Genomic DNA, 118,951 nt, shown 5'->3' on the forward strand with positions numbered 1-118,951 from the left:
ACGCAGCAATTTTTAAGAATGTCCGTGTGACGAAGGCTTCGGCTGCTGTTATGAAAAGAAAATCAGGATCATACTTACACGGACTTCCCTATGAAATCTGACTTCGTGGAGTTGGATTATTCGATGTGAACTTCATATAACGGCAGTAAATGTGTTTTCGCACAAGATGTCGACTTGTGTAACTCTGCATAAAAGTGTTCTCACAGTTGGAACTTAGTTAATTTGCGCATACATTAGCGAAACTTTCCGCAGTCCCGCAAAGAACCACATAGCTTGTTCGGTGCATTAAAATAACCACGAAGACAACACCAGTAGGAACCCATGTACAAAACATTTTATTCAACGCTGTTAACGTTCCATGTGTTTCGTAGCAAAGACTATGTACAGGAGAGTGAACAAAAACATTTTTGCGTACTAATTCTAACCGACAAAACTGTCATCGGTCGTGACTGCCTTCACAGAAAGTATGGCATAATCGCGTGCACAGTGTGCCCAGCATAGTAGAAGTGATCAGCAAACACGAACGCCAAGATCATATATATATAATGCTGCGCCATGCATGTTAACATCACCATGCCCCAAAATGCGCCTCTCAGAGTCTCTCAAATTTCCATCGAACCTACTCTTCAGAAAATCCTCCAATCCACTACATTTGAGTCAAATATAACTTCCGTTTTCTTTCACGAAAAATAATGTGCAGCGTGTTTGCTAGTGCGAATACGAGTGCAGAAGCAGTTTCGGTCACGACGGTTGCCTGTCGCAAACATACCTTTGAGGCTAATTTCCAGTGACTCATCATGGACGGTATAGTGCATGGCCTTGTTCGCAAAGAAAGCTGACATTCGGTGTTACGCTAAAAAAATTATCTTCATGTCGCGAAGGAGGTTGCCGCAATTCAGCACACACAGTAGACTACGCAAGAAAAAAGCAGAAGTCAAAATGGGTTGGATTACATTGAAAAACGTGGAGGAAGGACCCTTAAGGTTCCCCTTTAAGAGTGGAACGCGATAGCGTTATCGGGCGCCGTTGACACCGACACCGGATATTCCGCGACACGGGGCCCGACAGATAAGAATGGTGGGCTGATCCATGGCGGCAGTGAAAGGCACAGCAACGGCTCTTACCCACGTAAGGTGGAGGCTACTATAGTAACTCGTCGATGGCTCAAACACCCGTAAGCAAGGAAAAGAGGGGTTTGTGTTTGAGTTTCCGCGCAACAGAATTGTCTTTTCTCGTATATTCCATTTATTTTCTCGTATATTGAAATCACAACACGAGGATATTTTGTCTGTATATGTTTAAGTCATACTTTACGTATTTTCCGACGCAATTTACTTTGAGAGATTCAATTCAACTCCTATGCGCCACGCGGAGGGTCTGCGTGGTTGTTGTTCTGGATGACCTTATCTGACGGACAACGCCGCGGACGGCGGACGCCGACACCGGCTTTTCTGTAACACGGGGGCCCTTAACGCTATCGCGTTTAAAACGTCTGTATTTGCATCCCTATAGCACAGCTCTTGCCCTAGACTCTTAAGAGAAACTTGCACCCTTTGGGGCCTAGCTTGTCCCCAAATAAAAATCGTCATTCATCTTGCGTTCAATTCGTTTCGTTAATGATGCGCCGCCGGTGCGAGTTTTGAGCTCAAGAGCGGCACGCGCGGACGGCTTGACATTGCGCTCCTGAAAGAAAGTGTTGGGCGTGTGGCGCTAAGGAATGGAAGTGCACGTAAGACATTTGACGATTTTTGTTTCGGCACAAGGAAAGTCGAAGGACGGCAAAAAAATTTTTGCGTGTTCGGCAACCGTAGTGGCAGGTCTGTAACAACTGCACACGTGACCAACTTGCTGCGTAACAGTCTGTGCTATTCGGATGCTATAGAGAGAAGCCGTGGCGCTACACACTTTCCGTGGTAAAACAGAACGTATAGAAAACACTATTTGCTCGTCAACAGGCTATAGAATAAGGCACGTTTGAAGGCTCCTTTCACGCATTAGCCCCCGTATTCTCTCAAACAATCATCAGCAGCTTCCTCCCGTCGGAGATGATGATGATGATTTACGGGCATCCTCTTTGAAACGGCGCGATGACAAATAGTCACCTAGCCTGCTGGAGTTAATCGGGTATGCTATATATGCTTTTCATTCGAGCGTTTTTTTACACGCATCTTCTAATCCTTTCTTTCTCTTCCTCTAAACGAAGCGCCACCTATCGACTGAAGAAGACACTATACGCTTCTCAAAAATTGTCGAGAAGTGTCTGAAATGCGGTGACTATTCCTGTCGGAGTGCGGCGGCGGCGCTGCCATCAACTTTCTTCAGTCGAGGTGGAGTGTTGAGCGGAGCAGCGTTCCATGGAATACGGGGGCAAGTTGTTTAGCGCAGCGCAAAGATGTATAACCTAAACGCATACCGGAGTTCTACTAGAGGCAGATTCGAGCGTCACTGTAGGCGCTTACGCCATCTTCCCAATGCGTGCAAGAAGGCAAAGTGAAGTTTACGCGGTGTTTGTTATTGCACAGCTATTGCGTGGCGTTACGTTTATTTTTTGTCTTTGTCGCGACTACAGATATATAGTGAAACACGAAGGTACACTACACTTTATTAATAGAAAACGTATACTCCACACTGTTTCTATATCAGCTATAAGCAAACATCATTGCTCTTTGTGTGCGTAACTTCGGAACAACATAATCTCTCCCAACTTCGTCCTTCGGTGCACCTGTCGTGCTTGCGTGTCTCGCCTTAACAATGCTTCTTAAAGTAAAGGAAAGTACAGAAACATACTAGTATAGATTGTAAGTGCTTGTGGCAGTTCCTCGGAACTTGCGAAATCTAAAGTGAAATTATTTTAGCCTACTATCTACAGCACTATATGTACAAGACTATACATGGATCTACGCGATTGTATAGTGAAGACGCGATTCGATGTCATCTGCTGAAAAGAGGCGCCTACTTGGTGACCTGCTATCGCTGCCATAGGCACGCGAGGTTTGTACTACGAAGTTCACAGCATGGCTTCCATAGGTGTGCCAGCTTGCTAAAAAGTGATGCGAACGATAGGGTTTTCATTCTCACAGCAATCAAACATCGTCCAAATTAAGTAATGCATTGCTCTGTATGTGTTGCTTAAGATCCGTAAAGCTTATTTTCTTTCTACTCCACAGTCGCTGGTATATATCTCCCCCCACAGCTTATCACGCTTTCTCCGCTCTGCTAATCATATCAGACACGGCGGCACCTTTAACAGCAATGTCTTTTTTTATGTTTTTCAATCATGTAGGTTATTATGCGCGCTACAAGTCAGACACACATGAAATCGTTGCTTTCCTGCTTAGAAGGGACTCGAGTCAAACAAAAATCGAGTAAGCTTTCCGTCCATCGGACGTTCCTCGCATTCCAGATACCTCATATACGCGTCGCAAGGCGACGTGAAACTGCCTGAGCGGCAGCGAAGGCGCCGTAAGGACGCCAGTTTGGACGCGTCGGTGATCCGTGAACCCCTCCTTGACAATAGTGCAAACAATACTAGGTCGAAAAATACCAGAAGCTACACGTACAGCTCTGTGTGCGTGTGTGTCTTCCACATGCTCCTCGGTGCCTGTATAGTCCTCATGCGCGCCTGTTACCAATTCTTTGTCTTCATCTGTTGCTTGCGCTATTGTCAAGTACAGGGATGGAAGGCTCGGAACCCAGATGCGCCAAAGTGCGCTAACGGGGACTTTCGGTTCCGACTCGCACAAAAGTACGCACGAGAACATGCGACTGCTGCACTGACGCGGCAAAGTAATGGTCATCACGAAAGAGTCGTTACCATACCGTCCAGCTTGCACGGAGCAGTAATCTCCGTGCTCTATGCAGTAATCACCCCAAATGGCATCAAATCCTCGAAAAGTAGTATCCGATAACAAAGCGTCTGCACCCAGTGTCAACCGCCAATAACCAGCACGTCTTTCGTGAACCCAAGAGTCACGTGTCCTAAATGTCGCGCTCGGTACGCGCATCTACCGTTACATTTCAAGCGCAAATGCGCTACGTTGCTCCATGTAAACACACATTTATTTACGCACGCATATCAGGCGTCCACTGGCATTCCCTGATATCTGGGGCGAGGTCGGCCTATAAATGCGACGAAAGGAAGGACCGTATATAGCCACCGCAAACATCTGCTATGGGAAGTTTCTTTGGATCGTGTGAATCTGCCTTTCACGGCAGAGACAGCTTAGAGCTTGCGTGCAACGGGAGCGACACCAGAAGCCGAAGAAATTACCATGCGAGGCTGTAACTATATGCCGAAATAACCCTCTAGAACTAGCAGAAACACCGCCCTCTTAATTATATATACTCTCGCTCGATGTCACTAGAGAGCTACATGTATAACTAGGTGAAAAAAGTCGGACGGTGGCCAGCCGCGTAGCGGACAAACGCAACATGCGTCCGTCGCTTCATTGCGTTGTGGATGCGTGATTGGTCATGCGCAATGCCCAGCTGCGTGCGAACCGGAACCGAAAGGCGCTTGAAAACCACTGTGGGGGCAAACAGCTGTGACGCGAAAGTGGTATAGATAAAAAAAAGAATAGGGAGAAAAGAAAAAGAAAGTCGCAGAAGATGTTTCTCCGGTCCCCAAGTGATGTGACGGCCTGCTTCGCCCGATGTTCATGCCTTTGCTGCGATGCCACGTCCTATGAACTTGTCCATGACCTCGAATCCGCCGAGACCCCGGGAGAGCGCCACAATCGCGCTGACCGGTAGTATCCTGCGAGCAGAGACCGAGAAGACACAGGTATGTGTGTGAATGGAAGAGCTTTACATATACGGCAAGGCCTCAATATAACAAAATCATCGGCATAAAAACCGAAGTACGTTATACGGAGTATTTCGCTAAACGCCAATAGGCAAGCCAGTAACGCGGTAAGCGTACTCTATAGCTTCGCCTGCACGCACGTAAAGCGTACTACGTCGAAACGAAGCAGTGCTCTATAGGGTCGACTCGATACGAGGGACGTTCCGACAGTAATTTTCGTCATTTACTTTCACACGGAAACGTTATTGCAAAACGAATACACCATGGCATTATGAACTATACACCTTACACTATTATTCCACATAGACGCCACCGACATTGAGACATTTGTCGTAGCGTGCAATCAGTTTGAAAAAAAAAAAAACCGCTCTGGTAAAACTCGGTGCCCTGGGATGCAAGGCTTGAGGCATGACCTCTACACCACACACGATCTGTAGGCGTTCAGGGATGACGGGCATATTAGTCCCACGTGCCTATTCATACAGGAAAACAGCACGCGCTTCCACTGGCGACCCCGCTGTCAGCGCACGTCTTTCTGCCACCGTGATTTGTACTCGAATAACCTCGGGCCACGCCAGTCTGCTGCCACTCTCTCTTCTTCGGCGCTCTGCGCGTGCGTCCTTCCTCCTCTGCCGACGCTCCTTCCGTCGTTGAACCAGCAACGGGCGTGGATTGCCATGGCGATTGTTTGTTTCACCTGGTGTACCATCTTCTCTTTAAAGGAAATTACGAAACTTACTATCGGAACATCCTTCGTAGCAGCCGGATTCTGATGATTCCTGACACCTCGTAGAACTTCGAATAAAGCGATTTCATTATGACGAGGGTTTGCTGTAGTCGGCGTAAAGTAATATGACGTCAACTCCCGTGCGCGCAAGCAAAAAATTAAGTTTCTGCGCATGCTTGGTGCCTACACACACACACACGTATATATATATATATATATATATATATATATATATATATATATATATATATATATATATATATATATATATATAATCACTAGCTTGATTTTTTTTTAGCGTCCGGTTGACGGCTGCTGGTGCTCTTCAATTATGTTCTGCTTGCGGCGGTGTGTCGGAACGCGGGAACGTGAACCACAACGAGACGGCCAACTCAGCCGCGCGAGGACTAACCAACCGCGCAGCTGCAAGCACGGCCGACTCGGAGTGTTGGTCGCGGTGCAGTGCCAAGGACAAGATGACCACCTTCAACGAAATAGTGAAGTGGTACAGACTTAACAGACAGACTATGCCGCCACCTCATCCGGGGCTTACCCGGAAGGAGGCAGTGCTATACAGGCAATTACAGACGGGGTCCCTGCTCACCCCGGTGCTAGCTAAGCACGTGTGTCCGAGCGTGTACGCAAGTGACGTTTGTAGACTGTGCGCTAAGGAGAGAGCCACCGCGGCCCACATCCTTTGGGACTGTAGTATAAATCCGCGTGAAGCCAGCGAGAAGACAACGATCCCGCCGCAGCTAGAGGCTGCAACGAGGAGTTATGACCAAGAGACACAACTCAAGGCCGTCCAGCAGGTCTCGGCAGCTCTAGAGAGGCAGCGACCGCGCGAAACCGAGGAGAAGGGAGCAGCACCCCCAGGAAGGGGGCGGCGACCCTCTCGGATCCCCGGAAGTAGCGAGGCACGCAGACCTCGAGGAGCACAATGCACGAGACTGACGTAGTGGCCGCGTCGCGGTGAAAGCTTGTCCTCCCTGCGTGGAGGGAGCCTCACCGACTCTGCAGGCATTTTCACTAAAGTTGTTCTCTCTCTCTCTCTCTCTTGCGGTGGTACACGTGCAGAGCACCACAGAATGTTTAACGTGGCAGCAGGTCTCCCGCTGATACAAAAACGCCCGTCAATACATGTGCGCTCGGTCACGGGAGCGACATACGAGGCCTCGCCTCGAGCTCTCTATGGGAAAAGCACGGCACAGCTGCCAGCCGCTCCAATTAGAACCTTATCTGATGCATTATAAAACGCTCCGAAGGTGAACGTTCTTGTGACACGCGAACAAGAGTGACGCCAATCACTGGCTGCGGCGCTGTGCCTTATGAGAAAAAAAAAAAAAGCTGGTTTTTCTCGGAGGGGGGCAGCAGAGGCAGGAGGCGATTGCGATTATGTACATTTTTGTTTTTGTTTTGTGTCGCTCGAACACATTATTTTTTTCTTTCCGAATCAATCGTTGCTGCCTAAGTGTCTTTCTTTTTCGGTTGCCGTTTGACCTGACTGTATAAATTCTGCGTGCCTGATTATAATAAAACCTAAGTTGGATGTATAGGCGCGTGTCCTCGTCTCGCCTCTTTCCTCGCTCTCCCGTATTGCGCAGCAAGAACGCCAGACACACGACGGATCACCTGCGGTAGCCCAATCAGCCAACCCACAGATCAATAACTGGAAGACGTCACGCGCACGCATTTGCACAAGTAGCGACGGGCCTCTTCGCGGTCTCCACGAGAACGGGCGGCTGGGGGACGAGCACATGAAGGAAGCGAATGGCTTCGGGGCCGCGCGCAATATGCACACGTGGCGCGCGCTTTCATCGCCTGGCACCCGTGTGCGATCATCGCGCGGCGACCAGGAAATCGACGGCGATCGGGAGAACCTCCATCCATCGTTAAAAGAAGAAGGAACAGGGAGAGGCCGGTGCAGCCGGGGGGCCACGACGACGTCATCGGCCGCTGGCAGTGGCAACAACCATTCGCCCGCATGCATGCCTCCGCAGGGTCAGCCGTGGCACGCGTCCACTTCTTCCTCGTGGGATTTCGCTGGCATCCCTCGATGAACGCAAGCCAGGCACGACTTTCACCAGAGAGACTGTCGGTGGCGACCGTGTAGCATACGTCGAATTCGATTGGCGCGCCTATGTTTATTCACACTGATAGTGCAATTACCGTCCGTATTTCTCTCCCTTTCTTCTTGCTTCTCTTATTTTTTGGAACATGCCTGCACGATTATTGCAGCCGTGGTCGCGTGCTTAGAGTTAAGAAAAGGAACAGCGGCAGTGTGACAAGGTCACTCGTACTCTGTTTCACTCAAAGTCGGACACGACGTTTACTTCGGTCCACGCTAGATGTTCTTGGGTTCGCGCCGACATGGATTCTATAAAAGCTTCGCCATCGAAGCAGGAACTTTGTTGACGAAAGGAGACAGCGGCGTCTGCAAAATATATCGCAAACACGATAAAAACGCAACGAATTTCTACCGATACTTCTTCTCGACTAGAAGCTTCGCAAGTTTTAAATTAAATGTGTTACTTCTCTATCGCTGACTTCCTTTTTTTCGCGATAAAGAATAGTACAGGTACTCACTCAATACTTCTAAGCCTGATCGCCCGATTACAGTGATGCCGCCAATGACATCCGCTATGAACACCTCGTACTTCGTCTTTTTCTTCTACCGCCTATAGCTGACGTCATTGCACGATACATCGCTTCGCCAACTGGTGGAAACGTTGGAGTGGTTGGTGGAATCGCTACTATGCTACTCAGACAAGTGGTGTGTCGCACAACGACGTCAGCTATCGGCGGCTAGAAAAAAAAAAGACAAGTATGATGATATGTTCCAGCGAGTCGTGCGTGATGAGAGATGTTTAGTGGCTTGTAGTACTACACTGAGGAAGTTCTTATGCACTATATAGACTAAAGGTAAGCGACTAAAGACTGTAACATTTTCTCGAAAATCTGCTGTCGTACATAGGCTCAGCACCACGTGGAGAGCGCGCAGCTGGCACCGCAAAGCTTACAAAAAAGCGTTGGCATAGACGTACATTGTGCATAGTATCGCGCATTACACTGGGCCGAATACATTCCAGAAGGTAAGTTTTGAAGCAGCATTTTCGCAGTTTATAATAATGAGTTGATTTTTTTTATGCAGCTAAAGCTCTTACGACAATATGTAAAAGACGTCGAATTTCGAACTTTTCTCACTGTTGACTGCAATTCTACACATTCCTTTTAACGGAGGAAGCATAGCGGAGATCAAATGATCGGGGATTCAATGCATGGGGAAAACCAACGCGTAAGAAGAAGAAAGAAAAAATGCCTGGAAGTTGGCACTGCATGCAGCTGGCGAACTGTCCGTCTGCTCGTCAAGCGGTTATTCTTTCCGCACCCTTGCGGTCGTTTTCCCGACTTGCCTCGCAAGTCACTGCAGATGGAACGTACGACCGCTTGGCGAAGCTTGTTTCCTCCGAGAGAAACGCGGTTACCCTCGTTCACAGTGCAGCCAATTTGCTCGCAGTCAACGCAAGGACGTCTGCCGACGCAAACCAATCGTCTTACTCGAAGTACGTTTGAAGAGAAAGCGGTGGTGCTGCACCTGTCTCGCTGCTTGAAGTTGGACTGCGCCTTAGCGCAGGCCCATACGGGGACAATAAGTATTTTGCCACAGTGCAGGTGCCATATTTTGAGCGTTTATTCTCTGGAAATTCGCACACTCATGTACCATGTGCTCGATTCGCCCATCACCTGTCCCCACCCCCACCGCTTCCACAACCACGCTAGAAACGTCACCCTACTGTATACTTGTAAAGAGGCCTTCTCTGTTAAAGATAAAGAGAAGGCCTTTTTTTACAAAGAGTCTGCAAATTTACCCAGAATAAACGCTTGAAGTATGGCATATAGGCATTATGGTGTCCGAGTCGTGTTTTTGTCCCTGTACGGAGCCTGCGTTAAAGCGCTTTGTGCATGCATTTACAAACCTACCAGACACACTGCTGTTCTGCATGACGTTAGATTGTCCCAGTATATGCGTCTCACATTTTATGACTGTGACATATCCACTGCGTGTATTTTGCAAGAATCGTGATTGAGCGTCGACGCCTGTGCAGAGAACTGTAACGTCAAATTTGTCGACAACTGATTGAGACAAAATTAGATAGACGCCCACAGGCTTCTTCGAGTGAGGAGACGAGAGAGGGAAGACACAAGCACACCTCACCGGCGAAAGGCGTAGCTCCTTTTCCATCCGGCAAGTAACGTGATTCGATTCACAACATCAGCGCAAACTGCTTGACAAACATTTAATGCCATTCGTTCAGAATAAACAAAGCGCAACAAGTGTAAAGTGACGAGCCTGAAGTGAAAACAACAACAACAACAACAACAACAACAACAACAACAACAACAACAACAACAACAACAACAAAAGAAATGCCCTGGAGAAAGCGCTCTTCAGAGAAGAAAATAAGTACGATATCACTGGATACATACCGGGCGTCCCACGTAACTTGTGCCAAACTTGAGCCAAACCTTAAACATATGCAAATGCAACGTAATTGAACAGAACCATAGTGAGATTGTTTGCTGCCGCATGGAGATACTCAGATTATTTTTTTGCATTCCGCCTAATTACAAAATTAGTCTTAATTAATTATTCAACTTCTCAAATATTATGTTTCGATTAAAAGTGTCAATGAGAAAGTTGTAGACCGACATGAGAAACTCCAGCAAAGCGCCTCGAGCGGCCAGTGGCGCGGCAATTTTTCGTGCACTCGCGGACTTCTTTCACGCTTGTAAATGCACTTATGTAGCAAGTATTGAGAAACAGAAAGCTGTATCGGGAGTCTCTTCGCGTTGCTGTAAGATGTTTTTCGTTGAGACTTTTCATGTAACTATAATATTTGAGAAGTTGATTCATCATTTAAGACTAATTATGTAATTAGGCAGTATGCCAAAAAATAATAATCTAAGTATCTCTAAGCGACGGCAAACATTATCTTGATTCTGTCCACCTATGGGGAATTCACATATATTTAAGGTTCGGTTCAAGTTTCGTGGGACACCCTGTATGTGACATACAAAAATGCGTGGGGGTGTCTCGAGTGGCTTTCCAAAGCGTGCCCATCTTTCCAACTTTACACGCTTCGAGCAAACGTCGCTAGGCGAAGCAAGTCCAAAGCGGCAGAGGCTGGTTCCTTCTTCGAGCACAGTGAATATAATGTGCGAGGCACTCCACAGGATCGACTCGCGCGCGTCAACACGTGCGTGAGCACAACAACAACAACAACAACAACAACAACAACAACAACAAAACATTGCCACCCAGATGTACGCACCGGTAACCATTGATCACTTTGTGCAACCGCGTGCATGTGTGAAGTGAAATTTGAGCAAGAAAGTGCCTTGTTTCTATGCAAGTACAACTATACGGGTGTCGCATGATACATGTTGAGCAGCAACACCGGTGGAAGACGCTTTGCGAAAGGAAGTGTTTCACTTGCGATTGCAATGTCGACATTCATACGCAAAACAAGACTCAATGCACTTCATCGCACCACCGTCCTGCAGTTTCCATTCCTCGTTAGCCGTAGCCCGTTAGCGAAAAAAGTACAACAACAACAACAACAACAACATTATGGCCAACAGCCATAGACACCTTTTTATGTATATCTTGGTCATCTTTATGTCTAGATACTGCATCTACAAACGTTGATTACGGCTTCACGAGCAACTCGAATACTTCTAGCTTAGCAATGACGTTCTAACGGTATACAGCTACCGCTTGCCCCCCTAACTGCGCATGGACAGTATAAGACCCGTGGATGTGCGCTTTTGACAGCGTCTGCAGCAACGGCAGCGGTGCAACGATAACGCTATACTCCTTAAAATACCGTGGAATGTTGGCAGTGCGCCTTCCTCAGAGCGCGATATATGGTGCGGTGAAGTAACGAAGAAAGACGTGCCCTTATCACAGTGCTGCTTGACGCAAGTTGCAATGCGCGATCAGTTATGCGCAGATAGATTATTATGGTTTAAAAGATTTCAAAAAGATACGTACATATATACAGCAGAGTGCAGACGTATTAAATGTACGCAAGTAAAGCCGGCGTGCCCCCATAAGGCAGTGAGTACAAAGTATGCGAAGCATGGAAAAGCGAGGCAAATCACGTATCGGCAAGAGTTAGCTAATTCGTACGAGAAACGCTTTGATGTGTCCACATGTACTATCCTGGACAAAGATTTATCGTGGAAGTAGCCAAAGAGAGAGAGAGAGAAGCAATAGACGAGCACAAAATACTTTCTCTGGTAATGCTTCGCCCTCAAAACATGTAACGTCGGCACCCTTCAAATAGAGAGAAAAGGATGCATAGAAAAGCAGGGAGGTTAACCAGAGGCAGTTCCGGTTGGCTACGCTGCACGGGGGCAAGGGTGATAAAAAGAGAAAAAGAGCGGAAAGGGGAGATAGAGAGAAATAGAGAAGAGCACGATCAAACCGCGTAAACTACAAAGGGGTAGGGGGCGGCGATCTTACAGTCTATTGTGAAGCCCCACAGACCGCAGGAACCTTAATAAAGCGAGTAATGCCTTTAGCGTGGATGTCCTGCGGGAGTACTGACCTAAAGCTTTGGATTCTGATAGTGGACGATTGTCCAAATGGTCCAGTACTCTGCACAGCACTTCTCTCTGGGCACTATATCGCGCGCAGACACAGATAATATGTGCGAGAGTCTCATCGATGTTGCATGTGGCGCGCGTGGGGCTGTTGGCCATTCCAACAAGGAAAGCATACGAGTTCGTAAATGCAACGCCCGGTAGTTAGCGAACGGAAGTTCACCGCCATTCACTTTCTTTTTCTTTCTTTCTTTCTTTCTTTCTTTCTTCACAGGACACGAACGAGGTTACTTACAATAGCCAAACATTTATGACACAGACTCGTTCACTTTGCCATCCTGAAATCCCGAAGGGTGTTTCTGTTTTCCTGTAATTGGTATACTAACACTTTGCCTCCATAAATTCGTTGGTTCTAATTTAAATCATCCACATAAAAAATAAAAGCAGTACATGAGGCTCATAGCATCAACGCGTTCATGAAGAGTTAAAAGTGGGCTTAAAGTTGAACTTAAAAAAAAAAAACTCTGGAGGTTGAGAGTGCCAAAACCACGATCTGATATGAGGCTCGCCGTTGGGGCACACTGCCTGGGGGTTCATGGACCTGCGCCTAAATCTAAGTACACGAGCATTCCTGCATTCGGCCTGCATCGAAATGCGGCCGCCGCGGGGGCCCGAATCGAACCCTAGACCTCGAGCTCAGCGGCGCAACGCCGTAGCCAGTGAGTCACAGCGGCGTGTGTTTGCGAGCGGCTGACTCCGAGCGACGAACGGGCGAACATGTCGCAGACACAGTAATTAAGGCACAGAACTTCGGGGCGTCATTAAAGCAGGCAATGCGCCCGGCTGTCCGTTTTTTCGGCTGAATACCCCGGGACACCACCCGACAAGCGACCGCTTCGTATACCGTCCGTATACCGTATACCGGACGCACTCATCTGCTACCGCAGCTGTGAGAACAATGGACAAAGGGCCGCAGCGGACGCGTGCATTGCACGCTTCGTTCCAAGCCGGCTTGCTGTTCTTCTCCTCGCTTCCTTTCTGTACGTCCTTTCTTTCATCTCCATCATTGTGCTTTCGGGTAGCGACATATTTGTTGGTTTCCGTTGATAGAGAGTTCCTTTGTTTTCTCTCCGTCTACAACCTGCCTTCAGAAACTCGATGGCCATCAATTTTTGGTACCAATTTCAGCTACACGTTGTTCCCTTACGACAGCTGCAGTGTAGCTGCAATGGTGACTATCGGGTTCTGCTGCCGAGCACCGGGGTTGCGGATTCAACTTCCGGTCGCGGCGGCTGTGTTATCGCTGTAGCGAAATATCTTTTTTTTTTAAAGATGTTTTGTTCGTGCACTTTTATTTGCGGCCGCTTAAAAAGAAGCCCCAGGCGGTAAAAACTAATCCGTAGCAGTAAACTAATCCGTAAACTAATCCGTAGTTGGTCGTGGTTCATAACGGCGGTGTTTGCGTATAGTTTACGACAGTACATAGAAAGGAAGCGCCCCTTCCACTGTTCCGTCACCACCTCAGCAAGGTTGCCTGCCTAGCACAGTGCGATCCTGGGCGCGTGAAGCGATTTGAGTTATCTATGATGTGCTGGTTCAGCGTATCCCTCCTTTACTCTGTGTGTTGTCCTGTTTGCAGCGCATACATATTATGCTCGTCCGCAAATAAATATCAGTTGGAGGTTTGCGCTCTTTACTCTGTCCTTCCTTTCCTACTTTCGTGCGCTACTCGAAACACCGCCGCTGTACGAGAGCTTTGACACTCGAAACGCTGCCTATCGTTAGTACTCATTCGACACACATATAAGTTAGTGCTGCAAGTTCGTGCTTCGACAAATGGCGCGCACTGCGCTTCCGTCGGCCGAAAGCACGTGATCGTGAATGCCGCCGTCGCAGTTGTTACAACACATAACTTGAGGTGTTCGAAAGTACTTGTTGCAAGAAAGAGTCCTATATATAACGAACGTCGATTATCGCTCCCACGCGAGGCGCGCTGGCGTCCCACATTAGCTTTGCTAATGCGTTATGTTGCGTTATGAAAAGCGCGCATTCCCCATCAGAGCTCGAGATGTTTACAGTGCGGAGCGTCTCGGAGAAGGATAATGCCGATGAAATCTTTATTAGGCTCAAGAAAGAAGAAAAAAAAAAGCAGCACTGGTTTGCGACCTAAACGGGGAAGCGGGGCAACGCTATTAGCCCCGAGAACGAACACGAGCGGCGCTGCGAGCGCCGCTCGCGTGACGTCAGGGAGGGGACTCGCGCCTGTCGTCTGCTACAGTTCGTGCGTTGTACGGGCGCTTTCTGCGGTGTTTTCGTTTGTTCGCCCTCGTTCTCTCTGCTTGTATACTTATGGTGGTCGTCTCAAATATATTTTTATGACGTCTTCCTTTGCGAACATTTATTCAAAGAGCTAATTTCTTAGACAACAATGCAGCTCTCGAAGGCAACGCTACAGTGCCGGCCGAAGCGACGCAGACCAGCCCATTGCGGGTTTTTCATACGCGGATAGACAATCGCAAAAGCATAGCCTATAGGAATCCAGTTATGATACCATACCTGCCGCGGTGCAAAAAGTATGTCACAAAGCTGGCTATATATGACTACTACAGCAGTTACGTTGATTTTATTCCGCTAAAACAGGTTTGCTCACGACGAGTAGTTCATGGTATAATATCGAATTTTTGCATTTCCTCACAGAAACGCTCGGCAGTAGCACGGTGACTTAACTAATACTGGAGCTTAGATTCTACACGCCTCACTTGCTTCTTTAACTGCTTGTCAACATTAGGCGGTTCTTCACGTGTTTATTTTTTTTAAGCAGCGGAAATTTGAAGTAAAGTTAATGAAGGCTTACAGCTATTTACAGAGTACAAATAGGAATGTACCAATATATATTCCCTTTTCCGTGCTACACGTTCAACTCACCTCTTTAGAGCGCGTTTGTTAATGATTAATAATGCATGTTATGTTCCTCTTTTTTTTGTCTATGTTACCAAGTGAATATCATTTATTTATTTCAATGCCGCAGTGTGTTTTGCATTGTTATCGTGGAAATATTTCACTGTGCTTTCATATATTGTATAACTGCAATGTTTTATGGCCACTATATAGATGTAATTTATATGGCGCTTGATGTGTTACCCCATGCAGCCATATTGTACCTAAGAGGGTGAGATTACCTCAAGCCGCGTCTGTGCGGCTTTTTTCCCTCATCCACCTCCATTTACCACTCCTCTGTACATGTGTGTGTGTAAACGGAAATTAATAAATCAAATCACATCAAACTCACTTGAGAAATTTACTGGTGCTTGTTGCTTAAGGAATATACATGACGAATCTGTTTGGCAAACTGACACAGGCTGCTCGGCCCAATTTTTTTAGTGAAGTATGCCTGCTGGACCACATAGCTGTAGCCAGAAAGCAGTCGAAGCGTCAATGACTAGTAGCATGGGACATATTGAAGATATCGAAATTCCCCCTGTGGAGGGTCAGAAATCAAGTGAAAGTATATGCAAGGCTTGTGGTGCTTTCTTTATGAATGTTTGCGATTGGATTGGAGTAAACTTAAATTAGCCTGCAAGGTTCTCTTTTAAGTACCGACGAAGCGAATAGTTATCCGTTTGTATAATTAAATAATGCTGGATCGAGACATGGTGAGACAAAAGGTGCTTGAATTTTCCTTTTGTAGGCAATCTAAGCTGCGTAGTAGTAGCTCGAGAATACTTTAGCCATTCCAGGTGGCACTGTAAAAAAATGCTTTATGGTTTTAATTCGAAGTTGAAGTGAACTGATGGGTTTCGCGAACATAGCGTGCCTCGCCATACGGACAGTCGATTGCTACCGTTACGTGATCAGGGGTGGGCCATATTGTCGATAAAGGCTACTGAGGGCCACTATGATACATTTCATCACTTTCAATTGAGTGGCTGTCGATCTAAACAACGAAACTTTTCTCTCAGGTGATTGCTACTATGGTGTTTGTGAATTAACTATGTAAATACTCTACATGACACGCCGTCGTGTTAGCAGCCATGAGCAATTCGTTTTTTGGAGGCCTGTTTCAGAGGGGGATGAAAGTAGCAGCAAACATTTTCATAAGAAATGCGCGCCTAACTATTTTTTTAAGCATTAATGAATGGCCATATTTGAATAGAACAACACAACAGAGTAATAGGAATCATGATGACAGCTTCGCTGGGCAGTGTCTTTCTAATATCGGATAACATGTTGACGCCAATTACCAAATTTTTCTTCCACGTAAAATGCAATACCTCTCATAGCTAAATACTAAAGGAATGTTAAGTGTTTAGCGAAGCATCATACATAACTTCGCGCGTTGAATTTGCAGATATTCTCTTTTTAGTCAAAATTTACCGATAGACACGGCGCATATATGCATTGCAAAAACTTGTAGACCCCTTTAACGCTACTTAGCTTGCGATATCCAAGTCGCAAAGTTTCTCGACTCACACGCTTTTGAAGAAGAAACTGTGGTTAAGGTATTGCAGCTGAAAGAAGCCGACTTATTCTTCAATACGTACGGCTCGAGCCACCTATACCCCAAGCATACACGAAGGGAACGAGCGCGCGCGGCAGCCGAGCGAGCCGGAGCGAGCGGCGTCCTGGCCGTGACGTCACTCGCGAGAGGGCGCCATTCCTCTTTCTCGGGGCTAATAAAAGAGCATCGCTGACGGGAGCCCAGGTGCACGCGTGATGGACGAGTGACATTATATAGCTGTCTACTTGCACGCCGCATACACTGTCTCTTAAAGGCTAGTCATCTCGCAAAGTTTCTTTGTGACCGAGGTTACGTCACCACCGGCACACACTTAATTTTAAATTTAGAGCAGTTTAGTCAGACACTGCTTGGGCGGAGGAGCAGGGCATTGTCAGCTGTTGGCCCCTGCCCACTGCATTTCCACCTGTTCCTCCCACCTGTCTTCTGTGCCTGTGGAGCTCTTTCGTCACTGCCAGCGCTTTTCGACAGCTTCCCGCTGGTCATTCTTTCCATTTCAAAAGCTTTGTGCACTGAGCACCCCCCCCCCCTTCCCCCCTCATGACCTTTTCTCAGAATCTGTAACGGAACAGAGGTAAACGCTCTATAGCAGACACTTGTACCTCCGTCTTCTTTCGCTTGTTTCAAATAAGATTAAAGCGAGTTGTCGTAAGAACGCTGTACAGGTGCGTAGCTTTAGCGCTCGCCTGCACTGATTCTGAAATATCAAATAGACACGCGCCTTCGCCTTTCCTTTGTCCTCAATTATATATATATATATATATATATATATATATATATATATATATATATATATATATATATATATATATATATATATATATATATATATATATATATCGTGGCTGCTTGCCGTTGGAGCTAAGAACTTTGTACAAGAACAAAAAGAGTGTCTGATACGCTAAGCAAATCAATCACCTCGATTTCACCGGAACGTTCCACGTAGTAACTTTACGAGGTGTCAGCTCTACAACCGAATGATAAAGATACAACGAGAAAACAACAAACGGATATCACCAGAAGCAATGCGAAGGAATGACAGAACAATAAGAACGTTAGCAGTGTTCTATTCTTCCGCTTTGCCCCTCCTCAAGAGTAAGGTAAGCAACCGGGCACGTCCTTGGTTAAAGAGGCAGACAACCGTTCAGAACATGAATCGAAGTAACCCCACTGATGGAATGATTCCCTATCGTAGTGGCTAAAACGAGCCATTTTTTTTTGCTTTTTCTCATTAAACATGGACTTATATTTTTAAACCATCACTAAAAGTAGCGAAAAATGACCTTTGGTGCTCCGCGCGGCAAAAACATGATGCTGCATAAGAGATCCCCCACGTGACCTTCTACTAGTGTACGCGGTAACTGCTCTCTTTATTAGTACTGAGATGCAGTATATTTTTTATTGTTATAAGTTGTTCCTGGCTTACAATGCGCAGATAAGCCTTCGTCTTATAGTGAGACGAAAAGTGGTGCTGTGCTGCCTTCGCCTTCGTTTTCACTGAGTTGGCTTGGCTCGTCTATCGACCTATCGACAGAACAACGACGACGGGGGCCAGCCAGTCATGACGTAGGCGTGCACTCTGTGGAAAACGCGGTACAATTACAAGAAATGTCTGTACGACAACGCGAACTTATTGTGCCAGCTTTTTATTTTCAAAAGCGGTTTGTAAAGGTCAGAATGTAGGTGGTTCACCAGTTACACTCACTCCCGTGAAAGCAGTGCGATCGGTGGCTTTGACAATTTGCGAGGCGGGCTATCGACATCGTTCTCACTTCTCAGCGTTGCTGGAGGAGCGACTCTTACTTCTTTAGAGGCTGCTAATCCTGCTTACTAAATACCCACGCGCTTTTGGAAGTAGCCGCTCCAGATGTGAACATTGCCGAGGATGAGCTTTGCGTTGCGCCATCGAAAACTAGGTCCTTAAAAATCGGTTGTCAATCGCTTTGACTTCCTATACCTTTTCCTTTTCGTTTCTCTCTCTCTCGCTCTATTTTAGCAGTGCTCAGCAAACTCGTGCTCAATCAGGCCGCTATGTCTGGCCTTCGAACATGTATCGCATAAGGCGATCACCGCTGTCGTGTGCACTCAGGCAATCCATGCACTCGGGATTTCTTGCAGGCATAAATGCGCGCCGAGGCATTGCGCCCGGTCAAGGTGAAACAAGGGGAACGACTCCCCGTCTTTTCCGAGTCACGCGTCACCAATTAATTACTTGCGACAGTCACCGAACATGTCGTTGACCAAGGTCGACGCAAGGAGGGTTCATTAGCATGTATCTACAAATCCATCGCGCCATATTCGCGTCCCTATATTATCCCATCCTTCGACCACTCTATTCGGAGATAAAAAAAAAGAAACGAGCGCTTTCGGAGGAAATTTGCACAGGGCATAACAGCCGACAGTCATTTATTCAAACTAAGTTTTTCTTTTCTTTCTCTTTTTTTTCTGTTGGAGTAAATTAACGATTTTTTTTTTTTTTTTGCTTCTGACGCAGCTAGCAGGGGCGCCATCGGAGACCGTTGTTCGAAATGCGCGTTCAGTTCGCATTCAGTTTCACCTCACGCGATTGGCCGCGTGAGGCAGCCAATCGCTTGAGGTGAAAGGGAGAGGCAGCCAATCGCTTGAAATGAAACTGAACGTAAACTGAACGCGCATTTCGAACAACGATCTCTGATCGCGCCCCTGGTCACAGATAAGGATGCGCAGCCGCAACATAGACGGGATTTGCGGTTGCTGCCGTCCTCGAAAAACGCGTTACAACAGAAAAGCACAAAATCGGAAATTCTCGCGCGCACACACACGGCACCGCAGTGCATGGTGAGAAGCGCGGTACAATGCTTTTGCAGGCGCGCGCACTGTAAAATAATTTACGCCTTTAAAAGTGAATGAGGGTGTTAATGTGGATTTACAAACGGATTTATACACTTACACAGTTTTAAGGGTCTAAGTTATACTACAGAGCATGATTCGACTCGTGGCGGGTTGGCAAGTTCGTTTCTCCTCTACACGGAGCCATTGTGCTAGCAAAGTGTTTCTCCGAAAGTGCAACCAGAAAATAGGAAAACCGGGATATATAGGCAACATGACTGAAGAAAAAAAAAAGAAAAGAAAAGAAGGACGCTTCGGGAAACTATGGGAAGCAGGCGTGTGTGGCGCAGAATCCACAGGAAAGAAAAACGCACACAAAAGCAAGCCGCGAAAATGCCCGTAGGTATGGTATAATGCCTGTTTCACATGTTTCACACATATTGCGCTGCGTTTTCTTTTTCTTTTTCATGGCTGCGATTTTCGCGAATGTGAACTTCGCGTGTTGCCAGTTTCACACGTACACGATCGCGGCGGTTATGAATTTCGCGTTCAGTCTTTCTCAAAACGTTTCGAAGCCACTGGGCAAATCACGAGATCTGTCATCCAAGCCACGTCGCAGGGCTCCCAACACGCCTCTCCGACGCTCAGAATGGTGAGTATATATATATATATATATATATATATATATATATATATATATATATATATATATATATATATATATATATATATATATATATATATATATATATATATATAGCACTGTTTATCTCAACGCACCCCACCTTACTTTAAACGTAGGTACACGTTTAGCGCGCGATGACCTCCAGCTACCTGAGCCAGGTGAGAAAATCACGTCTACTGTCACATATCTATTCGAGCAAGAAAAATAAACAGGCACAGAACGCGTACCTCACAGGTCGGACCATGGCCGCTCGATGACCATCCGTGGTCGGACTAAAAGAATGACAGCCCCCTTGCCTTCTTCCTTCGTTCAACGTTTCGCACAACTAAAGAGAGAGCTCCCTTGTCTGAAGTAATAGAAGAATCTCGGTGTGTCCAGCGAGGTCGCTGCCCAGGTCGTGACGATGGTTTCTATTCCATTTAACGAAATTATCACCTGAAAATTTTCCGCATTCATTATTAATGAGGCTGATTTCTAGCTGCTATACATAGTGACGCAGGCTGACGCTGTTTCGTTTGTGTGTCTTTGCAGCCTAATAATACTGTAATGAATTCTGTTCCATTCCGGTCTCCGAGACTTCGGAGCAGCGAGAGTTCTTCAAACGACCCTGATTGGCACTCTGACGACAGGCCCGGTCTAGTCCAGGCGTATATAGGTCTCGGAACCTTTTACCAAGATTGCACTTCGGATCAAAAAGAAAGAAAAGAAGAAATAGTGTACGTCGAGTGATGAGGACATGAGAAGAATGAGAAGTAAAAGAAAAAGGCGCACAAAAAGACGGGCATGCGTGTTTGGGGGTTCTAAGGCTCATGCGAGCGCAGCTCATTTTCTTGTAGAGTTCAGCGCGCAATATTGCCGAGAGCACAAAAAAAGAAAAAAGGAAAAATAAAAAGGAACGCACGGGCAGACGCGGCGAGCTTTTGTCTTTTGTCATTTGTGTGCGCTGAATTCTACAAGACGAAACCGTACCAACTCGCCCAAAGTTTATGTTCTGCATGCTCCACAAACTCAGCTCACCAATGCTGTTTTTTTTTTTTCGCCTTCCAGTGCAGAAGGCCTTGCGAGCTACAATATTTTGTGTTTTTTTTTCCTTCTTTAAACTTCCTTGGTCTGCTCGTGCGCAAGATCGACAATGGCTACTTATCGGGCTGCCAGCGTTATAGACCGAAGCAACACAAACGCTTGAGTGCAGTGGGGTCGTGCGGGGGCCCGGGAGCCTGCTTGCCCCAAACTCCTCAGTCTGTACAATAAAGTTTTTCTGGTGATGATGATGACGAGTCGCACGATGCCGGCTGGTTTGCGCGGGTAGGGCTCCTCGCAGAAGAGGCGGTGACCACGTGACACAAGCGCGCATGCGCACGCGGACGGCCGCCGCCTCGTCGACGAGGCACGTGTGTGGGGTGCGTCGCAGCCGCCGCCGTTCTACGACCGGCCGTAGTAGTGGATCATGGCCTTTTGCGTGTTCATGAGTCGGGCCGCGATGAGCAGCACCCCCGCGGGAACAATTCTGCGAGAGGAGAACAGGCCGCGACACACACAAACTCAGGCTCACGCAAAGACATGACTCACGAAAAGCAACAAAAACATGCAACATGGCGCGGGCAGACAAAAAAAAAGGTGACCACGACCAGAAAGGAAGCGGATACAGAGGGAGAGAGAGAGAGGGGAGCATCAGGCGCGGCATTTTCATTGTATATGAACTTTTATATTAAATTATGGGGTTTTACGTGCCAAAACCACTTTCTGATTATGAGGCACGCCGTAGTGGAGGACTCCGGAAATTTCGACCCCCTGGGGTTCTTTAAGGTGCGCCTAAATCTAAGTACACGGGTGTTTTCGCATTTCTCCCCCATCGAAATGCGGCCGCCGTGACCGGGATACGATATCGCGACTTCGTGCTCAGCAGCCTAACACCATAGCCACTGAGCAACCACGGCGGGTTAAATGAACTTTTAAAAGACTGTTTACGCGGCTCATACCAATGTCCTGTTTTTACTCATGCTTTCAAACAAGATCGCATGTTTATTTTGCCCGCATGTACCGCTAGCTGATTGCTCGATTGATTTCAACGCCCCAAAGCAACGCTGGGGCTCTGAAGGACGCCGTAGTGAGAAGGGGGAGGGGGGGGGGAAGGGGTGCTTGGATTAATTATAATCTAAGCGCGCGAGCGTTATCTTCTTTTTCCTGTCTCCTTTCTTTTCTTTTTTTCTTACTGCTATTATGATTATTTTTTTCCAATTTTACGTTGATAGGATGGCGACCGCTGGAGCCGTGGAATAAAACACGGGCCGCGGCGTTGTGATCAGCACCAGGAGTTCCAGGCCACTGAGCCAGCGCTGCGGACGGGCCCCCGGACGTTCACTAAAGCATTTGACATCTGTGCCTGCCTGCTCTGTATGGGGTGAGAAATACAGCGAGAAAACTGTCGTCATGTGCGCACCTCGTCGCCGGAGAAGCGTGCTGCTGTTACAGCGACGTCAGGTGGGTCTTGCTGACTGTCGGCAAATAAGAGCCCAGGTGAACCAGACTGGCAACGAGCCAAGTGCTTGAGTGACCGTGGCAGGTGCATTTAATGCGGAACGAAAGGAAATGGCATCTTGGCGAAAAGTACGAGCGGGTACGAAACAGGCGGTAAGATTTAAATGTCCTGTTTTTAATGTTTTTAGTGTAAAAAGATGCAAACTGTTTTATAATATACAATATGGTCTGCGTTGAAGCAGCAGCGGACACAAGGCTTTGCCAATGATTTCCCAAGTGGCCGTCTTCTCAGCTGATGGGGAGGTGAGTGCGCTATCCGAACGAGGAATGCCACATCAAAAAACAGTGTTTCGGGAACTTATCCCCCCGTTCACCGGACACTAACAACTGTTTTCATATTTTTGTAGCCCTCGCGGTTCAAAACAAACCGTGTTCTATATAAGTTGGAACTTTTCATCGCTCTGTGGCGTATTAAGTTGCTTAGGGACGTCGCCGGTGTCCAAAAAGCAAGCACGACCACATAGACGCCCTAAATAAGAACGTTTCATTAATTAATTAATTCATTCATTCATAGCTTACACTTCGCACTACCGAACAACAGTTTGTCGGACTATAGTGTGTACACAGTTGAAAAAAGTTCGCGCTGCTACTCACGCACATCGTGTATGCCGAGGCGCAATCATAATGTAAAAAAAAAAGTACTGTGAGCTCCCCACTCCCGAAGGTCAGGCCTTACTAAAAATCACCTTCCAAGCAATCCGTACAGATGGTTAACCAGCGAAGCTGACACGTGCGGTCCCCGTGTTTATCACTGGGTTAATCCCGACGGCTGAATAAACGACAGCTGGGCAGGCTGCCGGATCCTCGGTACGCAGCTGCTGCTTGCGCTCGGCTGCACGAGCCTGTTCTTGTGCCCTGGCTGCAGCATCGGCACGTACGGCGTAGACGAGCTCGTTCCTGGTTCTACTCGCGGCGTTGCTGATCGAAGGCTGCTTGACCTCAGGAGTACGTATGACGCGTGGCCTACCCATTTCGGAGCCGGAGATAAACTGCTGCGCGCGCGCTCGGCTGCGACGGAGAACAACGACGTCATGATTGGTACAGCCAATCGCGCGTCTCTCCCTTTTTTTTTTCTTCGCGCATGCGCATGGGGTTGCGCCGGAGGAGTTTTCGTACAGGCGACGGTCGACTTACAGGTGACAGATGGACGGACGAAGCGGCTAGCCATATACAGCTTCGCTGTAGAAGCTAAACCTTTCGTTTTACAGACACAAAGCGCGTGTCTGCATGCCTATAGCTGACCTGAAAGAGTATGCGAAGTCTGCGATTGATTCGTCAAAAAAGAACTGCAGAAACTTTCTGGCACTTCTGGCACCTTCGAAAGCTTTAACAGTCCGTGTATACGGCCTGTATAGTGTACGGACATGGTGAACGATGATATTGTTTTACACTTTTTAATAGACCGAAAATATTCAAGATAAAAGGCACGCGCTGAGAATCAAATGTTTGATGACCTTTCCTTGCGGGCTGCAATTCTAAAACATTATGAGGAATAATTCAGTCAAAAACTAAGGACCTGGACGTGGTTTGAGCAACTTTGTAGGTTTAATAGTATATATAGCATCTACCTTCCATATACATACACCTAAATATATGCCGAACATCGCGGTAACGCCGATGGCGAAAACTCGCCCGGGGTGTCGACGTACGTATTGGTATCGCAATAGCAAAAGGTGTACCGGCACCGAGATGAGCCGAAGAAAGCAGGAGAGAAGGCCGAGGCGCACACGTGATATTCGGAAAAAAAAAAAACTTTACTTCAGAAATCGTGGAGAGATTGATTTGATTTGGTTGATTGATTGCGTCTAACTTTCCAAAGCAACACTGGAGTTACGAACGACACCGTAGTATATACGCACGAAATAAGCGCGCAAATGGAAGACATCAACCGCACATGACGAACGGCTTTACTTTGGCGGATCGTTCTGGTTTCCGCACACCGGCTCGCGTATTCATGCATATACGCATCGATTCGAAGCGCATCGACGAGTTTACAGGCTAGGGCGTCTCGATTCGCTGTCCCCGGGAGCGCATCAGGGAATCCTATACTGCAGATTTATCGGCTGACGCAGTCACTGCAGTCCAGTAACGGTCTGCGACTCCTGTATGTTACCGGGGACATTCCCGCGATGACGAGTTTCTCAAGGAATTACACTCCGTTCGATGCTTCCTAGGTAGACGCTGATGGAAGGAAGGAAAGTGTGGAGAAGGAAAGGAGGGGAGGTTAAGCAGTTTAGCTTAACCGGTTTGCTACCCTACACATGGGAGCGGGATGGGGGGGGGGGGGGCATGAAGGATGGGGAAGGGAGAGAGAGAGCTGAAAGCGCCTCATAACGAAAGTGCAGCCCAGCAACCGTGCCGCAATGTCATCGAAGCACACAAGACCGGACAGCGCTGCTCAGTTACTCGACACTACGTCTGTACGGTCGAGATACTTTGCAACTCGGAGAAATAGATTAGGGACTCTGAATCGAGGCTTATTTGTTAGCGTCATAGTGAGTTCCGCGTCTCATGTCTTGGGGTTGCGTTCTAGGAGCACAAGCCCCTGTGCAGAAGTTTTTTTTTTTTTTTTCACTCAGACTCGTCGACGTCTATGCGGCGGCAGGACGGGAGACAAGAGAAGTTATTTTTTTACGGCATATTCTTGTCAGCTATAAAATTAGACAACATATTCAAACTGATTTTCTTACGAACAGAAACCCTTCTTTACGCGTCCCTTTGAAATACACTCTTACGATCCGCAGTTCAGCTGGCTAACAGTTTCAGTGTATAGCGTCATGTTATACTGCGTTATATATACGGTGCTGTCAGGTCAGGCCTCTACAAACTGCCGTTGTGGTCTGTGCAAATAAGCGACACGACAGGGTGCAGGGTCGACATCTTTCAAAACACCTGCGGCTGCTAGCGATATCTCGCGTCTTTTCCTTCCTCTGCTGGACCTTCTCTGAGGGTGGTAGTATAAGCTACGCGCCAGTACAACTCGCCGAACGAACTGTACGCGAACCTTGAACCACGCCTTGACCAGCTTAGCCTTTCGAGCCCGGATGACTCTCACAAAGGCAAAATGCAGCTCATATATAGAAAGCGGGTCACTGACTTCGCCGTATGCTCGGGTAACCACGTGTTCCAGCTCACGTTGTTAGCCTGCCACCAGAGCCGCCAAAGGAAGGACTGGCGCCTTGCACGGTGGCATAACGAAGTCCAAAAGCAAAGGCACTGGCCGCCTGGCTTAACCCGTTCGCATTGATGCGGTGTCGATAAGCGGCAGACCCGCAAGTAATGAGGTTAGAGTCACGCTTCGCACGGGCTGCTTTTTCTTGGCTCATTTTTCTTTACTGTATAATACTATCGGAATCACCAAGTCACTTCCTCCGTTCAATGCACACACACACACACACACACACACACACACACACACACACACACACACACACACACACACACACACACACACACACACACACACACACACACACACACACACACACACACGCACGCAGTCACAGCGCAATGCTTGAAGGAGGCTGGTCGTCTAACTTCCACAAAGTTCTTCGGTTGTGTCCCTTTTATGCCGTCCTTTCTCATTCTTTTTTGCGGATTTCAGTAATTCCTTCTTTGGTCGATTTCCGACAACCGGTTGCGGCAAGCTGAAATGGAAACGTGACTTGCACGCGGATATGTTATTTTTCAGCTGCGCGCCATGCCCTCTGTCACTTGTATTTCATTCTGGACGCTAAGACCATCGGCTGGACATCTACATATAAGCTTGCGAATGCAAAGTCGACTGAAACGATTTACGCAGCCTCAGACTTGCTCTAACGCCACGTATCATCAAGGCAGAAGGATACAGCGCAAGATGGAGATATGTGGTTGGCTGTTCGCCCGCAGTTAGTTGGTCACACGCAATCGGAGAGATACGCGCATATTAGAGGAAGCACTCATGCATTTGTCTTCAAGGGTCCCGCTGTGACTTTTAATGGGAACCTTCTGTTCAGTACAGTGCCTGTTGGTGCAGAATGACGTGGCGGAGAAGCCCCAAAAGGCACGTTCCCGACACATTTCCCGAATAACCAGCTCGAGACTTATTTGGATATATTTACAGATGGCTGCCTTTTCTGCTACAAACCTCGAGGCCTGACAATGAGTTCAAACAACGGCAATTGCAGCGACGCCTCTGAGGTACTGACTCTCATGTACATCTTGAAAGCTACGGTGAGACAAATGAATAAAGCTCTGCAATACCTGCTTAAAAGCCTAAAGGCGTCTCTACAGAGCAGCCGTTTGAAATTATTAACGCTGCTAAGCTGCCTCACCGCAGCGTATAGAGCTGTCGTGCGCTATCCACCGAGAAGCACAGTGAAACATGTGCGCATGTTGCGATCATCATCCTACACCGTGCCTCATCGACGTTCCCTGAGATGTCCAATCTCCATCGCCCAGACGCATATGTAACGCGCTCGGAAAACTAAAAAGTCCACCGAGGCCGGCCCCCTATACTTTCCTGGGCTTAAGTTTGCTGAACTTTTGACAAAGTGTAGCAGGCCAGACTGCAGCGCTCTGAAGCTACATTACTACGAGGAGTACAATGAACACCGGGCGCACGCGCCATCCGGGCACAAGACTCGGCTGACCAGCTTGCCCGCGAGACTTGGACCAGGCCGCCGGTAATCCCCTGGCCCTCCCTGCCCATGGCCGATAGGCACATGTTTACAAGAAGATCGAGGATAGGCGGCGTACAGGGGGAAACGACACGGAAAATTCGAGTCGGGACGAACCGCTGACCTCCAGTAAAGTTTAATGATAGGCGACGAAAATATATGCATAGACCAAGGGGCATGCGCAGGTGCAAAAAACCTCAAGGCCACAAAAACACGAATGAGCACGTGATCCTATGATAAGAAAAAGTAACAGAAACATTAAGCTGACAAAAAGAAAAAAGAAAACGTGTGAGTTTAGAAATACGCGTCTCGGCTTTTTTTTTTTTTTTTCGTGTCGTTACCTCTGTGGATTACCATCATGGATCACCATCAAAATAGTAAACGCGCTGCTTGAGGTAAGACGAAGGACTGGCAGTAGGGAACGAGAGGAAACACAGACAAAGTGATGCTTAACTCAAGCAGAGCGCTTAGCCTCGGGGTCAAACCAATCATTCTCCGCAGCAGCCTTATGAAAATTGATTATCAACATGCCCACTCGCACATCCTTTCAGTTTATACAAGAACACCGCTAATCTGTAACATTACGCCCAACACCAAATTCAGACACAACTCCCGCGTTTCTTCCAGCTAACTGTATATCTCACAGAAAAGCGCACACTAAAACCATACAAATTAACACAGTACTGCACCCAAGCCTGTCGTCACAGCAACGAACTGCCTTTGTAGCAAAAGGCTTCTAAGGCTGAGGACCTACATCTATACATACAGCTAGCTCTGTCTTTCAGCTCCCGATTATTGCACATTTCCTTGCTAATTAATCCTGCAATCCTGTAATCCAATTATTACTGTAATTGCAACTAATTCCTAAAATAAATCGGAGCCAGCCATTCTGTTTCTTATATCTACATCAGACTCAAGAGACGGCCTGTTTGTTACTGGAGGAATGTTCATAAGAAAAAAAGAAAAAAAGCGGCAAGGCAAGGGAAGGAGCAGACGCGTTTACGAAAGTAAACCGCAAAATAAAACGTGCAGGCGGTGAAGAGGAAAACTTCAGTCCTGCCGCACATGAACTACAGTACGAAAAAAAAGAGAGAAAGAGAAAAATTTAGGAGGAAAGATGGCCGAAGGCCGGGTTTGGGGCAACGGCGGGACCAAATTAAACGCTGACCGACGCCGAAGCTATTATGTATAGTATCATTTTTCCTTGACGCAGATCAAGCGCACAAAGACACGGACGTCGAAAAGAAGACAAACAAGGCGCTGTTTGTCGTCCGTGTCTCTGCGCGCTTGACCTGCCTTAAGGAAAATGATGCCGTACCAACAAGCTCGGATCCAGACCCTTGTTCATGACACGTATTCTTGTGTACAAGCGAGCCGAAGGTGTCATCACGCAGACGCAGTGTGGCGAGCGATCGTCACGTAGTTTGCGCGAAGCCTCAATCGCCCTAATGCTTCAGGTGTCGCTTTTGCCGCCTTCGCCTTCTCACCGTTGTCGAACGGGCCTGAGAAAGTGCGCGTCTGCAACTAACAGATCAACAAGAAGGGTTGGGGGGGGACAAAAAGAAAGTACTGATTGTTGCTACACATGCCGAAGCGTTCTTTGTTTACTGTTTTTTCGTTCATTGTTCTTTTCATTTCTTATTTACCAAGGAAAATGAAAACTAACACTAAAGAATAAGAAAACACGCGACACCCTTTTCACCGGCGAGTATTCAACCAAGATATATATATATATATATATATATATATATATATATATATATATATATATATATATATATATATTGACAACTGAGCTGCATATAAGCTTGGTGATAAGGGTAGAATGTATTGCCTGCGCTGACTTGCTCTCTCTCTATAAAGATTGTAAATAAACGTGCACCGCGAAATTAACCTTGAATTGCCATTCTTTCTTTCTTTTTACTCTTTTATTCATGAAATTTTTTGCATAAAGCTGACTCCACGAGCAGTTTATTTTATTCACTGCTAATAGTCAGTAGACCGTTTAAAGACAGCCCGTCGACCAATGATTAAAAAAAAGACCGAAATTGATAAAATGCGCGTCGGAGTCTGCTATCTCTGCAAAGCAATCAACACATATATAAAGTACACACGGACACAACACGAAAGGACGAATAGCAACAAGGACACAGGCGCGCGTACACAGATGCGTTACAACAAACTCTTTGGCCAGGGTAGTGCAAAGAAGCAATACAGAAACGAACAAAAGCACCCAGTCAAGCGGACGATCACACAAACAAACAAACAAACAAACAAACAAACAAACAAACAAATGCGCATGGCAAAACGCAGTTTTCCGCGGTTCTACACAGAGGCATGCTTGTATCGCCGCCATCTGCTAAGATGCAAAGGCTACGCTGTCCTTGGTTATCCTCCCTACCTTTCCCTCTTCGTTTTTTTTTCTCTCTCTCTCTCTGTTGTTGGCCGTTTACTTTGGGTTCGTGGTTTTGGAATGCAGCCTTGAAAGAGGAATATTAAAAGGAATAAACACGTGACAAAGCGGGTTTTTGTAGGAAGCCCAAACAGGCCGCATGTTTCTATTCGATAAGGAGTCGTACTTAAAGTAAGTATGTAAGGAAGATTTCAGCTCGCAAAAACTACTTGTCAGTTTCCGGCTACGCTCCTGAATTTAGTACGTGCTATTTACCATATGCGGGCTCCTCACTACATAAACCAGCGGCGTTGTTATTATTGTTTTTCTTTAATAAAAGATTTTTCTTTTTTACCGCCCTCTCGACAGATCACTGCTGCTCAAGACGCCCCACTGTAGTGGAGACTGCAGAAAACTGCGTCAAGCAGACAGTGGGCAAAACAAAAACAGTGCTGAAAAAAAAAAACACACACACTTACGAAGGTGAGACGGAGGAAGGGAGGCGGAGCTATCTGTTCAATGCGTGACGTCACGAGGAAGCACACGTGGGATTGGGCGCAGCTTCTGGGCGGACGCATCTCGTCGGCGACGTGGCTCGGCAAGACACAGTAAGCACAGTGCATGGTGTGGCGTATGCAGGGCACATTCCCTATAAAGCTGGAATCCAAGCTGGTGTGCGAGGTATTGACAAGCGTGGGTATAAGCAAAGAAATACGCGCAAAAGCAGATTGACACGCATCTTCGTTGACTTGTTCTTGTTCCCTAGTGAAATTACGCAAGCCACTCTGGGGGTTGCAATGTGGGCTTGACATAAAAACTGTTTACAGCGCAAACACATGCAACCACAAAGTATAGGGGACAGGACAAGTTTTAATGAAGTACCTTTCTTGTTAAGTGGGCCCTTCCTTCTGTGTTCTTCCCTCTTCTTGCATCACTGACCTTTTACTCTGTCCCTTATACTTTGTGGTTGCATGTGTTTGCGCTGTAAACAGTTTTTATGTCAAGTATGCACCAACTCGCCCAGAAAGAAGTTTTAATGAATGTGGGCTTGTTGGTAATGCATCTTCAAGGGGAGTACGGTAGCGCGATTAAAAGACGGGACAAAAGAAGAAACATAGGGACACATACAGCGCTAACTTTGGGGGATCGGCCATGAATCGGGCGGTGAAGGAACTGCTATCATTTTTTTTAACCAGAAATTTCCCTGTGATGATCATTGTGAACCTCTGTCATGGGTTGCACCTACTAAGGGGGGTAGGGTAGGCTCAGAATTGGGTGGTTCGAGGCAGCTAAAGGAAATTCTTATTTGTAAACGATGAACGCAAAGTAAAAGAAATAAAGAAATGAGACGTTGCAATCACTAGACTAGTATGCGAGCGAGCAGTCAGACTAACTGAAAGGTGAATGTTAAAATAGGCTACAGTCAAGGAGAAATTAATGTTAGCAAAGAACTTAGAGATACCACTTTATGTGAAGGGAATGGAAATTTGATATCTAGAATAAAGATAGAATTCATTTCGTGTTCGTACATTTTTGTTCATATTCTCTTTTGCCCCGTGCACTGGGGGGCACGTTAGAGATCCCCTGGTGGTCAAAATCAAATCCCCCCCACTACCGTGTGCCTCATCGTCAGATCGTGGTTTTGGCACGTAAAACCGCAGAATTCAATTCAATTCTACTCCTTCTTTGTTTTCTGTGTAAACGTCGATGGCATGTTTCTATTTCCCGGTATGACAAGAAGAAGCCGGCACAACTTTCAGATTCGAACATCTCCTACGTAATTAATTTAGTACATAAAGAAAAGTCACAATTGCAATGTCCCAGGCCACTCTTTAGGGCTGCCTTTTCTGTTTCTTTCCAATCATACGTATCCCGTTATTAATTACGTGTTATCGCCCTGACAAATAACATCGCCTGAGTGACCATCAGTGCACCGGTTGCTCTATGGTTATCGTGTTCGTTTCAAATCAAATCAAATCAAATCAAGTTTATTCATTACAAACAAAGAAACGGTTACATTTTTGTTTTACAGACGAGGGTCCCAAAGTCGAAGACTGTAACCGGGACCCTCGGTGGGTAATTATAAGAAAAAAAATTACATAGGTGGCAGGACAGAAATAAAACTTATACAATGTACACTAACAGAAACGAAGAACTGTAGTGCAACAACAGAAAAGTGATTACAATGTACCGTAATACTAACAAAAAATAAAAATATTGGCGTACAACAGAACCTTTAAATTATGTGAGGAAGGAACAGAACGAAATAGAGAAAAATATGATCGGCAGGCCGAGATGAACATGAACTAAAAATATAAGTGTGCTAGAAATATACATATACAAAATTTTAACAGACACAAAAAACATGAGAATACATAAAAAAGCATTATGAGCAAAACGACTAAATGCAACAGCAAGCATGTGAACAGCAAAACATAAGAGAAATAGGGTAATAAATAATACATTTGGAACCTTAATTGCGTCACTGCGCCAAAAGGAACTCTTTAAGGGATTTTTTGAAGGCATAGAATGATGTGAGTGATTTTATGTTTGATGGTAAGTGATTCCATAAAGATATGCCAGCGAAAGATGATGTTAGTTTACCATAGTTGGTACGGACACGAGGCAGTAAAAAATTTCTGTTAAAGGCAAACCTAGTTCTATTGTGGTTATGTAAATCATTTAGGTCAACGAATTCGTAAAGCAATTGGTTGTTAAGTAACTTAAAAAATAAGATTGTTAAATTATATTGAAACAAGTTCACGGTCGTTAAAATGAGGTTTTGACGGAGCAAAATGGATGCATTTGACTGACGAGGACTGCTAGTAATGATACGAATGGCTTGATTTTGTAAATGCTGAACTGATGACAGGTGGCAATTGTATGTGTTGCCCCAGGCAGCGATTCCATAGTTAATATGACTATGGATAAAAGCAAAGTAAAGTGATAAAAGAGCCTTGCGAGAAAAGAAGGCGCGTGCTTTTATTAGAGCGCGAATGCCAAATGCCGTTTTTTTCTTAATGTTGTTAACGTGGGAGTCAAATTTGAGGTTAGCATCCAGGAGAACACCGAGGAATAGAACCAGGTCACCGGCTGGTATTTGATGAGCACCAAGTGTTAATGCTTGTGGAGAAGTTAGGACCCTGTGACCACTATTGAATATAATATATTTAGTTTTCTCTGGATTAATAATTAGGTAATTACTGAGACACCATTCTATAACGTCAGTTAGCGCAGCATTTAACTTTGATGTTAATGAGATTAACGACGTGTCTGATAATGATATGGTGGTGTCATCGGCGTATAAAACGCAGTGAGATGAATGTAAAAGGTTTGGTAAGTCATTAATGTAAATAATAAATAGTAATGGACCGAGAATGGACCCCTGGGGCACACCTAAGTTAATTATTTTAGTTTGAGAAAGGGCACCCGCTACAGAAACCACGTACTGCCTATCCAACAAATAGCTTTTTAATAGATTTTAATAGTTTAATAATAATAATAGTTTGTAAGCATCATTACTGAAAGGATGTAACCGCCGACTCGCACACAGTCAATGCGATTGACCAGTGGTGAGAAAAGGAAATTAATTACTATAGAAAATAAAAAAAAATTAACCTGTCAGCTTATGTGTTTCCGGCTGAAAAAGAAGCGAGAACGCCGTGAAATCTGGGCCATCACGATTTCACTGAGGACGCTGCGATTTGGGCTTGAAATTCAATTAAGTTTTGCACTTTATTTATTCAGCCGAAATGCAACGCAGAGGTACTTCTCAAAGCGCAGTTTCTCAAACTATTCTCGATTTAGTGTTTGTTCTCAGATACTGTTCTGTTAGACGCCGTATCACCCGCGGTACACGAATTGCCTCCTATCTGTGTGCGTTAGACTAATAAAGCGCTTGCATCTGATCGCATCCCTCATTTTGTGTGGCAAAGGGTTAAACGCAAGCATGCGTGTGCGCCAAATTAAGAGGGTACAAGCGAGCGTGCGGTGCAAAGGACGAGTGCAGTGTCGTGCAGTGAAGTGCAACGAACAGCCCCCCCCCCCCCTCCCCCCCCCCCCCCAGTACGTCACCAGTGCTGTGTGAGCCTTAGCCCACCGTCGCAGTACAGGTACTCTGCGAGCGTCTCGCAGAGTACCTAGGCGTCTCGAAGAGTCTTATAGGCACACTCATTAAAGGTCCACCTTCCGAATGATGAAAGCTGGCAATCGGCCCACCGGCCTGCCCACTGCAGATACACGAAACAGTTGCGCTGCGTTCCAGACCTCTGCTAGAAAATTGCGCAGCTCTACTTTGAAGCCTAGCCCTGAGGCAAAGCGTTCTTAGCGTTTGCGTAACATGTCCTCATGGCGACAACACTTCGCATTTCCCGACTGTTTCTTCAGTCTTCTCGTAAGGCGAGCTGCCGATATAAAGGCGGCGCATGCACGGCACTTCTGACATCAGTATGCTGCAGCAATAAAAGGCATTGCGCACAATTCTGACATTTACGTAAGCAGCGAATCACTGACTTCCAGTGCATATTATGAGTCGAATGTTAACGACGCGGCTCGCATAATGACATCACGTTCGACGGCAGACAGACAGACAGACAGAGAACTTTTATTTTGGTCCTGAGAAGACGATGAGTGTCCCCGTTAGGGGGCAGCGTCTGCGGGCCGCACCCACGACGGAGCCGGGAGGTTGAGACTCTCGGCGATATCGCGGGCTCTCTGGACAGCCCTGAGTTGCTCTTCCTTGGCGGAGCTGGTGACGAGCCGGAGCCAGTCTTCCTCTGAAGAGGGAGACCCTGAGCCCCCGCACAAGTCGGGGCACTGCCAGAGCATGTGCTTAAGAGTGCATCTGGGATGTCCACAGCGCGGACAGCCCGGGTTGATGCCACCTAGGAACTTTGAGCAAATAAATGGAGACGGATACGTCTCCGTCTGCAGCATCCGCAGGGTGATTGCCTGTGGTCTGTTTAGGTGTGGGTGTGGAAGTGGAAACTTCCGACGCCCTAGTTGATAGTGCCTGCAGACCTCGTTAAAAGTAAGGAGAGGGTCCCTGTGCCATTGCCACCCCCCAGCCTCCGATTGCCCACTTCCGGCGCGGCGGGTGAGATCTCGCGCCTGGGAGTGAGCAAGTTCGTTGGCGTTGGGGACGGCTTCATGAGCATCGCTGCCCATGTGACCGGGGAACCAGATTAAGTGTTTTTTGCCTGTCCAAGATGCTGCAGAGAGAACGCGAGCGGCTTCCTTGCATACCGAGCCTTTCATGAATGCTCTAACGGCAGCTCGCGAGTCTGTGAAAATAGTGGAACGGTTCGTGGTGGCCATGGCGATGGCTACAGCCACCTGTTCGGCTTTGTCGGCGTTCACATTTTGATGCGTAAGCGACGTCAGCAGCTCCCCCCGCAGCGATGTAGCCACCGAAACAAAATGATTGGAAGCAGCGTATTGCGCAGCGTCGACGAAGGCGACGGTGTCCTCAATCTTAGCCGCCAGGCTAAGGAGGGCCCTGGCCCTCGCTTTACGTCTACCGTAATTGTGCTGAGGGTGCATATTTCTAGGTATCTGGGATACCGAATACATTTCTCTGACTTTGACGGGGAGCGCGCACTCCCTCTGTTTGGTGATGCACGAACCTTGACCGATATAGTAGCTGCCTGCCGGCTTCCGTGGAAGCCAGTCTTGCAACTTGTGACATCTGCTGCGCCTCGACTATCTCTTCAAAGGTGTTGTGGACACCTAGCTCCAACAGCCTTTCAGTACTGGTGCTCTGTGGGAGACCCAGTGCCTTTTTTATGCTCTTGCGAATGATTGTTTCTACTCTAGCTGCGTCCCTTCTGCTCCATTTGTGGGCCAGGGCTATATAGTTAATGTGGCTGATTAGGAAGGCGTGGAAGAGTCGCCTTAGATTATCCTCCGATAGCCCCCCTTTTTTGTTGGCCACCCTCGTGATTAACTTTGTCATGGAATCGGCTTTGGTTGCGATGCGCTCTAATGTGTAGTCATTACTGCCGTCCTCCTCCAGGAACATGCCCAGGATTCTGATTCTGTGTACTACCGGAATGACGGATCCGGTCGCGGTGGTGATAGAGATATCGGGAGGTGTCCCTTTCTTTGCACCGATTGTGGGTCGGTATAGTAGCAGTTCCGATTTCTTAGCCGACAGGCAGAGTCCTGCCTTCGCGAGAAACTCCTGAACGACTGTGATCGCTGTTTGTAATTTCTCTTCGATGTACCCGTCGCTACCTCCCTCGCACCAGACTGTGATGTCGTCGGCGTAGAAGGCGTGACCGATACCCTCAATCTCGGCCAGCTTTTGGGAAAGAGCTCTCATGGATAAGTTGAATAAAAAAGGGGAGAGGACTGCCCCTTGCGGGGTGCCTCTGGGACCGAGATCGAATGTTCTCGAGCCCAGAGCTCCTAGGCAAATAGTGGCTTTTCTATCCTTTAGGAAGGAGCTGACGTACTTGTAGAATTTTTGTCCTAGACCTGCTTCTTTAATCGATTCGAGGATGTGAGAGTGTGTTACCTTGTCGAAGGCCTTTTCTAGGTCGAGTGCCAGGACGGCCCTGGTGTCTCTGGAGGCCTTGTCAATAATCTTATGTTTTAGAAGCAGCATTACGTCCTGTGTGGACATGGATGGTCTGAATCCAATTTGATTAAACGGAAATAGATTTCTTTCCTCTGTGAATTTAGCGGCCCTATTGAGAATGACGTGCTCGGCGACCTTTCCCACACAGGAAGTGAGTGAAATCGGCCGTACAGAGCCAAGCTCTAAGGGTTTCCCTGGCTTCGGGATGAGGATTACGGTCGCGTTACGCCACTCCAGTGGTACCTCGCCTGTCTCCCAAACCTCGTTGATTTTATTTGTGAGGAGCTCGATGGCCCCATCATCCAAATTCTTTAAGAGTTTATTTGTGATCCCTTCGACGGCAAAGATTTAGCGCATGCCGCTTACTTCGCCGTCTTCGTTTGGAATGTGAAAAAACAAAAAAACGGCTTGTAGAAATAAGTACTTGCGGCCCTTCCTTCTTCTTTTTTTTTCGACTGCCGCAGACTGCGAATGCGTCTATTTTCGTCTGTTTTCTGAAGCGCCTGGTATGAAGCAACGTTTTCGGTGACCAACACTTTGCCTGCGGTAAATGCACACTGTGTTCAACAGATTCGCATTGGCTGTCGCCGTCATAGTTTCGCAAGAGCGCAATACCATGAGCACGGCTCTACAATTAGGAAAGGGAACCTACATCGGCAGTGCTTTCTTCGCGGGTGTGCTAATATAGAAAAAGAAAGTAGACAGACATAAAAACCAAAGATGCCTTGCAGTGGCGCTGTAGGCGGACAGGCGCATTCACACCGAAGGCGGGGCGGGCAAAGCGGGCAGGCGGAAAGCGGAAAGCGGCGAAAACCTCCTCGCCGAGCGGCCAAAGCAGGCGGAAAACGCGGCGGGCAGCCCGATCGCTCTCGGACCGATTTTTTCCGCCCCGCCGGAGCTTCCCGCTTTCCCGCAGCCAACCAGGGCTCGAGGAGACAAGCCGACTCAAAAGGCATCCACCGGGACAGCTGAATTTTGCGCTGCACTTTTGATCGACACCTTGTTGCGCGATGCTATGTGACAAGAGACACGACGTACTCAAGGACACTGAATACAAGCATCAAAGCACTGGCATGACCAATTCGCTCTCGTTCTTGCAAGGCGGGGCGGACCCACCAGCGGTGTTGGCGGGCGGTCTTCGAGCTTTCTGCTGCTCGTCTTGAAAAGCTCCTGAAGTAGCGGCGAGTAGAATGCCAACTATTTCGTCTTCTTCGTCCGAGCTGCTTCACAAGTGGTTAGCAAGCGCGAGCGGTTGTCCAGACGACGGTGGTGCGGTGACGACGCTCGCGCGCGCGCGTTGAGGACGGGCGACTGGTGCCAAGAGATGGCGACACGTGTGCCACGAAAACGCCGGATGCTCCGCCCTCGCTGCCACGCGGGCCGCCAGGCAAGCCGTCCGGTCTGAACAGGCGCGCGCGCTCACCGCCTCGCCGCGTTGAAAATCCGCTTGGCCGCTTAGCCGCTCCGCTTTCGGTGTGAGCCCGTAGCGACCGCGTGTCTTTCACACCGCCTTCTCCAAATCTCTCTGAACCACGTCGTAGGTTCAAAGAAGTCGTTCGGGCATAGCTTTTAGAATAAATTGTTCTCAGCGCCGCGACTGCTACAGCTTCCAAGTTGTCGCGACGTTTCTGCATGCACGCTTCCACCTTTTTGGTGTCACGACCAATACCAGTTGATGGTTGAAATGCATCACTTGATGGTTGAGCGCCAGTGGTGTTCTATGCCTTGTCCTTATCTCTTTTAATTTCTTAACTATACCAAGTAGATCACCAGTGAACACATGCGGTCTTGTGAAACCGGCATGCATGAAATCCGAGCTATATAGAATAAGAATAAATATATATATATTCTATATATATATATATATAGAATAAATAAGTGCGCGCGACTCAAGTTTCCCCGGTCTAATAGACGAGAGAGCGCGCCGGGTCCGAGATTGTGCTGCCGGACACTCACGTCTTGAGCGCGACTAGCGAGTAGAAGATCCTGGGCATGATGAGCAGAGGCTTGTCCCTGAGCACCGCTTCGATCGTTTCGTCGGCCACGTACTCGGGCCGCAGGAAGCCGAACACGCCCGGCTCCACGCCGGCGAACATGCCCGTGTTGATGAAGAAGGGGCACACGGTGGTGAAGCGAATGCCCGTGCAGCCCTCGGTGGCCATCTCCATGGCCAGCGACTCCTGGAAGCCCACCGCGGCGAACTTGGAGCCGCAGTAGTCGGTCAGCCGGCACACACCGCCCAGTCCGGCCAGCGACGCGATCGACACGATGTGGCCGTGATTCGCGGCCATCATGTCCGGAAGGAACGCCTTCACCACCTGCGCAGACGAGGAGAAAAGGAAATGGCTTGAGCGAGGGGGCTGAAACCCGTGTTTCGGTTTGATAGTGATTGATTGATTGATTGATTGATTGATTGACTGATTTTAACGTCCAAAAGTGATCCTGGGTCCACGAGACAGGCCGTAGCAGATGGCTCCGAATAAATTTTGACCACTTGAGGTTCTGTAACGTGCACCTAAATCTACGTTGCACGAGCGCTTTTACATTTCACCCCATCGAAATGCGGCCGCCGCGGCCGGGAATGGATCCCGCCACCTCGGGCTCAGCGCCGATCGCCGGTCGCCATTGAGTTACCGCGGGGGGTCGGTTTTCTATCACAGGGGGGGAAAAATTTAAAAAAAAACAGATGGAGGCACATACACAGCGACAAAAATGTGGACATGCAATAAAGCACACAAAGTCACCGTGTGAGGAACGGGGTTTCGGAGCTTCGGCCAGCGCTTTTTCCCAAAGTGTCAGCAAGCTTGAGGGACACTTAGAGCGGCTCAAGGTGATGTGCATGTGGGTAGTTCGAGACGCACATCCCCTGATCATGACGTGACATGACGTATGTCTCATAGCGAAAGTGGCTAGGCGCCTAGTGAAACCTGGCATATATATTGCAACCAAGCCACTATTTGTGAAAAAAAGGGTAATTGTAATTCATAAAAGATTTTTAGAAAAATTTCTAGAGCGCATAAAAGAAAAATACTATTGGGAAAGATGTAGAGGAGGACGGAATACTTTGAAGCAAGAAACTTTGGCGCGGTGCAGTTTCTTCGTCGATATCTGTGCTATCTGGTTCTTGGTCAATTCCTAAATGAGGTGCATACCATTTTCGCACAGGAGACTACACTAAAAGTACACAACATGATTTCGTGTGGAACAAAGTGAGAAGGGGAACAGAAATATCCACAATATAACAGGCGGAGGCTCTCCAGAGTTGCACCAGCTATCTTGGTCACTGCTTCGCGCCCTACTCGAGACTACTCACAATTTTATTTTACTGCACTGTGTTAGTAACGTTGCCTTCGACTAGCCAGCGAGCCTTGCGTTCGGCCTGTTTCGCGCCCTCCTCCCACGGCGAGCGCTCTCAGAAACTTCCGAGCCCCACATTGTCGGAGGAGTCGCCCGGATGAGAGCGTTTCTGGTCACGGCCATAACAAAGCGTGCACGCGTCACCACTGTGGGCGGCGGTCCCTCGTAATCCAGGCGACCGCTATACGGCGCCCCGCGAACCCTCGTCCAGAGTCCTTAAATTTTTTTTCAAAACATGGAAGGACTCTGGCTCGTCCCATAGGTGCCTCCGCAGCATTTTTCCCGGAAGAGTCGCGAACATTGGTTGGGCTTCGGCGACAGCTTCGACGCGAAATTGTATTTTGCACTATAGTCACGTTATCTTGCCGCTGTCACTTGATACTCCACAGTGAGTCGCACGTTTGGCTTGCGTACTTGTTCTATGCCTCTGAGTTGGATCAACGCCACATCCGCCCGACTCGTAGGACGGACGCGACCAGTCGAGGATGTCGTAATGAAGACTGCTCACGGAGATCTCGAAAGGGACACTGGAAGGGACACTGGAGGCCGAGGTTCCCTTAGGCCATGCAGACAAACTCGCGAGGGCAAGCGTTGCGAAAGAAGGGACTGTATGTGAAACACGACGTGGACGCTTGGCATCCGACCTATCGCTGCAGGCACGGGACGCGTCATTTCTACCAGGCAGCGACGTCACCAAAAGCAGCAACGTATGCACGCACTCTTTGGTGGCAAACACCGTTTATGAAGAAATAGGCACGGGTTCTCCCATGCTTGCTGTCTACAGAAACACCTGCACGCACATTAGAAAAGCCGGCGAGTAGTTGCATAACGACGAGTCACTACATCCGACATGCCGTCGCTCACGCCTCGTCCTCACCCACAACTGGGTGAGGATGAGTACCTATCTCTTCGTGCGCCTATCTTTTCATGCCATATGCGCCATTGCCACCCAGAAATGCCTGAAATATCGTCTCTTCAATGGCGCACGGTGTGCTCTTCTCCTGACAATTCAATAGGCGCATGCCCTACAAGTTAGGTGCACCTCATATCAACGGTGTTACATGGAACTCCCTATAAGAGTATCTGAATAGCCAGTAAAATACATCGTAGCTGTTTTGTGGTTATGGGGAAAGTCGTTCAATGAGGTGGAAAACAAAGTCTTATCGTAAATGACACCGCTTGGCTTATGTTTGTATCAGTAAGGCATTTAGCATCGTAAGGGTAGCAGAAAATAGCGCCCACTTCCTTTCTTCTGAACCACTATATATATTTAGCGTGGCTGCTACGGCGAAGCGCAGGTATAACACGAAGTACATGGGCCGCAACACGTTGTTCCCAAACTCAGACGCATAAGAAAGTAGTTCAAGTTGAGGAAAAAGAAGTGCGGAAGTGCTGCATGCGTAGCAGCTACGGCCTGAACATAAGAAAAACCCAGCCGCAGACATAAACGCCAAATGCAAGTTGTCTATGACATTGTTAATGGCAGCTGAAAGAAACTAGTTATGTATATGGGGCTATGCCGCAATGCAAAAGAAAAGAAGACATCGTTATTCAGTACACGTTTTCCCGACCTAATAAACCCGACCGAATATATATTTGAAGGTTAGCTGACCATACCTAACTGGCGTTAGTCCAACCGGAGTCCTCGCGCTAAAATACAATAAAGAAAGAACAAAAATTATTTTGCATCGCTAGTTAAAACGTTTGCTTGCGAAGCATAAAGGCGGTCATGCAAACAGAAAGACGGCAGCGCGTGTGTCTTGCATACGCTGCTACACGCTGAAAGCGAGAGGCCCTCTGGCGGCAATAAAGTTACTGGCACTGTGTACGAGACTATGCTTCGAGAATAGCGAAGACGCCGCAGCGTCCTCTCGATATTTTCATAAAAAAATCTATGGCCGATATTTTTTTTTAATCTGAACATGGTCTGTGTACGTAGAAAACCTGCATACGCGAACTTACAATCTTTTTCGACTAAGTTCATTAAGCTGCTTGACAAAATAAAAGAGAAAAAAAGAAAGAAAAGGAAGAAGCCGTTCGAAACTTTATTGATCAGAACGAATTCGAATAAAAAATAATGATATTACCATAAAAAAAGAGGAGTGGTTAACGACTTTTGTAGACTGCGTGCATACTTTGTCGGTGGCAGCAGGATACGCCTACACGATTGGGAATTTAAATACCGTTTTGTCCGGGGCCTGGTCCTCGTCAAATTCACGATGAGTCTTGCTCTACAGCAGGCGAGAAAGAAACACACAAAGGAAAGAAACGCGCACTACTAAAGTTTCAGTTGTATGTGTTTCAGTTGCATGCGTTTCAGTTGTAATCGTTTCAGTTGTATGCGTTTTTTATGCGTGGACGCACAAGAAAGAGAACGAAAACGCACAGAACGAAGGCACCGACACAAACCGCCCTGAGATAACGAGCGACAAGGCAGGAAATAATTCCTCACATAATCGCGTATCTGGTTTACGCATGCATAGTGTCGGTTAACGCGAGCGCTGTTCAAGCGAGAGAGAGAGAGAGAGAGAGAGATGGGAGCAAGGAAAGACAGGGACGTTAATCAGACTGAGTCCAGTTTGTTACCCTACACGTGGGGAGGGGGAGTGAAAAAAAAAAGAAAGAAGAGAGAGAGAGATGAGCGTATATCGCCCTTTCACATGCACTAAGCTAGGCGCGGCATGTCTACAGTCGGGCACTCAAGTTTGTCGCCTTCAGGTACTGAAGAAGCGCTCGAATGGCTTTCTGAGCTGATGAACTGCGAGGTCAGGCTCCCAAGTCTGATATATTTTCGCTGATGCGGTGCCAAGCGTAAACATGAATACCTAATGTGGCGGGCACCGACAAGAATCCATCGATTCGTTACGGCCCGTCGACCGGCGACTCGGGTATAGCAACCCGACCATTTACCGCACTCCTTGCGTGTATAAACGAGCAGGAGCTGTCACGCTTCCTCCCTAGATACCGGCCATTAAATATGCACCCGCGTCTGAGCGTGCGCTTCGGCGACGCCACGACTTCGCTAAACGGAGGAAGGATATGCGAGTTTCTTCATGGTTTTCCTGCTCGTGGCGTTGCGAATTCCTTTCCGAACGGGAAAGGAGCTCGGGGGAAAAAAATATGTACTAAGACGCCGTGCCTAATGGAGATAGAAGAGTAAGATACAGAGGCGAGAACTTCGCGGATAAGCTGCAACAAAAACAAATCGGGGGATATTTGTGCACGGCACACTGCACACGGCCTGCCTAACTGGCTCACCCTGGAACGTTAGCAACACGAAAGCAATCCATGAGCCTGGCTGTTAGCCAAGGAACTTGAGAAAAAAAAAAAACGTAACGGAACGTGACCCTCGATCCTTTCATGTTTCTGTATATTCGAGTTACGTTTACTTATCTTTATTTTTGTTTGTCTGAGCGTGTCGGATAATGTCGTGGCAGAGACTCCTGCCGTGCTCTGCCTCAGTTTGTCCGCTGAGTCACCAGCGAATGAGTCAGAGATGCAGTAGTGCATCAAGAACGGGAGAAACAGAGAGAGAAAGTGAAGGAAAGAAATGCAGAAATTTGAAAGCAGGAGCAACGAGTCAGCCCAGCGTGTCAAACACGCGTGATACACGGCGGCGAACTAACCGATGTTCATGGAAGATGCGCATCGCGCGAGTAGTTTCAATCGTGCGCCGTTATTAATTCATCATTCTTCCTCCCGCTTTCTCTTTCCGCTTGTAATCTACGGTCGCGACGCATCCGGTAGCGGCACGGCTGAGGAAATCAAGTATACATTTGGGCTTGCAACGTGTCACGCAAGATCTGGGCCCTGTGAAAAAGAGCTAGTCGGCCCCGCCGAAACGTATACAGAACACCATCCGAGCGTTTCCGTTTTCTCCGCAACCATCAAACGCTCGGATGGAAGCCGGACTTATGATAAACTCTTGAAGCACAGCTCGGCTCAAAATCGTGCAGACCATTTAGCGCGCTAAATGTGGCATGAAGTCAATCGCTATCTTTGCACTCAGCTTGAAAATAAAGGGGAGAGACAGAAAGAAAAGCATGCTGGTTAAGTATGCAGCTGTATGCCGACACGTTCGACTTTCTTCGAACCTATCGTCAGGCGCATTTATTTGCTGGGGCTCGTTTTATCATGAGGCAAACCCTAATAAGAGACTTTAAACCTGATGGTAGCGATAAAAGGGACGAATACACGGTGAAAAGACGACACCACGACGAGGGGAAGCGTCCCCTCCTCGTCTTCTCTTGATTTCACCGTGTGTTCGTCCCTTTTAGCACTACCATCAGTTTTAAAGAATGCATCCCCAACTTGCCCAGCACCAATTTTCATCGAATAATAAGAGACGATCGTTTTCGTTCGATCCTGATTCGCTCGTATTGTCCCGCCGTTCACCCGCCCGCCAAAGCCATATTATCGAATCACCGTAGTTTTCTAAGCTAACGCCGGCGGTGCCACAGTTCAGCGGCGACGGCGTCCTATTGCTGCGCACGAGTTGGCGGGTTTGTTCTCTTTCTAGTCGCGACGATTTAGACGCGATGCTAAAACCGTTTCTTGCACGCTAAAGAAACCCAGCTGGCAAAAAATATTGCCGGAACCTTCCACTAGGTCTTCTTTCGTTATAAAACATGCGTGCCTTCGGGAAGTCGCCACACACCGATAGATTATGTCAATGTCATCGAGTTGAACCACTGGCCGAATTCTCAAAACATTTTCGTTCTTAAGTCCTGCTTTGTCATTGGCCAGCCACCTTCGCTATTATGTCCAGCATCACGATTGGCCAGCATCCGCTCTTGCGCCCGGCTTCAGCGTAAGAAAATTTTTGTGAATACCATGCCAAGTTTACAAAAAATTTTCCTAGAATGGCGAGTCAGAACGCTGGGACACCGTGAGAGAACCGCGCTTCACTCATTTGTCGGTGAACATGTCACGTGGTATAGGTTTAATCCGCGGGTATGAAAATGCAGTGTTTTAGCGACATATAAAGCCGTATTCTACATAGAGCTCCAAACACCAAACTCTTTCGAGGGGAAAAAAAAGAAAGAGGAACTCGAATGGAAGCTTCTCGATGCCATCCACAGTCGTGTGACACGATGCAGGAAAGCGAAGATGACCATGCGTCAAGGTTATATACCGAGCTCCTGTGGCTGTCGCTCCAGCAGTTCACCCGAAATGATCGTGAGATGGCGCACCGGTATATAGGCAGGAAATGTCACGCTGTGGACCACGCGCGCGACTACTCATGGACAGTGACGCGATGCCGCGGGAACACAAGCGATCGCCTAGCACGTCCAACTATATGCAAGTACATACGCGAGATACGCACAACGGTACTGATCGCTGCGCAGCAAACGATCGAAGTTGTCCGTTCGTGTATGTGAGGACGCTTATTATACTGTCATTATCGACTTCCTCCACCCGTGCGTGGAAGAGACAACATGCGTGATTATCGAAGGTGCACGGATTCCTGCAGCTCGTCCTGACATGAGTGAGTCCCTACATTCTGCTCGTCGGAAACCTCTAACTGAATCTATGACCGACGGGACACGCAAGTCTGCTCGATCTCCTCCGTCTTTCCTCGATTCCGTCATCTCCATAAGCGATGTAAGACGGCGTGAGGAAAAAATAAAGTAAAAATAATAAGAAGAAAAGCTAAGAGGTGCAATTTCGGCCCAACCGCAGAAGGAAAACAAAAGTGCACGCGAACGAAGCCATTAGCGGAGACTCGCGGCGGCTTCTAAAGTCGCAGAGGAAAAAAAAAAAAAAATGCGCCGATGACGCACGAAATCGCAAGCGCAGCATGCACAGTGACAGACAGAAACACATATGGACGCAGTGACACACAAACGGAATATCAAAAAGCAATTAGAGACATCCGCGTCCCCAAATTCCTCTAAATATTTCATATCATAAGAAGCCAACAAACACTGACGCCAAGGACAACATAGAGAAAATTACTTGTGCTTAATAAATAAAATGAAGGAACGATAAGTTTAATGGAAATGAAAATGGATGAAAAAAACAACTTGCCGCAGGTGGGGTAACGATCGCACAACCTTCGCATATTTCACTCATTCAATTATCACTCTACATTCTCGAGTGTAAGACAGGTGGCTTAAAAATCTTATAAAGCTTTAGAAATAGCGGACCACAAGTTTGCAAATGCTGACAACCTCGGGCACAAAAATAAATAAAAATAAAAGAAAGGAGGCAGAGTGTTGGCTTTGTGCAAGTGCAGCATCGCTATAGAGGTACTTGAATATGTCCTGCAGCCGCTTGAGTCTCCTATTTCTAAAGCTATCTTGTGAGGGGACATCGTGCAGAGCATAGACGATAGCACTACTTTCTAAATACCACCCGGTTCTCAGGTAAACAAATTTCGTTTTTTTTACCTTTCTACTAAGACTTTTCTCTCTTTCTCTCTCTCGCTTCTTCTTCTTGTTTCCTTCTTTCTTTCTTTCTCTCATTTTTCCTCTTTTTTTTTTTTACATTAACGAATGATGTGCCGTGAGTGTTTCCAATCAGCGTCGTCTATCAGGGGAAATCCACTTGGTGAGACCAGTAGTTCGTCTATTTGCGAAAGCAGGTAAAGCTGGTGCAACGAGGCGAACTTTCTTTTCCAGCTCTTTTGTTTTTAACGCGATAGCGTTAAGGAGCTCGTGTCGCAGAAAAGCCGGTGTCGTCGGCGTCGGGTGTCGGCGTCTGCGGCGTTGACCGTGAGCGATAAATAACGGCAGGCACTTCATAAATAAAAAGCAACTTCCAAGATGGGCTGGGTGGGAATCGAACCAGGGTCTCCGGAGTGTGAAACGGAGACGCTACCACTCAGCCACGAGTTCGACGCTTCCAAGCGGTACAAACGCGCCTCTAGTGAATGCGGTGTTGCCTTCGAAACGAGCCGTGGAAAGTTATACTGCGGTGTATATCGGTAATTATGAACATGGAACTTACAGAAGTCGCAGTTACACGAGTAGCGAAGTGCGTTTCCGTTGCATTCCTTCTGCGCTTTCCGCACATGCCGAGCCATCTTGCGGCAAACACAGAAGGCCCCCTCCGCTCCATGTACGGCGCTGCCCCGACAGATGGCGCGCCACGTGCGCACTGCAGCTGTGCGAGGCGGGTCGCGGCGCGGACTCTCTCACCCCTGACAACGCTTCGCCTTGCACCCTCTGCAGAATCAAGCGCCCTTCCTTTCTTTAGATCGCTATCTGTGTATCTCTCTGCCCGTGCCGATCACGACGTTTGGCTGGCGTGCATCATTTCCCCCTCCGAGATACCGAGTTCTTTGGTTCGTTCCGCTTGCTCAGGCGCACGTTTCGTTGCTGCGCCGAACGCCCGACCATATGGCTCGACGCTCACCGCTTCCGATGCGCGGCGCCTCGTAAGTGATGGCTGCCCTGTAGCCCATTGTCTTACACCCCTTGGCGGGTCGACGGGAACGCTTTCGCGTTCCACTCTTGAAGGCGAAGCTTAAGCGTCCACCAATTTTTTTCTAATTTTGTTCTTTTTTTTTTCCTTGCAGTGATTCATGACGATGTTCTGTAGACACAGCTGACGGCAATAAGGAGCCTGGGTAAGCACAGAGAGGTCGCATTCGTTCTTAGCAAATGATCTACGCCGACCTGCATACACAATAAGGTTGCAGAAATTAAAAAAAAAGAAAAGCAGAACCATGCTCAACGCGACGCTCTTGAGAATAATGCGTTCACGAAAGATCACGAAGCGCTGCATGGCTTCGGGAAGGCCGCTAGAGGGAGGCCTCTAAGCACCAGCCGAGCTGGAAAATTTGATGGAACAGCAGGAAAGCGAAACGTATTAAAGATGCCGTCGTGACCACCGCGGCCATTTGGGTGCTGGTCCACCTTGAGGAGCGCGCGCTCACGCGTTTTTTTCTTTCCGCTGCTTGTTTTCCACCGCCGGTCAAAACGCAACGGCGATCCAGGTAATAGAACGCGTTAGATTAGGGGACGCAAGTGGCCGGCGTACGCAAAGCAGTGCTACGCAAGTCTGTTTGCGTCTTGAAGCGTAAAACTACTTGGGTAGGCTTCGCGCAATGTGGAAGCCGCGTGTGAACAGTAGGCATAAGACGACGATATTCGCGAGCACGGTAAAAAGCGACAACTTTATTTTCGAGAGGAACGTTGCAAGGCGCTATTTCAAGACACATCGAACAGGACGGATAAGAAACTAGAGATACATAAACGGCAACAAATTCAAACGGCAAGTCCAGACTAGATATGCGATGGTGCTTGTTTCAATTCCGAGAGTTTCCCATTCGAGGTTCAAGAGTTTCGAATCTGTTGAGTTTGCAAGCAAGCGGTATCGCTCCTCCAAGCGACCGTATTTGGTTTTTCTCTTATCGAACTTTCTTGTCTCTTTTCCATACAATCAAACTGAGCTCTCTCTGGCTTGTTAGGCTGCTTTCGCGCTGAGTAAGTGTTCAGTGCTTAATGTCCTATATCCTTACTAACGTCATTATGGTGCTGTGAATATTTCAGGGCATGTGACGCAGCACATGGTGCAGGCGACGCGCGATGAGCGCCGCCCCTCTAATGTAGTTGAAAACCCGCTGCCTTTAACGGCGCGTCGCTCCTGACCCTCCGAGCACCACAAGCCGACGCCCATCACGCCATCACGACGTCGCCAACATTCGTGGGTCCTCTGTACCGGCGTAGTGCGTCTTATTCTATCCGTGTTTGAATGTCAAGCGTGCTAAACATGAATTCCTGTTTAGTGACATCGCCGTATGGCGTTATGCCCTCTGTAGACTGCTTCTCGAGAATTGTCATTCTATGGACTGGATGTAACTAAAGTTCGATTCCCAAGATCTGCAGTCGTTCAGCACGTTTCAGCGTCAACAAAATTAGTGAACCACATATTCGCCGAAAAAGGAAAACCTGGTACGTTTGCACGCGAAATATTATTCACCCGAGAAAATGCAGTGACAGTTTGATTTGATTTATTTGTTGGCGTCATCAAGGAGTGAGTATATTGACAAGTGGGCAGCACGTGTAGCAGTAGTAATTGGTTGTTTATTAAAATTTTGTTGTTTATTTAAGTAAATAAAGAAAAAAAGAGAAGGAAATTACTGTCGTCCACACTGTAACTGTCAAGTGCCGTACGTACACATGAATGTCGATCAGCAGTTCGAATTTTCTGATGCAAGCTGAAATGAAAAACAGTGTGCTGAATTTCGAGAATGTAAAAATCGAAAATTTATAATGGTATACTTACAGCACTTACAATTCTAGGCAGCGCCAACGGCGACACCGTGGTCAAATTGAAAGCCTTGTTTTCAGACAAGTCGCGGGATTCTGAGAACACTGCGTGGATTCAAGCTTTCGCTCCACAACACTACCCGAGGCGAGAGCTCTTCAAGCACCGGTGTTTGCAACCTCGTGGAAATAACTCGGCGCAAACAAGGTCGACGGAAAAGAAGCAGAAGGCGCTCACAGGAAGAGACTACTATAGGGAGCTTTAGTATGCTGTCCTCCAGTCTTTCCTGCTCCTGCTCGCCCGTCCTTTCCCGCGCATTTCTCCTTTCTCGGACTACTGCCAGGCGTATGTCCTTGCTGGCGTTAATTTACGTTTCAGTGAATCGTCAAACGGCACCGAATGCAAAGTCTACAACGCGCGCTGCTGCACCGTCTACGTTGACGACTGTGCCCGTCTGGCGCGGTCTGCGAAAAAGGGGAGAAAAGGAAGGACGACTCTAAACGCTTGCGTGGATAGAGACCGACACACGCCATAAGGTAACGAGAGTCGGTCAGTGCCGTCGGGCCGTCCATTGTATATGTACGCCGTGCCACACCACACGCACGCGCGCGAGACCTTAGCACATAAAGTGGTCGGCGCGCGGTAATGACATAACTGTCACGCGAGCTGACCGACATTACAGGCGTTAATCTGCGCATGCGCACGCCTGCGAGCTGTACACGTGTGTGCGGGGAGGAGGCGGAGGGGGCAGCGATTGTCGAAAATGGACGAAGCGGCCGTATATACGCATATGTATATGATGGCGACAAGGCTGCGCGGAGAGGGCAACGCCGCGTGCCCGATGTGGGATAAGGACGACGGAAGTCCGAGCTTCCTTGGCACGGCGGCCGGCGGCGCGCGCTGTGTATACAGGCGACAATTAAGAGGACTGAGCATGCCTGCAGGTTGACACGCTCCTTCCGCGTGTTCGCGTCCTTGCGCCTCCATCGCGCCACTTCCTTGTTTTGCACGAGCAGGATCGAGGGAACTGACGGATGGGCTTTATATCTGGAGACTTAACTACCTTAGAAAGCCGGCAGGCATTGAATCAAAGGAGGAAGAGCGAGAACATTTAGACTTGTTTTGCTTGAATAAAGAACCTCGTTATTACTTCGTAGATATTAAGGTTGCGCTTATCTTCACATTAAAAAAAAAAGGAAAAGTGAGGGACGTATTAAAAAAAAAGTCAGTCGGCACCGGCAAGAAGTGCGTTAACAGCCGCCGCGTGACGCGATAGGAGCGCTATGGGTGACGGCCTTATTAGCAAGGGTCTCTAAACGCTTTTGTCGTTCCGTCATTCGCAGTTTAGAGTTTCAGTGAAGGTGAATGAAGAATCGTAAACGCTGTCAAAAGTGTGAGTTAAGAATCTAACACGTTTTTGTAGGGCGAAATGTGCCTAGAAATGCAGGTAACACCTCGATCACAATGATAACAGCGAGCGCGCGGTCTCCCGTCGATGAATCTAACCTCACGGGTCGAGCTCGTCCGCCACTTAAGCATTTCTCACCGTACATTCCGGATATATAACTTGCTGGTGCATGCGTTGGTGCATGCAGGCATGCAGTTCATCGCTATTCGCAGCGCGCGAGTGCAATGTGATCAGACACGCCTCCTTCGACAGAGAATCGTTAATAACATTCAAGAAATTTGGGATATACTGTATAGGTGCCTCTTTCGGCGGGCGACAACTTGACAACAGTGATAATCCGGTTTAAACGAACGTGAGTAAATGCGTATTTAAAGAAGAAACACGAAGTGTAAATGTAGTATTCCTGGGACTCCCGCTCAAGTGAATTGGGTTTCCGTGGGCAGGCGCACTGTTAGGCTTTTCAGAGCGCTGGGGCGCTATAACGTAAAACTATTTCAAACTTTTATATTCCATTCCCGGGACTCCCGCTCAAGTGAATTGGGTTTCCGTGGGCAGGCGCACTGTTAGGCTTTTCAGAGCGCTGGGGCGCTATAACGTAAAACTATTTCAAACTTTTATATTCCATTCCCGGGACTCCCGCTCAAGTGAATTGGGTTTCCGTGGGCAGGCGCACTGTTAGGCTTTTCAGAGCGCTGGGGCGCTATAACGTAAAACTATTTCAAACTTTTATATTCCATTCCCGGGACTCCCGCTCAAGTGAATTGGGTTTCCGTGGGCAGGCGCACTGTTAGGCTTTTCAGAGCGCTGGGGCGCTATAACGTAAAACTATTTCAAACTTTTATATTCCATTTCTGCTATCAGCCCTCCGTGATTGGTCAAAAACCTTTTTAGACCACTCCACTTCACCTGTCTGTCACGCGACGTCACGAAAACCGCGAAAACTCACACTGATTATGCATGAGTTGACCGAAAAAAGAAAAAGAGTTATTTCTGATTCGATGCCTTTTCGCCATTAGCCCGCGCCTATTGGGCAAAAGTTTTCGGGCTGTACCCACTTCACCTGCCTGTCACGCGACGTCACAAAACCGCGAAAACTCACCGCGTCAAAGTGACGTGTACGCATTAAAGATGCATCAATATGCCGAACAAAACTGAATTTTCTTCTGCATAGCCGCAGGCGGCCCCGTTCCGAAAGGAATAAAAGATGGCTGCCGCCGATAGCTCAGGCGCTGGCTACTTGCACCTGCCGGAGAGCATGGGTTTATTTGGATATAATAAAACTTCTTGCGTGGCCGCGTAACGTTTTCGAGCACTTTTGGCACGTTTACGATCTCATTCGGCCAACTCTTCTCTGCTGCACGCCGCACGTGACAGACTGTCCGGGCAAGCCAATATCATCATCATCATCATCATCATCAGCCTGGTTACGCCCACTGCAGGGCAAAGGCCTCTCCCACACTTCTCCAACAACCCCGGTCATGTACTAATTGTGGCCATGCCGTGCCTGCAAACTTCTTAATCTCATCCGCCCACCTAACTTTCTGCCGTCCCCTGCTACGCTTCCCTTCCCTTGGGATCCAGTCCGTAACCCTTAATGACCATCGGTTATCTTCCCTCCTCATTACATGTCCTGCCCATGCCCATTTCTTTTTCTTGATTTCAACTAAGATGTCATTAACTCGCGTTTGTTCCCTCACCCAATCTGCTCTTTTCTTATCCCTTAACGTTACACCTATCATTCTTCTTTCCATAGCTCGTTGCGTCGTCCTCAGTTTGAGTAGAACCCTTTTCGTAAGCCTCCAGGTTTCTGCTCCGTAGGTGAGTACTGGTAAGACACAGCTATCATATACTTTTCTCTTGAGGGATAATGGCAACCTGCTGTTCATGATCTGAGAATGCCTGCCAAATGCTCCCCAGCCCATTCTTATTCTTCTGATTATTTCCTTCTCATGATCCGGATTCGCCGTCACTACCTGCCCTAAGTAGATGTATTCCCTTACGACTTCTAGTGCCTCGCTGCCTATTGTAAATTGCTGTTCTCTACCGAGACTGTTAAGCATTACTTTAGTTTTCTGCAGATTAATTTTTAGACCCACTCTTCTGCTTTGCCTCTCCAGGTCAGTGAGCATGCATTGCAATTGGTCCCCTGAGTTACTAAGCAAGGCAATATCATCCGCACATCGCAAGTTACTAAGGTATTCTCCATTAACTTTTATCCCCAATTCTTCCCAATCCAGGTCTCTGAATACCTCCTGTAAGCACGCTGTGAATAGCATTGGAGATATCGTATCTCCCTGCCTGACGCCTTTCCTTATTGGGATTTTGTTGCTTGCTTTATGGAGGACTACGGTGGCTGTGGAGCCGCTATAGATATCTTTCAGTATTTTTACATACGGCTCGTCTACACCCTGATTCCGTAATGCCTCCATGACTGCTGAGGTTTCGACAGAATCGAACACCTTCTCGTAATCAATGAAAGCTATATATAAGGGTTGGTTATATTCCGCACATTTCTCTATCACCTGCTTGATAGTGTGAATATGATCTATTGTTGAGTAGCCTTTACGGAATCCTGCCTGGTCCTTTGCTTGACAGAAGTCTAAGGTGCTCCTGATTCTATTTGCGATTACCGTAGTAAATAGTTTGTAGGCAACGGACAGTAAGCTGATCGGTCTATAATTTTTCAAGTCTTTGGCGTCCCCTTTCTTATGGATTAGGATTATGTTAGCGTTCTTCCAAGATTCCGGTACGCTCGAGGTCATGAGGCATTGCGTATACAGGGTGGCCAGTTTCTCTAGAACAATCTGTCCCCCATCCTTCAACAAATCTGCTGTTACCTGATCCTCCCCAGCTGCCTTCCCCCTTTGGATATCTCCCAAGGCTTTCTTTACTTCTTCCGGGGTTACCTTTGGGATTTCGAATTCGTCTAGACTATTTTCTTTTCCATTATCGTCGTGGGTGCCACTGGTACTGTATAAATCTCTATAGAACTCCTCAGCCACTTGAACTATCTCATCCATATTAGTAATGATATTGCCGGCTTTGTCGCATACATCTGATTCTTGCCAATTCCTAGTTTCTTCTTCACTGTTTTTAGGCTTCCTCCGTTCCTGAGAGCATGTTCAATTCTATCCATATTATACTTCCTTATGTCAGCTGTCTTACGCTTGTTGATTAACTTCGAAAGTTCTGCCAGTTCTGTTCTAGCTGTAGGGTTAGATGCTTTCATACATTGGCGTTTCTTGATCAGATCTTTCGTCTCCTGCGATAGTTTGCTGGTATCCTGCCTAACAGTGTTACCACCGACTTCCATTGCACACTCCTTAATGATGCCCACAAGATTGTCGTTCATTGTTTCAACGCTAAGGTCCTCTTCCTGAGTTAAAGCCGAATACCTGTTCTGTAGCTTGATCTGGAATTCCTCTATTTTCCCTCTTACCGCTAACTCATTAATCGGCTTCTTATGTACCAGTTTCTTCCGTTCCCTCCTCAGGTCTAGACTAATTCGAGTTCTTACCATCCTGTGGTCACTGCAGCGCACCTTGCCGAGCACGTCCACATCTTGTATGATGCCAGGGTTAGCGCAGAGTATGAAGTCTATTTCATTTCTAGACTCGCCGTTCGGGCTCTTCCACGTCCACTTTCGGCTATCCCGCTTGCGGAAGAAGGTATTCATTATCCTCATATTATTCTGTTCCGCAAACTCTACTAATAACTCTCCCCTGCTATTCCTAGTGCCTATGCCATATTCCCCCACTGCCTTGTCTCCAGCCTGCTTCTTGCCTACCTTGGCATTAAAGTCGCCCATTAGTATAGTGTATTTAGTTTTCACTCTGCCCATCGCCGATTCCACGTCTTCATAGAAGCTTTCGACTTCCTGGTCATCATGACTGGATGTAGGGGCGTAGACCTGTACAATCTTCATTTTGTACCTCTTATTAAGTTTCACAACAAGACCTGCCACCCTCTCGTTAATGCTAGAGAGTTCCTGTATGTTACCAGCTATATTCTTATTAATGAGGAATCCGATTCCTAGTTCTCTTCTCTCCGCTAAGCCCCGGTAGCACAGGACGTGCCCGCTTTTTAGCACTGTATATGCTTCTTTTGGCCTCCTAACGTCACTGAGCCCTATTATATCCCATTTACTGCCCTCTAATTCCTCCAATAGCACTGCTAGACTCGCCTCACTAGATAACGTTCTAGCGTTAAACGTTGCCAGGTTCATATTCCAATGGCGGCCTGTCCGGAGCCAGTGATTCTTAGCACCCTCTGCTGCGCCGCAGGTCTGACCGCCGCCGTGGTCAGTTGCTTCACAGCTGCTGGGGACTGAGGACTGGGGTTTGATTGTGTTGTTCATATAGGAGGTTGTGGCCAAGTACTGCACCAGGGTGGCCAATCCTGCTCTGGTGAGGGAGTGCGTTACCGGTTCTGGTCACCGGGATCAGGCCACACTCCAGGCCTGCTTGTGCAATTTCATCAACACACGGATTTTTTTTTTAATCCGGTGGAAAATTGCCGGCACCGGGATTCGAACCACGCACCTCTTTGCACGCGAGGCGGGTGTTCTACCTCTACGCCACCGCTCCACCAGCCAATATATTGCGAAATAAAAACACGTATAGAGTTGTGCTCTATACCTCATCTGATTATGAGGCACGCCGTAGGGAGGGACTCCGGAAATTCGGACCTCCTGGGGTTCTTTAACGTGCACCTAAGTCTAATAAGTGCACGGGTGTTCTCGCAGTTTGCCCCCCATAGAAATGCGGCCGCCGTGGCCTGGATTCGACCACGCGACCTCGGGTTCAGCAGCCGAACTACCTATAGTCACTAAGCAACCACGGCGGTTACAACCTAAGCAGAAGACTTGCATGCTACACCGACGTTCCTCGTGGGAGTTGGCATAAGCCAAGACACACAGCACAACATATGACGTCAAAAAACAAAAAACAAGAAAAAAAATCGAGAGAACGGTTGAATGCTGTCGCAAGTGGGATTCTGCCAAACGAAACTTCGTCGCTCTTCGTCCTGCCTCGTGCGAAATGTTTCTCTGTGTGGCCAAGCGACCGCGCAGTTGCGTTTTCCTGCGCGAACCTTGGGTGCACTGCGTTGAGCGTTCCGCTTTACTATCGCATTAAACTTACGCAGGCTCGGTGGCCGCCACCACTTGCCATCATGCATATTTCATGAAACCGTAATGTCGCCAGAATACAAAAGATGAGGGGGAGGGAAGCGAAAGGATTAGATTAGATTATGGGGTTTTACGTGCCAAAACCACTTTCTGATTATGAGGCACGCCGTAGTGGAGGACGCCGGAAATTTCGACCACTTGGCGTTCTTTAACGTGCACCTAAATCTAAGTACACGGGTGTTTTCGCATTTCGCCCCCATCGAAATGCGGCCGCCGTGGCCGGGATTCGATCCCGCGACCTCGTGCTCAGCAGCCTAACACCATAGCCACTGAGCAACCGCGGCGGGTGAAGCGAAAGGAAGATAGGCAGTCATACTAGCACTCGTTATGGATCTCCAATGAATCGTACATGCCGTATAAATAAGAAACGCGGTTGCCTTCCCAGCCCTGAATAAAGTTTAAGTTAAAGTGCATATATATATATATATATATATATATATATATATATATATATATATATATATATAGGAAACGTAAGCATACTGCAGAATAGCACGGGGAAAGAAATTGAGAGAGAGAAAGCCAAGCTACGTCGGGCAGCCATCGCGCATAAGTGCAGTGCCAGTTCCCGCGAAAAGGCGCAAGGACGCGGCAGTTACTCTTGCGTCAGTTACGTAACGACGCCTCGACTGCCCTTCCTAGCAGAGCCGGTAGCAGCTGCAACAGGGGGAGCGCGTAGATTACGCAAGCGCCGTCTCGACGCCGAAGTGAACGCGCGACGTCCTTGGCCTCCGTTTAAAACACCGAGAGGCGTACCACGTAAAGATAACGCGCGGCCTAATGTCGAGCGGTTTACACCTGTATACTTTTTTTTTTTTGCGACAGAACACAAGGTAAGTCGACTGGCACTCATTCAAGGTACATGCTTATCTACGCGTGAGCGCGTGTATTTCCGGGAACGCATACAATGTACTATGTTTAGCGTGCCCTCGTATGCAACTATTTAACACACACGTGCACATGCACGTGCACACACGCACGCGAATATTCTTGCTGGCGTTCGAACATTAACGTCTGCTAGCAAGGAAGCTTTGCTGTAAAACCAAATTTACGTATCGGTGAAGTGAGTACAAGATTAATAAGTCAAGACTGATGGCGAAGATGCGGAGAGCACGAACTTGCCGCATAAACGGAAACCGCGTCCTTCGGAGGTCGTCACACGACGCACGCGTGCCTCGCCGGGCTACAGACGACGCTCGTTCGGCTAAAGACCAGGTTTCGTGCCCGTCTGATGCGCAAGGTCCAATGAACGGCGCCGTGTCCGGCTGATCTGACCCGGCGCAGCTCGTCCGACATTAGACGCTCTGTCGGCCTTGCGTGAAGGTGAAGCGGACGCGCATATATATGCAGACGAGCGCCAACAAAGGACCGGACGGAGGCGCCATGCAAACAATTCACGGTCGTCCGCCGGTGTATAGTGTACCGTTGCAGGTGTAGGTATCGTTTGCCGGAAGCACGCATATCAGTGAGAGCGCCTATGTAGCGCCGCTCAAGCGACGTTACCATGCGCGATTCGAGCACCGGCAACAGGGACGCAATGAATGTGCGCCGAATGGCGTTGCGGCTTCATACGCCTCCATCACTTCCAGGGAAATATACGGCCTCATCTACAAACGAGTGTGAACGATATAGCAAAGTCAATTTTCTTAGGAAGTTGTCTTCACTGACGAACTGACCAGTGGTTTTCGAGCGCTGTCTCATATGACGCGGAAAGAGGGGTGGTGGGTGCGTTGACAGAGAGATGTTTTTGTGGTGACGGCCACTGCTGTATAGATATCGTTACTTAGTCCAGCATATGGGTGCAGAAAGAGCGAGGGAGAGAAGCCGCTGTCTAAGCCCCCTTCTCAGGATGAAAATTTGAGCAAAATTCTACAGGATGATGTAAAGAACTCTATCAACACAATTTAATTGTCTAGCACTCGATTACATGCTTCACTTAGGACTCCAACATGTGCGTTGAATCTACGCATCTTTCTCTCTTTCTTTTTTTGTCGCAAGGCACACTATAATATATGCATCGGCTGCGCCGATGCATATATTATATTATACAGCCTTCAGACACTGCCGCGCAGACCGGCTCGCAGTGAACGGCTTACTGCGTTTCCCCGACATGCGCGCCACGAACACTTTCGATGCCGCGCAGGCAAACAGCCGCAAATGCAAGCGTTCGACGAAGGTTTCGTAATTGCGGGGACGGCCCGCGGCCGCGACCAACGCGTCGTATACATGCAGCAGCCCGAGCATTTATAGTGCAGCTGGAGGATTTACCCGTAGAACAGCCGCACGTGGTCAGGTATTGCAAAAGGCACATACCGCAACCTGTCAAGGCCGTTGCACGCATGCGTGTAATACTCCCCGGCGACAATCGCAGTAAGAAAACCCAACCGCGTGTCATCCTCAGAACGTAGAATATGCAGCAATGGCCCCTTACTGTGCGTCTATATATGCAGTACGAAACGGTAAGTGAGGAAGTGAGGAATAAATAAAAGAGTGGAGAGACAAAAGAAGCAGCAAGCTCGGTGAATAATTTCGCCCTGCATGCGCAGACCGCAGCGATGTGAAGCTGATTAGTTGTGCGTCAACCGATTCAAACTATAATCTAACAAAGCTCTCTAGGAACTTGGGTGGTTAGCGTTCCTGCGAAGACCACTTGTGGCGTGGACGAACTAATGAGACCTTCAACCCTAACCTATATAGTTTAAATGTTCCCCGTTATCTGAAGCGTGCGTGTGCGCGCGTGAGTGTATGCGTGTGAGTGTGTGTGTGTGCTTGTGTGAGTGCGTGTGTGCGCGCGCGTGTGTCCACTCTTTGCTTACTTCTGCGAAAAAAGAAGGGGCGGAGGAAAAGCCAAGATACCGCCATCAGTGACCAGTATGGAACAAAAAAGATATAATGGGAAATAAATTTTGCTCGAAGCAGCAAGGCCGTTGAGCATCCGTGGCCAAATGGCCGATCAGTGTTCCGCTCGTATACAATCAGGCACTCCCACTAGATTATCGCGTAACTTGTAAGCCATGCGTGAGCACGTCCGACTCCCGACTCGCCATGGACACTTGCGCGGCAATCGCCTGTCTCTTCTCGCGCGTCGCTCTCGCTGAAGGCCGTCACATTGATCTGCCCCGGGACGACCGCGCGGTAATACCGAAAATAGCAATGCGCAAGGTCTCTAAACGTGGACCGCCGGGGGCACGACGAGCGGCAATCACGCCGTGGCTCTCGCCGAGCGAAAGTGCCGTCACGCCGCATTTGGCCGCCGTCTCGACGACCTCGCGTGCACGAGCCGAGACCGCGGAAAACAAAAGCAGGCAAACGAGGCGAGCTGCCAATAACAGGGCGCCAACGCAGACGGCTCGCGTATGCGTTATGCGTCGGCGAACACGATTGAAAGTGACGCGCTGTGCTCCATGCATGCAATATTGCAAGCGGCTTCGGAATTATTGACCGGCTGTAACGTAGAAAGGTACCTGAGCTAATGCTCCCCATTAAAGCTGCATTGAAGAGCAATATTAGGCTGCTCTACTGTGTATCTTTAACGTGGAGGTTAAGCGCAGGCAGATACGTGACAGCTGGTGAATGCTAACTTCTGTTCAGTTGTTACCAGACTGCGCTAGACATACGAGTACCGCGCGGTCGGCAGTGATTTCCTTCCCTTCCCTTCCTTTTTCGTTATCGTTATAATACACAAGCGGTTACTACTACATCAACAGTGTTTTTGTGTATTTAATCGCTGATGAACTGGGCCTCGGCGTTGTGCCCGGTATCGATAAACCTACAACGCGCAGTAACACTGCCATTGTTTTCGTCATGGTCAATAACACTGGCGCTCGCATGCCTGCCCTCTGCAACGTTGTCATAGACCAGGTATCTGTTACCCATCCGTATACTGTATCGAGTCGGTGGTTGATTGCAACCAACAGGAGCGTGCGTGCGTATATGGCGCGCACGTGGTCGCCCGCATTGCCCTCTTTCCTCCTCCTCCGTGACTTCTGCGGAGACATGATTTTGGATTCTAGCGCGAAGTGAAACACGGACACAGAAAGGAGCAGACAGGACGAGCGCTAACTCTCAACTAAATTTTTATTGAAACGTATTGAAACGTTATTTATTGAAACGTTATTGCGGAGAGTTGCTCCTGGTAAATTTCGGTTGAAAGTTGAATAAAAGGACTCCTCCTAAGCATGCAGCGAAGTTACCATGTGTGCTACTTAGAACGGCGTGTACGGACTGATCACTGGTTTCCTGATTGACAGAGAGAGAGAGAGAGAGAGAGAGAGAGAGAGAGAGAGAGGGTCGCAAGCTACAGCGTAGCAAACGGAGCACTTAGAGTACGCGGAGCACTTAGCTGTGCGTGGCGCCCCGGAATGAAGGCTGTTACAACCTCGGATCGTCAGCGCATGCGCAGAAATCACGACAGCTGTTCTGGGCAGACATGATCTGGACGTTAGTCGAGCGCCGTACTCGCTAATTTGACGGGCCATTAGCATATGAGCTTGCACCACACGTGAAAGGCAACCCATTGACAGCGCCCTGACTCACAGGTGTAGCTTAACTAGAGACATTGTGAAGGCTGCAGTCTAAATCGTGACACCTATGTACAAAACAAGCATATTCTGGAACCGATCACCCTTTTACCGAGCCTTATGGTCAAGGCCCTCAGCTGCACTAAATGCAACGCTACGCGGCTTAGGTTTGAACGTGATGAAGCGGTCTCGAGTAAGCAGTAGATCACGTCGAGGGCGTCCAGTCTTTTTTCTTCTGTCTTGCGATGCCAGCCTTGGTACGGCGTGAGGCGTTCTCCCCGCAAATTACCGTACCCTATCCCACAGCCTTCCGGGCTGCTGGCCCTGAATTTCCGCATTAACTTACTTTCTTTCAAGTGCGCTTCATTCGTCTACCTGCGCTAAGAACAGCGTCCACACCAAGTCAGAGCCTTGGCTCGTCATTTCCAAGTAAAGACTCGCTGTATATCAGTTGCCGCTGTCACGAAAAAACCAAGGATTTTTCTCTGAGTGGGTGATGCAGCTGCGTAAATTGCTTGTTTCTTCGAGAAGCAGTTCGCAACGCTACACACACGGCCTATTGGTGTGGTGCGAGGGAGCAGCCTCAAGGCTTCACCATGTCATCGTTGTTCTTCTTTGTACAGGAGGCTAATGCTAACCTACGTATGTACACTATAACCTTCAGCAGCTGTAGAATATCTTTTTGTTTATTTTCGGCCTTTTGGATTGAAATGTCATTGGCGAACAGTCAACAGAAGCCCTGAGACGTGAAATGGCAGCGCACACACACACGCGCGCACGCACGCACGCACACACACACGCACGCACACATGCACGCACGCACACACAAGCACACGCACGCACGCACACACAAACCACCACCACCACTGGCTATAAGTGGTGGTGGTGGCTATAAGCATCGCGTAAGAACAGGCATCCATCAGCCGTGATATAACGAACGTATTGCATATATACAGGAAGGAGACGGTTATAAAAAACAGATATAAGCATGCATCCTTGTATGATGTGGGTACTGCTACAATGCAGTTGCTAAATAATTGCCATTGAACGAACGGGTATCGTTCTCCGGTGCAGAGTTCTGGCGCAGGGCTCGAGTTTGGCCCATTTCAGTTCTCGACGGGACTACTACGTCATGTTGCACTTGCCGAAGACGAGCGCGTACAGCAATGCCATTCGATGATACTTTTTGGACTTCCGCCAATTGCAACAGTTACAAGTGGTTAAGCGCAGATCACGTGACTTGTACATGCAACGGAAGAAAGCACGGCGACTGAACTGGCCGGCATTGCATATGTGCACGTCCGTCTTCAGGCGGCCGCTGGTTTTAGCGCCATTGTTATCGGGGCACGAGAATGCGCATATGTATACGCGACGCTCGCTGACAGCTTGCATTGGGGTCACGCAAGATCGGCCGGCCTCAGAGGACGATTCGTGGCGATAGAGAGCGGCGCCCTCTTTCCCTCTCACCATACGTGATCATGGCGTACATGGACCCTCGATAATGAGAATCGTATTACATTGACAGCGTAAACGGATATATGTCATACAGTACGACCTGGGCCTGGGAGTTTCTTTGGGCAGCTGTTTGTCTGACGCTGCGGGCTTTTTCCTCAGCCTAATTGCCTGTCACTCTTTTTATGGTTCTTGATGACTTTTTAGTCATTTCAATGGGGGCGAAATGCAAGAACTCTCGTGTCCCGTGCATTGCAGGCACGTTAAATATACCCTGGTGGTCAAAATTATTCAGGAGTCCCCCATTACGGTCTGCCTCATACTCAAATCGTTGTTTTGACACGTAAAACCCCAGAATTCAAGTCAATTCAAGCTATTTCGTTAACTTTTGTAAGTCTATGCATATACACGCTTCTATGTATAAGCCACGTGTAGAAAGTGTAGACGTATAGAGCTGTGCGCATAAATGATATGCATGTACATATGTAGCCTGCGTTTTCTTGTGCACTATAGTCATGGACACTGATCAAGTTTGACTGATTGGGCAGCAGGTGCTTCGGCACAAAGTACCTTTCCATCCTTCATGATAGTATTTAAGAAGGCCGGCCGCTACCGCTCTATAGCGTACGAGGTTTGTTTGTGTTCGTCTCTCTTTCTCTCCCCTCCCCCTTCCACTCTATTTCTTTTGATCCCCTACTCCTTCCCCTCGTGTAGGGTAGCCAGCCGGAACAACAACCTCCTTGCATTTCTCTGTATCATTTCTCTCTCTCTGTCATCATCGTCATTCTCCGTCCTCCTCTACCTTACTGTTTTCCCCTTTCCCTTTACGCCTGTATAAAGTGGCAGGCCTGTGGCACGCTCCTCCGGCCAAACTATACACTTTTCCTGTCAGTAAATCTTTTTCTCTCTCTTGCTAGCAAATATGATCGATATTGAACCTCTCGACCAACCATATATGTCCCACGGGGATCGCCGCATCAATGCACAGGAACCTAAACCTAAGGCGATTGGCGCGGAGAGAGCACCCAGCACAAACACGCGCCACGACCTTGACAGCGACAGCAAAACGCGCAGTCGTCCTGCAGATATGCTAATTAGATTGTCGCGTCTCGTAGCTGAAACCATGGCATGTAACTCGCTCCGATAACATCATAAAGTACATATATAAATTTATATAGAAATACATCGAAGTTTATAGGTAAATGAATATTGAAATGACTATATTACATGCACCGCAGTGGCACCCAGTAAGGCCGAAGACATAAGCCTGTAGGCAACGAATCTACAAGCAGAGAGCGCGAAGGAAGGCTCTTCAAACTTCGGTCCTGATCAATTCACGTGACATTAATTGTGCTTTTCGCAGACCGACGGAGACGCACGAGCTCTCACGAGTAAGGCTGAACGCTTAAAGAACGTTGCAACTGCGCTCACTGCGAGGGTGCTTCCGCCACGCAAACTACGGCCACTCCTATACATACTGCGACAGCAGGCTTGGTAAGACAGAAAAGTGGTCGTTTTATTTGTATGTCAGTCAACCTCGGGGATTAGACTCTAGTCTGTAGGAGGCAATTGCTAGCCCATTTCCTTTTCTCTCTTCGTTGTGTTTGTATATGTTTACGTGATCAATAATAATAATAATAATAATAATAATAATAATAATAATAATAATAATAATAATAATAATAATAATAATAATAATAATAATAATAATAATAATGCTGTCCTGACCACACTGTAACTGTCTAGCGCACACTGCTAGTTCCAGAACGCCGGTCAACAGTGGGATATGGCGGTCAGGGGAGCAAGAAGGGGAGAGGATAGCAGTATAGTTCTCGCACTATGTTACTTCCCGTGACGTCACGAACTTCGACAATGTTTACTCTGGCGTAGTGAATCGTTTATGGGTAAAGAAGCACTCCACTGCATGCTAAAGGAACCGACCCGATAATATGTATTCAGACCATTCTCTGCGCCAGAACGGCAGAAACATAGGGGAAAGTGCGTTGATGCGCGAATGTTTTCAAAACTGTTCGCAAATATATTACGCATTCTTAGCATAAGCTTAATGTGTTTTCTGGTTTTTTAATCCGTTCCTCTCTGTCCTTGCTCTAACCCCCATCTCCCAACCCCGATGTAGGGTAGCAAACCGGAGACTAATGTCTGGTTGACCTCCCTGCCTTTCCTCTTCAACTCTCTCTCTCTCTCTCTCTCTCTCTCTCTCTCTCTCTCTGTCTGTCTTACTACTGCAGCTGTAAGGGTGTCACGGCCCAGTAAGGCAACTGTTCGGCTTTAGCCGTGCTACCCAAGCCATTTTGTAAGACTGTCTTGAATAAGAAAACCAACAAAAAGAAGATGTGTGGCGTCGCACTGGCGCACCGGCGATACCATTTAGGCCCGAAAATTAAATTTAAAAGAAATAGTAATAAGGCTGTCATATTTTGCTGTAGTGATCAACCTTTTTCCCCACACCTAGTAATAACAAATTGCGGGGTTTAAAGGTCCCCTCACCAGGTCTGGCCATTTTGAGCTCACAAGCGCAGAGCGTACAATGCGCGATAACGATCGTGTCTGCAAAGTATTACATCGCTACGCGCCGCGGAATAGTCTGAAATTTCAAATGCGACGCCGTTTTCCCTTCTCCCCGGGGCCGCTGCACTCCAAGCCATAGGATGACGTACACGTGCTAGCGCGCCTACGCACACGTGTTCGCGCTGTGACGTCGCCCGTGGCGACACGTGACTTCAAGAATTATTCAAGGCAACATCTGTTATTTGTGTATTATGTTGCTAGAATAGACGAATTAAAGCTTAGAGAAATGATAAAACACACGAACTGAATGTCTGTGTATTCTTGTTTTACTTCGCACCGCAACAAGAGAGGTGTACTTCCCTTTCGTCTGCTTGTTCGCACATCATGCAGTCGCGCACGCAGACACCGAAATTATGTTATTTTCTACTGTGTTCCAGCGCGGGATCGTACTCTGTGATCCCTTTGTGTCTGAGTAAATTTTCTACCTTCCTACTCTCGTGAGCACTGAGTGCTCCAAGCTGGCATAACCAGCTTACTTGGTGGAGAAACTTTTCTTCAGCTGCCGTCGTCTTCGTTTCTCCTCTTCCATCAGAGATGGGACGCCATAGACGTTTGCATTTAGACAAAAGAATTTATGTGCACAATATTTACATCGACAGCTATTTACAGTGGGTCTGACGTATCAACTCGACATAGCTGATAGTGCATAACACCGTTCGTACGTCAAGACCCCTCGGTTACACTGGGACCGGCGCCTTAGCTCGGCAGAGCCGAAAGTGCAGAGCACCTTTCCTGCGCCCGGTACCCCCGTGAGAGGTCGGGAGCCAGGTTTTAACCCTTCAGTTGCTCCTCCCTGCTCCTCCTTGCTGTCGAAACCTCAGCAGTCATGGAGGCATTACGGAATCAGGGTGTAGACGAGCCGTATGTAAAAATACTGAAAGATATCTACAGCGGCTCCACAGCCACCATAGTCCTCCATAAAGAAAGCAACAAAATCCCAATAAAGAAAGGCGTCAGGCAGGGAGATACGATATCTCCAATGCTATTCACAGCGTGCTTGCAGGAGGTATTCAGAGACCTGGATTGGGAAGAATTGGGGATAAAAGTTAATGGAGAATACCTTAGTAACTTGCGATTCGCTGATGATATTGCCTTGCTTAGTAACTCAGGGGACCAATTACAATGCATGCTCACTGACCTGGAGAGGCAAAGCAGAAGAGTGGGTCTAAAAATTAATCTGCAGAAAACTAAAGTAATGCTTAACAGTCTCGGTAGAGAACAGCAATTTACAATAGGCAGCGAGGCACTGGAAGTCGTAAGGGAATACATCTACTTAGGGCAGGTAGTGACGGCGGATCCGGATCATGAGAATGAAATAACCAGAAGAATAAGAATGGGCTGGGGAGCATTTGGCAGGCATTCTCAGATCATGAACAGCAGGTTGCCATTATCCCTCAAGAGAAAAGTATATAATAGCTGTGTCTTACCAGTACTCACCTACGGGGCAGAAACCTGGAGGCTTACGAAAAGGGTTCTACTCAAATTGAGGACGACGCAACGAGCTATGGAAAGAAGAATGATAGGTGTAACGTTAAGGAATAAGAAAAGAGCAGATTGGTTGAGGGAACAAACGCGAGTTAATGACATCTTAGTTGAAATCAAGAAAAAGAAATGGGCATGGGCAGGACATGTAATGAGGAGGGAAGATAACCGATGGTCATTAAGGTTTACGGACTGGATCCCAAGGGAAGGGAAGCGTAGCAGGGGGCGGCAGAAAGTTAGGTGGGCGGATGAGATTAAGAAGTTTGCAGGCACGGCATGGCCACAATTAGTACATGACCGGGGTTGTTGGAGAAGTATGGGAGAGGCCTTTGCCCTGCAGTGGGCGTAACCAGGCTGATGATGATGATGATGATGATGATGATGATGATGATGATGATGATGATGATCCCAAATCCCCTCACGGCAAATCACGACACCCCAGTGACCTGATTGGGTCAACTGGGCTTTCACTCATTGGATACTCTCTATCTCACCCTCTCCCTGCGTTCCTCGGAACATTCAGAGAGATAGAGAGAGAGAAAGGAACCACCAAACAACAAATAAACAAATAACATCCCAACATCCTGCTCGGCGACATGTACGAGAAAGTCTCCCGACACTTTGAAGAACACTTACGGGGAACGAACATCTGCGTCGCCCCGTCCTAGCACCTTAATTAAAACCATCGCGCACTGCGTGCCGCAAAGGGCACCCCTGCCGAAGCGCACGCACCGATTCGCCATGCCGTCTTGTGCCACGGTTCGTCTCCTCCGGCGGGCCCATAAAGCTAAGTGCAGAGATGGATTGTGTCTCCGGTGCCAGCCTGCCTTTCAAGAGACCGCGCATAGGGTCACCGATCCCTCTGGCTTTAAGTTGCCCCTTTGTACCCCAGGCATGCCCATTGACGCCCTAATGACGCTTTGCCCGTGGTCCGTCCCTGGCAGGGTGCCCCCGTCCGCGCTTCCGGGGCAAAGGGCCCCCAACGTCGCACCCTTTCCTACGTTTCAAGACCGCACGCGCGACAGGTTAAGATGTCCCGGGGTGTCGGCGCGGGCTATCTGCCGCCAAAGAGCGCCTCCCGACTCATTACCGAAGCGCCCGGCTGGTTTTACTCTCGGCGAAGCCCGAAAACGGTGACCTCCCACAATTCTGGGACGAAATTACCTCCCAGCGTCCATGCCGTTTGTCAACATCCTTTACAGCCTGCCTCAGTATTCGTGCAGCACGAACTTATATCGCTAATCAGGTGTCCTCCTGCACAGGGCGCAAAATCGTGCGTTGTGCGAACGAGACAACAGCTCGCGCGCGACGCCGTCAGCGGAAGTGCGCCACACCGCAAGAAACAAGGAGAACAAAAATGAAGAAGGGGCTTCTGACGTATGCGTCACGCGATCCTCGAGGTCCGGTACATGAGAACGTAGGGAAGGAAGTTCACTTGTGGAGGCTAGACGGGGCAAGTGGAGAGAGTGTCTCGCTTGGCAGTGGAGCCTGCCTCCTGAAGTCGTGGATTCGCGGCACTGAATTATTTCTATCTCGGGTATTATAATGAGCCGATTTGGAAAACTTTTGCGGCAGAACGCTCGCTAGAGGACACGTAACAACTTCCAGCGTATAACCGAAGTTCGCTGTGTGGCCTGGTGAGGGTCCTTTTAACGCCCATGCACTGCGGTTATGAGAAACGCCGTAACGAAGAGCTCCTGGTTAATTTTGACAGCGCGATCGCTTATTTTCTTTTCTTCAATTTTACGTATGTGTTGTGCCGACGCCTTCTTGTTTGATGCACTCGCTTTTACGGTGTACTTTACCTCTTCCTTCATTCTCCCCTCCTACTCTAGAGTGTAGGGTAGCAAATCGGATATTCCCACCTGGTTTATCTTCGTGCATTTGCCTCTTTCTCTTTCTCCCTGTGAGCAAATCAGCTCCCTCGGATTCATGTGCTCATCGCGAGACGGCGTATGAAGGGAACAGGTGGTCAACAGCTCGCAAGTCGATGTTTACGACTGCGGGCGGGTCCTCGCGGAAAAAAAACCGACCGATCGAAAGAGAAAATCACGCCAGCGACAACGATATCGGGCGCCTCGTCGCTGCCAGCCGTAAGCGGCCGTTACAGCAGCCGGGTTCGGGTGCCCTTGAGCGCCCATATATGCGCTCGTCCCTATTCAGTACCTGTCCATTGGTTTGCTAAGTGAGTTTACGACATATCCATTGTGGCACGTCCGACCAAGTGCTACTACGCGTGCCGCCGAGAAAGGCTGTCGCTCGTCAACGGAGCTTTTCGTGACGTGCTACGAGGAAGCGCGTTTACGCACGACACGGCGCAGACAAAGGGGAGAACCGCGCTTTGAATAAACGATGATCGCGCAAGGTGTCGCTGGAGTCCATAATTTAAGTGTCTCGACTTTTTCGCGTTGATGCCGCGCAAAAAAAAAAAAAAGTTGGAGGGACGCTTTACGTTTTGAATTGACATTCTCTCTTTTGTCTTTCTTGTATAATGTTAACGGAATGGTCTAAAGCAAAGAGAAAAGCAGGAAGAAAGCCCAGCCCTTCAGTGGCTCATTTTCCCGCAATCTCATAATTTAGTTAACAATGGTGACAGGACAAGGATATAAAAAAGGTGGGATCTAACAGGATGTGCGCTGTTCTCACAACTGACCTTTTTATTGAGAACCAATACCCTTAAGTGCAACGAAAACTGGCAAAAGCGATATTGCCAACATCAAGTGACAGCGAGCATAGCAATACAGAGGTTCACGGGAAGATGCAGGTTTGAAGTGATCGACAGGAGTTGAACGAGGACTGTCGCTGGAACCGACGTTTTGACGAGGGAACGTGTGAAAACCCTGGCTCTAGGGACGTCCCTTGTTGATTTCGCGCTCTTCGTGCTTCCTTCTAAGGCCAGATATCCCCCTTTTCTGAAAGATGGCATATGTGACTCCAGTATATTACACCAACACTTCCCCAGGCGGTATGTTTTCTTGGCGTTGAGGCATTCTGTCTTTGACGCGTTGCCCATTTGTCCTGAGGCTGCACGCCAGGTTATGGCGGTTTTTGGCGCCCCCCTTCACGTGCTTTATGTTTGTTGTTTTGGTATCTTCTTTCAATATATTCAGCATTTGCCGTCAGTACAACGCAGCCAAAAGGAATTCAGCTGTCCTCTTTTGTTCATGTCTCTCCTGCCACAATTCAAATCAATTTGAAAACTTCCGTGACCTTATATGAATTCGCGAATAAGTTATGACGCCCTTGTCCAGACGAAAACAACACGCGTGCACGTCTGGGAGCTCCGCGAGTTAGTTGCTTTTGCGAAAGGATTTATGAATGTACAGAATGGCCTGGACGATTGTGTTATGCGGTGGGAATTATTCTTGGAACTCTTCTTCATTTTGCTGTACCGACAGCTCCAGTGACCGCTAAAAATAGTAATTTCTCCTCACGGCGCGTCCTATATAGGAACTTATATGGATTTCATGTAGGAGACAGAGCTTCACAATTACGTGCAACTGACTTGATGCCGTAGGGCAATTTGATCTGAAAAAAATAGTTCCGGGCAGGTATTCCTGTCAGACCGGCGACAAGAACGATGACAGTGGCGTAGATCAGAACGTCACAAGCGCATTGGTCATCACTAAGGCGCCGACGAAGGCGAAGGCTTCTTCGCGAGGACAGGTTGGCTTTGGGACCGGCCGGCGGATCACATACAGCAGTGACTTGGAATGGTGACCAAGCATGCACTGCTGGAGACGGGTCTACAGCTCGGTGCCAGCTTCTGAGCCCGTGTCACTATACACTGCCTTTCTTTACAACATATAAGCCGCCGTTTCTTTTCTGCCAATAACGACCTTCAAGTTTCTCCTTGTATACTCCAGCGGTCGCAGGACGCAGTGGCAATTAACGCCAAGCATGACACCGCGTCAACGGCGAATCATTGCGGCGTATCGAGTGCGCAGCTGTGCTGCAGGGTTAACGGCGCCTTGCTAATGCCGAGACATCCGCGCGTGTATTAATTCAGTGGCGCGCGTAAGCGCCTTTCACTCACGCGGTCCCCCAGAGCAGCGGACGGCGAAGGGCACCGACTGATGACGCGCGAGCCTTCGAACATATACGTGGGCGCGCAGGTCACACAATGGGCGGGGTTGACGATTGTATCCGCTCTGTCCGCTTGATATGCAGGAGAAGTGACTGCATCCCGTCGTCTATACTGTACTATATACTCTGTAGACAGATTGCACCTAGATCATTTACTATACTGTCCCTCGCAATAGACGTGGAGCGTACGCGCGCGCCATGTAGCCATTCGAGGTGCAACATGTCGCTCGTGCGAACTCCTGCTTGTGTACGCAGACGAGACGACACGACGGACGAGAAGGTTTTGAGCTCGCCTAGATTAAATGCACCCGCCGTGGTTGCTCAGTGGCTATGGTGTTGGGCTGCTGAGCACGAAGTCGCAGGATCGAATCCAGGCCACGGCGGCCGCATTTCGATGGGGGCGAAATGCGAAAACACCCGTGTGCTTAGATTTAGGTGCACGTTAAAGAACCCCAGGTGGTCGAAATTTCCGGAGTCCTTCACTACGGCGTGCCTCATAATCAGAAAGTGGTTTTTGCACTTAAAACCCCATAATTTAATTTAATTTTAGATTAAATGCGCTGCTTCAAAGAACGCGTGATGACATGTCTGTACGAAGCGAAACAACAATTACGAGTATTAGCCTATTAGCTACACGCCCGACTACCACGCTAAAGAGCCACCCAATAGCAGGCTCTCACGATGTAAGGCGTTTCCTATCTTTCAGGCTGAGTTATACGTTCTAGCCGAAGTGGTTGTATACCTTCTCGAGCAGTCAGGCTCCACTACATGCGTCCAGATCACTTACAGTTCGAGCCTCGAGGTCCGCATAATCTACCATGCTCTAACGCGTCATTTGAAAGTAATGTTAATAAGGCACGAACTTAGTGTCCCAGCGGCGGTGATATCGGCCGGTGTCCCCGAGATAACGACCCGAGCTATGTGTTGTGGCCGCGGCGGGCAATACCAAACTCGGAGCAACGGAATCAAACCGCTTATTTGGCAAACTAGGCCGTAACGGAAAGAATGAAACCACAGACACAGCAGTGAACGCCAGCAGACACATGACACGCGCGCATGCGCATCTGCAAAGCGACGTCGCGTGGCTGACGCAAGAACGATTCTGAGATGGCACGACACCATAATATGTTTACACGAATGCGACAGTGGCGTGTCGCCTTCCTTAGCGCAGCCGCGATAATTGCCACGCGACGGCGTTTACATGCGCCGCATCCAACCTCGTCCGAAACAAGCGGAAACCTGTTTCAGGCGATTTTCATTACGCCGGTGAGTGGAGGGGAGAGCCCGCGGCGGCAGCCTTCTCTGTCCCTCAACGCGACACGATAGCGTTCACATGCGCCACGCGAGACGACTCATACCATCCCGAACATACCTGGCGCATCAATGCGCGCTTGGCCTTCCTAGCGCATTGCCCGCCGTTTAAATGACTGTGATGCGCTGAAAAAGCGATGCGATGCGCCACATGTCGCATTCATGTAAACGCCGCTGGGCGTTGCGCCGACCGACGAGGAAAACGAGAGTGTCCCGTCTCCGGCGCAGGGGAAAGGGGCAGTCATCAAGGCCACGGTGAACGGCCTCTGCCAGCACCCATCACCATGTGGTCGCGCCAGATACGGATCTCTCGCATTCACGCCCATCGCTTCGATCGACGGGAGCCATATACACTCTCCGCGCGAGGAAGGCCTTCGCGACGTCACGTCACCGTGCGCTGTACTCCGGGATTTTTCCTCGTGACACCGCTGCACGGAAGGAGCGGGAGGTGTGTTGCTTCTCGTGCCTCCGGCGGCGCTTGCGCTTGAGAGTGAGTTGCATGCGGGGTTGCAGCCGCTGTCACATGAATATTCCAACGTTTTAGGCGGAAAGCTATAAATATACACCTCGTTAAGCTCCCTGAGGGCAACGTCGTATGCGTTCACGCTATCTAATATCGCGTAACAGACGCGCACATTACACATAGTGGATTTGTTGCGATCGATTCAGTTTTTTTTTTCTTTTATGTTCGTATGAAGCTGTCCGTCCAATTCCAGAACTGCAGAAAGTGCGTACGCTGCAGAAAAGCTATACTCGGGGACAACCTATTAGGACAACGATTATTAGAGTTCCTTGGCGCTATAAATTGGAACACTGGGCCTGTGGAAATAAAAGTAACCAGAAATTTTGATCTTGTATGCAAACGTTTCTTCTTGTCTAGCCAAACGTAATAACTCTTCCTTAAAAAAAGTACTTGTTCATGTAAATAACGTTCTTACTCATTGAGCAGATATGTACTTGGTTGACCTGTATATGTATTTTTGTTAATTGAACCAGCCACTAGCCACATAGGCTATTGGTCTAACTATCATTGAACGCATTCCTTGAATGGTTTAAATAAAGCTCACTTTTTGATTGATTGATTGATTGATTGATTGATTGATTGACTACGAGCTTAACTCGCATAACAGCAGTGCGCGTGCTTCTGCGCCCTTCAAAACATAGTTCCCGAGCAACTCCGATATTGAAGCAAGTTCGTTTGAGTCGTCACGGAAAGGGGGCGGACGTAGTCGGCTGGCGCATCTATACAAGTTCTTTCGCCTGGGCAGCGGTGCATTTGCCCCTGCATTCTTAGGTTGTTACCGACTGCAGTTGGTGTGTTGTTTCATTATTTTTAAAATTATTATTGCATGTGATTGAGGAGATGCTCGAGCGCGACTGTATAGGAGGCGCCGGTTGTTCGTCTGCTCGGACAAGTGAAAAATGTGCATAAAAAACAATGCAAATGCGAGCAAGAAGAATAGACGTAAAACGAGATCATTTTTTTAAAAACTGTGCACGCATAACCACTTTGCGTATCGAGCGACGTCAACAGGCGTGCGAATCGCAGTCGTGCGCGCGTATTCCGAAACCAGTACAACGCTGTGCAGCATTCTTACACCATGCAGCCAGCCGTGGCCAAGGACCGCCTACATCCGTTGTCCGAATGGTGTCATGGGCGGTTCAATAAATAATTTTTTAAAAATTGAAGAAAGAAATAGGCACAAGAATCTGAGGCCATACATGCTGTCATGCTGTCAGGCCATACATACATGCTGTCTGCCTGTGACAGCGATGCTTTTACATAGGGCGAATTTGCAACCAGTGCTCGTACTTCGAAGTCAGCAGTGTCTCTGCTAAGAGACCGTCTCCTCCAGTCAAAAAAGCTCTATAATTTAGGTGAGCGAAAGAAGCTGAAATTAGAAGTCAATTCTAGGGCTGGTCGCCAGCAGTTGCCAATAAAGCAACGCTGTGTGTACAGAAGGCCCAGCAGCATACCCCCTCCCTACCCCCTCCCTTGTGTGTATATATATGCATATATAAAGGACTCTGCACACACTAACGTCCAGTACGATGACTCGTGCAGTTTACAAACGACATCACAATCAGGACGACAGCAAAATAATGTTTTGGACAGTCACTGCAGCACACGAAATTCAAGGAATATACGGCGAGTCGTTCAGACAGAACTAATTCCTGTGCTCTTTCTTGGCCTCGGACTCCCGATCAACACTAGCGATCAGCCACTCCATTTCGACGTGCTCATCGGAACATTTTAAAACTTTTTTGCTGAAAGGCTTGTTCTCTCAACAAGAACGCGTCGAAAAGCCTCGGCCTATATACCTGCATTAGAGTGATACGGCGCGGTCTACAGCTCTGATGAAATATCTGTTTCCTCGCATAATATATGAATATTATAACATTTAATTCTACTTTAACAGAACATTTCAACGAATACAGAACATTTCAAATAATTTCAACGAAAAGCAAATTGTAACGCACAAAAAATGTTTAAAAACTTGCATAACGGCTTCTGTAAGGGTCACAGACACAACAAAAATCGTGCGCACAGGCCAAATATGGCGCGGCGAGTCTTTCTCAGGGCGAAGTTACAGCAGCACTGCGCGTAACGGGATACATCCTCGTTTCCATTCGGGTTGCTGGAGCAGCAATTCGCCAGGCGCGAGCACCAGGAATAAGACCGCCCAGCCACAACATAATCATAAATCAATAAACTTTGAAATTAGATGAACTCGCAATACCGAACCGTTCGGGCAAACGTTCCAACAGCCCGTCAACTATCCTGCATCTCGGCGCGACACACGCCTCGCTCACAGGCGCTACGACGGATCCATCGTTGCGCATGCGCGGTGATGCGCCCACTCTCGAATGAGGAAGGCGTCGGCCTCATTTGTAGCGTCATTCCGATCATGCGGTGGGAGCCGTGGGCGCGTGCAGTCCGTGACACGCTGACGCGCTATCGCAGATGCCGACAAACAAAAAGTGCGCAAAGTACTTCCAGACACAGGGAGCGGTCACATGCTCATCGATGAGGTGAAAGAGAAAGGATGTAACGCGCCTGAGAAGTATGGGCGAAGCTATCTCCTCTTGCCCTGCCCCCAATCTATGCAGCAACCCTCTCTTCCGGTTAGCTTCCATCCATTTCTCGTCTAACTTTTCCTTCCTCCCCCCCCCCCTCTCTCTCTCTCTCTCTCTCTCTCTGTCTCTCTCTCTCTCTCTCCACAGCTATGCCATCGTCTGGCTTCCTGGTTAGCGACCGCACAGGAAAAATGTACTACATACATGGCAGGCACGTACCCAGGATTTTTTTTCGGGGGGGGGCCCACCACCTCCATCATTATCATCATCATCATCATCATCATCATCAGCCTGTTTTATGTCCACTGCAGGACGAAGGCCTCTCCCTGCAATGCAATCTCCAATTACCCCTGTCCTGCGCCAACCGATTCCAACTAGCGCCCGCGAATTTCCTAATTTCATCGCTCCGTCTAGCCTTTTGTCGTTCTCGATTGCCTTTTCGTTCTCTTGGTAACCATTCTGTAACCCTAATGGTCCAACGGTTATTTAACCGGTGCATTACATGACCTGCCCAGCTACATTCATCTTGATGTCAATTAGAATATCGTCTATACCCGTTCGCTCACTGATCCAAACCGCTCTTTCTCTCTCTTAACGTTATTCCTAGCAATCTTCGTTCGATCGCTCTTTGCGCGGTCCTTAACTTTCTCTCAAGTCTCTGCCCCATATGTCAGCACTGGCAAAATGCACTGATTGCACACCTTACTTTTCAAAAATAATGGTAAGCTTCCAGTCAGGAGCTGGCAATGTCTGCCCTATGCGATCCAGCCTATTTTTATTCTTCTGTGAATTTTCTTCTCATGATCAGGGTTGCCTGTGATTAATTGACCTAGGTAAACGTGCTCCTTCACAGTCTCTAGTGGCCGACAGGCGATCCTGATCTCTTGTTCCTTTGTTGTTGTTGTTGTTGTTGTTGTTGTTGTTGTTGTTGTAGCCTGTGGCACGTGTGGCTCCTACCCACGATGGGGGATTGGCCAAGAAATGGGTGGATTATTCCAAAATAATATAGAGCATAAATTTCCTAATATCTATGCGAATAGCATTGAATAGGGTTGAATTACCGGCTAAAATAAAATCAGGAAGGTGCTGTTGAATGAGGAATAATTAATTTAAAAATAAAATAAAAATAGTATTTAGCAGGACATTCGTTTAGATTCTGTAAGGAATGTTTGGACAGCGAAGCATGTATCCCTGTGGCTTAATTCCAAAGTGGACGCCCCGAACGAAAGAATTGCAGGTTTTGTCAAGTCCAGGCCAATTCTTCGAAAAGGTATCTCCAACAATATTTTTCTTAACGCAGCAGAGCGGCGGCATGATAGAAGAAAATGCTGTATCGTCTCCTCCTCCTCACAAAAAGAACAAAGGGGAGAGGGAACCAAACCCGACCTGTATAAATAGAAATTTAGGGAGGGAATGCGGCAGCGTAATTTGGTGAGGCAGACCTCAAGCATCTTTGAGTAACAAGATTCGCTATGCCAGGGAAATGCCAGGTGTTTATACTCTGGAGAAGCTGTCAAATGTGGGTTTCTGGGTTGCTGTGGGTTTCAAATGTGGTTTCTGTCAAATAGGAGTTTATGTATCCTGTTCATTACTGTTTCTAAGTGAGGTATCGTGACTCCTCTTGGTACTGTATACAGGTCAGCTTAGAATTTTTCCGCTGCATTTACTATATCTTCAATATTGCTGATGATATTCCCCTTTTTACCTTTTAGTGCATACATCATGGTTTGTCCTATGCCAGGTTTCTTTTTTACTGATTTCAGGCTGCGTTCATTTTTTACGGCTTCTTCAGTGTTTCTCATGTTATAGTTTCGAATACAGTGAAAGCTTGTTAATTCGAACTTCAATAATTCGAATTTATGGATAATTCGAACTGTACGATTTGGTCCGGCCAAGCTCCACAGAAGTATATGTATAAAAAAGTCCGTTAATTCGAACGCGAGAAGGTTCCCTCACGGATAATTCGAACTACGCTCGCCTGGCACACGGCCAGAGAAACGCGCCTACTGCCTACACACAAGGCTGTATTGCCTCCGAAACGGAGAGAACGGCGAGAGAAGGCAAAATCGGAAAAAAAATCTAACCGACGCGGTGTCAGCCAGAAGGCAGCGGCGGCTGCCGCCTCTCCATTCTACGTAACCTCCGAGACTTCTTGCCCGTTGCGAATCTCGGAGGCTTTGCACATCTTGTACAGCTGCTAATGTTGTGCGGAGATGGCACGGCAAGCGCCAAAACACAGCGAATGAAGTACGTCGCAGCTGCGCTTGCAATCAAGAACCAACGAATCAGGCCCTTCGCCACCTTCACATGTTCAGCGTCTTTGCCTCGGCAGTCTTCTTCGGTTGTGCACCTCTGTTTTCAGCTTAGGAGGTATCGGCCATCGCGATTCATTGTGATGGTGTTAAGCCTCGGCTAACGTTCGTTTCGGTGGACATCGGTGGTGTGGTACAGTCGGAACCAAAGCTTCGACCTGAAGATGACGTGTGCCAGCGGCACACACCATCACTTTCCGACACGGCAAATTTCTGACATGCCCTACTGCTTCCAAATCGCAGTGTACTGTTGCTCTCCTTCACTTTCGTTAGTTCGAACTTTCGTTAATTCGAACTGAAGCGGCTTCCCCTTGCGGTTCGAATTAACGAGCTTTTACTGTATCAGTTATTTTCGCCTTGTTGATCAGATTTGACAGTTCCGCGAATTGCGTAACGCTGTGCGGCCGCCACTCCCATACAACCGCGTAGAGCGCAGGACTCTGCGATTCTAGACGTACTGCGCTCACCGCCAAAGGTTAGAAAAACACCCACATAAGCACAGCAGAGAAGTGGCTACGTGAGGCGGTTCGACCGATAACTGTAGAAGCGTCATTCAAAACGAGTAATTGTTCTCCACTTCCGGCGGCGTTTTCTCTACTTCCTTTTTCAATAAAAAGATGTTGATCCATAAATAGTCTCATAAACAACGCCTAACTTATTTATTATTCGCTTTTGCTTGCAGTTCGGTTGTTGCCTTGGCTCTCTCCCTTAGTATATCGCTTAATTTCTCAACTCCTTGCGATTTTGTTTCCAGTTGCCAATTTTGCACGAAACGTGCTATACAGTTAGGGAAAAACAGACGAGGTAACGGGCGACAGTCATCTTGCTTATGGGTTTAAGGGTTATTGCAGGGTTTCATGATGGACGCTCTTTCACATTATTTTATTTCCCACCTTATCTAACCCATATCACGTGTATATGGTTCCGGGCATCTGCCAGCGTCGCGGCGAGCCGTAACTCAAGAAAATCATGAAGCAAAGGGAAAAGTTAAACGCAATTGGCGTTTTCTCCGGCCGCAACTCGTTCCATGAGAGTACAGACCAGCTGAGTAACAGCCGCATCTCTCTCCTGGTCCCAGGATCAGCCTAAACAAAGAAGGTTGAGCTAACAAAAGCAACAGCTATGCGCGTGACGGTTGAATAGATGGTGACAGAAAGTGAGAGAGGCACAAAGGAGAGATGCCTCGACCTGCACCACTAGTGTATCGCAGGCAGGCACGTACCCAGGGGGGGGCCCGGGGGGGCCCGCCCCCCCCCCCGAAATCAAGTGGCATACCCCCCCCTCCTCTCCCCACCCACGCCACCACTCCTCACACATTCCTAAAGCGCCGCCAGATCAATGTTGAGACTTCGCAGCTGTTCATCGGTCAACATTATGCTGCCTTTTTTACTCCTTTTAGATGGTGGTAGTTATCGGCATCTCTTGTAATGTGAAGGACAGTTTTCTCTTAGATTCCGCACCCGCGCGATTAACTCGAGATGCGTTCAGTTGTCACCATCTATTCAACCGTCACGCGCATAGCTGTTGCTTTTGTTAGTTCAACCTTCTTTGTTTAGGCTGATTCTGGGACCAGGAGAGGGATGCGGCTGTTACTCAGCTGGTCTGTACTCTCATGGAACGAGTTGCCACCGGAGAAAACGCCAATTGCGTTCAACTTATCCCTTTGCTTCATTGTTTCCTTGAGTTACGGCTCGCCGCGACGCTGGCAGATGCCCGGAACCATATACACGTGATATGGGTTAGCTAAGGTGGGAAATAAAATAATGTGAAAGAGCGTCCATCATGGAACCCTGCAATAACCCTTAAACCCATAAACAAGATGACTGTCGCCCGTTACCTCGTCTGTTTTTCCCTAACTGTATAGCAGTTTTCGTGCAAAATTGGCAACAGGAAACAAAAATCGTAAGGAGAGCCAAGGCAACAACCAAACTGCAAGCAAAAGCGAATAATAAAAAAGTGAACCGTTGTTTATGAGAATATTTATGGATCAACATCTTTTTATTTAAAAAGGAAGTAGAGAAAACGCCGCCGGAAGTGAAACAATTGCTTGTTTTGAATGACGCTTCTACAGTTATCGGTCGAACCGCCTCACGTAGCCACTTCTCTGCTGTGCTTATGTGGGCGTTTTTCTAACCTTTCGCAGTGAGCGCAATACGTCTAGAATCGCAGAGTCCTGCGCTCTACGCGGTTGTATGGGACTGGCGGCCGCACAGCGTTACGCAATTCGCGGAACTGTCAAAACTGATCAACAAGGGGAAAATAACTGATATTCGAAACTATAACACGAGAAAGACTGAAGAAGCAGTAAAAAATGAACGCAGCCTGAAATCAGTAAAAAAGAAACCTGGCATAGGACAAACCATGATGTATGCACTAAAAGATAAGAAGGATAACATCATCAGCAATCTCGAAGATATAGTAAAAGCAGCGGAAAAATTCTAAGCTGACCTGTATACAGTACCCAGAGAAGTCACGATAGTTCACTTAGAAACAGTAATGAACAGGATACAGAAACTCTCCTACAACTAGCGATGAGGTCAGAAGGGCCCTGCAAGACATGAAACGATGAAGAGCAGGAGGAGAAGGTGGAATAACAGTCGATTTAATCAAAGATGGAGGAGACATAACACTTGGAAAACTGGCAGCTCTTTATACGAAGTGTCTATCGACTGCAAGGGTCCCAGAAAACTGGAAGAATGCACACATTATACTAATCCACACAAAAAAGGAGACGTTAAAGAATTGAACAATTATGGGACCATTAGCTCGCTCCCAGTATTATATAAAATATTTACCAAAATAATCTGCAATAGAATAAGGTTAACACTGGATTTTGTCAACCAAGGGAACAGGCTGGCTTCAGGAAGAGATACTTTACAATGGATCACATCCATGTCATCAATCAGGTTATCGCGAAATGTGCAGAGTACAATAAGCCTCTCTATGTGGCTTATATACAGTAGGTATCCGAGGTATCCGAGGTACAGTAGGTATCAGTAGGTATCCAGCAGGTATCCGAGCCAGAATTTTCACGATAAAGCGGTCATCATCATGTGGTATTGACGGTATTAATTCCAAGTTTCTCCAAAACACTGCAGAATACAGCTCCATCATACTTACCTTTATTTTTACTACATCACTTAACGACAGTGCCCTACCCATTGATTGGAAAACCGGTAAGGTTACCCCGCTTTTTAAATCGGGAAACCCACATCACCCTTTGAATTACAGACCCATCTCATTAACTTCGGTACCCTGCAAAATTTTTGAGCACATCATTTTCACTCACCTTGTAAACTTTCTTGAATCAAACAATTTTTTAGCCCTTATCAGCACGGTTTCAGAAAATATTTTTCTTGTGAAACACAACTAATAACATTCACTAATGACTTGCATGCGTTCTTGGACTCGGGTTTTGCGACGGACTGTATTTTGTTAGACTTTTCTAAAGCCTTTGATAAAGTTAATCACCAGTTACTTATCTATAAGCTAAGCCTTCTAAATATTGACCCTTTAATATTCAAATGGATTTGCAGCTTTCTTTGTAATCGTACCCAATATGTAACCATCAATGACAATGACTCACCAGAGGTGCCAGTAGAATCGGGTGTACCACAAGGCTCTGTGTTGGTGCCTTTACTTTTCCTCATTTATATTAACGACCTGCCTAATCAAATCACTAGCTCTATTTGTTTGTTTGCCGACGATTGCGTAATTTACCGAAAAATAACTAATGATTCTGATATGGTTACATTACAATCAGACCTTGATAACGTTACAACCTGGTGCTCCCGCTGGCACATGAATCTTAACACTTCAAAATGTAAATTCATGAGAATCTCACGCAGCCAAGTATATTTTTATACCTACCATCTTAACAAAATCGCACTTGAATCAGTATCTTGTTATAAATATCTCGGAGTGCACATTACAAATAATCTCTCATGGAAACGACATATCGAACACATTACATCAAAAGCTAACCGCATGCTGGGCTATCTTAAACGAAATTTTTCACTCGCACCTTCTTCCCTGAAGAAACAGCTATACGTCACCAACATTCGGCCTAATCTAGAGTATGCATCCTCAGTATGGGACCCTCATCAATTAACATTAATTAACAGCTTAGAAGCTGTGCAGAATCGGTCCGTTCGTTTTATTCTTAACAATTACCAGCGCACAGCAAGCGTAAGTAGCATCAGACTTGCCCTCAACATATCTCTCCTTTCCAAACGCAGGAAAATCGCTCGCCTTTGTCTGTTCCATAAAATATACCACTTAATTCCTACGCTCAAATCACGTTTTATCGAACCAGCCTCTTTTACTTCTGCACGCTTGGACCATCGTCATAAGGTGAACATCCCATTCCACAAAACGTCTACCTATGGTAATTCATTTCTTCCAAAATCATGCCAGGAATGGAATCACCTACCGGATCCACTAGTCTGTATAACTAACACAGATAACTTCCGTAAGGCACTTACCAATATTATCTAGTACGCCTGATGTGAATGTATAACGAAGCAATTCCGTTTTCTCCTTAATAGTATTGTTGATAAGTTTTCTTTTTTATTATCTACCTAATCTGTAAACATTGTATAATGTATTATACTTCATTTTCTATCATTCTGTGCTTATTGTCTCACTCTAACCTGTCCTATACACCATGTATTTATATTTAATCTGTCCTACTGAAGTTTTCCATTTTTCTTTGTATAATTATATTTTTACCGCATTATGCTTTTTTTGTGTCGCTCTCGAGTTATTTTTACGTTGTACTATGCATCGTCATCTGATTAGTATTCGTGTTTCCTTTCTCCTTTCTTGCATACTTATCTGTATTTATTAGCCCCTCCCCTCTGTAATGCTTCATCGTAAGCCCTGAGGGTACTATAAATAAATAAATAAATATAAATTACGCAAAGGCATTTGATTCAGTAGAGATACCAGCAATCGTATAGAGGCACTACGTAATCAAGGAGTACAGAACGCTTACGTAAAAAGCTTGGAAAATATTGCTACATATGCGTGAGGTATTTGTTTGTTTGAACGAGGCGCGTAGGCGCCATCACTCCAGAAAAGAGGTGGAAGAACGAACTGGGTTCGCGCTGTGAATCTAACCGGTCAGCGCTGCAACCGTTGTTGTAAATATAATCTGTAAATAGTTTCTCGTATTACTGACTCGTCTTTCGCGTTAGAATATCTACAGAGGTTCTACAGCTATCTTAATTCTACACAAGAAAAGCAGGGAGATACCTATAGAGAAAGGAGTCAGACAGGGAGACAATTTCTCCAAAGCTATTTTCTGCGTGCTTAGAAGAATTCAAGCTGTTAAACTGGGAAGGCTTAGGAGTAAAGATCGACGGCAAATATCTCAGCAACCTTCAGTTTGCGATGACATTGTTCTATTGAACAACAATGCAGGCGAGTTACAACAAATGATTGGAGACCTTAACAGAGAGAGTGTAAGAGTGGGGTTGAATATTATTATGCAGAAGATGAAGATAATGGTAAATAGCCGGGCAAAGGAACAAGAGATCAGGATGGCCAGTCGGCCACTAAAGACTATGAAGGAGTACGTTTACCTAGGTCAATTAATCAGAGGCAACCCTGATCATAGGAAGGAAATTCACAGAAGAATAAAAATAGGATGGATCGCATACGGCAGACGTTGCCAGCTCCTGACTGGAAGCTTACCATTATTATTGAAAAGCAAGGTGTGCAATCAGTGCATTTTGCCAGTGCAATATGTCCAGTGCCAATGCATTTGCCAGTGCATTTCCCAGTGCATTTTGCCAGCTGTGCATATGGGGCCGAGACTTGAGAGCAAGTTAAGGACCACGCAAAGAGCGATCGAACGAAGATTGCTAGGCATAACGTTAAGAGAGAAAGAGAGTGGTTTGGATCAGAGAGCGAACGGGTATAGACGATATTCTAATTGAAATCAAGAGGAAAAAATGTAGCTGGGCAGGTCATAACCGTTGATCATTACTGTTGGATAACCGTTGGTGATGATGATGATAATGATGATGATGATGGAGGTGGTGGGCCCCCCCCCCCCGAAAAAAAATCCTGGGTACGTGCCTGATCGCAGGTAATAGATGGGGACATAAAAATTGTGTTGGGCAATACAAATTAATAAAAAATGAAATAATTAAAACAAGAAACTAAGCCCTGCCTGCTGCACCTAAGTATTGCAGGCTAATAGATGGGGACAACTGAACGCATCTCGAGTTAATCGCGCGGGTGCGGAATCTATGAGAAAACTGTCCTTCACATTACAAGAGGTGCCGATAACTGTATACCGCCGTCTAAAAGGAGTGAAAAAGGCAGCATAATGCTGACCGATGAACATCTGTCAAGTCTCAATATTGATCTGGTGGCGCTTTAGGAATGTGTGAGGAGTGGTGGCGTGGGTGGGGAGGGGGGGGGGGGGGGGCGGGCCCACCCCCTGGGTACGTGCCTGATACATGGTTCGATCACCGGACCCGGACCTGGACACATTCTTCGTCAACTGCGACGCTTTGTTTCTGAGAAACCCGCATGGGGGCTTCCTTTGTAAGTTCAGGGGATGCTGAGGTGGACATTTTTTTTCTATCTCATGAAATATACTCCGCCTTGCGGATTTCTGCAGTACAGATTAGAAATCATATCTGTGCATGAAGTGCTTGACCGAGTATTTGCAAAGCCAATCATGCCGAAGATGCCATCCGCCCTCCCCCCTCCCCCCCTCCCTACAGACACACACACCACCCTGCGGCTTTGGACACCTCAGTGAGCTAATGTTGCCGTCAATCATGCACCGCTGTTTCCTTCACTGCACTGCTTTGCGGGTTTATAGCCGAATCGCCAGTCCCCCTGACGTACACTCTTTGTCCTCTCTATACCAGCTTCTCAGCACGTAGATGTGCCCAAAATGTCCGGCGCGAAACGCTAGAAAGAGGTCAGAGTAGATAAGTTCCACATCAGCAATGACTGTGCGTGTAGACCTACATACCGTGCGTCTTGACTCACATCTGCCTCATGAATGAAATATGGCGCATTTCACTCCGAAAGGAATCAACGCAATTCAAGCACAGCAATCAAATTACTTGAGGAATAAAAGGCCTCCCTTTCCTTGGAATGTCCCCCTCTGTAATGGCGATCACGCGTCGCAACGCGAATCGACCTTCCGTATCCGAAGCGGGAAAGAAATGGAGAAACAATGCCGATTGAGCAATTCCAGGCCTCCAGGAAAGCTCGGTACATGGGCGCCTTCGGCAAGCAAGGAACGGTTGCACCTTGCATCGTCACTTTTGCCGTTGACGTACGCCGCGTTCAGGCAAACCAAGCGGAAAAAAACATGCAAAATAAAACAAACGAAGAGCTATACACGCCGCAGTGACTTGAGTTGGCTCGAACCCGGCAACGGCGGCGATTGTGTATTAGCGCGAATCCACTTTGAAAGGAAGGAACGCGCGCTCACGACGGGAAATGATCACATATAAAGGAGAGTTCCTCTTTCCTCGTCGTGCCTGTGTCCTAATGTTAGCGATGCGTGAAAACCTGAGTCGACCTTTTACGCTCATAATTCTAAAGCAAAAGTAAAACGCAAAGGTTGCACGTTTCCAGACCTCCAGGAAGACTATCTCTAAAGCGAGCGCCTTCGAGAACCAGGAACGACTGGTGTGCTGCCACTTTCCTTTAGTGTGGCGGTACTCGGAGCTTAAACAAATGTGGAAGTGTACAAACAAACAAACAAACAAACAATCAAACAAACGACCACACCAACCGGCACTGCTTGGGAGGCTGGCTGCTCCTGCGGCGGCGGCGTCGAAATCAGGGACGCGTGGTGAACGGCCTCAAACGCGGCGGCCTAGCAGCAGACGACGGCAGCCGTGATCGTGACGTCACATCGAAGACCCGCCGATGTCGGCCTTCGCGAGCAGACGGTTGCGACAGCGAGGAAGTAAGCGGGCGCCCAATTACCAACACCAGCCGGACAATAGCAGATAACGGCTGCCCGTGACGTCATAATTGGGACCACGCACGGTGAGCAACTCTTTCGAGGCACGCTGGCAAAGCAGTCCTTTACCAGTGCACTTCATTGGCGTTCCGCTGATAGCCATACCCAGCTGTCGTGACGTCACGGTGGCAAGAACAGTAAGCTAGTTTCGACGCAAGAAGAAAGTGAGGAGTCGGGAGCCTGACTCAACGATTAGGTCGCACGGTGACCTCGAAGGATTAGGCAATCAAATAGCCATTGGTTCTCCAGCATTGCGAACGTGATGACGTCTGCGCAAACAATATTAGGCTTCTTTTGCACTAGCTTCGGCTTCATAAACTCGTCGTTACCTAAAGTATCCTCACGCTAATATTTCGGCTCCTCAAACGACGGCGACGACATCGCGATGCCATGACATCGCTCTACTCAACAACGTGATCTGCCCTAATATTAAGTTGGATGGTCGATAACGTGCACACACATTTATCACACAAGTTCCTGCACGCAAATATCCACCGCGTTTCTGTCAACTGTGCACGTGTACTTATGCTGCAAGAGACAAGGCGACGCGGACAACGAAAATGCTTTTACAACCTACGACGGTACGATAATACTCGACGCAAGTGCCGCATTTGTTTAGCTTTTTTATTTTTTTCTCAGGCTGGCTGATTTTCGTACATGCCACTATTGTCTGAGAGGTGGGAAGTTGCTGAACGAAAAAAAAATTAAAAAGGGGGGGGGGGGAGGGCGTGTTCGCGCAAAAGGAGCCGAGATAGGGAAGTAATAGGCGGAATATTTTTGTTTTAATCGCACATCTTAGGGATAGAATACAGCGCCAGAAATCTGAAGAAGCCCAAGTCTTACGCTCGATGTGTAAGCCCACTCACATAATCACCCTTAAACAGCCCTTTTAGGAAATACCACGCAAACTATACCTCTCCCGGCGGTGCAACGTACGCCCGCTATCAGACAAAGCATTCAATATCGACATATATACTTTCCCGGAACGAAACAATTGATGGTGGTGGTGGTGGTGGTGGTGGTGGTGGTGGTGGTGGTGGTGGGGGTGGTGGTGGTGAATTGTAGCAACAGGCGGGTTTAGCCTGGCGAACAAGGCCGGCAATTGCTCCGCGCGAGCGTCTCGCACAATACCGCTGAAGGGTTTCACCATATGTCCATCAAACCAGTCTCTCTTAAGAATTCGATGAGGAGACGTGAAGTTTCTTTGCGGGCTATAACTGATCCCTCGGGAAATATAAGGTGTTGCAGGCGCGCATGCGGGAGGTCCTTGTTTTGCAGATTTTTCAGGAGAGTGTCTCTTTCATCTTGGAATTGCTGGCAGGACCACAAAAAGTGCTCAATCAAGACATCCGGAGAGGGATTATCGCGCAGCGCTCTGATACACTTCATCTCGGTCAGTCGACGCCCCACTGAAAGCTTATTATCAGAGTCCGAAGGTGCTCGTGCTCTACGATTGCCCCCGATCGCTTCGGGGGACAAATTGCGGAGCGCTTTTGCGCTTTCACGCGCGCAAGATACTTGTCCAGAGCACTTTCGATGCGAGCTCGCTCGAATCGAAAGAGCTCTGGTGGTCCCAGTGAGGTTGCCTTAATGAGGTTGCTCCAAAGATTTCGGGTCGAATTCACGATGCCTTTCTTTCGTAAGCGTTCGAATAAAATATATACATATATAGCGTCAGGATTGGCAGCAATTTGCTCTTACGAAAAATCCTCGCGCAAGAGCTTTTCTTTTTTCTCATCTGAATACCGGACCTGTATATTTAAATACAGAGCCCTTGGGACTTGAGTCTGCACCGTAATGTTCCTTTCTTCTCCAACAAGATGACGTCTGTAAAGAGAGTCGTCCAATGCGACCCCTTGAATCAATGACAATTTTTCATACTTCCGTATGAGTCGCATCGCCTAACCTGCGGCAAAATGCATTGCCACTGTACTCATGGAGCTTCCTAAAATACATCAATGGAATATAGAAAACCATAATGTGAAACCCAAATGTGTATATGGGAACGAATATCTATAGAAACTGGTGATACTGTTACAGGTTTCCTGCCAAGTGGACATGCCTTTAGCACTGACTGAATTTAATTACGCGATTGTACCATGTGCGATAGAGTCATCAGTTTAATATACGTTAGCCACCAAGATTAACTGAAATAAAGAGTTTATTGGCGATTATCTGACCACTCGCGAGGTCCGCCGCAATCATGACGGGCGCGTCCGTCTCAGGGCAACCGTCGAAACTTGGCTTTTATGCACAATCACTTCCTATGGTGCCGCTGTAAATAGTGGGTAAATGGCTTGTATATATATATATATATATATATATATATATATATATATATATATATATATATGCGAGTGTGTGTGTGAACGAGGACAAACGGGGTTAACCGAGGGGCCCGATTTTTATCAGTCATCTGATAAGAAGCTAACAAACACTGACACCAAGAACAACACAGGGGAAATTACTTGCGCTTAGTAAATGAAACAAAGAAACGACAAATTAATGGAAATGAAAGTGGATGAAAAAACAACTTGCCGCAGGTGGGGAACGCTCCCACAACCTTCGCATTTATTTCATTTATTAAGCACAAGTAATATCTCCCCTGTGTTGTCCTTGGTGTCAGTTATCAGATGACTCTCTCTCTCTCTCTCTCTCTCTCTCTCTCTCTCTCTCTCTCTATATATATATATATATATATATATATATATATATATATATATATATATATATATATATATATATATATATATATATATATATATATATATATAAAGGGACCGGGCTAAATCTATATATCCAGTTGAATTACGAAACAGATATAGAAGGAATAATTCAAGGATTCAAGGCCTGCCCCATGTGTCTCCCTATAGCAGTAAAACGATAAAGCACTGTGTCTGCTACTACCGCATGCAGGCACTGTATTGCTCCCCCTTGTGGGGCCCAATTAATATTTACCAAATGCTCTTTGCCGTAGGCAGGTCGATCGCCTTCGCTAGTAATACCTCCAGAATCGGGATTGGCGGGAACTTGCTCTCGCGAACAATTCTAGCTCGAGATCTATTTGCGAATATACGGGTCCCCGATTCGCACCGATCCTGGTGGTTTAAAACCCGGTCATTTTCCGCACATTCGATTACCGAGGAATCCGATCCTCGCCAGCGAACCCCAGGCGACTTCCGCCTGTTGAACGGAACAGCTCGCGCTGCCTGAGTTGCGAATTCCATGCTTATATGAATAAAAGGAAAATCAGACATCCGCCCGTTCGTAGCAAATGCTACAAAGGAAACCCATACGGGTTCCTCGAAAGAAAAGCCTCAGGGTTGAGGAAAAATTCCTCCTGGTCCGGGACTCGAACCCGGGACCACCGGCTTTCCGGGGCAGCCGCTCTAACACCTGAGCTAAGCAGGCGGCTAGCAGATGGCAGGGCGAAGTCGAATTTGTCGACAACATGCTTATATATTTACGCTGCGTATCTTAGTGGAACGTGCCACTGCTGGATCGGGTTTCCCGTATGGGTGCAACTCGCCGTGAGATCGTTCTATTGCGAAGGAAGCTGCGTTATAGCCACAACAATATGCAGTGACCTCCGATTGATGTATCAACCCTGGCGCCCAGAGCAACATGCCGACACACGAACACCCAGAAAAAAAAAAAAACATTAAAGCTATAGACACAAGGTCGGGTGCGCGAACTCGTAGAATAACTCGGCATAATGCCAGGAGAGGACATTGGGGCACGTGCGCATAAAGTAGTACGCTATAGCAAGCGCTACCGGAACGCCGAGGGAAATAGTTCGTTTGTTTTCTGGACTTTCGCACGTGCGAAGGACGGTGATGAAATGCGAGGACACCGCACTTGTATATACGCGAACGGAGCGCCGTCGTGAAAGTATTATGCGCGTTGAGCAAATAAACTGCTTCGAGGAGAAGTGTTTACAGACCCCTGTCGAAATTCACGGAAGATCGACGCCCGGACTCGGCAAGCGTTCCCGGAAGGCTGGAACAACACAATTTCTTTCGCCACTCTTCCGGCCGTAATCCCTGTTTGCTGCTGGTGTCTTGATACTTTTTTTCGAGATCTAACTATATCACGTTAAGAAACGGGAGCATCGCTAAAATGAAGTATAAGAAGTGCTAAGCATAAAGATGCCGATCCTGAGAAAGTTGGCATCTCTCGGTGGCGTGAAGAGAGAATGTTTTTCCGGATGGAGCTGGTTGCGTAGAACTAGGCTAGAACAGATAAAAAACAGCTTTACGCTCAAACCACGACGCGCACCTCGCTATAGGAGGCGGCGCTGACATAATTTCCCCGAGACGCGTCTTTCCGGGATACCGATGAGGAACAGCGCCCGCAGACTAGAGCTGATTAAGCGTCTAAAGAGACAGAGGGACATCGGGAGCGATCGAGAAGGTGAATATATGTTGAAAGCCGGTTTTACCCCCGGCCACAGCGCTCCCAACGTGTGACGTCATGGAAACATGACGTCACACGCCGCGCAAAGCGTGGACCACCGTGCCACAGTTTACTGCGACGACGACAGGGCTTCGCAGCGAATGTCCTTGTTTCGCTTGCTTTATTCCTCAAATAACGTGGTTGTCTTCTCAAAAAAGAAAAAGAACATAAGTACACGCGTGCAATGTCGACTTCGTCCACTAGCTAAGTGTTCCCTAAGAAAATGCGTGAACAGACGCCACAAACCTCAAGAGCCTGCGAATGGTGCGTGATAACTCAGTGGTTTAGGGCAACTTGGCCCACATTCACAAAAAAGCTACCACGCTACGTTTCTTCGTAAGAGCTCATTCCAGCCAATCCTTATGCTGGGCATCTCATTAGCGAAGGCAGTCGACCAATGGCAAAGAGCACTTACGAACAAACAACTTTGTGAATTCTGCCCCCGGCTGCTATAGGTGCGCATTGCCGAAGGGGCGCGAGTTCTCCACAGTGGCTGTCGTGGACAAAAGTTTGGGTTTTCTTCCGTCATATGATGAGAGTGCTGTTGAGGATGAGAAGGTGGCCTGACGACTCGACGACGTCGTAATAAAAAATACGGATACAAAAAATAGAGAGAGAGGGAAAAAAAAGATAAACTGAGTTTCGATATAACAGCTCCCGTTGCAGCAAATGTTACGAAGCACCGCCAAAAAGCGCCGCTAAATCACATTTATCCCCTCCTCCCACTACTTTCTGCCCAGGTAGCAATAGAGGTAAGGAGAAACTGAAAGCGAAGAAATAAGGAAAAAAATGGAGTCACAGCTTAGGTCTGGTTACGGCGCGTAAGATTAAACCGGCCGCCGTGTTTCTTGTTATCGCGACGAGCCGCGAAACGCGAAGGCTCTTGCGCTGGGCGTCCGTGGTTCTTCCGACAACCGAAGCCGGCTCAGATCGGACTGCAGATGCTGGGAGGGTCAACGACCGCTGCGGCCTCCTGTGGCTTATCGTCAGTTGCTCCCATGCACTCTACGCAGAAGCATCCACTATTCGCTGGTCGGGCCGCAGTTATAGCTGTTCTGTTTTACGGGTACTGTTTTACAGTGGTCGTGTCGCAAATCATATGAACTGGCCGGTCCGCTATTCACAAAAAGTAGTTCATCGCAAATCGTGATGGCATATGATTGGTGAACGAGAAGCATTTGTTTATAAGTTCTATTTGCCATGGAGTGTCACCTGCTCTTACGAGCAGGCTTAGCGTAAGAACCTCTCAGTAAATACATCTTTGTAAACACTGGCCCGCATACACAAAGGAGTTCTTACGCCTAAATAAATTCGGCCTCTGTGACCCGTTCCATGCACCCGCAATCAAGACTAGCGATTACCTAACGACAGATTCCTATGGAGCATTTTTTTTTCTGCGGGTGCACAACACACGCGTTGATTGATTGCATGCGAGTGGTACAATCAGTCGATCAGGGACATACGGTAGCCGGCACATCAAACTAAAGCGGCAGCGAATTGGCCAGTGGGGTTCGGAGCGTGCCGCCGACGCCATGGAGCTGACAGCATGATCTGAAGCACGGGCAACTGTTCCAGCCAGCAGCAAGCGACAAAGACAGCCACGACTGTCCTTCCGACAGCGAACTGTTGCTACGGCAGGGAGGCCCAGGTCTTTCAAATTGATCCGCATAGTCGGCGGCCGCTTCCCGCTTCCTCAAGAGCGCCGCGTGGAATCCCTCCCCTTCCCTCTCGTCGCCCCCGGAGCTGGCGCCTTTTTATGGAAACTAAAACACGCGCCCCAAAACTATTCTGGGAGGCCGCCGTGCGGCCTCTTTGTAGGGTGTACGCAACAATGTCGTCCATATATCAGTACGGCCTCGTCGGCCGAAGAAATGCGACTGCTCCGCCGTCAACCCCGAAGGCCGCAGAACGCAAATCAGTTCGCGCGGCTTCGTCACGCTGTGTCAAAGAAAAGGACGCCACAAGGCCTCCTAATTTATCGCAGAGCGGCAGCTGCCGCAAGCCACTGCACGAATAGGCGAGAACTTCATGCCACTCACCGCGATCTCGCTTGACGCACTCGAAAAGTGCGACAAAGACTACTAAACGCGTCTGTCCGCCAGCTTTAGTCGCCTAGCACCTCTTTCTCTTTTTTTTTCCTGCTCATCGTTGCTGACCTCTGGCCTTTACCGGCGCGATGCTCTTCCGCAATGTCACCGCATCGTCGTGGCAATACGAAACCCGACCAGCCGTACGGCCCAGAGCTTTCCGTTCCACTTTCGAAGATTACGGCTGTATACCGGTCCGAAGAAGCGTCTGTATATATATATATCTGTCTGCTTCCAGCAATAGCGTTCGCCTTTTCTCCGTTTACATCCAGTTTGAGCTTCGATCCACATCCACTTTGACATTTTGGAAATCTGCCATGCAGTTCCAATCTCTGCGCAGCCAACCCGCGATTCTCAGTGCACGTACAGTTGGCGTCAAAAGTATGCGGACCGCGATGTCTCGAAAAAAAAAAAAGAAACGTTGAAATTCGGAACAGTTTGTGACCGTATGGCCAGTAAAAATCGTACGGCCGCTATGTTGTCCTTGTATATTCTGGTGCAGGCTCGTAGTCCGATTACTAGCTGCGGAAGTGTTCAGCTTTTTCTCAGATCCCACGGTCCGTAAGCTTTTGGCGCGGAGTGCTGCTTAATTGAATGCTTTGTCAGCGTGTGGCTGCTCCGAGTTCGCAATGCTTGGAATGCAAATCCAAAGAGTAAACGTCGTCGCCGACAACAGACGTCGGGTGGAGAGGGGCCGTGATCCTTGGGGGACGTCCTTAGCGGAAAACAGACACACTGCCTCCGTATAATTAGATGCAACCTTCTTCCATAGCAGAGGTCGCGCAGACTCGAACGGTTTGGGCAACCGGCGCAGTCAGAGCGCAACGTACCTTGGAAAGAATGTTCCAGCGAGGTCAAGTATTCGCGTCACCCCACCAACGTCCTTACTACGCAGGGACAAGAGTAAACTGAAGGAATAATAATAATAATAATAATAATAATAATAATAGAGAAAGCAAGGAGTGGGGGAAAGGCGGGCATTTTCTAAGTCTTATAGAAAAGTAGTAGTAATATATATATATATATATATATATATATATATATATATATATATATAAATGAAAGGCAGCGAGGTTAAACGGGACTTAGCCCGGTTGGCGACCCTACACTCGGGGAAAGGGAACGTAGACGACGAAGTGTCCAGAATAACAAAGCCGTCAGACAAAGAGAAAGGTGCGAATCGCCAGCGCTCCTACGCAAGAACGCCCAGTATTGAAAGTCACGCAGGGTATTCCAGTCACTCCCCAAGGCCGCCAAGGAGCACTGCCGGGTTGGAGTGATAAGCGGGCGCGAACGCTCCAGTCCGGCCGGGGCAAGGAGGAACCGGGACGTGCGGGCGACTCCGGCCCGCCGCCACACACTGGACAGCGCAAACACGGATCTTGTTTGCCCGGTCCGATGCCCACATCTATCAGCGCGTGAACGCGCTGGCTCCGCCACGGCTATCGGGCGACGGCTCGCTGCCCCTTGTACGTGCGACTTGCGGTATAGCCAGCGAGTCTCGCACATTGCGGTCGTTTCTCCGGCACTTGTTTTTTTTTTTTCATCAAGTCATTGCGAATTCGCAGAGCAACAATCAACGTATTCGCGGACTTTGCTGCCGAACAGCAATAATAACGAACACGCACACACGCCATCACGTAAGTCCACGAATACGCGGCCGCCTTGTATAACTTGTATAACTGCGGCAGCCCTAATCCGGGCAAGGGCACGGACTATTGCCTATAGTCGCCGTCGGGATATGGCTCACAACACGCGTCATCCTACAAACCGTGACTTCTGTCGAGCAAGCATCGCATGCCGGGCAAACTACCAACGCCTCAAGAGGGAATTAACATATTTAATAAACATCTACGGTCGAACTTTCACGAATTTTATCGTTCGTAAGTGCTATTTGCCATTCGCTGGCTGCCTCCCCTAAGTATGATCAAACTACGGATTTTAAATGGTAGTCTATCGTTTGCCTAAAACACCAAACAATTCCTACCTACTAATGAAGGTCTACACGCACGTTCTCCAGTAACGTTTTACTAAACCTGGTGCATTGAACGTGCTGTTTTCGTTACTTAAGTTATTACTGGTTTCTCTTGCTGAAGAAGGCTGTCCTAACGCTTTGTAGTTTATGTGCATGCGTGTAGAAAAGTATGCGCATTTATTTGTAGCCTTTAAGCTGGCGCTGTAAACCACGGAGACGTGGAACTAGTAAAATTGTTATAATTGCAAAATTTATCCATATATCCCTGTCACCTATGCGTAGCTATATGCACAAATCTAAGTAAACTTATGCTCATATGTATACGTCCAGCATCAGGATCGGGTGGAATTTGGTCTTGCGAACAATTCTAGCGTAAGTGCTCTCCATGAATACGAGCCCTCGTAACCCTGTCTTATACCACCGGGACGGCCTTCCTCTGGAATACCACTGTTTACTGGAAGATTACGGTAAGGCAGCTCAAGAGGAATGTGGGTCGAAGGGGGAGAGGTATTCTCGACAGTGAAACTTCAAGGTTCTGTTTGATGGCTGAGATTACGATTACGGCATCACTATACGCCGCACCTTGATCTGACTCTGCCGCTACTGGATGGATGGATGGATGGATGGCGGCTATACCCTTTGTAACGGGCGGCGGCTGGCGCCACCTAGCCTTTTGCTCCCTCCTCCTATTTTATTATTATTCTTTTTTTTCTATCTTTATATCCTCTTTTTTTTCCCAACCTAGTTTTTACTCCCCCCCCCCCCAAGATAACTATCTAAAACAGTAGAGGAAACATTTTGTCCCCGATTTATGTTATTATCTATCCCTTGACTTCCTCCACCAATCCTCTAGCCTCCCCTTCGTTACTGCCACTCTTTTCTCGTCTATTTGCCCTCGTTCCCCGGGAAAACCTAATGCCCCTTCCATATCTGCCTCTGTTCCCTCTGCCAGGGTCGGGCGAAGGGCTGTGCATCTCAGCACTATATGTTCAGTGGTCTCCATTTCGGCTCCGCAAGCTGCGCACCGAAGGTCCACGTCTTCAAATTTATCCCTGTATGTTTTCGTCCTCAAAACCCCCGTCCTAGCCTCGAATAATAGTGAGCTGCCCCGCGAGTTATCAAATAAGAGCTCTCTCTTAATCTCCTGTTTTTGTGACCTATACATTGATAGCGATGGCTTTCCGAGCATTCTTTCTTCCCACATTTTTCTTTCCGTCTCCTTCACCTCCTTTCCCACACTAGAACCACTTTGGATCCCCTCCCTCGGCTGTAGGTATCTATTCCTCAGCTTCCTCGTTCGGAGTGTCCACTTTGTGTTCAAACTTTTCATGTACAGATATTTGTACACTTTTCCTGCCCACCTTTTTTCCTCCAGTGCTGAGAGTCTCTGTTCAAATTTTATTTTACTTATTGCCTCTCTACCTTCAAATGACGTCCATCCCATGTCCCCCTGCACTCCCTCATTAGGGGTGTTCCCGTGTGCTCCTAAGGCCAACCTGCCTACACTTCTCTGTCTCGTTTCCATGCATGCCTGAACTTCCGATTTCATGCACAGTACTGAATTTCCGAATGTGAGTCCAGGTACCATAACCCCTTTCCATACGCCCCTAACCACCTCGTACCTATTATAGTTCCAAAGTGCGTTGTGTTTCATTACAGCCGAGTTCCTTTTCACTTTTTCAATCAAAGTTTTTTCCTGTTCTTCCAAGTACTTTTTCCCTCGTTTAGCCATATGCCCAAATACTTGTATTTTTGAACATGATCAATCTTAGTGCTTTGTATTTCCAATGGTTCCCCCCTTTCTGCATTGTATACTATTACCCCAGACTTCTCTCTACTGAATTGGAGTCCCAATTTTTCTCCCTCCTCTCCACATACGCTCATTAGTTCCTGTAGTCCTTCTCGGGTGTCAGCAAGCAGTACTATATCATCTGCATACATCAGTCCGGCTAGTACTTGAACTACCTTCTGCCCTTCCAGCATATAGCTTATGTCGGTTCCTATTGTGCTCTGTTCTAGTCTCTTTTCCATTTGGCTCATGTAGATCATAAAAAGCAGAGGTGACAATGGACAGCCCTGTCTGAGACCGCTTCTTATTTTAGCTGGCTTTGTAGTTTCCTCCTCCCATGTTATCTCTACCTCATTATCTGTATAAACTTGTTGTAGGAACTCTATCATCTTTCTCTCTAGACCATATTCCCTCAACTGGCTCCATAACTTTTCTCGGTTTACATTATCATAAGCTCCTCTAATGTCTAAAAAGGCTATCCATAGTGGTTTCTGCCTGGCTGTCGCTATCTCTATGCACTGTGTTATAACAAATAAATTATCATCTAGCCTTCTGTTCCTTCTAAATCCATTCTGCAGTTCTCCCAAGATCTCTTCTCGTTCTGCCCATTCCTCCATTCTCTCCTTCGCCATCTGCATTGCTACTCTGTATATGACTGATGTGATAGTTATTGGCCTGTAGGATTTAATGTTGTCCTTGCTTCCCTTACCTTTGTAAACTAATAACATTCTGCTTGATTTCCAGTCCTGTGGAACATCTCCCCCTACTACTATTTGTTCAATAAGTTGTCGTAATTTTAGTTTACTTTTCTGGCCTAATATGCTTATCAATTTCATAGGTATGCCGTCAGGTCCTGTCGCTGTTCCCACTGGGACCTTGTGTTCAATTCTGTCCCATTCCTTACTTGTCATCCTTCTGTACTCCTCCTCTAATTCTGTCCTGCTGTTGTCATTATTCTCCATTTCGTTACCCACTGGCTCTGCAAATGCTGCCTCTATTGTTAACCTAATATATTCCTGAGCTTCCTCTCCCTCTACCTTTGTTCCATCTGGCAAGGTCAGTGAGTGCTGAACCACCTCTGTCTTCTTATTCTGTTGCCTAATGTGTTCCCAAAATTTCTTAGAGGCATTCCTGTCTTTTTTTCGTATCTCTAACATCCACTGTACCCCAACTTTTGCTATCTTGGCTTGAATTAATGCCATTGCTTCTCTTTTCATTGCAAGGTATTCCTCCCATTTAGTCTCCACCTCTTCTGGTGTGGCTCCCCTTTCCTTCGCTGCTCTGTGTTTTCTGCACGCATCTTTGCGTTGCTCTACGGCTTCCTTAACTTCTCGGTCCCACCAGCTTTTCGGTTTATATTTACCCTGCTTACTTCCTAGTTTCCTAATCTGTCCCTTCTCTAGCTCTCGTTTAAAAATACCTATTAACTCGTCGTATGTCCATGCCCTTTGTGGTTGCTTGGATACCATGCTTTCAATGTTTTTCGCCACTTCTTGTAGCTGCCTGTCATTCAATTTGCTCATACCTTTCCTTTCTTTAGTTTCTACCAGTGGTACTGTCCTTCCAAAACTGATTTTGATTCGTTTGTGATCACTCCCCAGGCTTTTTGTACCTTCCTCATCAATTTCCATACATCCCAACCGTTCATACAGCTTGTGGGACATTAGGCAGTAGTCGATTGTCGAGTGGGTGTTATATCTTTCCCATGTTATTTTCCCATCACATTTAATTTCAGTATTAACTATCACAAAATCATGAGCCTCACAAAAATCTACTAACATCTGCCCTGTTGCATCTGTTGCCCCGTCAAAGTATTCCAAATGTGCATTCATGTCCCCTAGGATGATTATCTCCCGTTTCATAGCTACCTCCCTGATGTCCTTGGCCATACATTTGAAATGTTCTGCATTCTCCTCTTTCGACCCATTCCCCGTTTTCAGATACACAACTCCCAGGATTGTCTCAACATTCCCTACGGTGCCCTTGAGCCACATGTGCTCACTGCAGCTCTCTCTTACCCTTTCCCAGTCCTGTCCCTTCACTAGCGCCCCAAGGTTTCTATGCACCATGCACCCCAAGGTTTCTTCACACGAACCGAAATAGCGCCCCCGTAAGCACCCCTTTCTTTCCTTCCTTCTTTCTTTCTTTCTTTCTTTCTTTCTTTCTTTCTTTCTTTCTTTCTTTCTTTCTTTCTTTTTTTTTTTCATTCGTCCAAACGCGGCTCGCAAGCTGCACTTTCGCACAAGCTTGTTCTTGAAGTTAACGGATCTTGGCGATACCACGAAACTCACTGACTTGATTTCGGTTTCTCCTGCAGAAACCACTGCATTACCGGCCACAAAGAACAGAATGAAATCGTTCCAAGTCGCAAATTTGCGAGAACCACAGCGGGCAACCAACCAGCATTACTTTCCCGTCGGTGGTGGGAGGCATACGCTTCGGGCTATAGCGTCGACGTAAACAGATATGTTAAAAAAAAATCGAGAAAAAAAAATGTCAAGAAGGAAACACAGGTGTGCCCTAACCAATCAGCGACCGCGAACGCGCAGCTGTCAGAAGCAGTCCTAACCAACGTTGCGAAATGGTGTAAAAGCTCTTTGACGTCAGGCATATCCCATGCGCCGAATAAGTGTACGTTAATAACGACGGGAGAATCGGAGGAAGAAATTCCCTTCCATAAAATAATACGTGCGTAACGAACGCGGCAAATGATAATGAAACGTGGCTCGCAAAAGTATTTAGATAGTCTTTTGACCACAAGAAAGCTTAAAATAAGAACAGCGACACGTGTATCGTGTCCTAAATACAGTAGCTCGTTGACATTCTTGGGAGTTGCAATCAAGGTTTATTGTAGCTTGGTGGGCAAAACGGTCAATGACAATCACAGGGGAATCAGTAAGAGGAAAGTATTCCATACATGGGGGGTATCGCATCTTAAATACAGTAGCTCGCTGACATTCTTAGGAGTTGCAATCAGAGTTTATTGTAGCTTGGTGGGCAAAACGGTCGATGACAACCACAGGGGAATGAGTAAGAGGAAAGTATTCCATACATGGGGTATCGCATCTTAAATACAGTAGCTCGCTGACATTCTTAGGAGTTACAATCAGGGTTTATTGTAGCTTGGTGGGCAAAACGGTCAATGACAATCACAGGGGAATCAGTAAGAGGAAAGTATTCCACAAAAGAATACGACTCGCATTTCTTTTTTCCTTCCGAAAGTGGATTGCTCGAGCCCAACTGCGTGCACTTACTCGCAACGAATACCGCAGTATATTTCGCCAGCTGTCACGGCACGCCTTCGCATATTTTTTTTTTTAATATTGCAATAGCCAGTCATACGGTGTCCTATTTCCCCACGGTTTCATTATTTAATAAACAACAACATCGACGCTTTGTTGAGCATTGGGTCGAAGCAAGAGCGTTTGAATGGTGAAAACGTAAGACTGAGCTCGAAGATGAAGAAACATAGCCCTTAACCCATTAAATCCTATATTTACACGGGCCTGGTGATCCCACGAATGCGCCATTTTCTGTATTTTATAATTATTATTATTCTTATTTTGTTGTTGTTGTAAACAACCGACCACACGTACCACATCAGCCCGCATCTTATACTGAAAATCGGGGCAATCATATTTATGGACAAAACCTCCTGAAGCCAAATCACTGCACACAATAAAGATTTCCCCCATACTCTCTCCTCTCCGAGATTCAATAGGAGCCCGTCGCGCGTGTCTCGCGAGGGGAGACGCGCAGGTGTCGCCCAGATCTGCACGCATGCCCGATATCGGCGTACGAGCGAGCCTGGGAGATTGGAGAAAGCGAGCGAGGGCAAGGCTTGCGTCCACTTCAAACATGTGAACAAAGGTGGGGACCCTACAAATTCGTGCATTTCACCGTCAACACAATGGCTTATATGTATATCCTGCGTACTAGGCCGAGCACGTGCCCTCACGTTGTTCACGTCCCGAGTAAATTGCCCCATTGGAAATAACCTGACATACGAAATAGTCCCGCTTCACTTTTTTTCTGGCTCTGTACTTCCTATTTTTCTGTTCCATCTTTAGTGCTGCTCCCCCCCCCCCCCGCCCCCTTGCTGGCCGTTGTTCGGGTGTCATAATGCAGCCAGCAGAATGCTCCGTTTTCTGCCTTCCAATAACCACAAATGGTAGTTGCTTTTTCCGCGGTCAGATTACAGGGTGCCTGACCACTGAGTGTACCAATTACTCAATTATTGGGTCGCTATAATATAAGGAATCGCCTTTCGCTTTTTTAAATTCCTTTTCATCGTTCACCGTTCACACCCCACCACTGTGAAAAGGAAAATCACCAGAATCGAATAGTTACATTATACCGGCTTAGCTCTTCGGTTTATTCGTGCATCTACTGTTATCTGTGGGTTTGCTACAACTACCCGGTTCTTGGCGCACCACCCAGTGGGGCTGGGCGAGGGGAAGGGGGGTCGTGCTGATAGTCAGCATAACAACGTTTACTGGTGAAACCAGCGCAAATGTGTTAAGTCTCTGTCTTTTTGCTGAAACACCGCAGCTCGTCACTTACGTCGGGAACGATTCACTTCGCTTTGGTAAGCTCAGCCAAAAACTGACACCGCAGGGCCGCGTCTAGGAACAGATATATGAGCACGAGGTTCATGGCAGATTTGGACACATGTATCTGGCGTTGAACGGCAGAGTCCACTCATGGCAATCTCCTAAATAATCTTGAACGTGCACAACGTTAATTCAAAGGAGCTTTACGCGTTGGGGTCTCTTTTTAGATATTTGGCAGGGCGAAACGATTTCACTGCTTATACACAACGAGCTAATAAGTATACCCGAATTAATTGAAATGTATATACTTTTTAAAGCTTTCTCTGATAGGAATATTATACTTGTGCAACAGCACCAAACCAACTCATTAAAAACACTGCCCTTGAAAGGGTAACACTGTGTTATCTCTTGCTCTTTAATGTCGCTGTCTCGCAACGGTTAACATTGAAGAGAGGCACAGATGCGTTTCAGGCTGTTGCAAGTGGGCATACAAAACGCATGTGTTGCCACAGCCCTTACGCTTTCGAACAGGTGCATATCTATATACCGGCCCGAAAGTTGTTAAACGGGCCCCGTTGTAGACGCTTGCTTCAGTTTCACGGACTCGCTAAAAGATAAGTACACATAACTGTGAGCCAAATATTGCTGCGTTGCTACGATCTCACTTAACGTCCAGGACGCTATAGTCCTGCCCGGGCCTTTTGGCAGCTGACCGGATTAACGCGCCGCCTATCACATGTGGGGGCCGCGACGAGCTCCCGATGCTCTGTACGTTGATAAAGTATCCACATCTCTCCACTAGCTTACATTGCGGAACGCTGAAATGGGCGCTTACTGGAAACGATCTGAGGCGGTGGTTGGTAGCGCTGGAGAAACTAGGTATAGATGGTCGTCCTGCCCAACACAGAGCGTTTTGCTAACCTTAGCGCTGGTAACGCTAAACGCTCAGAACGAAAGCACAGGTGTGCGCAGCCCGTCACACCATTCACGGTATGCGCTCGCCGGCGCGTTTTACAAAGATAGCAGCTATGACACGTACGTAGTGTTATACGACCTGCATAATTTATTTATATGTCTGGGCGATACGGAGATTAAGAACGCTGGCTTCAAGCGACGAAAGGTTTTGCCTCAATTTGTGGACTGGTCGGTCCACGCAAAAAAACATCCGCAATTGTGTATTTATTCGGCAGACACGAAAAAGCGCGTGCTGAGCATTTTAGGCGTGCCTCAAGAGCAGGCTTGGCGACACTGCCTACGACGTTGGCGCGACTGATGTGTCGGTGTGCATTCCCGGCTCTCATCAACGCGTATGCAGCCAACTGGCAGCAGGCACGTACAACACGTGTCACTGCCTCTACCCGACATGCTCTTGATCAACAGCGTTTGCCACGGCAGCTGCAGCCAGATCTGAGGCGATGCCAGATGCGTGCGCGACGAAGTCGTCACGGAAGGAATTCACGACTACTCGTAACATGCCGCCGCGTTCTCAGGCTGCACGCGTTTTCGCGCACCTGCCCGCGCGCGCGCGCACGCACGCACGCACTTACCCAGTAGTGGGCCAGGGTGTTGATCTGGAAAGTTCGCACGATCATCTCGTCGGGCAGGTCGAGAAGCCGCTTGCCAGACACGACGCCGGCGTTGTTGACGACGATGTCGACGCGGCCGACCTCCTCGCGGACCCGGGCCGCGGTCTCGTACACGGTCTTGCTCTCGGCCACGTTGCACACGTAGGGCCAGGCCTTGCCGCCGGCTTCGCGGATCAGGCGCGCCGTTTCCTCGTTGCCCGCCCGGTCAATGTCCCAGAGCACTAGGCGCGCCCCGCGCTGCGCGAACCGTAGCGAAAGCAGGCGCCCGATGCCGCTGCCGGCGCCCGTCACCAGCACCGTCTCGCAGGCCACGCTCTTGCGGTGCAGGTACTTGCGCGGCACGAACTTCAGCACGATCGCCTCGACGATGTAGTACAGCACGAGAAACAGATTGTACGCGATGTGCCACACCTTGTTGCCCGATTCCTCCATGGCGCTGTGGCTGATCCTCTTCGCTCTCCGACGAGACCGCTGTTGCTATACCACACCCCCCAAGTACGTACTCACTCGGACATCCAGAGAACGGCTCAGCTCAGCAGCAAGCCCCGTAGGCGTTTGCTTCCCCAGTCGGTTCGTTCACGGCCCGACGCCGCGCGCGCTGTGATGAACTTGGCAGCTGAGGGCCCCTTTCCGTCGAAATACGCTGTTTCTCTCTCACTCGCGCTCTTTCTCTCTCTCTCTCTCTTCACGTCACAACGGGTCCCGTACGGAGCAGGAAACTTTCTCGCCACTGTCGCCTCTCACCTTCCCTTTGTCACCTCCCTTCCCCCATCATTGGCAGCTGGAGGGAATGCTGTTTTGCCGCGGCCACCGAGAGAGTGAAACTCCTTTCTCCCTCTCTCTTTCACTACCAAACTCTTTCTCGTCCACTGGGCATTGCCTTCTCCCTCCGTACTACCGCTACTACGCTACTACGGTCTCCCAATCCTTCTCCCTTGGGGGACGAAGGTTGTTCACTCGTTCGCCGGGTTCTTGCAGTCGTTCCGTTGTCAAGTTCGGGGCGGCAGCTCGTGTGTTTCGCGCGTCTCGCTTCTCTGATTTCTTCGCCCTGTAGGCGATGGCAACAGCGGAGACCGGCGGCCGTCACCAACGTTGTTACGTGCTTGTTGCTTCCCAAGTGGTTGCGAAAGTTCCGTACACTTATCTGTCACTCTCTCACCTCTCCCCCTTTTCGACACTCCCACATTGCTATCTTTCCTTTGTCGTAACCGGCAGTTCTCTTCCTGTCTGTTCGGTGTGTACTTTCCTCCTCGGAACCACCAATTCGTCTCGCCCCCTGTCCCCGCCTTTATCGCTCCCTCCGCTCTTTCCTCGCACCGACTTTTTTTCTTTTTCGCAGCCTCGTCAAGCGACTTGCCGTCAGTGACAGCTCGCGCGGCTCTCCTGAGGTGACTTCCTCCGAGCATCGAACTATTCAAAAAACCTTCCCGAGGAGATGCGCGTTCACTGTTACAGGCTTCCAAGTTCCAGCCTTTTTAGCTATCGGGGGAAAAAAATGGTCTTTGCAAAATAGCGTGAGTCAGCTGTCCCTGGTAGGCATTTTCCTGTGTATGGTGTTCCAACACAGGGACGTACCGTTCCAAATAAAAAAAGAAGGAACGAATCACCTAAATTTCTCAGAGTACGTGACAGGAAGGGGCCTATAATTTCTCCAAAGCTCACTGACAGTTCTTTGGGTACAACCACATTTTCTTATTTACCGGGAAAAGATCGACGGATGCTGCATAGTAAGAGGGTAATCTGTGGCAACATCCGATAATACAACGAGGCTTTGGTCGCCGTTCTGTATTTCCTTTACTAACGCATGAAATTCCAGGAGTCTTCTTTCCTCCCCTCCCTCCACTATTTTTTAATTTTATTTATGAAGAGCCAGCAGCCCTTGCCTAGAAACTCGGCCACGTTACTACCCGCAAAATATCGCGCACCCTCTGTCCTGAATAGAGAGAGAGTTCCTCACTTAATCAGTGCTGGTTACCATCGGTTCATTGTTTTGCTATTGGCAGATGGGGCTCAGTGCACACTTAGCAGCAAGGAATATATAGGTGCGGATCGTTTGCTTGGCGCACCCGCCGTGATCGCTTAGCGGCTATGGTGTTGCGCTGCCAATCACGAGGTCGCGAGATCAAATCCCGGCCTCGGCGACCGCGTATCGATGGGGCGAAATGCAGGAACGCCCGTGCCCCGTGCATTGGGAGGAGGGTCCGGCGCATTGTCCCCAGCTGGTCAAAATTATTCCGGAGTCCCTCACTACGGCGTGCCTCATAATCAAATCGTGGTTTGGGCACGTAAAACCCCAGAATTTAGTTTAATTGTCTGGCGCTTGGCCAACAGAAGACATTAGCAGCAGTCACCGGGAAGGTGGCCTTTCGCCGTTGCAGATGTCAATCGACGCGCAGTAAGACAGATATCTACCCTTAACACCCACTTTTTCTTTCTGGCTCTCTTTTTCTTACCCGAGGGAACCTTGGCTTTCTGAAGTAGTGTGTCGTTAGTCGCTAATAGGTCAGACAGCTAATGCCCGGCATAAACAACATGGTTATGTTCCTACTTTGATCTCTATCACTTGTATTAAGTCCCTCTTACTCAATGCCCCGCAAAGTGACGCCGTCAGGCATTTTGAAATCAATGAGTAAATAAATAAATAAATAAATAAATAAATAAATAAATAAATATCTACGTACTCCTACGAATCCCCTGGTCTGACTGTGTCCCTCCTTCATTCACTGTGCCTCTATTATTTGTGCCTATTTATTCGTTACTTCTCTCCACCTTGCGGGTTTCCGCAGAACTACTACGTCAATCACTTGCCTTTGCTTCGTGTTGTCGACAAATTCGACTTCGCCCTGCCATCTGCTAGCCGCCTGGTTAGCTCAGATGGTAGAGCGGCTGCCCCGGAAAGGCGGTGGTCCCGGGTTCGAGTCCCGGACCAAGACGAATTTTTCTTCAACTATGAGGCTTTTCTTTCGAGGAACCCGTATGGGTTTCCTTTGTAGCAATTGCTACGAACGGGTGGATGTCTGATTTTCCCTTTATTCATTATGGCTCCGTCATCCCATAACGTAGCCTCCTTACTACGGTTGGCAGTTCTGTGAGCTGTTCGCTAATGAGGCGCCAGCGTTACGTATACCTCTCGGATTACGAGGGGGGTGGCGCTATTATTTGTAGGCAAAAAGGTTCTGAAACCGAGGGCGCTTCGTACAATAAATGCTTTCCCTCTCTCCTCAGTCGACGCGTCTCACCAGAGGAGACGTGCAGGCGACGTCCAGATTCGTACCTGCCAGATATCGGCGAGCGCGCCTCGGAAGTTGGGGGAGGCGAAGGCCAGTTGCGTGTCCACTTTAAATACACCTCCGCACTCTCCAGGGAACAAAAGTGGGGACCCCGTAAATATTTCCCATTCCACTCTATCAACAATGACTCGTGGCCGCAATGTTTACAACGGCCCATCGTGCCCACTGGCCAGCTGGCATGGACGCATGACGTATCCTGAGCGAGAGGCGAAATCTTGCGAGTGAATTGTCCTGCTAGTCGCTATTGTATATTCTTTAAGTATACCAAGTAGTATACTTTATGGAATATCCCATATTTATTAATAGTAAACCTAGAACAGCAGACTTATAGTTTTCGGATAATTTACTTTCAACTACACTTTCTCCTTATTTCCTTGCCCTTCTCTCGTGGCTACTCAGTTGCACATCTTCGCAAATGCGGCCAGCCTCTTCCTTTGTAACAGCCACAAATAGCAGACACAGACACAAGTCTCAGACTCAGACACAAGCTGGCACCGACACCGCGGCGCATACGTGTTGTTCCCACTTAAATCTTTAAACACGTTTTTTTTTCTTTTTTTGCACTGTATATATATTCAAAATAGTTCGCGTCAATCTAAGGTTTTCCCTTCATTTGCGCCTCCGCTCTGCCAGCGCGTCTTACAAGTCTCTACCATCATATTCATTTATGTTCCCCCATTTCGCCTCAAAACGCGACCCCTCCGGCAGGCTATATCAGTCCACATATATTTCGGGATGGAACTATATTTCGGGACCGCAGGGGAAAAGAGCGATGCAGAGTTTTGCTGGGATCAATCTCTCCTCCGTTCCTGAGTTATCAATTAAAATCTGCTTGTCCAGTTCAGGTATACCGTAATTTTGCTCTTTTCAATTACTATCTATGTAAACTACGTGCATTTCCAAACAAAGAAATATTACTGTGAAGGTGAGATGGTGTCGTCGTGAAGAATCAATCAACGCACCTAAGGATCACTCACCTTACTAAATGCTCTTGACGTGTGACGACAAGCACTCAATCTGACTACCAAAGTCACGCAAAGGATGATTTGCGAAAATATTCTGCGCATGCGTTAGAATAGTATTTCCAACAATAATACTCTGTCCCACCAGGCTAATAATAATATTTGGGGTTTTACGTGCCAAAACCACTTTCTGATTATGGGGCACGCCGTAGTAGAGGACTCCGGAAATTTTGACCACCTGGGGTTCTTTAACGTGCGCCTAAATCTAAGCACACGGGTGTTTTCGCATTTCGCCCCCATCGAAATGCGGCCGCCGTGGCCGGGATTCGATCCCGCGACCTCGTGCTCAGCAGCCCAACACCATAGCCACTGAGCAACCACGGCGGGTGTCCCACCAGACTAGTACAACACGGTATTGTTCCCATTCAACAGCTAGCTTCGTAGTTTGCTACCACCAAACCACTCTGCGAGGGTTAGGCTACTATCCAATGGCAACAATACATCCCCTCACAGTGGCGGTATGTGTTGGGGTTGGGGAAACTACGGCGACATGAAAATTTCGGAGGTATTCTTGGAGGGGTTTGTGAACTTTATGCCTTTTTGCTTTCTGTGATAGCACTTTTAGAGAGAGAAATATACTCTATGGACCAAAGTTTTTCGTTGACACGCGGCCTTGCCGCGGGGGCAGTAGACTTACAAATGGTCCGTCGCGCTCGGAAAAATCCACTATCCACCCTGTTCCCGTAAATGGAGCGGGATTGGTGTCTACTTCATCCATTACTTCGCGCAGAACAATAAATGATAATAGGGGGGAGGGGGGAGGAGGGGTGCTGGAAGACAAGGCAAAGCACGAAGAGAGACCTGATGCAACACAGATAACAGCGTCGCCTTGTTTTCCAACAGCCATGCCGAAGAGAAGTGCTCCTGTCGAAATGTTGGCTCCAGCTACATTCTTTGTTATGCCACTGAAAAACGCTTCGTCCCCCTGGAAACAGCTCCCCTGTTGCGGCTTTCCAACTAGATTTTCTAGAGATTGATTCGGCCGCTACATGAAAGAGGGCGCGTGCCATATGGGTTGCGCTTCTTTCGAAGTCAGAGAAGCGCAGATCAAGATAAAAAAAAATAAAGCTAAGGAACATTGATGAAAAGAAATGAACAACTAAAGAGTACAAATATGTGTACCTCGAAAGCGTGTACCACGGAATATAGGAACAGGTGAAGGAAGATGAGAAACAAATACAGGGTAGTTGAAAGTGGATATAGACAACCATGCAGGAGTCATCAAAAGAAAGTGAGAGAAATTGAGAAGGTAAATTGGATGCAGAGGGTGAAAAAAAAATTGATATTTACATAAATCTCACGAAAGAAATCACGATGGATAATCTGTATGGTAACGCAAAGGGGAGTGCCTTGTTATTTAAGACCCGAGCTGGCTACCTGAAGACAAAGGGCACACCGAAGCCAATATGCGCCAGAGAATGAGGCATGTCTGTGCTGCAAAAACGTCTCGGAGCGACTCGTAATAAAGTGCGAAGATATTCACCCAGCGAGACCCAAAGGGAGTGTCCACATTCAAAAGCGTTGGCATTCACTGAATACGGAAATATTAACCGGTCAGCAGTCAGAATAAGTAAGAGACAGTCATGAGTATTGGTGGAAGAAAAGCAGAGGAGGGAGTGATGGAAATGGAGTCATTGCAAATGCAGGTATAATGGTACAGTATAGGGATAGAGATCTTAAATACGAAAGTTAAAATCGATATCAGATAGGCAAAAGGCTATAGATAGCGACAGATGTAGTAAAACCTGATGAATTCAAGCAGGTTAGGGGACCATTTGTACCCGCACCGTTTCAAAGGGAATGTCAATAAATATCCTCATCGAGAGCATAGGCGGAGGGCTATGAAAATCTGCGTGGTGGCAGGCAATCTATTACAGCCACTCCCAGGGGCATTAGTTGGCGGTTACAGCACACGAAACTTCCTCGCCTCGTCTTCGAAGGCACGTCTTCGAAGCGATTTCCTTTATTCTTCATTTGTCTCTTCTGACATCGCTCTCAGCATTGCCACTGGTTAGGCTTATCGTTGCCCCCTTACCCCTGAAATATTGCAATGTACAGGGGGCAATACTGTAAGATAAAGTACGTGAGCCTACGCGCATATTGTCGGTATGCGGCCCGAAGAAAAAGTAAGCAATGTGCGCTGGCGCCGAACCTTACATTGTTGACAGACAAACGTCATTAGCGCGTCTATTTCCTTCAGTCTATTGTGGTTCATAGAACGTTTACAGCAAGTCTGTAGACATTAGCTCACAAATAGCGTAAGGACAACGAAGGTACAGACTGTATTCATAGACGACCTACGGACGTTTTCAAATTTCTTTATACCGTAAACTTTGCTCAGGCTCATACCGGAAGTAGGTACGGATGCAGTGTTATGGCAGTGTAGAAAATTCCAATACAGTTTGTAATGAAAAGGTAAAGTGCAGAAAAAACAACAACGTTGGAAACGTATACGGGTGCATACGACAAGAAAAGCCATCAATCATGAAGCAGACTATGAAAACAATGTCATTGATCAAGCAGCGATTAAAGAAATAATTCAACTTCGCGAAGAAACACATCAGCATTAGTGGAACTGACAACAGTATTTCGCAGTCTTTTCCACATTTCTATCGTTTTAGGGAAGCAAGAACCCTTGAAAGTGTAACAGCGTGCGATAAACGATCGAATGCCTTTGTCGTGGTTATTTCTACCGGAATATCGGTACGGGGGCTTCGGGTGGTTGTCCTTGTAAATCTTTATGTTCCCGTAATAAAGTACAAAAATAAGCTCCATTGTAGCGGCATTCCGCCGAACGAACACAGTCATGGTGCGTGCCTTGGTGAGCAATGCAGTTGCATTGACGTGACGGGAATATTTAACCTCGACAGATCTGAGCGCTTCATTGTGTACATTTAGAGCTTTCCGATAATATAGCCTTGGCTGGTATCCCAAAGGATATATAGATGTATACTTTGAAAATAAGCCCGTAACGTGCAAGAATTGTAACAATGCTCGAAGTATATTTTCTTCTGCTGCGAATAAGATGTGTCGGTTCGACAGCTTTTTATTATTCATATTGTTTTTCTTTACATTAGGATTGCAGGAAATGAAGTAAAAAAAACACACACAGAGTTTGAGTGGAAAATCACGGATAACCAGTCATATAGAGTTAAAAGGAAATGTAATAACAGCCTGGGGCTTCTATACAACCGAGCCTGTGGTTTCGTAGCCAAACAAGCTATTTTGGCTTTCTATACGTCGAGGCTGGTAAGCAGCAAAGGCGGAGAGCAATTAGCCGTGAAACAATAGAATCGCTTTTTCGAGAGAATAACACGCAGAAACAGAAACAACGCCACGCTTGTTTCGGTAGCTGCCGCTGCATGTTCCTCAACTATACCGCGTGTCCCGCCGACCGAAACGGCCCCGGAGCAACATGCCTTACATAGTACGTTGGCCTTACGTTGGCACGCAAGTGGGAACGGTGGGAAGGCGCCCTTGAACCATCCCACGAGGGCCTGGCGAGAAACGAAACGATGTCAGCGTTTAGGTCTCGCGCGATCGACATCGTTCACGTGATGCAAGAAAGCTGCACTGCGCTATGTGCATTCAACCGGCTGCCTTCCGCTGATAGCGCTGATTGCACGAGCGTCGCGCGTACACTCGTAATAGCGTTTTCGATTAACAGCTGTGTGCATACTCTATATACGGTCTGAGCAGGAATGAATATACTAAACGTTTATAGCTAAATACAATCCTTTCCTTGGGCGCTGACAAATTTCGACGTTTTTTTCTCCGTCGGTGTGATTTCGTAAAACACCGAGATGAGACCCCTGGAAGCTGCACTGTAGAATAATTCATGCCCTCGCAAGTGGAAAAAGGGCGTAAATATTTCTATAACTTACATCTTTAACCATTTCTGGGCGTGAGGTTGGAAGTTTTAAACATATTTACACCATTATTCACTTTGAACGGTGTAAATTATTTTTACAGAGTGCCGTGGCGCGGCGTCTGCTGTGCAACACCAGTGGCGTCGCGTCACGCGCTGCCTCGCGCCAACATGCCACCCAGTGTGTTAATGCTAAACTACACGTATATACGCTTGCCGGCGCGCGAAAGCTCGCGCATGCGCAGACGGTGCAGGACAGATCGTACGCGTCGAAGCGCGGCGCGAGCGCAGATACCTTCTTCGGTGAAATACTGGTGCTCTGCTGGCTAGCGACTCGCAAAAATACGAAACGATGTCTGCCTAGGCGGAAACAATGAGCGAAGCGGGAGCGCGCTGGCGCGCGTCTTGTAGGTTCAAATCGCCATTCTTCGCGAGGCACGGCAAATGCAAAGCGCGCTGGCAAGCGCGCGTCTGGTCCGGCCTTTTAGAACCCTGGCCAAGGAGCTCCAGCTCAATGCTAAACCTTGTAGTCGCTGCCAATTGATTCGGGCGAAAATGCTAACTTAGTTTTTTGGCGACGTGTGGCAATTATAAGATGCTTTTAAATTGGGACACGCAAACGGCCTCCGTTACTGAATCTAAAGATCTGTATTATATAAGTATTACGAAGCTGCTAAGCTTACCGTTTCTGTTAAAGGACAACCAACCCAAGACGACGACACCTACAAGCGCTATAGGTACCCGTCGTACCGTCTCTCGTGTATATATATATATAAGTTGTTCCAGCTAAATTTAGCCAAGCTGTTGAACGAAAAAAAAAAGGAATTAAGAGAACACGCTGCAAGATAGGTTTCCAAGACCTACGATGTTCGGTTGCCGGACCTCTGACGACCGAACACCGTAAGTCTCATGATTGCACCTTGCACCGTGTTTTTTAACCCCCCCCCCTCCTTTTTTTTTCTTTCGTTGAACAGCTTGGCTATAGTTAACGTTAGCTGGGACACACGGTATAGGAAGAACGCAATTCGGAATCGGCGCAGGAGGTACGCCGTCGGAGCGCATCACGTCCAGGTGCACAAACTCAGCCGGCAAGGTGAAGGCCGACATAATGGGATGGCGTTTTTTCCTCCGACTCCCGGTGATTGCCGGATCACTTCTTGAATCGCGCTCAATGCCATTTCCTCGTATGCGTTTCTCTCTCTCGTTTCCTCGCGCCAGTGAATGCTTTAATATCTCGGTCCATTCCCCATTGTATGATACGAGAGTTCCACGCAAGCCTTTCTAACCAACTCTTTCCTCCTCTATGGCAAAAAAAGAGAAGGATTACAGATTTCTTAAAAGGGATTGATATGCGTGAAAAGTGTAATGTCGTGACGGAGCTCACTCGGATGAAACTCGCGTTTGGTGCAGCTATGTAGTTACGGTTGATCAGTAAAGCACGGCCTCTGCCGAAAAGGATAAAAAAGAAGTCCAACGCACATTGGGCACGGAACGAGCACGGCGAAGCCTAATTACGGGCAGCGCATGTTGCGTAGACAGAGCGGAACGCCGGTCTTGTGGGGTGTACTTAAGGCGAGGACGCAATCAAACTTTTGATTCTTGCACGCCTCAGCAACTTAGAGAACAGCAGTTCCTTATACGTCAACGTTGCGTGATGGTCACTTGCCTAAAAAAAAAAATGAAAAAAAATATGCAACTTCATGACCACATCAAGGAAAGTCCTGAGAGCTACGTATTTTACTATATATTTTCCTGAGACTTCTACATTGTGGTGCACATCGTATTTGATATGCTTTTAAAGGTTACCTCGGAAACAATGACGTAAAATATCTATCCCCATTTATAAAGCTAGATGCATGCTGAACTGTGCGCATTCGGTTTAATCATACTATTATCATCTTCTTTCGAGAAAGTTTACCCTAATGTCGCCTAAACCACTGTCTAATCGCAAGCGCGACGAAAAGACACCGTGATGTGTTTTTAGAATTTCGCGATATGGCATGACGACTATAGGATGTACGATCAAAACCCCAATACACCACACAAGGTTACATCTTCATGTCTTTGCTTAGGCAAAGAAAAACACTTTTTTTACGACAGTAAACATTCTAGGATATGGCAACTTGGTACATGCGCCTGACGATGCTGCTTTTGGAGCATATAACTGTTATATGTGTTATTCATTTGTTGTTCATGTTTCTGACACACCAGCAGATAAGAAGGACCGACTTGAAAAGCCTTTGTGTCCCTTAGCTGTAATTAAGTCACAGGAGGAGGCAGCGACTGAGGTACGCTATCACTCCTGTAATACTTATGATGGCCAGCTGTGCACGGAGCTATGAATTACCACACATGCCTGTTAATCTTGTAGCTCATTCTTTTTTTACGAGTTCCGCAATATCAATGTAATCATATACGTAGTAGAGATTAGAACGTCAATCCTCTGGTGACCCAAACAAATAACTAGATTATGAGACATTCACAGAGGACCGTGAAACATAGCCGCATCCATATAAAGCTAATAAAAATTTATACGGAGGCCAAAGAAAAAAAATAGCAAGAGAGACTAACTTGACAAGAGAAACTCGTCTTCGTTTTAAGTACGATTATAAAATTACGTACCAGCGTTTGTCAAAGTTGTGTACGTAGTGCACCGCGTCCGACCATTCGTTCCGCGGCTTCTTCAGTGTCGGAAGTGCCTCAAGATAGGCTCGCTGTGTGCCGAGATCAGGTGACCTGCCAGCGTTGCGGTGGGCAGCGCATTACACCGTCGACTGTGAGGCGCCTTCATTGACATGTCCCAACTGTCCTGGCACTCACGAAGTAACGTCGAAGGATTGCCCGAAGTTGCAATAGGAAATTCGTAGTCTCCGAAAAAATGACAAGAGACAAATATTCCCATAGGGAGGCAGCTCAATCGGTTCGCCGAGGCAGACAATGCTCGCGTAAGAAGATCCATCGAGCGATTTCAAGAGATCTGCATAGCGGGGCGCAGGGGCCACGACAACCTCTGCCTGTGCCCGCCTCGAGCACGGTAAGCGCGCCTTCTGCCAATTCAGGATCGCCGAGAACACACAGGGCGAATCATTCGTCGCCCGTGGATGGCATAAACATGGAGTGGCCATCGCTGCCCTGTATATAGACCCACGGGCACGACGCCATGCCGTAGTGTTCCTCTACATCAAGGAGTGGATGCTAAGGCTATAGTAATGCTGACGACACTATACAGGCAAGCAAGAAGCGTAAAAAAAAAAAGCTGAAGCACTTGTTAGAATCAAAGCGCGCGGTTCTCTGTGGTCTCCAGACTCCAGCCGCTAAAGGCGCCCTGCATGTCCTCGCCGTATTGGAGCCGCTTATCGCTGCTTCCTGCATAACTTAAATACCTTTCATGGCACCTGCGCTGCTCATGCAGGAGAAGCCCACACACAAGCTTCTTCGTTGCGCTTTTTTGTTTCAATTAGATTCGTGACTCAAGCCGTACTCTAGAAGGCAGATGACACTTCTGGATGACTTTTTTTTTTTACTTTGCTGACAACCATGATAATGCTGAACTTGCCTGCATGGTTGTGCCATCATCATCCCTCATCCAGCCTTTAACGTCCCCGTTCCCTCCTGCCCCTGGGCAGAGTAGTAGGCTATAGCACGCTAGCTCAAGTCGGCCTCTGTGCCTTCCTTCAAATAATTTCTCTCTTTCTCTCTACGTTCTATTTGATGTAGTTCTTAAGTTTCACACAACATATCAATTCGTTTTGTCTTAAACAAAAAGAACAGCCCGTTATTTTCAGATATAGAGAGAGGGAGCATACGAAGTGATTGGTCAGTGAAGGATTCACGGAGTCACGAACTTAATCTCGAAGAAAGCCTCAGCCACGTCCCGCCCGTACAGCTAAGCCAGCTAGAGAACGCCGGACTTGAGCTATGTAGTCATCACTGTGCAAGGATTCTCATAGCACGCATAAGAAGCACTCGCTGGTTCCGCGGGAACACACAGAATTATAACTGCGCACCCCCTATCGTCAAACAGAATGTCTTCGCACATGCAAACGAGGCATCAATATGTTTAGATAAACCTATTTTTTCCACAAGGTTATACATGTACACGATGTGCTGATGCACACATACCGTTTCTCTCCTATTGTTTTTTTTTTCTTTGAGAAATAAACTTCGGACAATTCCTGTTGTTCTTTTGTCCTAATGGCTCCGAGAACGGATGTAACCAGCGCATGCTGGAGAACAAAGGCATCTATCTCTTGCACTGATCAGACAAATTCCCATCGGCTTACGCCTGCCTGCATTACATATATATGCCATGTATACGCCTTGGGTTATAAGCCAAAGCCACCGCGGCGGGTACACTTTTTTGTTGGACGCGAACACCTCAGCCACGTCAGCGCCTATTGCCACGCTAAGCACAGGGGCTAAAGGAGCAGAACACGCTCCGTGTAGACGACCCATTCCACTACCATAAAATGCAATAGGAACCCCACACTTCCTGTCTTCACTATTTCTCGCGCGGTGGTAAAATTTGTGCATGAACGGCTCAGTCACAGGCTTCTGCGGGCATTAAGCTGAGGACTCCTTCTGAGGTGTTGTAACTGCACCTCCCATACATGACTCAACCTTCTATTGGTATATCACTGCTAGGGTACCGAAAAAAAAAAAAAAGAAACATGTCCCACTGGGGGAGTAACATGCTCCACTGCAGGGTGTATAAAAGTCTCCATCCGAAAGTATATATAATCACGGCCACTGTGGTCGTGATATATAACACACGAAAATGCAAATAGTGCTGTTACTCCCATGTTTGAGTCATTCTTTATCGTCTATACATGCTGCGTGTTCCGCACTTTTCGTCTCGGTGCTTAGCGTGACAATACATGCTGACGACATGGTTTAAAGATATGGCGTATCCATAGCTACAGATTAGGTTCTGCCATCCGGTATTTATCGACGTTCATGTCCCACATGTCAGATAGCTGCACGCTTATATATCACACCTGTTCGGCTTTTCTGAAGTGTAGTTGTAAGTCTGTGTCTGTTCTCTCTCTCTCTCTCTCTCTCTCTCTCTCTATATATATATATATATATATATATATATATATATATATATATATATATATATATATATATATATATATATATATATACTTCTGAATTTGACCCTACTAGCGCATACCAAAACGTTTGTGTTAGTGTTACTCCAACGATAGGTGTTACTATAGCAACCCCTGTTTTCTTAGAGCGTGGCCCCTTGATAAGAAACGAGTCCGCAAATATACGAGTTTTTGAGTTATCGCAAATTTACATACCGTGCAGGTGATGTCCTGCGAAAATGGCGGTCTTACACCATACATAACTAAAGGCGAAAGTTGTAATTGAATGTGCCAGAGCAATATGTTACTAGTTGACCTACCAGCGTTTGAACTTCCTCAAAGAGAAACTTAGCGCTTGCACTGTAAAGCGATTCACCCCCTTAAGAGCCTTTTACTGAATCCGTAACTACCGACTTTACACCTTAGAAGAAGCGTATTTCAGTTGTTCTTACTGCCCATAACACCCTTAGCGTCAGAAAGGCGTTGATGGCGAACAATACATCCTGGCGGAAACGTAATTGTTTTGATAATCAAAACACCCCACACCCCCCATTTTTTTGCTAATTTCTGTTTGGAAAAAGGGCGTGTTTGGTGCTCGATACCCTCTTAAAGGTAAGGGGGCTTGCAAGGTACCGCGCTTACTCAGATTTAGCAACAAGATTGTAATTTCCAGCTAGCATCGTTTAATAATAAAGTTATTTGCGTCCAGACTTCCTTGCCCACAAGCAGCCAAGCCAGTTCGTGTCTGTGCTATAACCAGCTTGTCCAAGGGTGAAGTTTGCGTACGACGGCGTTTAAAAAAAAAAAAGAAGATTACGTCTTACCAAAAAACCAGACAATTAAAGATGTCATATATTTTACTGAATGCTTCAAACCAAAAGCAAAAAAGAACAGTACGACCCTTTAGCGAAATTTGAATAAAAACTAAGTAGCGGTGACAGCAAAAACTTCCTTTAAAAGTTGTCATATAATTCAAACTTGTGCGCGGGCAGTGACGAATGCATGGAATATGGAATATCAGTCTTAACTGTAGACCACACACAGCAGATTTCGGGTATAGGATTGGGCGCAGTTTTCTGCATTAGGTCGAAAAAATGCACGCGCTGCATAGATTTTGCTTCTATGACGGCTCAGCCAAAATGCAATTAAATATGTGTGATGTCGGCGCATCGCAACGCAACACGTGGAAGCAATTAAGGTCGCTAACGCATTCGCTTTCTGCTACATTAACGTGCACATCAATTACCACGACTACCACACGAATCACCTGCTTGCAACTACGTCGTAATTTTCATCGAGCCTATTCATCACACACCAGAATGGCCGATTTGCTATGCTGCCGTCTTGGTCGTTGTAGTAATAACAACCATTTTGTCAGATGCGTCTCTGTTGCATCCATTGCATGCATAGTAATAATCTCGTAGCGACAAAGCCCGCTCGTAGAAAAAAAAAATATGCACGGGCGTGTCAGTCGCGCCGCTGATGGTTACGAGTTTTCCCTTTAGTCGATCAATAGATAACTATTTATCGCCTCGCGGAAGTCTCGATACAAGGTCACGCCTCGAAATTAAACGGCAGTCGCGCAGAAAGCGCATTTCCGGCGTATTTACGTCGTTGCCGCCGGTATTTCCGGCCGCGAGATATATAGCCGCCATAATCTGGGAGGCTACGAATGACGTGACTTCCTGTTTTTTTTTTTTGGGGGGGGGGGGCTTTTTAAATTCAAGAAGTGATTAATAAATCGCGCAGTTTCATTTCCCGGAACTGCACGCGGTGGGTTATGAACGACGCCGAATGCATGGATGGATCCAGGTTGATTTTGGCCACCCGGGGTTGTTTATATATATATATATATATATAGCGTGCAATTCGATCTAAGTAAACGAGCGCTCTTGCATTTTGTCCCTTGCCACAGTGAAGAAACTGCCGCATTTATTGTGGCAGTGCTCACATTTGTTCCATGGCGAACAACCTGACCCTTAGGGCTGAAAAAAATTTATTTTGTTGTACACGACAGCGAGCTCTAACTATATACACCTGTTAGGAGAGAAGCCGCAGTTGAAAAAAAAACTGTGTACTAAATTTGAGCAGCTGGTACTTACCGAAATATTTGATACGAGAGTTTGACAACTGTTGAAGTTTAATCCATGCGGCTTTTGTGTCGTCTGTCGCGTAGGCATGATCACAATTACTGTAGTCAGGAAACGTCACCAAAAGAGGAAACTTCGTTTTCCCCCGTCAACGATCCTATCTTAGCCCTTAAAGGTAAGGGTGTTAGCCCTATGGGGCAAATCAAACACCCTCTAAAGGTTCAAACTTGACATTTTTCTTTGTGGCCCGCGCGCCGTATATCTGCGGCTCGCCGCAGCTCGTGTGCACCTTGCTGGAAATGTGGGCGCGTGATACACAGGTACAGATACGTAGATACATAACATACAGTTGAAGCCTATTGGGACGCGAGAAACTGAAAGCGGCTCCCATGATTGTTTTGCGAATACACGCAACATTGCCGCGCGACTATAACCTCTCGAGGCACTTTGCGTCTATTCGCGGGCTTGTTTCATGCTTGGCAAAACGCTTTCATGTAGGACGTATTGAGAAACAGGAAGCTGTATCGGGAGTTTTTTCATGTTGCTCTACAATTTTCTCATTAACACTTTTAATCGAATTATAATGCTTGAGAAGTTGTATAATTAATTAAGGCAAATTACATAATTAGACGAAATGCAAAAAATAATCGGAGTGTCCCCAAGCGACGGCAAACAAGATTACCTTGACGATTACAAGATTACCTTACAAGATATCCTTAACGTTTGGCTCAAGTTACGCGGGACACTCTGCATAGAAACGAAACAGAGAGGCCCGTGTCATCTGTGTCCGTATCGTTGCGCCACAATTTCTGATCTAAAACGAGCGCCAACCAGTCCGACAACGTACTTTTATAATGCGAATACCATTCTCGGCCTTTTCAGACCAGTTTCATTTCCGGCTATCTAGCTATAAAGCGATCCCACGAAAAATGTGAGCCAATCCCGAAGGCAGGACAGTTCAAAACGTGGGCCGTTCACGTGGGTATGTGCCGACACTGGATATCCACGGACTTCATGGCATGTCCAAAAGTAAAAGGCGATTGGAAGATTGGTGGAACAAAAGGTGAGAAACGACAAAAAACGGAAACGTACAAAAGCAAAGTTCGCAATAGGGGGTCAGAAAATGTGGTTGTGGGAATTGATAGTGTTTTTTTTTTCTTTTTAAACTTGGGTAGGACATTAGGCAGTATAATAGCAAGAGCTTGGTGGCGCAACCCACCACCCCGTTCCAAAGGGGACGCTCATAACATCCATCCATCCAAGCCCGAGACAGGGCCCCGCTGCAGTATACGCGCCTCAGCACACGACGCGTTTCGGCTATCCACATACTTGGGTAGTATGCGGATAGCCGAAACGCGGAAACACGGCGATTTACGTTCGAGCCGCCCATCGCCGCAAGCCGCACCGCATACTTGCGGTCGCGCTAAAAATTGCACGTATCCAACACTTGTGCACAAATTACCATTTACACTGTGTGCACAGTCTATACCTTACACATTGTAAACCGAAATTTTTGCCCAAGTGTTTGATACGTGCAATCTTTCACGTGACCGCACGCGTGTGGCGCGGCTTGCGGCGATGGGCGGCTCGAGCGTAAATCGGCCCTTACTCGCCGAGTGTCATCATGGGTACACGAAAAAGCGGTCTGCCGCTTTAAGTATGCAAAAGGATCTTATCCTTGAGGACACTGAAAAAAATACTCTGGCTTTAGGTTCATACTTAGATTTCAGCGAATCATTTTATAGAGTCAACCATAAATTCCTGCTTCTGAAACCGGAAAAAATATGGCTTCCAAGGAACGACGCTCGAACTTATTGGATCTTGCTTAGAAAGCCGACATCAATTTGTTGAAATTAATGAGAACAGGTCGCAGATAAAACCTTTGACAGCCAGTGTGCCACAGGGCAGCTTCCTTGACCCGATACTCTTCCGGTGTTACATTAATGACACTGTGCAAATTAGCGTTATGTGCAAATTTTTCGCAAATGCTGATGACTGCTCTGTTTTCTTTACAGGTAAAGATTTAAAAGAAAAGCCTGAGCCATTCCACTCTGTGAATGTGATTGACCAGCGAAGCTGTTCAGCACACGACACGGAGGTGACACATAATTTTGAACAAAGGTATACGAACTCATTTCCTGTCTTGATGGGTGGTCGTCGTGACAAAGGGTACGCACACCAATTTATTGTCTTGATCGATGAACATTATTTCACTTTCAACTGCAATCAAATTCTTTGATAATGTCAAATCGATGCACGTACGCCACTGGATGGTCGGTTGGCCCGGATTGATGTGGCATCGCAAGGGATATGCCTGCAACGCGGAACGCGTAAAGCACACCCTTTTCGGTACCTTCACATCCACATTGACATCAACAACAATGACAACAGGGGACATGTCATCGCAGCTAATTCACGCAAAGTGAGTAGCCATGAACCTTACGGGACTATGAGTCATTGCACTTCTTGCTTGCTTACGGGGCTATGAGCCATTGCTTATGGGGGTATGAGCCATTGCTCACGGGGGTATGAACCATTGATGATGACATGCTTTTCTGTATGTTGTATGCGTGATTAGACTGTTCACTTCACTTTGCTGAGTTCTCGTAGCCTCTACATTACGGGGCTATGAGCCATTGAATTTTTTGCTTGCTTACGGGATCATGAATGATTGCGGGGGTATGAGCCATTGATGACAGTAGTTTTTGCTCTCGGAGAACAAAAACTCAGGGAACCCTAACGTTTGTAGGAAATTTCGTCAGAATATGATGCACTTCGTCTACCTTTACCGATAAATATATCAACTGGGCTCGAGCAGACGA

The 118,951-nt window shown here is 47.5% G+C and overlaps 1 protein-coding gene across 2 annotated transcripts; it reads right to left on the minus strand.

The window, feature by feature from the left end:
• Positions 1-318: 318 nt before the first annotated feature.
• On the minus strand, positions 319-101,393 carry LOC139057442 (epidermal retinol dehydrogenase 2-like). 2 transcript variants are annotated; one of them, XM_070535725.1, is made up of 3 exons: positions 100,728-101,389; positions 38,274-38,635; positions 319-4,756 (listed from the first exon to the last, which is right to left on the minus strand). In XM_070535725.1, the coding sequence occupies exons 1-3, from the start codon at positions 101,196-101,198 to the stop codon at positions 4,657-4,659; spliced, it is 933 nt and encodes a 310-aa protein (XP_070391826.1). In that variant the 5' UTR covers positions 101,199-101,389; the 3' UTR covers positions 319-4,656. The 2 variants fall into 2 exon arrangements, with proteins under 2 accessions (XP_070391826.1, XP_070391827.1); XM_070535726.1 differs by lacking the exon at positions 319-4,756 and adding an exon at positions 20,230-21,656 and having other exon boundaries at positions 100,728-101,393.
• Between the last annotated feature and the right edge of the window lie 17,558 nt (positions 101,394-118,951).

Source organism: Dermacentor albipictus, chromosome 3 (genome assembly GCF_038994185.2).
Source record: "Dermacentor albipictus isolate Rhodes 1998 colony chromosome 3, USDA_Dalb.pri_finalv2, whole genome shotgun sequence".
NCBI lineage: Eukaryota > Metazoa > Arthropoda > Arachnida > Ixodida > Ixodidae > Dermacentor > Dermacentor albipictus.

Excerpts from the sequence above, each read along its gene's own strand:
- LOC139057442 (XM_070535725.1), bottom strand. The coding sequence starts at position 101,198 with ATGGAGGAATCGGGCAACAAGGTGTGGCACATCGCGTACAATCTGTTT. Across the intron at positions 38,636-100,727 it reads ACACCCTGGCCCACTACTGG|GTGGTGAAGGCGTTCCTTCC; the intron begins GTAAGTGCGTGC and ends TCGTCTGCGCAG. Across the intron at positions 4,757-38,273 it reads TCGCTAGTCGCGCTCAAGAC|GATACTACCGGTCAGCGCGA; the intron begins GTGAGTGTCCGG and ends CTCTGCTCGCAG.